The sequence below is a fragment of the Dermacentor andersoni genome, chromosome 2 (genome assembly GCF_023375885.2).
Source record: "Dermacentor andersoni chromosome 2, qqDerAnde1_hic_scaffold, whole genome shotgun sequence".
Lineage (NCBI taxonomy): Eukaryota > Metazoa > Arthropoda > Arachnida > Ixodida > Ixodidae > Dermacentor > Dermacentor andersoni.
This window is the reverse complement of record NC_092815.1, coordinates 12100519-12220444: the sequence shown is the minus strand read 5'-3', so window position 1 is coordinate 12220444 and position 119926 is coordinate 12100519. Positions and strand designations below refer to the sequence as shown.

Sequence of the window (119926 nt, the reverse complement as noted above, 5' to 3'; positions counted from 1 at the left end):
TTTTCTGCGGATTTCCTCCCGTAGCGTGTTAGCCGTCGTCTGCTACGGCAGGCCCACCACCGGCGGCGCCACCGTCGAGGCCGCGCCGAGCGGAGGAGGAGGGAAGCGAATGGCGCTACTTTGGGAGATTGAGGGGCTTTAGACCGATCTAAAATCCCTTGATAATTTGAAAGTAGCTACACTCTTTGAACTCTGCCGCCGCCGCGCGACCTCCTCGCCTCCTCCTCGCCCCTTGCGCGTTCCCCCGCGGCAACCAGTTTTGCCCCCGTTTTTCTGCACGACGATTGGTCTCCCTGCCGTTGCCCTTGGAAACGCGCGGATCTTGAGTTTTGCTTGTGTTTTTCTTTTTCGTTCTCGCCATTTTCCTCCTGCGCACGGCTGGCTCGGTGCTTTAGCTCGGCGTAGAGAACGTTGTACGCTGCGTTTCCTGCTCTGTGTGCTAGCGCTATGCCGGGCTGTTGCGCATATAACTGCAACAAGAAGCCTGAGGATGGTTATGCCGTTTTCATGATACCACAAGGAAAGCGTGACGGCTTGCGCAGGAAGCAGTGGCTGCATGACATTGGCCGAAAGAACTTTGTTCCGACAAAATACAGCGTTGTTTGCGAGCTGAGGCGTCTTTCTTATAGCTCGTAGCAAAGCATCCCGCAATGCTGCATTTTTTTTCTCATTCTTCCGGCCTGCTCACCAGCGTTTTTGTTGCGGTTGTCCTGAGTATCCTTAATATTCTGGGGCGGCTTCATCACCTCGCACGTCGCTAACTGTTGTTATTCAGTCGGAAGTGCAGCATTAAAGATAGATTCTGCTTTGCGCCGTGAAAAAATTAGTGGCAAGTATACCCGTGGCATTGCAAGTGATGAGCGTTAGCTAGACAACATTGAGTTTTTTTTCTAGTTTTAAGGCGAAAGCCTTTAGATCGCTATGTTTCAAGGTCGCGTTGTAAACTGGAAGTATCACGTGACCCATGGAAGGCCAGAGGTGACCCAAAGCATGTCCACCCCTGTATAAGAGAATGATTACCCAAGTTAATTAATGCATCATTAGCGATTGACATAAGGTGGATTACGGAGGATTAAGGTTGATTAGAACGCATTAAAGAAGAATAAGGTGGATTCGAGTGCATTAAGAAGGATTAAGATGCATGAATAAATATTAAGGTGGGTGGAGAAGGATTAAGGTGAAGGGTTGATGAAAGGGTATTAAGACCGATTAGGGTGCATGAACAAGGATTAGGGAGGATTAAGGCGGATAAAGGAAGATTAAGGTGGATTAAGGTAAATTAGGATTGATAAAGGAGGATTAAAGCCGATTCGGATGGTTTAGGGTAGATTAAGGTGGATTAGGGACCATGGAGCTGGATGAGGTTTGATAGAGGTGGATTAGGGTGTATTAAGGTAGATTGGGACTAATAAGCAGGATTAAGTTGAATTAAGGTGCATGAATAAGGATTAAGGTGGATGAAGGAAGATTACGGCGGATTATGATAGATTAGGGTTGATAAAGGAGGGTTAAGACCGTATACGCGCCGTACACGCCGACGGACGCGCCACTGGTGGCGGCCTTGCGCAGAACACGCGGGAGAGGAGCCTGGCGCGCGCCGTAGTTTGTTTTGTCGTTGATCGTGCTTCTCTGTCTTATTCACGTTTTCAGAGCAAGATAGGCAACACCATTCGCACGTGTGGGGTGGCCAAAGTTTCAGGGAATGTCGAAGAATAATTGTTGCAGGGTGGGGGGGGCTGAAATACCGGTGAAAACGTGCCGGCGATGTTGTTCTAATCATTCCCGGCAAAGCCTCATCACGGGGTGCAACGGTAGCAAAAATGGATCGTCGCTTCGAAGGGAAATTTCTTGTCCTCATCCTTTCCTTTGTCTCGTCGGTGTTTTTTTAGACGCGTGAGCAACGAAGTTCGTCTGCAGTGCAGCGTGAGGTTTATAGGCATTTCGCTAAAGTTCGGAATGCTGTTTGCCGCTTATATTGTTCTCCGCTTCTTTACCGCGTTGCGCTAGCTAGGCAGCACGACTGCACGAGCGCATTGCGTTGCATTGCAGCTACTGAAGTTTGCAAGAAGTGAAATTGTTGGTTTCATGTGGCGCGGTAAATCCTCCCACCAGCTGTCGCGCACTTCATGTTTTTACATCTATTTTATGCGTGGCTTCGCACATGTTTAACTGTTGCTAGTTGCTCCATGCATAACTCTTGTCAATTCTTTTGAGCTGCGAAGTTTTCACCCTGCCTTGTTTGTAAAGGGTATAAATCACGCTGTGTCTTATCGGAATGATACCAAGGTGCTTCTTTAACAGCTTCATTCTTTTCGTTCGATGGCATCTTAGATATTGTTTGCGTTTTTGGAAATGTGTTTAGAAAATAAGTAGTTCAGGGCAAGCATTGCTAATAGCTGCTGCATATGGTATTTTTGTTCCATTTCTCGCTGAAAAGTTCGCGTCCCGTTTGGGAAGTCATCACACCTCGATGCTGCCTGAGCAAACTTAACGCGCCGAGTGATTTGTTTGTTTCACAACGTAGTCCCTCTTACATGTGAATTTCATACTCAACTGAATTCTTTCTTATTATGCTTACGCTGCAGAGGACTAGATCCGGCCTTGCCGCCAGCGCTCATCTACTTTGACTGGCGCTGCTCTGCCTTTAAATATATCATGTGGCACCTCTCTCTAGTAATATAAAAAAGTACTGAAAAGTTAGTCAGTCTTTAGCTTTGTACGTTTCCAAGCAGCTCCCTTGGGGAATTTAAGATTGCACAAACTGCAGCGGGAACGGTAGTTCATCGGCGTATGCAGCAGAATTGCATCGGCGGTACAGCACTAACACGCGCTTTTATTAACCCGTGTTTGGTGACTTCGTTGGCTAGTGTACGCGTTTCCAACAATAAATTGGCAATTACTCTTCTTGAGGCGACTTCGACTGCACTTATTCGGCGATGTCACATGTATTCATCGGCAGAAAAATCACAACGGCATATGCAGAGATTGCACCGTGCGGATTTGTTTGATATAAGTCTGCACTAACGACGGGTGCTTACTATTCAGGTACAGAAGCAGCATTGCGGCAAGGCTAGAATAAAAAAACCGTCGAGAGATCGCATCACTCAACAAAATTTATCGGCTCGTGAACATGAGCTCCACGTCATGTAAATGTGGTTCATGGCGTTTGTCTGCGGGACACACCTTGCACGTATGTGGACCATGTTGTCCCAAACACCGGTAACATGGTGTTCACACCCGCTCGCACAGAGGTCAGCATCTTCCCTACAGCTGTCACCGCAGAAGAAGCAGCTTGGCACCCGAACAAAGGAGAAATCGCAGCCGCGAACTTCAGCCATCCTTGCTGCAAAGGGTTGTCGTCTGCTACTGCTCCCGCGTGTACTGTTGGAAGCGTCCGCTAGGTGGCTTTCAGTGGCGCCTCTATAGGCGGTGCACGAGGCGTATAGGGTAGGCTAAGGTGCATTAGGGCGATGTAGGTTGATTAGGTTGTATTGAGGTGGATTGGGAGTATTAAGCTGGATTAAGGTGGATGAAGGAGCATTAAGGTGGATTAGGGTGGACTAAAGTGAATTAGGGTTCATGGAGTATTAAGACCGATTAGTCTACCATAATCCTTATTAATGCACCGTAATCCTTCTTAATCCACGCATATCCTTCTTCATGCACTTTAATCCACTATAATCGACCTTAATACACCTCAACGCGCTTTCATCCACCCTAATCCAGCTTCATCGACCTTAATCCAAACTAGTGCTCCTTTATACACCTTAATCCACCTTCATTCACCCTAATGCACCTTCATCGACTTTATTCCACCTTAATCCTCCTTAATACACCCGAATTCATTTTAATCCAATCACTAATCAATCATTACTTTGCTAATCATTAATCATCTCTTATACGCGGCTGCACATGCTTTGGTTCGCTTCCTGCCTTCCTTCGGTCGCGTGATATTTTCTGTAGCTCACAACGGGACCTTGAAACAGAGGCCTAAGGCTTTCGCTTAATGAGCCGCTCACAGCATCTGATCATGTGGCAGAAAAATTGTCTGGAGTATAGAACTCTCCTCAAAGCTCCCTTTACAACGGTATACCCCGTTTATACGGCTTTAAGAAAAAAACCAGCCTCCTCATAAACGTTGCCTCCAGCATTATCGATGCTGTTATTAGCATTTCTCAAAATTTTCAACCCCACTGGGGCGCGCAACTGGCCCAAAATAACACGCCTCCATAGAATCCTGCGGCCTGTCCCCGGGAGCCCAGGAGGAAAAGCGCGCCGTGCGCAGCCGGCGGGCGAGGAGAATCGAGGAGGAAAGCGCCGTGGGGAGGAGAGTGTCGCTACTTTCAAATTATCAAGGGGTTATAACCTGATCGGTTATCAAGTAACCGATCAGGTTACTCGCGTACGTCTACGAAGTTCCTTCACCAGCTTGAGTTTATGCCTCCAGCCATTTGCTCCAGCCATACGTCGCAACGCCCAGCTCGCCTGCGGTTACCGTAATACCAGACACGTACGGCGCTGCAACGGAATGCTCGCAACGCACGCTGCGTCGATAGCTCTCGCTTGAGGTCGACTGCCAAGCAGCTGGCGGAGAGTTTGGAGAGGCTTCGCGCGCTCACTCCTAGAGAACCGGAAGTCGACGACACGACGTGCCATCATGACGCAGAGCTAGTGAAGGCGTAGCTTAGCCCCGATCACTCGGCAAACGAGGTGAGGAGAAAATGAATGACTATGGAGGAGGGTAAAATGTTATCGTCCGTAGCTCGCTTAATATGAGACGTTTCACGCAAATTGTGGTGCGAATGATTAACTTTAGCGGTACCCTACGCATCTACAAAGTTTGTCCGAACCGTGTCAGGTCAATTGTAGCACTGTGGCACCCATTCGACAAGCGCTGGAGGCGATTTGATTACCATTAGTGCCTTGTGCGGGGAGATTCTAACTCCAATTCTTTAATTAAAGATATAGTCGCAATTAATCGGTTGATGTGTCATGAGCAAAAACAGGAAAGCAGGTGACAGTCATGACCCAGGGAACCGTATACGTCCCACAAACGTCTATAGAATATCAAGTTTTAGACATTGCACACATCCTATTAGCGGCGAGGATTTGGAGTGGCGCCCTCTCGCGAGTCACGTCAGCGAGCAGGATGCTGCTCGCTCCGGCTCGCTCGGCTGCAGCGCGCGCTCGTTCCCTTCGTGTATGCTTGGGGTCCCATTCTAGTACACTGTACTTGGGGTATAGGTGGCTCGAGCCATACTTGTTGAAGGATATGTTGGCTTCTTTCTGCTGCCATGCCTGAACCTGAGTTCCTTCAAAAGTGCGCGCGCCGAGAAGCTTTGGCGTTGAAGGGCTTTGCAATGCATATATTGGCCACGTACGTCTGTCCATAAATTTTGCGTAAAAAGAATGCCTGCAAATTCAACACGCGAATTTCTGCATGATGTTTGGCTAAACAGTTAAAATTCCCTTAGTACTTAGTGTAAGATGCAGGAAACAGGCTAGGGCAACCGAGAATTGACACTATGCCGTGCAACATATGCCGATCAGCAAAAACCCGCAAAGGGCGGACAAGTTAGCGGATCTCTTAAGCATGTATGGCCCTCTGGGACGTAATTAACGGCGACAAGGTAGCCTAGCCGCCTTTCGGGATTATCTTACTGAGCTATGTCTTTTTTTTTTTTAATTTACTGCCGGTCTTCGACATTGTACAGAGCACATAATACAGAACAAAATTACAAAACAACTAAAAGCATTTTGAACAAAACATGAATGCCATCAGTCCAATAATGACTGGCGTTGTCTTATTAAAATTCTTTCAATGCTGTCAGAGGTTCTATCCTCGACAGCCACTCGGGTACACAATCGTGTATTTTCTTTATTTCAATGAAACTAGACATGCTTTCTCTGGAATAAGTACGCGCAGGCCTAACGTTCGGGTCACAGTAGTACCCAGACATCCTTGCACGCCATAAACTGTGAAGGCCATTCAGCATTATTAAGTCAAAGGGAACCCCGTCCTCATTCTTTACCACCAGATACCTGATTCCATGCGGATTTAACGGTAACTATTTCTTCATTGTTCGTTGTAGGACATCCCAGAAGAACACCCCGGCCCAGCAATGCAAAAAGACATGGTCTCCTGTTTCAGCTTGCTTGCAAGTCAAGCAGTGCGATCCCCAGGGTACAAGGAAGCCACGTTCTTCCACGAATGTCTTCACTGAGAGTGTCCCTGTGTGTAGCTTAAAAAAGAATGTCTTTACCCCCGTAGGCACCTCCATTTTTTTCACTCGTTTAAGGACATCCTGTCCTGGTCTTCCAGTGTATAGAACTCTTTACAATGGCACTGGAAATACAATGTCGCAAACATCTTTATATAATGCTTTGCTTTTAACTTCACATAAATAATCAAACGAAAAACGAACAGAAAGAAAGCGCACACTATCCACAACTTCTTTAAGGTAGCCCCGAAGCGTTCCCGGCATACTATCAATACTAACGATAAGTGCCGGCAAAGCGCCTCTCAACCTTAGCTGGCATACCGTACGCAGAAATGGATCACGCACATCCCGAAAAAACAAAAATCTGTTGACGAGCTGTCGTACAAAAAGATGCGCCAAGCCCCCCTTCCTTCACGTGCCTGAACAGATTGGTTCGGCTACACCTCTCCCAGGTAGAGCCCCAGATAAAAATGGCGAACACTCTGTGCAGCTTTTGCACGTTTACTCTTAAACAGTACAACGTCTGCATGACGTACCACAACTTCGTAATAAAAAACATGTTACACAAAGTTGCCTTTGCGAAAATGGACAGGTTGATGCCTTTCCACCTTTCTGCTTTTTCTCTAGTTTCTTTTGCTTGATTCGTCCAGTATTCATCGCTATTTTTGTAACTGTCCATGGGAACACCTAGATATCTGGTCAGGGTTCTTATCCAGCTCACATTTGCAAAATTGTCCGGGGCCGAAGACCACTCTCCGTGCCAAAAACCAAGCGACTTCCTCCAGTTCACTCTACTGCCCGTCACATCAGAAAAATTTTTCACTACCCTTATCGTTTCCGTCACACTTTGTTTGCTTGTACAACACACTGCGATGTCATCTGCATATGCCAAGAGCTTGACTTCAGTGTGCCACGCTGTAACCGCGTATTTGATCATTTTCAATTATGGCCAAACACATAGTTTCTATGTACATCCCAAACAAAAGAGGACTGAGGGGGCAGCCCTGACGCACAGAACGCATGACGTTAATGGGGGCCCCCAATGGTTTATTCACAATTAAGCGTGTTGTGCAGTTCTGGTACGCCAACGCCACTCCCTCAGTGATTATGGAACCACCATTAACTTGATCGAAATTGGCAAACAAAATATCATGAGAGACACAATCAAAGGCTTTCTCAAGGTCGAGCTGGAGCACTGCGACTCCGCCCGAGGTGACGTTACAGCACTCGAGCACGCACCGCATCGTGTGAATATTCGAAAAAATCGACCTTCCCTTGATACCACACGTTTGATGACCAGCAACTATTTCCTTTATGACGCTTTGAAGTCTGGCTGCCAAAACCTTCATAAAGATCTTATAATCAACATTGGTTAACGATATCGGCCTGTAAGATGTCACTAGCCTAAGTTTGTCCACTTGATCACTCTTAGGGATGAGTATGGTTTGCGATTTGCCAAAGGAAATCTCTTCGTTATTTTCACTGAAAACGTCTTTCGCTGAAGTGGTGCAACGGGGGGCGGCACCACAACGGCCTCTGGCGGCAGCCCGGACCACGCCTAGCGTGCCGAGGCTAACGCCACCCGCCCCTACGGTGGGAGCAGCCGACGCTGCCCTGCCATCTCTCAAAGTGTCCACACCAGTGGCCTCTTCAAGCTCCGGCACCAGCCAGGGCTCCGCAGAGGCCACAGGGGTCCTGTTGACCTCCGGCCCCGTGGGGACGAAGACTTCGTCGCTTGAGATGAAGTCTAGACGATGCACACATCGCTCTCTGGAGCGGGTGTCCAGCGCCTCGCAAGAGGCTATGGACACCAGTCCAAGCCAAACGGCGCAAGTAGCGTCGAAGGAGCGGTGAGGTTCTCTCGACCGCTCCAAAAAAGACAAAACACCAATTACAGGGCCTAACAAAGGCCCTGTAAAGTAATGTCACTTTTGAGACACACAGCACAATTTCTTTTTAAACATGGATGACGTCATACAGTGGAATGTTAGAGGACTATTAAGAAACCTAGATGACGTCCAAGAAATCCTCTAAGTTTAAACCTAAAGTGCTGTGTGTTCAAGAAACCCACCTAACTTCCAAGCACACTAACTTCCTCCGGCAATACATGACTTTCAGGAAAGACCGCGAGGATGCTGTCGCATCATCTGCCAGTGTAGCCATCATTGCTGATAGAAGTGTAGCGTGTCAGCATCTGAAGCTCCAAACGGCCCTTGAGGCCGTGGCCGTTCGAGCCGTACTCTTAAATAAACTCATTACCATCTGCTCTTTGTACATACCACCACACTATCAGCTTCACAGACGCGACTTAGAATTATTAATAGATGAGCTCCCAGAGCCCTATATGATTCTCGGTGATTTTAATGCACACAGTAGTTTGTGGGGTGATTCACGCTGTGATGCGCGAGGTCGCGTCATTGAACAGGTGTTTTTTTTCCTCTGGAACATGTCTCTTGAACACGAAGGAGTCCACATATTTTAACCTGGCCAACAAGTCATACTCTGCCATAGATCTTAGCATTTTATCGCTGACGCTTTTACCCTATTTTAAATGGAATGTGCTTAACAACCCGTATAGGAGTGACCACTTCCCAATAATCCTAACTACGCCGAAACAAGATCAACTTCCCCCGCAGGTCCCTCGCGGTGGAAGGTTGACTCAGCCGATTGGGAACAGTACCGAACTCTTACACACATGACATGGTCTGAGATGTCCGGTACAACCATAGATGACGCTGTTGCATATTTTACAGCTTTTATACTTGATGTCGCATGTAAATGTATTACTCAAGCGAGCGGCATGGGTACCAAACGGCGTGTTCCCTGGTGGAACGATGCATGTAGGCAAGCACGGAGGAACCAGAACAAAGCGTGGGCGATGCTTCGCGATTCTCCAACAGCAGAAAACCTGGAAAACTTTAAACACGTCAAATCCCAGGCGAGGAGAACGCGCCGACAAGCAAGACGAGAGAGTTGGGTGAAGTATATATCAAGCATCAACTCGCACACAGATGAGAGAGAAGCATGGAATAGAGTGAAAAAAGTTAATGGGCAACAAACGTATTCCCTGCCTTTAGTAAATAGCCACGGAGAAAGCCTGGAAGATCAATCCAACTATCTTGGTACACACTTTGAACACATATCCAGCTCCTCACACTACTCCGAAACATTCCTAAAGTACAAAACACGAATAGAGAAGCAAAAGTTAGAAAGAAAATGTGCAAAAAGTGCGGCGTACAACGAACCATTCTGCATAGCAGAACTGCAGGCAGCTCTGAACTGTTGTAATACATCCGCCCCAGGTTCAGACCGCGTAATATATGAGATGTTAAAACAACTACCATCCGAAACACAGAAAACCCTCCTTTCCCTTTACAACGTTATATGGTTTTCCGGCGAGATCCCCTCTGCTTGGAAGGAGGCTATAATAATTCCAATTCTGAAGCACGGAAAAGATCCTTCCTCTGTAACAAGTTACAGACCTATAGCACTAACAAGTTGTCTCTGCAAAGTATTCGAAAAAATGATTAACTGTCGCGTATTACACTTCCTCGAGTCAAACAAATTGCTCGACCCATACCAGTGCGGGTTTCGGGAGGGTCGATCCACCAGTGACCGTCTCATACGTATAGAGGCACGTATCCGTGAAGCTTTTGTCCATAAGCAGTTTTTCTTATCAGTATTCCTTGATATGGAGAAAGCCTATATGATACTACGTGGCGGTTCGGGATATTGAGAGACCTCTCACACTTAGGTATACGTGGTAATATGTTCAATGTTATCGAAAGTTATCTGTCTAATCGCACATTCCGCGTACGAGTGGGCAATGTTTTGTCACGGAAATTTGTACAGGAAATTGGAGTGCCGCAGGGTGGGGTGCTTAGCTGCACGCTCTTTATCGTAAAAAATGAATTCTCTTCGTCTACACATACCACATAACATCTTCTATTCAACATATGTTGACGACGTGCAGATAGGATTTTAATCAAGTTCTCTTGCAATCTGTGAGCGACAGGTCCAGCTAGGCCTTAACAAGGTCTCCAAATGGGCTGATGATAACGGGTTCAGACTGAACCCACAAAAAAGCACTTGTGTGATTTTCTCTAGAAAAAGAGGCCTGCACCCTGATCCTGAAATTGTGTTGCATGGTGAGCGTCTGCCTGTAAGCAGGGAACATAAATTTGTAGGCATAATTTTAGACGCGAAATTAACCTTTGTACAACACATAAAGTATCTTAAAAACAAATGTATGAAAACAATGAATATCTTAAAGGTGCTCTCATGCACAACCTGGGGAAGTGATAGAAAATGTCTGATGAACTTGTACAAAAGCCTCATACGCACACGACTAGACTATGGAGCCATAGTCTACCAGTCGGCTACTCCAACTGCTCTAAAGATGCTAGACCCTGTCCACCACTTAGGAATTCGCCTGTCCACAAGTGCCTTTAGAACAAGCCCAGTGGAAAGTCTGTACGTTGAATCGGATGAATGGTCACTTCAACTGCAAAGAACATATTCGTCTTTCATGTATTTTCTTAGAGTGAACGGAAACAGTCAGTACCCCGCGTATTACACCATAAACGATTTGTCCAGTTGTCAACTTTTTCGCAACCGGCCCACAGTGGCAAAGCCTTTCTCACTGCGTCTTAGAGGCATAGCTGAAGAAACAAGGGTTCCCCTTCTTGAATACCACCTTATGTACCCTGCTATACGGCCCCCACCGTGGCAGTGGCAACCAATAGAGTGTGATACATCCTTCGTAGCTGTTACAAAGCGCGCGCCTCTCGCGCATATACGAATGTACTTCCTGGAATTACAGCACAAATACTCCTGTCCTGAATTCTTTACAGACGCATCAAAGTGCGATTCTGGCGTATCTTACGCAGCAGTCGGTCCATCCTTTTCGGATACCGGTGTTCTGCACACGAGCACAAGTATCTTCACAGCAGAGACCTACGCGATATTGGCTGCCGTTAAACACATTAAAGAATTGAATATCCCAAAGGCAGTTATATATACAGACCCTTTGAGCGTCGTAAACGCATTGAAAATTGTCAAGAAATATCAAAATCCTATAATTGTATCTCTCGAGAGATACAATTATAGGATTTTGATATTTCTGCTGAATAGATCTATTCAGCATTATGCACCACCTATGCGTCCATGCAGCATATCGTAGTATGCTGGGTGCTGGGGCACCGCGAGATTGAAGGAAACGTGTTGGCTGACCAGCTATAGCCACATCCGTCCACGCGAACTCTTCCAACTCTTCCACGACTGTCCCTATAATGGACCTTAAGCCCTCCCTAAGGAAAACGCTCAGGGCTTACTGGCAGCGGTTGTCGGATAAAAAAAACAGAAAATAAACTGCATGTTATCAAGCCATATCTTGGCAACTGGCCGCCGGTATCAAAGAACCGCCGCACGGAAGTAACACTTTGCAGGCTTAGAATAGGACACACATACACACGCATACCTCTTGTCCGGTGGTGATCCACCCACGTGTGATAAATGTGGTGAGCCATTTACCGTGCTTCACATCCTGATGCAATGCAGGGAACTAGACGCAAATAGGAAAAAGCATTTTCCATTACCACACCGGCAACAAATTCCACTTCATCCTCAAATGATTATAGGTATGGAACCTCTCTTTAAACATCAATCACTGTTTCAATTTTTAAAAGCTGTACATAGTTTTCATATTATAGCCCCAGGAAATCCGTAGCACAGCCTCTTAACAGAGGTTTCTGCTGCGGTAGCTGCATTAAAAGAAAGCACCTGCCTCCCGCCTTTGGGCTCAAAGGCCTTAAGGAGACATATGTGCTATTTCCATATTCATGCATTTTAGCCCCATGATCACTTGTCATTCGTGCTATACCCAGAGACCACTCCACGTATCACTGTCATAACTTTATACTATATATCGTTTTATGCTTCTACGATAGCGATTAATTTTAGGCCACTTTACAGCTATGTTACACCCCATCATCGTAACTCACCAATCAGCGCTTAACACATCATTATCAGTCATGGCGCTCTTTGGCCACACCTGGCCCTTGCGCCAATAAACAACACACATCCATCCATCCAACAAACAAAGACGCCATGCAAGGACGGGGAAATTGTACCTACTAAATAAATTGAAGAAATTATAAATTAATGGAAATTAAAAGTGGATGGAAAGAGGATGTTCTACATCCTCCGCCAAGGTTTGTCAGTGGTGGCGCTCGCTAACACTCCTAGGCTTAGTTCTAGTAGCAAAATATAAATGCCCCAGAAAGCACATATATATATATATATATATATATATATATATATATATATATATATATATATATATATATATATATATATATATATTTAAAGCGCTCTGGCTTTGTTGGTATAGCATAAAAGAATAAACACGCCGTACGTGGAAACACGTTCTTTTTTACTGTGAAACATTTCTGCTGGTGGACCAGCCCTCATCAGTGACAGAGGCTGGCCCACCAGCCGAAATGTTTGACAGTCTTTGTGGCAACCGCTGCATGGAATGATACGGCACTGAGAGGCGTAACTGGAAGGCTGAGCAGTGTTCTGGCCGGGCGCGGTCGAAACGTTCGCTCCTTTAGGCTGCGCCCGTTTATGTCTTTGCAAATGCGGTGCACTGCGGAAGTGCACGAAGTGTTCGCTGGGATCTGGCTCCGGGACCTTGCTGATTGGCACGTGATTTGACTCGGCTAATCGTCTGGGAAGCGGACGCATGTGTGCTTTCCTCGGCGATAACGCGACCGTGTACGGGGGGCACAATCGGGAGTTTGTTAACTGACGGCCCGCGGCGTGCACCCCTGCTGGCGCCCGGATATGGGGGCGCGTATATGGGCGCCACGTGACGATTAAGGCCTCGAGGCCACTTCCATTGTGCGACCTCGATGGTGACCACGGCCTCCAGTTCTCGTGCCCTTTCCGAGCTTGCAGCACCAAGGCGGTGTTGCCAAGGTCGAGACTGTCCTTAAAATCTTGTAACTGATGGTCATAGGGCTGGGAGAGTATGTTTGGTACACAGTATGTATATACATATATATATAATGTATCAGGCACGGCCACTTTCCGTGTACATACACATATGGAACGTGTATAGATGCGATCGAAGAGCCATCTAGACGCGTGACAGCTTTAGCAGTTATTCTAATTGAGAACTGGTAGATTTGAAGAGAGAGAGAGAGGGGGGGAGAGGGAGAGGAAAGGAAGGAAAGGCAGGGAGGTTAACCAGAGTGAGTCCAGTTTGCTACCCTACACTGAGGGAACAAACGCGGGTAAATGACATCTTAGTTGAAATCAAGAAAAAGAAATGGGCATGGGCCGGACATGTAATGAGGAGGGAAGATAACCGATGGTCATTAAGGGTTACGGACAGGATTCCAAGGGAAGGGAAGCGTAGTAGGGGGCGGCAGAAAGTTAGGTGGGCGGATGACATTAAGACGTTTGCAGGGACAACATGGCCACAATTAGTACATGACCGGGGTAGTTGGAGAAGTATGGGAGAGGCCTTTGCCCTGCAGTGGGCGTAACTAGGCTGATGATGATGATGATGATGATGATGATGATGATGACGTGGGGAGGGGGGTTTGGAATTGTAATATATTCCAACCAGTACAAGAAGAAAGAAGAAGCTCGACTCCGCTTGCTCATGATTGCTATATCTTGCTTTGTTCAAATCTCGACTCCCTTTCGTGCTTTCGCCCGAGCACGCATGAAGGAACAAATTCGGCCTGGGCGGTGTATAAGTCATATTGGCACGGCACATATCGGTGCTTCGCAGTCTATGACAAATTCGTTATACTTGGTTTGCCGGAGCACCGGCCGCGACACGCAACGCAGAGAACGCGGCTACAGCGCTGTGGCTCTGTCGCCGAGAAAAGCGATCACCTCTTCGCACGCATCATTGCGTGGAGTCGTATTATGCGGCATCAATGCAGCCGAGACGTGCGTGATTTCCACATGGAGTCCTATAGAAGAGGTCGCGGAGGCTAATTGCCCAGACGGAAGAACTGTGAATTTTCTTAGGATAGCTTAAGCATGGGAGGAAGTTAGTGGTGGTGATCTTAAAATTAATTATGGGGGTGTTTGAATATAGTCAGAAATACAAATGTTTGCGGAAAGTGACCTTCGAATATGGAATCGAATATTTTCTTACCCCTAAACAGAATAAAATATGAAGCTTAATTCTTCGGAGTTCGTGTGGTGAAGATGAAAAGAAAGGAACACCACCATCAAAGGAATGCGTTTCTTCTTTATATTATTTGATATATGCTTGGAAGCATAGTGCAGTTCCCAACTCAATGTCCCGTCAACCGAGGAGCTCATAAATGAGAAACTGCTTTGAGTTATCTGGCGCACCATGAATAAAAGAAAGAGACAAAAACGTTGAAAGTAAGCTACACGTCCCCATATAAACGTAGCGTGTTGTACGCGTTCGTTGAAGAACAAAGGCGAGGCGTTCCTGTTGATGACTGGAGGCGATTGTGCAGCTTGCAAGTTACCATGCACTCGCTCGGGAAGCGGTGCCCCTGCGCAACAACCGCGGCTCTCCCGCAACAGAATCGGTCATTCGGAAAAGTATTTACCTAATTGCATCGATCTCTCTTCCTCGACAATCCAATATAGATGTTGTTATCCCTGATATTCGAACGGAAACGAACATTCGACAATTTCGAATAATGAATTCTCGAATAGGATAACAAGGAGCTATTCGATTCGTATTCTGGATCGCACCTATGGGCGCGGTTCCAGATTTTTTTTCAAGGGCGGGGCGAGGGGCGGTGCGGCCTACTTTAGACGGGCTTTGATGAAGATGACGATGCTTACAGCACAGATGCTCAAGATCAATAATAATAATAATAATAATAATAATAATAATAATAATAATAATAATAATAATAATAATAATAATAATAATAGCAGTTTGTTTACACACATCCGAAACCAAAACAAGGAAACGGGGCTGTCTAAGTCCACGAGTACTTGTGCGTCTAGGCCTGGCAGAGTCGTTCAGCGATGTGGTTACATATTTACATAATAACACATTTTTTTACCAACTTTTATAAGAATAGTTGGTAATATTACCTGTTAACAGACAATGACATAACAAACAAAGACAAAAGCATAACTAAAGTAATGAATCAGAACTAGAATTCAACATGTCATCATTCATTTCTTCAACTGTTTCTTTTGAAGTTGCAAAAAAGAATTCATCAGCCAAATCATTAAATATTTTTAGGATGTATACACTTCTTCTCGCTTCTCCATACTTATTAGCCGAACAGGGTACATTAAAACGTTTTTTTTTTTTTTGTTTCTTAAAGGAACACTAAAGTGAAAAATGATTTCTTCTGCATCAGTAAATTACCGTTCTACAACACCTAAAACACCACTCGTACAACGATAAGACGTTTGATAAGCTAGAAAAAGCGCAACAACGAAATACGGGCCGCGACGCCTACTTATAAGTTCCCGCACCTGGGGGTTGTGACGTCATGGATTTTGATGGCATCTTCTAGGGCCTACTAATTATATATTGCGGTACAGATTGATTACATTGTGTTCTAAAGGAACCAAATATTAAACATGGGAAGTTTCGGGAACCTTTATTCAGTCAATGCGGCCCAAATGCGAAAACATACTTTGGAATCCCTGACGTCACACTGACGTACCGGCGCTGGGGCTTCGGCGCGAAATTCAAATACTGATACTTGGAGCTTCATTTTCTCATCTAATAATCAAACTATTTTTTTGAACTGACTGCCTGCAGGGTTCTCAAACAATGCTTCATTCGTCTAAATTGATTTATTGTTTCCCTTTAGTGTCCCTTTAACAATCGAGGTGCAACATGTGCCTCTTTGATTTCATCGCTCCAACTATGCTGCATAATAACCGTTCTGGTAAATAAATCCTCGAATGTGCAAAATCCCAATTCATGAAAAATATTGCAATGTAGTGAAGTACTATAAGCAAGATTTTTAAATATATTTTTAGCAATTTATCACTCGGATTTTTCCAACGCGCTGAACAAAAGGCGAAGATCATTATGCCATACCTCAGCACACTGTACGCTAGTGCGTGAACTATAATTTTCTTGACTGGCAGCGGTAATAAACCCTTTATGTTGAAAAGTAGATATGCAACACTGCGTAGTTTGCCACATCAAAAAGCCATGTGATGCTGCCAAGCCATGCCGCTGTGAAACGTTACACCGAGGTATTTGAATGTCTCCACATATTCTATAGCAGCACATTTACATGAATGAAATACAATGTTCTTCGGGTAAAAATATTGGCAAGCTTGTTTTTTGAGTTTTTAATGGATTTCGAAAGCACATGATTTTGCTTTTTTTAGCATTGATATGTACACAATTCTCTTCAATTACATGGCTTATGAACTGCGTTTTGTAGAGCGTTAATGGCTTCCTTATAACGCATGTGGAGTGTGAGTAGGGCCGTATCATCTGCATATAGATACACCGTAGCTTTTGTAATTATCGTGGGAAAGTCGTTCATAAATAAATTGAATAACAGAGGTGACAACACGGATCCTTGTGGAACCCCAGCTGTAATATATTTCCTAGCGCGCTAGCAATTTCTTTACTACCCATGAAGTTAATTTTCTTTCCCCTTATCCTCTGGTAGCTTCAGTACTAGTTAAGTAGGGAAGGTGTTTAAGGTCCGAAGTCGGCGCCCCTCGATGATTCGAGTGGCAGCGCGAAGGAAGAGCCGTTGTCCGGTAAAGAGACGCTTTATTCAAACGCCGAGGCGTCTGTAGCCCGAAACTCCGCTCTTTCCCACACAACCAAAACATGACCTTTTAAACCCTCAGCTGCACAAAAGAGTTACAAACCAGCCAATCACACATGTGAGTCACCCCATTGCAATCTATAGCACAGCAACCTTCGTGCCCGCACACGGCATTGTTGGAAACAGTGGCACACTTTACAACACGCCAGGGGATAGGATTGCTCAAAGACACGTGTCATCTCCCTCTTCCCTACGTTAGACTCCGAGTATCGGCCCTAGATGTCCTCCCCTTTTCTACTGCAAGTGGCCACCACGTATACGCTGCCCCCCCCCCCCCCCCCCCCCCCCCGAGAATGTTTCCACGAAACCACGGTTTATTGACGGCATGTCTGTGGGCTGCCCTGCAAGTACTAAGACAGCTCGGTCACCCATGCACTGTGGGCCGGTTCACTTGAAATCCAAACAGCATAATTGGGGTCCGACGGCGGTCGCACACAAACGTATCCATCGGTCGTAGCCGGCTAATTGGTCGTAAAGATATGCCGCCGATTTCACAAGGTATTCTCAGAGGGCGCGCCCGGATGCCAAACATTGACACTCAAACCGGATGGGCAGTGTCGCGTCGCTCAATTTCCGTGATCGTGACGGTCGACGGGACATGTGGGAAGGGCATGGCCATTAGCGGTAGCGATGACCTCAAGCACCCCCTACCTTTTATCTTCACGCCCGTCTCCCCGAACGCTCCCCTCCAGCTCGGACCGTCTTCCCTTTTGCTCCGAGCGAGGGTGCAGATCTGGCGCCTCTTCTACGGCTCAACCACCAATCCAATGCGTCCCCGTTTCGTGGAACCCACACGCGTCCTTCGTTTCCAGTTATTGGCCGATACAGCAACGTGTGAAATCGTCCTGCGCTTTGCTGTTGTCGCATAAACTGGGCCTCACGACGACAGCAAGACCAATCCCCTAAACTCAAACTGACTCATGACAACCTGTGACCTGCCATTCAAATAATTGCAGAGAAGATCAAGAAAGGGTCCTCTGAAAACCACCGGTTGGGTGGTGTGCGGCCTTGGCAAGGACATCCACCTCCTCGTTTCCGGCGATCTTTACGTGGGAAGGCAACCAGTTGGAGGAGATGGCTACCCCCACTGCAGAGAGGGCCGAGATTTTTGCTCTCAGGCGTGCCGATGGTGATCGGTGAGTGCCTGGAGGGCCGGTCGAGAGTCGCTCCGCAGTCGGGAGAGCAGAGCCCTACCATCTGGAGCACGGTGCAGACGGTCAATGTGCCCAAGGGCACGCTGGAGCACGTGCAGCGACAGTGGCCATTCGCCAGCCTCAGCCAGTGTGGCAGCAGTTCGGGAGTGCTTGGGGAGACAGCTTGAGAGGCTGCACTCCTGTGCAGCCTCTCAAGCTGTTGTTACCTGGCTGGAGATAATAGAACGAGCGGCAGGGCATATAGAAGGTTGGATGTGGCCGCAGCTTGGTTCATCCGCAGCGCCCACTTGACGGTGCAGCCTCGGCCACGCTGCTGCATCTTGCTCACTGCCCCCTGGACTCTTCGGACTTTCGTGGTGACAGTCTTGGCAGCAGGAATCGAGGAGAGCCGATGATCATTGGTTAGGCCCAAATAGGTCTTGCTTCCATGGGACGGTAGTGTTTGCAATGTACAGCTGCTTCACGTAGTGGCGTGCTGAGGCCAGCGGGTGTACAAGTAGTGCCTCTGTCTTTGCCGGGGACGCGGAGAGGCCAATACCACCGAGGAAGGAGATGACCGCTTCTAGGGCCCTCTGCAGTGAGCCCCGGATGGCAGCGATGCTTCTCCTGTGTCCTCGTACCTACAGCGCCACGTTATCTGCGTAGATAGCGCAGCAGACTGGGTAGCGGCTGTCAGCCGGTAGTGGCGCTGCTGCGAGTCCTGCCATAGCCAGGTTGAAGAGGAAAGGGCTCAGCACCGATCCCTGCGGGACACCGGAGGTGATGTCTCTGGTATCGCTGAGCACCTTGCCTACCCGCACCCGAAAGCTCCGGCCCACTAGGAAGGTAGATGTGAAACCCCGAAGACATTCCATGACGCCTAAGCAGTCCAGTGCAGCCTCGATCACCTCGTGCGGCAGCCGGTCAAAGGCACTCTGGACGGCCAGGAGCAGCAGCATGGCGACGTCCCAACTGCCCCTGGCATCCACGAGAGTCGCCACCACATCTATGATGGAGTCCGCCGTCGAGCGCTTGTGCCTGAATCCAGATTGCTGTTCTGCAAAGTACTTCAGCTGGGCAGCTATTCACTCGAGCCAAGATATGGCCATCTTCTCCATCACCTCGCATGCTGCAGATCTCGAGGTAAGGGAGACTGGCCTGTAGGAGGAGAGCGAAGTCGCAGGTTTCCCACGCTTCTGCGAAGGCACCACCACAGCCATCAGCCAGCCCTCAGACAGGACCCCAGTGCTCCAGGAGTAGTTGAACTGCTCCAGGAGTTGTTCCGTCGCGGCTCTGCAAGGTTAGGCAGCATCTGGTAGGTTATGCCGTCTGCTCCTGGAGCACTCTGTCGTCGTGTCAGAGCCAGCGCCGACTCGAGCTCGTGCATGCGGAGAAGCTCGCTGCACAGGCCGGAGATCTGTGCTGCTACCCACTCTGGATGGTTGCAGGGAGGGAGGCAGCGTCTTGTGGCGCCCGTCGAGGGCATGATCTGCGGGACTCAGCAAACCGATCGACTAGGCGCTCGACCAGGGCCCGCTCGCTGATGCCGATGAGGACAGCCTCGGTTAAGGACTGGCGTTGAGCACTTGGAGCATCCATCAGTGACCTCAGCAGGCGCCAAGCTCAAGCACCATCTGGATTGCGGCTGATGGTGGAGCAGAGGCTCTCCCAGTTTTGGCGTCTGCACCGTCGGGCGTGGCAGCGGCAGACAGCATCCACCCTGCGGTAGGCCGACCATAGTTCCGGAAGCATGGTGCGCATTGCCTTGCGTTCCACACGACGCCGAGCAGCTCGCAGTTTCAAATGGCAAATATCCGGGACTGGTTTGCCATCCGGGACTGGTTTGCCATCCGGGACAGTAGAGCGGATGGTAGCGGCATTGGCGCACTCTGCGATCATCTGCAACAGATCCCCGTCGTTGTCCGCTTGCCGACAGAGCTCACGGAAGGTCTTCCAGTTGATTGTGAGGCACTCTCTGCTCCTGGGGGACTTGCCTCGAAAAGGAGGCAGGAGAAGTCGCAGGTGGTCGGAACCCCAGGTGTCAGGAAGCGTCTCCCAGCTGTGCCGGCAGTCCTCCGTGGCCAGGCTCAGGTCGATTGCCGTCTGTGTTGGACGAGCTCCACGCCGGATGAAAGTGTGGATGCCAGTGTTAAGAATCTGCAGGCCGAGTTGGTTAGCAGCATCCCGTAGTGCCTTGCCACGAGGACAGCAGTGCCGGCCAACCCAGGCTATGGTGGGCATTGAAATCGCCACACAGGACGAAGTCTTTGCCCAGGTGGCTAGCTAAATGCAGCAGACAGGAGGGGACCGAGGGCTGGAATGGTCGGACATAAACACATGCGATAGTAGTGTCCACACCCCCAATGCGTACGCGCACTGCACAGCACTCAAACGGCCCGCCAGTCAGGTCAGCCACTTGTATCTCCACCTGGGGTAGCTCTCGCCTCACGTACACTGCGCTGCGGGGAGCCCCTTGCTGGTCTGTGTCATCGACGCAGGGGGCGACCTGGCATGACCAATGTGAGCAGGAGGCGCGAGCACTGTAGCCCACGTAACCTGGCAGTCGCAGCTTCTCTGCAGCAACGTACAGCTCCTGCAGAGCAAACACATCATGTTCACTCTGCAGGAGATGTAGCGAGAGGTCCGCATGCCGCCGCCGCAGTGAGTTGGTATTCCACTGGAGAACACTTGGACGACGGCGGCCCTTCCTTGTAGCAGAGGGATCAGCCATGATGGGTGGTCTGGTTCTGGACTGCCGCTGCCTGTAGGCAGATGGCGTGGAGTGGGTCGTCAGCAGGAAGCATGGTGCTGACTGCCTGCATAGTCAGCAGCAGGTTTGCCACCAGCTGTTTCACGGTTGTCTGCGACGGTAGTAGGTGTAGTCGAGGGGACAGCAGTGGCCTGCGGCACCGGACGTTGGGAGCTGCGTGGAGCTGTTACAGGGCGCCTTGAAGGATCAGCGATGCCCTCGACTGCGTTTGCATGGGAGCGCGGCGAGGGTGTGGTGACCTGTTTCAGCTGGCTTTCCTCACGGACACGCTCACTAACTCACGTACACTCACGGTCTGCACAGCACGCCTGGACAGTGCAGCCGTGGAGGACGCTATAATGGTGGCCACCCGTCGTTCCTCCTGCCACTTGGGACAGGCGGGAGTGTCCGCGGTGTGGGCGCCACCGCAGTTCACACAGCGGACCGTTCCACTCACCAGAGCAGTCGCAGCATCGGACTTCTCCAGAGAGCGACTAAAACAGCTGCTCACTTCCAGCCATCCGGATAACAGGGTAGCTACCAACCGAGCCCCAAAACTCCTCCCTGAGAACGGTCTCTCGCGACGGGACCGTTTCACATTCCTGCGTCTGCGCACGGGCTCCGTGTGGAGGGCGGCCAGACTTCATGCCAAGGGACGCATCGCCTCGCCGGCCTGCACAAGGTGCGGTGACACCGAGACCCCCGAGCACCTACTCTGCACCTGTCTTGCATTAGCCCAGCAGCGCGCTCAAGTCTCTGCCACCTACCGACGGTACGGACTACCGGCTACCTCAAAAACACGCCTGCTCTTCCTGGCCCGCTACCAACTTCCAGCACTGGCAAGCCTGCTTGAATATGTGTGCACAAACTGGCTCCTAGACCGCCACTAGACTTCGGCCTCCCATGGGCCTCTGCCTCGCTCGCCGACCATCGCCCCTGCATGATGCTGACGTATTCTGCCTGACATCACTCACCTTTCCCCCTCTATCCCCTCATCTTTCATCCCCCGCCCCCATCCCCAACACGCTGCGCCGTGCTCCCATATGGGCTGCAGAATTAAGAGTACTTTCCCTCTCCCAAACCACGAAAGAAGAAGAAAAAGAAGAAGAAGGAACCTAAACGAAACAACTTCTGCAATAAAATGTCATGATTTACAGTTTCAAACGCTTTTTCTAAATCCAAAAACAAAGCACTAATATACAGGTTCTTATCTAAAGCAGAATATAATGCATCGGTGAACTCTTCTAACAATGTAATAGTATTTCGCTCAGCAATAAATCCAAACTGTCTTGGTGTTAGAACTGAAAATTTCTTTAAGAAGGAAGTCATCCAATCAAACAGAAACTTTTCCAGTGTTTGGGAGAGTATAGGAAAAACAGAGATAACTGTATAATTTTCAACATCATTGTTTTTTCCTGGGCCCCCCCTATCGTTGCTTTACCACGCGACACGTTTTGCGCACGGTGATTCACGTTTACTTTGGCTCTCAGCTGCGAAAGTGTTTTGAGCTAGACCTGAGCATTGCTGTCCCAAATGATAAATATTCCCACACTCCGAACATTTAATAAAACGACAACTGTTCATCTGGCAACTGTTTGTTACAAACAGTACAATTGTCCGTAATACCACTCAACAGGATACACTTTGCAGTCGGCGGCCAAGAACCTTAGCTAAGTTTACAAGATAAGTACAATACCTGTAAAATATGTGCGTCAGTGTCTGGTCGTCGAATCGCCGCTGACTGCTATGCTTATAATAATAATAATAATAATAATAATAATAATAATAATAATAATAATAATAATAATAATAATAATAATAATAATAATAATAATAATAATAATAATAATAATAATAATAAATGTTTATTTAAAGCACCTAGAAACAACCCTAAGATCTGAGTGCTGGCGCATGGTAAAATAAACATTGAAAATACAGATACAAACACAGGGGGAAAAACATGAAATAGAAAATGACAATTATGAAAGGAACAGTTTACAAGCAACAAAAGGATATGTGAATTCACAACAGAATGATGGAGAAAAACACGAATCATGCGTAAGAGTAAATAAAAATTAATAGATCAATGCAGCCTTTAGATAATGTGAAAAATCAAAAAGAACCTGTCAGCCCAGGCACTTCGTACAGATGGTTAACCAGCGAAACTGTAGCGTGCGGCCCCGGTGTTTATCACTGGGTAAATGCCGGCGGTTCATTAAGGGCTTTCTCAATTATTAGTAACGCCTGCGTGATTCCAAATTAATTAATTAATGACGACGACGAACGCGGGAGCAGTGGCTCGAACGCGTTCGCACCAAGAGGCGCCAACGAGCCAGCTGCGGAAGACGACGACGACGCTCGAGCCATTGCTGAGGATGATAGTTTTTTTTCTATGCGCGGACACGATAGTGGGAAAAGTAGCCCTTAACAGCTTTGCCGAAAAGGAAAGATGAAAAATTATACAGATCTCACGCACTGTGGGAATCGATGTAAGCGAAGCATTCCGGGCTGGATGCTTTGATTGACGATAATTAGCGGCAATGTTGACGGCTAAAACTTAATTTCTTCACCGTTTAGTCTAACACGAGAGTGGTGAGTTGATTTTGAACGTTACCTTGCGGGTACCACTGCTGTTTGCGTAGTACACAGAACACACAGGGAGAGGTGATTACTTGAGGCGTTGTTGTGCGCCATATTTCATAACCTCTGAGAGGGTTGAGCATAGTCATCGCCTAACATGGCACATTGCATTGTGGCAGAAGTATTAAACTTGAATTAGATTATGGGGCTGTACGTGCCAAAACCACAATCGGATTATGAGGCACGCCGTAGTGGTGGACTCCGGATTAATATTGACGCCGTGGTGTTCTTTAACGTTTGCCAAAATCTAAGTGCACGTGCGTTTTCTATTTCGCCCCTGTCGAAATGAGGCTGCCGCGGTTGGGATCAAATCCACGGCCTCTAGCAGTTCTAAAGCGGCGGGAAAAGAAGCGTTGATTTGACGGTCGACCGCTTTCGTAGTGTCGCCTGGACACTGCGGTGTGCTTTAATTAATGTGACTCTGCTTCGTCACCTCCCCGCTTCCCCTTTATGGGACTGTCTCTTCTCCTCCCCCTCCTTCTCCTCCTCTCTACAGTTCTATCTACGTCCCCTCTGGACTCGCAGCTTAGTAGAAAGGGAAGCCCTGCAGTTTCTGCAATGCTTCTGAGGGGAGTCACGGATAATTACAGCTGTCAAGAGGCTAATGTAACGACGGCCAGGGAGTTCCGGAGGGCATTGTGCACATTCGACACGGTCGGGTGAAAACGAGTTTCTAGCGTCGCCTTTCCTCCCTGACTCCCTCCTGTCATGTATACATACGCTCTGAACCACCCCCCGACGCGGTGTGCCACACAGCAGCAGCCACAGCAGCAGCAGTAGTGCGAAAGTCGAAGGAAGAGGCAAAGAAGGCTTCGTTTTAGAAACGAAATACGGAAAAAAAAAACAATTTATGATAACTCAGAGGGAAGCTCATTACTTGTGGCTGCCGGTTTCACTGCAAGTGCTCGAACATCGTTGACAAAGAGCATGAGCTATACATGTCCATGGAATCGCGCAAAATACAAGTGCTCCAAGCGTATGTAGGCTGCAAAACGCCAGCGCCTCGCTGGACGAGTACGCCTGTGACGAAGCCTGCGGCCAACTTCCTGTCGTCGTGCAGGCCCTAGAGAAAATAAATGAAATGAGAACAGCCGTTCGCCACCTGAAAAGCGCATGTCTATCCGATCAGCCTCATGATCGCACTCTAGATCTAAGCCGTATGTCCAAGCGGCGTACGCGTTCTATCGCGCTATCAACAGCGATAAGGAAGCCACCACCTTTCTGCTTCCGGGAGGAATAACGTCGATCCCTACGAAAGACGTCATAATACGCAGAAAATGCACAGTAGATGCTATTTTAGGTGAAAGCTAGGTGTTTAGAGCTTTCCAGAACGAGCGGAAGAAACGATATTTGAAAAAGAAACTGATTCACTTTGGTGCATAGGCCTGGAACATTCTGATAGATGATGCTTACGTCTGCTGCGTCACTGAGACGTCACTTTCCTTTTGTCCCATATTTCACCACTTCCTCTTGCGGCTCCTCGCGCAAGATCATGCTGTCGTGGAGCCTACTACGAAAAGGCGTGAACAAGGAAGACCTTGGCCAAGAGAAGAATCACTGAGACGGTTGAAAGCGGCGTTGGAGACCTTGGTGTGGAAGGACGCATACTTATCATGTTTCGTCTTCAGACGCTTAAATGACAACAACGACAACAACAATAATATTAATAATAATAATAAATTATTTATTTACCGTGCCCAGGAACAACGCCAAGGTCTGAGTGCTGGCGTATGCATGCATTAAACAGAAAGGCAGGAAAAATATAAGTAGAAAAGAAAAAAGTCACAGTTTCACTCAAAAAGCGAAGCATCGATTGCGATAACAAATTAGTAGACAGCTATGCGAACTAAGGATAGTAGGTTTATCGGCCGTATAAGCTTGTAAACTTTCGCTTTCTAACTAAATTACCAAGCATGAACGCGCGCAAAGCATACATGAACACATCTCACTCGACGACCGCGGAAACTCGCTGCTAAACGCTCGAGTGACGAAGCAGAACAGCGATCGAATTGACCTCATAGTGCTACCTCTCGCTTCAACGCAAGCTAGCAGGGTGTTTCACGTAATTTAAACCAAGGATATAAAAGAAAAGTGGTTAGCCGCAGCTTAATGAAAGCAACGGCATATGGTTTGCAGTCATAGATCGCTCCTTAGCGTATATTTCTAATATTGCGCTTAATTATTTAATTAACTAAGATGAATTATGCAAAGTGTTTAGTATTCACTTTAGGGCCAAGTTCGTTTCTTTGCGTTGTAAAGGGTATTCAGAAACGACCGATCCAATTTCTTGTGGCAACGTACATGCATGCTGCATGGCGATTTTTTTCGGCGTTTAAGGAAAGCCCGCGAAATATGAGATCAAGCTCATCAATAAATAATAAATAACCAATAAACGAAGCACCGAAACCGAAACGGGTATCTGCTTCGTGTGACGTCTACGATAAGTCGAAGTCGTCAGATCTTACGCCACCGCAATGTAAACACGCAGAACGCGTGCCAAACACGCACTGCTCGTGGTGTTGACGACGGTCTTCGGACGACACGGGGACGTTTTCTCGAACAAAAGGCAACTTCAGTGAAGATTTTGACCCGCCGCAGCCGCCGCGCGGATACAGCTGACGAGCTCAACGCCTTGTGCTTTAAGGCTTTATTTTAGGATGAGTAATGGGCAGTAAAACCTTCCGCGACTGCTTGGATTTCTACAGTGTCAAGCAGGCGAAAACGCCTTTACTAGAGTGCGTGCGGATATTCTCCAAAATTCAGGCGCCCCGTCGGAGGCGCTCTTTTCCAAAATGCAATGTATAAGTGATGATTCCGCTTATAGAGGCGTTTGCAGAGAATCCGCAAGAAGCGGAATTCTTCTCTCCATTCATTAGGCGCAGGACTTCTGGCTTTTCTGTGCGTGCGATCTTTATACTTTTGGGCAGTTATATATTCAGATCAGAATCAGTGGGGATATTTAGAGCGTTTAGGTCTATACTGGGGAATGTATTTGCGCATGCTGCTAAAAAATAAATAAATAAAGCTCCGTAAACTGATCTACTTGGTCATCAACATTGGCTTCGTCAGTAACCAGTGACCAATTGGTGGTGGAGAAGAAATTACATAAACGGGGAGCATAATCATCACGCTTGAAAGCAAAGCCAGAGGATTCATTTATGCCACTGGAGGATCTCTCCCTAAGGCTGACACAGATGGAGTTATCTTTAGTGACGGATGAAACTTACCTGGACGCACAAGGGAAATGTCCGAAGGAGAGACATCTATAACTTGATTTACCTAGAGGAAAAGAAGTCTAGGACGTTGCCGCAGGAATTGGCGACCTAGTTATGCTGCTGAGAGGAACAGAATGACGGAAAGTCCAACAGGCTTCATTTGTTCTCTATGTAATGATTGTAATGAGAATACCTAAGCGTGTTTCAATCAATTCCAGGTGTGTTGAAATCACCAAGAATAATTACTTTGTACTTGTTATGGGAAGATATTACGCTTTCAACAGAAGAGATGAGCTCATCAAACAAGACAGGGGAAATATTCAGTGGTACAATAATAATAGTAGTAATTTATTTGTGTTCAGGAAGGATGTGACCGCTGGCCAGCCTTCCCTTCCTGCAATGGAGCCTGTTGGGGCGCTCGTCCTCGTTCGCCTCGGTTGCTGGCCATACGACTCTTATGAGTGAGTGCATTTGGTATTGGAACACAGAATGACGCATTATTCGCGACAATATGCAAGCACAAAGCTCCAAATAAAAAAAAAAATTGGCTGAAGGCTTAGCTTGGTTAAGCCTGGAAGATTGCGAAAGCAATACCCTTAGCTGCGCCTTGGTTCGGCTGATGGTGTGGACATGGTTGCCCTTTGTTAAACTTATGGCTATACATGATCCGACATAGCGCAAGGCAGCGCGCCGACCACTGCGAGGAGCCGAGCTGCAGCCCCATTTATCCTCCTAGCGTGACATCACACCAGCGAGCGCCCTCTCTCGGTAGCGCCGCAGCAGCGGCGCGCAAGGCTTCGCCTCCACCATCGATGCCGCGAGCTGGGGCCCCGTCTCTCGGTCTGGCGTGAGTCACACGTTCACGTGGCGCGCAGCTGTGTAAGGAGGCGCCACGACCACCGATGGGCCGAAAGTGCGAGCAGTATTGCTTTCGCAATAAAAAAGAAAAAAAAACGGAAAAGCGGCACGCGCTTCTTCCGCTGTGGCGTTTCACGTGCGCGGCCGTCCTCGCCTCCATCGCTCGCCGCCGACAACCGCCGCTCTGTCTGTGTCGTCAATGCGGAGATCGTGCGCACCCGCTTTTCTGCGCAACAACTCCTGGCGCGACAGCAAATACTAAACTTAAAATTCGGCACACACTACGAATGCATTATACCGTTTGTAGACCTCGAAACGTCATGAACGTGCTCATTTTATACACTCATGACGTGGCGCCACCTCCTCCGCACCGTCACGTGCTCCGCCCGGTGACGCTGCACTAGTCAGCGACACGGCTGTGACGTGAGGTGCACAATCAGGCACGCACTAGGCACACCTTTAGTAAGCAAGAACCGCGGAGTTTACAAAAAAACTTTGAAATCAACGCTTATACTGTGCGATACCTGCTGCCTACCTGTGATAATAATTCACCTTTCGTCATGTTTTTTTTTTTTTCTCATGGGAATGCACAGTCTGTGGAACACGCGAATGATGGACCGAAACGCCGAAACGATGGTACCTACAAGGGTGCATTTCATCCAGATAACCGTACACCTAAAATATGTTTAAGGTGGACTTGATATTCAACCGGACTGGCACCCCATTTTGGTGAAGTGCCTATCTTACAACCCTTCCAAAGTGGAACGAACGTTTCCACGCAAAGTATGAACGCTGCTTTTTCTGTGTGTTACTGCTACTGTGTCCTCCATTCTATGACTATGCACAACTGGTGAATGTTTTGTCGAGTTGCATGCTACTGTGCCCGGGCTAAGGAGCTCTACGCACCCTCTGCGCGACACTCTGCTTGCCTCTCGCTTTCGTCGCAGCCAAAGCGGACTCAAGCAAGCAAAAACTATATATGTATACATATATATGTGCAGGTCCAAAGCACATGTTGGACTCTTTGGGAAGCGAAGCTTTCGTGAAGCTGTTACTTAAATTCTATGAAACTAAGACGAGGCTTCTGGACAAAACTGCCCTTCTTTAATTCCACCAGATTCTTCTACAATACCTCACAGTGGGTATGCGCCATATCTAGAGAGACAACACTGCGCCTCCGTCAGAGAGCAGGCTTGGCGACCAACGGGCCGACCGAGTTCTTCCCGCATCTGGCCGCGCCTCGACAGGGAGATGGACTGGGGCCTGCTGCTGCGAAGACTGACTGCGGGAGCGATCGAAGGCCAGGGCCAGTGCCTGTACGCGGCGGTGCACAACATCCAGACGGGAGCCTGCATTGCTTACGAGCCACCGGAAATATGCCCGGTGAGCAAAACGAGGGGTGACAACGCTGACGACACAATCCTGGTTGAAAGTACGTACATGTGGACGTACGTGAAGACATGTTTCATTGCGATAGCAATTACATGGACATTCCAGGTGCACCTTTGCCGTCACCGTGATGTTCCGTATGAAGCCCACGGGCGATGACACCGTCGCCTCGCGCTTTATGCTGCATGCGGGAGTGAAAGCGTGCGAGGGTAATCCGACGACCGCGGTACGATCGCGACGCCGTCTTCCGTCGCGCGCAAGGAAACGGGGGGAGGGGAGCTAGGGGCGTTGTACTTCGGCAGCATGGAGCCTTCCTTCATGCTCGGCAGCAACTGCGTACGGCGCGGCCGCGCGCAGGCGCGCGGGCTTTGCCTTGAAAGCGATCTGCTTTGGGAGTCGAGCCTAGGAGGGCCGACGGCTCGTAGCTTCGCGTGTGCTTTGTTCTCGCCGCTCAGTTTGCGTTGAAGCGATAGACAGCTCGAAGGTCACTTCGCTCGCTGCTGCGCTTCCTCACGCCAGCGTTCAGACAGCAAGCGTCCGCGGTCATCGCGTGTGATTGTGTGCATCTTTGCCTGTGCGCGCTGACACCATGCGTAGTAATTGAGTTAGTAAGCGAGTGTTCACAAGTTTATATTGTTGATAAATCTGCTATACTTATTATGGCAGCCCACTAATTTGATATCGCAATCGATGCTTCGCCTTGCGGGCGAAACTGCGGCTTTTTGCATCGTTGCCAGCACATGGAGACATATATCTCTCAATAATCAATAAAGACATCGCTGTTCTATAGAGAAGCAGGCTATAGGACTATTACGTCAGGCCGTTCTCTCAGTGCTTCTGCAATAAATTCTCCCCACCCTATCTAGCTGTTCTAACGTAAAAACTCGACGACTCATTCGAAATAAACGGCAACAAATGGCTAACACACATATCGTTGATGAGGAGAGATGACGTTTTCTTCGTTGACAACTTTTTGCGGCGAGTAAACACGAAACGCTGTCAAGCTTTCGGGCCAGTTATTTCGTCGCGCTTCTCTCATCGAAGATTTAGATTGTGCTCGCTGTCACTTTCGGTGGAGCATCCAAAGGGTGGCACATTTTGTAATAGAAATAATACGAAGCTTCGAGATCCTCGCAACTATGCATTTCGTACGACCAGTCCGTGACGCGCAGCGTGGCTTCGGACGTGGAAGAGGACGGACCGCTCCGTGCGTTGCCGTCGTCAACTTTGCGTTTGGCTTCACTCAATTGCAAATTGCACAAATATGCGTACGCGAGAGGGAGGGCGCGATGCAACTGCAGCGCAACGTATGTAATGAAACGCATCGCAATCACTTACACCGAGAGAGTGCAATAAGAGGGGGGTTGAAGATTAATATGCAGAAGACAAGGTTCAATATGCAGACAAGGTTCAAGGCCGGGCAAGGGAACAAACACTCAGTATCGCCAGTCAGCTTCTAAAGTCTGTACAGGAGTACGTTTTTCTAGGTCAATTACAGAGCACCCTGATCATGATAAGGAAGTTTGCAGAAGAGTGGTGCATACGGCAGGCATCACCGAATCCTGACTGAGAGGTTACCACTGTCGTTGAAAAGAAAAATGTACAATCATAGCATTCTATTGGTACCAACATATGGGGCATAAACTTGGAGACTAACATAGGAGCTCGAGAACAAGTAAAGGACCGCGCAAACAGCGATGGAACGAAAAATTTTATGCGTAACGTTAAGAGGCAGGAAAAGAGCGGTGTGGGTAAGAGAGCAAACGGGGATAGCCGATATTCTAGCTGACATTAAAAGAAGATGTTGCGGGTTTGCTATGTTGATTTGCAGTGTCGCACGTACATACCGGCGCTCGACGCGTGCGAGTCGCTCTTCTCCGGGAAGAGCTCCGCCGGCACTCGACGCTGTCGGGCGCAGCGGCGGCCGCACGATGTCGGCACCCGTCCGTGCTTCTGTGCGCGCCGACTTTCGCATCGAACTGCACGGCCATGCCAAGGCCAAAGTGCAACGTGGTGCAACTGATAAAGGCAGTGGCGCGATCTCTACGTCACAAAGCAATCATGCACAACGATTGGTGGATAGAGACAATGACATTTTGTTATAGCGTGGACACGCCAATCATGGCGCGCGAAGAACGTGCGCTGCGGTATTGCGCAATGTCGGGAGAGACGGCGCTCGTGGGGTGGGAAACGAGAGTCGGCGGTCGAGTATGAAAAGTTGGTCTGTGTCCACGGGGGCGCGATCCGCCAGAACATAGCCACAAGCAGCTTCGCTGTAATATGGAGCTGGGCAGGCCATGTAATGAGTAAGACAACCGGATGACCGTTAGAGTTACAGAATGGGCGCCAAAGAAAGGGAAGCGCAGTCGAGGACGGCAGAAAAATTAGCTGGGGTGATTTGGAGAAATTAGGAGAGGAAATATTCACGCGCAAATTGGAATCAGCAATAGCGCAAGACAGAAGTAATTGGAGATCGAAGGGAGAGGCCTTCGTCTTGCAGTGGACATAAAAAATAGGCTGATGATGATCAGACTGAGCGAACGAGCACGTGCCACAAGGCCTGTCCGCACATGCGCTGCATCATGAGCTAATCGTGATGGGCCGCCTTGCAGACCTCGGATCGATTACACTTGCTAGGCGGAACAAAACGCTCTGATGTTGAGCCGGTGTGCTCTTGTCAGACATCTCGCTGGCTGGGTGATTCGATCTGTGAACCTTGGCCGCAGTCCCCCCGCCATGGCGCGATACAGAGAGGAGACAGAAAGACGCGGCTGTCGTCATAAAACGAGCGCCGTGTTTCTTGTGCGCGCGCTGTCTTATCGAGGCCGTGTGTGGATAAACCTTATCGAATTCAAAAGGGATAACTAGCTGCGCTGAGAATTATCGTTTTTTTCTTCTTCTTCTTCTTCTTTTCACCCGCTGTGGTAGCTTAGTGGCTATGGAGTTCCGCTGCTAACCATGGTGCAGCGCGGGCGTTTCGATGGGGGCGAAATGCAAGAACGCTCGTGGTACTTAGATCTATAGGTACACGTCAAAGAACCCCAGGTGGTGCTTCAAAATCAGATCGTGGTATTGGCACCTGAAACCTCAAAAGTAATTCTGATTATATATATATATATATATAAAGAACTTGAGTGGTGCTACAAGGTAAACAGAACAAGTATTTAATGTCGACAGTTTCGATCGGTGGACCGATCTTCATCAGGGTTTTTTTTTTTTTTTTGTAAACCCTGATGAAGATCGGTCCACCGATCGAAACTGTCGACATTAAATACTTGTTCTGTTTACCTTGTAGCACCACTCAAGTTCTTTACGTTTGAAAGGTAGCCTGAAGAATCCCTCTTTGCCTACTACATATATATATATATATATATATATATATATATATATATATATATATATATATATATATATATATATATATATATATATATATATATATATTGGGCAAGTGAACAAAAATTCAGGATCGCCAGTCGGCCTCTAGAGTCTGTGAAGGAGTACGTTTACCTAGGTCAATTAATCACAGGGAACCCTGATCATGAGAAGGAAATTCACAGAAGAATAAAAATGGGTTGGATCGCATACGGCAGGCATTGTCAGATCCTGACCGAAAGCTTACTATTATCATTGAAACGGAAGGTGTACAATCAGTGAATTTTACCGGTGCTGATATATCGGGCATGAACTTGGAGACTGACAAAGAAGCTTGAGAACAAGTTAAGGACCACGCAGAGAGCGATGGAACAAAGAATGTTAGGCATAACGTTAGGAGACAGAAACGGAGCGGTTTGGATCAGAGAGAAAACGGGTATAGCCGATATTCTAATTGACCTTAAGATAAACAAATGGAGCTGGGCAGGTCAGGTAATGCATGCGCAGTGGCGTAGCTAGGTCGTCTGGCACCCGGGGCCCATAGGTCTTCTGTAACCCCCCCCCCCCCCCCCTGGTGTAGTCGAGGAAGGCGAGGATATCGACAATTTCCGGGTGTCTTCAGACGTATATGACACCCCCCCCCCCCCTTCTGGCCCCTTGCACCCGGGGCCCACGGCCCCCCGGCCCCCCCCTGTTGCTACGCCAGTGTGCATGCGTAGGTTAGATAGCCGGTGGAACATTAGGGTTACAGAATCGGTGCCAAGAGCAGGAAAGCGCAGTCGAGGACGGCAGAATACTATCTGGGACGATGAAATTCGGAAATTCGGGGATGCTCGTCGGGATTGGTTGGCGAAGGGCAGGGGTAATTGGAGATCGCAGGAGGGGCCTTCCTCCTGCAGTGGATATAAAAGATGCTGATGCTGCTGCTGCTGCTGATGATGATGAAGGTGATAATGATGTGTATACCACGTTACAGTCAACTTCTTAGCAGTTAAACAACACTGACACGGAAGGGCAGGGGGGTTGTGGAGGGTGGAAGGCAGTATATAAATTACTGGTCCGCATATGATTAAGATTCGCGGCCAGATACGTGTTGTCGTTGATGATGTCAAGTGCATAAAAGTATTCTTGTCGTAAATGCAGGCTTATGACCCTGCTTATAGTTGGTCAGAATAGACGCAAGAACGAACGACGGGCATTGGGGTATGCTCTAGTACACTCCTTTCCAAGATATATGCACCCGGTAAAGAATTCGAAAACGGCGGATAAGAAGAGTAAATATTATATGATGCAGTGGACAGACGGATAAATACACATGCTGTACAGGTGCCAGTCATAACACCGAAAGTAGCAAACCAGCGGTATACTGGGGCACAACTCGATGCTTGTGAAAAGTTACCTGAGAGTGCCAACGCAAAGACGTGGTATTGCTGGCGACAATGCCTGCCACAACGGTAATGACACAACTGACACGATTATAAACCGATCATAAAGCCAAAGCGCTTGCAAAGACATCAAATTAAACGATGATCATGTAGCCTTTACACATATGCACGAAGTTGACACACGCATATATGCCCCCCTCCTACACGTATACGATGGATTCCAGGCCATCAAGGATTCCAAGAAAACTTAAGAGCCCACGAACTATGCCACGCAGAGGATCCGGGACCTTCTAGCCTATCGAAGACACTTACAATCCCAGAAGAGAGCGGAAGATGCAGCATGAAGATGAAGTCTCGCAGGGAAGCATCAACAGTTCACAGCCCACCATCCTGCACGCATCCGCGAGCGGACTCCCCAATCTCACGAAAAGCACAAACACACACGTGCATTACTCACACCAGATTATACGCAATATATTAACAGGGACCCAGGCTCCCACTGTAAACACTGCTGGGCCTCTACATCAAATAAGCACACCTTGTGGGAGTGCCCCCCCCCCCCCCCCCCAACTCCATTTTCTGAAAGACAGTACTTTAGAAACTATCACCCAACCAGCGTCCTGGCAGTTGGGAGGAGTGGACCGCTTTTCCACGAAATTTTGGAAAACTATTATGGCTGATTCTGGTGCTGCCAGGTCAATCGAACGTGCTGGGCCAAGAGGCATGTGCCTACCAGGAGGCCCGGACTGGGGCCTTAGTTCCTTTGGGAATAATACATTTCATATTTATCTCTCTCTCTCCAGTTAACACTAATCTGAATTGACTTTTTATAGTGTTAGTGAATATTGATCAGAACGTCAGTGCACTCGGTCACAGATTCTTTAGGCTCTATCGTGAAACACGTGCGAAGCACAGGATCTTGTTTAATGAATGTGGCTGGTTTACTGATTTCGTCTGTTTAGCTGATTAGTTCACGCCACACTGTGATTTGTTGGCCATGTAACATTCACCTCTTCAAGTAATCCAGCTGATGTAATAGATTTAGCTGTCTGCCAGAGGCGGCGTCGAAGCACTTTTTTTCCAAGAAAAAAAAAAGGGAACTTACAAATGCAGCCCGCATGGCCCTCCTGGGCATTCAGTCACGTCACGTCACCCTCCTTATACGTTGCTCCAAAACGACAAAGACGTCAGTGTGACTGTGACCCACATGGCCCAAGCAAAAATCTTAAACTAGCATTGCAATACAACCGAGAACTCGTTCTTGTTGCATATGGTCCCTACCGGCAGTGGCGTAGCAACAGGGGGGGGGGGGGGCCGTGGGCCCCGGGTGCAAGGGGCCAGGGGGGGGGGGGGGTCACATACGTCTGAAGACACCCGGAACTTGTTGATATCCTCGCCTTCCTCGACTACAGCCGGGGGGGGGGGGGTGACAGAAGACCTATGGGCCCCGGGTGCCAGACGACCTAGCTACGCCACTGCCTACCGGGCTTGATCGATTTACTGGTTCCACTTGGGGACTCCCCTACTGGCATGGTACCTGCTAACCTGTGAACTTGCCAATTCGTAAAATCTCGCGAGAGGTCAAGGAGAGTGAGAGAGAGAGAGAGAGAGAATGCTATTTTTTTAGAGCTTGCCCTAAGCGCGCTTCTTTCTTTTTTTTTCAGGGATACACACACAATTGAGTAACGAAGATCGAAGTGTAGCCGAAGCACACCGATCAGCATCAAACTTCGAACATATACTCCTACATGTAACAAATTGTTACAAATTGTTTTTGGACCACAGGGACTTCTTCATCGACTTAGCTTTTGTCAATTGCACCTGCTTTAAGAATTTATTTTTATAGACTTGGTAAAAACAAGCATCGCCTGTCGAAAGACTTGCTGCGGAAAATAATTTTTGCAAAAACAATTTTCTCTCGTAAAGCTTGGCGCAACATAGCCTGAGGACCTCGCATCGCCCACCGCAGGGAGTGTCCGAGTCCGAGGTTTGCGAGCTCGTGTCGTCGCACCGGGACCCGCTGCGCATGTACCGCGGTGGGGCGAGCATCTGCCGACTGCGGTTCACCTTCCTGAAGATGGAAGGCAAGAACGTCGTCCTGCTGCGCAGGCCGGACGCTAAGTGCGCCGTCGGATTCGCCAACACCGGTACGCGCCCCATTGAGCTCGAACGCTGTCGTCGCCGAATCAAGCTTGTTGGTAGAAGTGAGAAACGCGACAGACAGATGCAGGACGCGTACATGGCACCGACACACGTATACGTATAACAATGAGCCACAGTAACGAAATGACAACGACGAGTAAAGAACATCGATGTTGTTATGCAATTCGCGCAACTGTCTTGTATGCCAAGAAAACGCAGCTTATTGATAGCGCCGGTGATGACGTATTGCTGTATAGTGCGAGTTAAGGTCCTATTTGTTTCATCTGCGGACCTTATCGCGAGTTAAAGCCCGAGTCCGTAGCTGGGTTGTTAGGTATTGACGCTTCCACAGTGTGCCGTCACGTGATCGCGATGCCTGCGATGCGCCGTCTCAGCATTGTGTTGCCTCTCGCTCTTTTGTCAGGTTATATCAGTGTTGCTAAACTGTGGGCCCATATTATGAGAGAAATCTGTTTCAAAGAAAAATTTACATTTATTTTCTGGCAGTGTAAATGGTGGAAATATTTTCGGTGAAGTCGAAAATGTTCGTGGGAAATTTCCCATAAAATGGTCAATTTTAGGTAAATTTATTTTTTCGCAATGTAAAATGTGGGCTTCTTTTTTTGGCGAAGTCGAAAATATTTTATTCTGTGGTAACGAATACCAGTACCCGCTTGCGGAGCTTGGATAAAATTAAGGACTGTTGCAAACGCGCGAAGGCAAGCCGTAGGTATAAGCTCTCCCAAGCAACGAAGGAGCGAATAAAGGATGAAAGCGTCCAGCTCAAGAGATCAGATAGAATTCGCGGAATTTTCAAAACTGATCAACAACGAGAAAATAAAGGATATTCGAAATTATAGCGTAAGAAAGACTGAGGAAGCACTAAAAAATGGACGCAGCATGAAATCAGTGAGAAGACAACTTGGCATAGCACAAGCCAAAATGAATGCACTCAAAGATAGGCAGGGTAATATCATCAGCAATCTCGAAGATATAGTAAAAGCAACGGAGGAATTCTACACTGACCCGTACAGTACCTAGAACAGCCTCCATGCGAAGTCGTAATGAACAGGTTGCAGAGGCTCCTTCTATATCTTGCGATGAAGTTAGAAGGGCCTTAGAATACATGAAACGAGGAAAAGCGGCAGGAGAAGATGAAATAACGGTTGATTTAATCAAAGGTGGAGGAGACATCATGCTTGAAAAGCTTGCGGCCCTTTATAGGAAATGTCTCACGATTTCAAGGGTCCCAGAGAAGTGGAAGAACGCCAACATTACACTAATCCACAAGAAAGGAAGGCGTTAAAGAATTGAAAAATCATAGGCCCATTAGCTTGCTTCCAGTATTGTGTAAAATATTCACCAAGATAATTTTCAATAAGATAAGGGCAACACTTGACTTTAGTCAACCAAGGGAACAGGCTGGCTTCAGGAAGGGACATTGTACAATGGACCACATCCATGTAATCAATCAGGTAATCGAGAAATCTGCAGATTGCAATCAGCCTCTCTATATGACTTTCATAGATTACGAAAAGGCATTTGATTCAGTAGGGATACCAGCAGTCATAGAGGCATTACATAATCAAGGAGTACAGGAGGCTTACGTAAATATCTTGGAAAATATCTACAAAGATTCCACAGCTACTTTAATTCTCCACAAGAAAAGTAGAAAGATACCTATAAAGAAAGGGGTCAGACTAAGACACATAATCTCTCCAATTCTATTCACTGCATGCTTGGAAGAAGTATTCAAGCTATTAAATTGGGATCGCTTAGAGTAAGGATCAACGGCAAATATCGCAGCAACCTTCGGTTTACAGATGACATTGTCCTGTTCAGCAACGCTGGGGACGAGTTACAACAAATGATTGAGCACCTTAACAGAGAGAGCGTAAGGGTGGGTTTGAAAATTAATATACAGAAAACAAAGATAATGATAAATAGCCTGGCCTGAACTAGCCTGAACAAGAGTTCAGGATCGCCAGTCAGCCTCTAGAGTCTGCGAAGGAATACGTTTACCTAGGTCAATTACTCACATGGGAGCCTGATGATGAGAGGCAAATTTACATAAGAATAAAAATTGGTTGGAGCGCATACGGCATACATTATCAGAAAGTGACTTGAAGCTTACCATTACCACTAAAAAGAAAGGAGTACAATCAGTGCATTCTACCGGTGCTAACATATGGGGCAAAAACTTGGAGACTGACAAAGAAGCTGGAAAACAAGCACCACACAAAGAGCGATGGAACGAAGAATGTTGGGCGTGACGTTAAGAGACAGAAAGAGAATGGTATGGTTCAGAGAACAGACGGGGATAGCCGATATTCTAACTGACATTAAGAGAAAGAAATGGAGCCGGGCAGGTCATGTAATTCGTAAGTTAGATAATCGGTGGACCATTAGGGTTACAGAATTGGCGCCAAGAGAAAGGAAATGCAGGCGAGGATGACAGAAGACTAGATGGTGATTTGCGGGTGCTAGTTGGAATCGGTTGGCGCAGGACAGGGGTCATTGGAGATCGCAGGGAGAGGCCTTCGTTCTGCAGTAGACTTAAAATAGGATGATGATGATGTTGACGATGCCATTCCTTCTGGCTCACGTAAGTGGCCTTAATGAGCTTTCTGGTTATTGCCGACGCGCAGGTAAAACTAAACGTTGGAAGAAGTAACGACATTCGGAGCTTCATACGTCTTTGCGCCACCAGCGCGTTTGGCAAGGACATGCCCGCATATCATAAACTGAACCTCGAGCCATAGTTAACTTCAATTTACGAAGAGCTGTGTTATCCTTTAAGCGCGCTTATGTGGAGCATGAAGTGTATGACTGTTCAGTTACAGATTGCTTGCTGGTTTAATACAATGTGTGACAGCAATGCTTTATATTTGAGCTGTACAAAAGAAACGTTTCATCAAGGCACTGTACAAACGTCTTTTTGAAATTTTTGTTCAGACGGCCTCTCGCACGTGAGCTTACGTGGGACTCAATCACGTCTGTTGGGTGTGCTGGTTGAGTCTGCCTTACAATATTCCTTTAGATTAGCCTTGAAGGAATTTATTATTTAGATAGGCTTTGAAAGTCACTCTTCTTTAGGAAGAAGAATAAAATCGAACAAATAACTTTTTCGATGCTTTAGAAACTTTTCTTGCGAGCAAATTTATTCACGTGGGAAACTGGAGGTATACTGTTGAACAAAGAAAATAAAGGGAAATTTTGCCTCTAGGCGTGGGGAAAATGCATGACAACCTGGCAACATTGCACTATAGTCGGTCATGCTTCGTGCGAGTGTCATGTCAGTCGGGCTCGACCTATAGTTGCTTCTTGGTTTCTCCCTCAGTGTTCATTTCCTGCTGTCACCAAAGTTGATCATCCTCTTCTTGCCGATATATGTGTTCACTTTTGGCTCCGCTAATGCAGTGACAAAACCACCATTGTGTTCTCTTTGAGCCTTCCCTATAAAAAATAAATAAATGAATAAATGGAATGCATATTCCCGTTACCTCAATATCCAATTATCCCATGAACATATGCGGGGCATTATATGGGAAATATTCTTATATGGGATTGTTTGACACGAAGGTTATGCATAGGTTTAATCGCTGCTTTGGCTGCTCCTATGCCGGCGCTTCGCACTTCTTTAGAAGGATCGACATTTGGGCGAGTTGGTACGGGTTGAACGTATTTAAGGGGCAGCGCAATATGACGAAGACAGAAAGCAGGAACACACAAAACAGCGCTGAACTCACAACTAACTTTATTTGAAGGCTATGTAAGCCTTCAAATAAAGTTAGTTGTGAGTTCGGCGCTGTCCTGGGTGTTCCTGCCTTCTGTCTTCGTCATATTGCGCTGCCCCTTCAAGATGTTATTATTTCTTAATTATTTTTTGCCTTCCGCATATATTTCAGCTTCTTACAGCTCCTCAATGTCTAATTTCTCGCAGCGATCATTTCAATTTCATACAGCACTGACAGTTGTGTTACATGAGCGCGATAGCGTCAAGAGCCCCGTGTCGCAGGAAATTCGGCGTTGAGGTGAAATTTTCCGTGTACATTTAGGTATGTGTACATGCCACGCCTTGCTATATTGCATGCGCCGTATATCCGGGTTATATTACCACACCATTCTATCACCGAAATTGCTCATACCTTGTCTTACATTCTTGACAAGGTTATTCCTCGGAATTTGAGAATAACAGCCCACAAACAAACGTCATGAAACAAAACACCGACAGCGCATTCCCGTTATGTTAAATCTTCTCAGACTGAAATAGTAAAAGTACGAAACAATAACAGAAACCTGAAAATGATGTAATTTTTGGGCGTGGCTGTGCACCACCTCCGGGATCGGCCCAGCAATAGGCCACGTTTCTAACAGAAAGCTTGCCTCCGTGCATATACGGGTACGTGTGAAGGCTGACACCGGGCTCCGTTGCGTAAGTCTGGCACTGCGACACCGAGCAGTAGCCTACCATGTTGGACGCCTTCAAAGGCAGCCACTACCTATTATAATGCTTTCAATTGTTGTCAAGCACACACTCGATGCGGGAAACCTTCCCACTTAATCAGAACCGCAGCGCAGGTGGGACTTTAAACCTTCGTTTTCAGCTCGCTTCGGCGCTTCCGAAGCAGCCGACGCGGCCACTGTGTCCACGTGATCCCTCACATCACGTCACGCCGACGCCAGCTTTTCCAGTGGTGGAGATCGCCCGCAATAAGGCGCAAATGTGATCGCCCACGCGGCTGCGGCTGCCCTGGCCGCCGGCAAGTCAGCGCAGGCCGTCTCACTACCGCTCCTCCTCCACTTTCCTCCTCGCGCTCTCTTCTCTCATCTCCTGCAGCGCTCCCCGTTCGCTTTTGTCTTTCGTTGTGCTTGTTGAGGTACGACGCCGAGGTACGCCGACGCTCAACGCATGAACGGGCGCCAAGCTTCGCTCCAAAATGGTGGAAAAGAACATGTAAACAAACCTTTGCATCCATCATTTTTTAAATACTAGGAGGCGCGGTTTTTGGCGCCATTTCTAATGGGCTTCGGAATATTTAAGTGCGCGTTCGCCATGCACGGTCATGCCCCGCACGGTGTGTATTGTTTGTTGGTAAATAAATTTTAAAAAAGTCAGTTTTGGTCGATTTACCCTACCACACCCCTTAATAACTGCAGATAACTTCCCCTATGCTGTCCTTGGTGTCTTTCTTTGTTGGCTTATGATATTCGGGCCCCTTTGTTGGCTTATGATAAAAATCGGGCCCCTCGGTTTCCTTTCTTCTAGTTCGTATATACAGCAGTGAAATTAAAGAGGCACAAGATAAGGAGGTGGTTGTGCGTAGGTAGGTTAACACTTCTGACGTGACTGTTTTATACAAAATTTCACTTGAGTATAAAGTGGCAAACGACTCACTGGACGCGGAAACAACAGTGTTAGGCAAGTTGATACGCTCTCGTATTGTGTGTGAAAAAAAACAAAACAAGATGACTGGAACAGTGTGGTGCGACACTTAATTTCGCTGATTTTCTTGTTAGTATCTCTTCTTTGGGAGTATTATGTCGGGGGTTTCAAATACTTCTGGCGATCAATATCGAGGTTGTCATGAGCTATGTGGTTGAGAAAGGAAAGCCTGAAAGAACAGCGACGTTTTTCTGATGGGTCTCAAGATAAACATTTCGTGAGCGCGGTAACACTAATGTTACGGCGGAACGAATTAGTTGTGTAATGAGGAAGAGCGGCAAAACACGCGGCACGGCTTTGAACCGCTTCTAACCTGCTAATTATATCGCTAGGTTAAGGATCCCATATGGTGGCATCGCATTGTGGAATGGGCCGCACGTTGATAGTATACAACACTGTTCTTTACCTGCTCGGCTGACTTCTAAAATTACGGACTCGGCTTTTCAATATGTTTGTTCCACGTGAGACTTGATGAGTAGGTTATGCCTTAATATTTAACATTTTCAGCAATAGCAATGTTTACATTATTTAAGTGATAATTAAAATTGATGATGTTGCGTTAGCGGCTGAAGCGGGTGCAATTACATTTGGAGGGATTTATTTTAATATTATATTTATCGTGCCATGATAGAGTGTGGTTGAGGTCGTCTTGTAAGATGGCATTATCTAAACAATTAATTAAATATCGTGTCACTGTGCACGGGCTGTCTTAACATAGAATAAAAAATTATGATATGAATTTTTATGACTATAGATTGCCTTGTGCTTAGCTGACGATAGCTACCGGCGCAGGCAGAACATAGTGGTCGCTTTTGCCACATTTCTAAAGCGCGCGGGTGACTAAAAAACAAGTGAGAGAGAGAGAGAGAGAGAATAGCGGTGTACCGGCTGCGGCCATAGAGTTTCTCACTACATTATGGCTGCGGCATAGACCTAGGAAAAGGGCTGCGTGCATAGAGTTGCTCACTATAACACCTAGAGGGAAATCTGGCGCCACCGTCTATGGGAGTTTTTTAAGGGGGCACCGTGCCGTCATGGGAATGACGGCACTATAGTATATGTGTCTGCGAGGCTTGTGTTGGCTGGTGTTGTAGGAGGCTTCGTCTAAAACGTGGATATGGCTACACAAGTAAGGCGTTCTTAAAGTAACTTCTTCATAAAATGTTTCCATTCGCGCATATTACATCTTTACTCACCTACAATGCATGACCAAGCGAAGAAAAGCAAGAACAGATGACAAACTGTTTCAAAGCGAGTGCGAACCTTGTCGTCTGTCTTCCAACTTTAGCGGCCCGCTGATACTTTTTACGTAACATATAATCGTACACGCAATAACAAGTTCTCATAGTTAAACAAAACATGTTTTTGCGTAATAATAAAACCAAAACAGCTTTTCACGTGCTGTTTTAGTAGAAAATGAATCATTGTGACAGACGGAATGGTGCCAATCCGTAGTCACAATATACCGGCATTCCCATGCATAGAGTTACTATCCCATGCATACCACAGCGCAGCAGCGCCAGATTTCCCTCTAGGTATGGCTGCGTGCCTCCCATCGAAACCGAAACTGGGAGGGGCTTTAAGAAACTGCAGAGTTTTCTTGCCCTCTGGTGACAAAAATGTCACGCTGGTTGGTCAAAAGCGAAGGAGGTGGCGAAAAAAGGAGAGGCGGAACGTGACGCACGCTGTCCACGTCCCGATCGCGCAGATTACGTATGCTAACGTCACAGGCAATGAATCACGAGGAAGACGTTACTCGGGTTCGGATGACGTAAGTCTTTGGCACGGGCCAAACAAACAAAACGGCTGCTCTCCAAGGCGCGAACTGCACCACACACACACACAAAAAAAGGGAATGAACGTAGCAGCCGATTCGCGGGTCAGGCATGTAAAGGTCAAGTGTGTCATCGTTTCATTTCTGGGGCGTCACTGGAGCCCGATTTGACAGCCCCTAATGGACAATATTTCTTTTCCAGTTCTCGTTGTCGCTGTATACTCGGTCCACGAGCCGTCCAAGCTGGTTGTTCCCAAGCTTCAAGAGATGTGCACCATGTTAGTTCAACAGTGTTATTGAAATATGTTGGCGCTCGCACTGAAGGAAAAATAAATAAATGTATATAGACACCGCATTCTTGTTATTCAGTGTTCAACAACCTCGACAACGTTCACAAGACTGAAAGGAACAGAACAGGTCACCGAGCATTGGAAACGGGCATCCACTACCTTTCCAAAATCAGGAAAAAATGAAGCCCCACTCCTTCCAATAAATATGTTAATTCATTTATTTTTGCACGGTCGCATTGAGTTGGGAAACAGCATGCACTGCCTTAGTTTACCACTACGGCAGAGAACTCAACTCGCATAATTTTATACTCGCCATACGCCGCCGTTGCACTCTATGCATCTTGCCGTTGAATGGCACTAACAAGTCGCTACGCCGTTTTTCTTTTATTTGCGTATTTTACTATGAGCCATACGAAAAAAAAAAAATTACGTCCGAGCGGCCGATGCTCTACAGCTCTCGGCATGGGAGTCTGGCACTTCAACGACATCATAGCTATGTCACATTTTCGAACCCCGCCTTCTCACATGGCCGGGACCCGTGGTTTCCCAACGCTTTCGAGTCTCCGGCAACCTATGTTGTATTGCAGTAACAACATGACCACAACATAAGACCACCGGTTTAGAATACTATCCTGCGCGGTGTGCATCATGGCAAGGCACAATCCGGTTGATGAACTTAGCACGGCAAACCAATGAACCATTGCAACGGCAGCGGTAACCAAAAACGTCACACACACAAAAAGTCACCATATTACAGCGTCGCCTATTCGCCGTTAACCAAACCGAATCAATGTAATACGCGGAAATACTGAACACGGTGTACTATGACACGGAAGCAATAGCTGTAAAAGCGCAAAATTTCTTCAAATTCAGGCTAGACATGCCGTTCATCAGTACCGCAAGACGAGCAAGAAAGGCCAGAGAGACGGCTGCAACGCCAGTTCACACAAGCGGAAGCACCTCCGACTCTGTAATATAGTTCTTGCGACCATAAGCAAATACTCACTAATGTGAAAGTTTTCTGAGGTTTTAACATAATCAAAAACAAAAAATTTATTACTTTCAGTGTTTGATAGCACAGTTGCATTTTTACTAGCAGTACTGTGATAAACCGCCGCCGGCACGATAAAGCGGAAGGATACTAGGTAGGAAACTGCGGCCGGTTTTTCCTTTCGTGCCGCACTAATTGCATGCGATCATGTCTTATCCCCACGATGAAAGGTGAGCTCCGTCTTCAAGCATATTTTGTCGCCTAAAGTTCATTGAAATTAGCCAAAATTGGCATCTAAGTAGTATACTATTACTAACAAGTTGCTCTGGTCATGATTAATGCGTGATTGTGTGAGAAATACAGAAAATTTTAGGGCCCGTCTTGTGACACGGCCATCATGGCGTATCGGTCTTGCCCTGTGAATAACACGTGCCCAGCTAAATTGTGCGTTTAGACGAATTTCATGCGCCGTGCACAAGTTGCGTTCGTTGAGCCAGCGATACTTAGTCGTTCGGTATTGTTCGTTCTTTTTTGCGGTCGAGTTAGGCGAGTGTATCGAACACTGGCAATTTTAACCGCCCACGACGGGCCGGACGTTTGAATGGGCGCGTTAGAAACAGCTTGTAGGGATACAGAGGCGGTGATTTAGCAACATTGTCAAAGTTGTAACACATACGTGGTATCATGTATGGTTGGGAAAGCCTCTCGACAAATATTTTGCCGTGTACTAACAACTACGCCGCGTCGCCGGTCCAACTGCGCCGGATTCGGCCGTTAGGCCTACTTTAGGCCTTGCGGCGTGTCATCGCTTTTCTCGAGTGAATACCACGACAGACCTTGCCCTCCTAGTAGTCCCTGTTCGCGTCGAGCAATCATTTGCTTGTACCGTTTACATACTAACAAATGTTGGTTACTGACGAGTTTTCGTTTGTGGTTCCCGAGTTGGGAAAATGACAATTAAAAAGCTAGTTCTACCGCTTTGCTTGTTATAAAATTATCCTCGTTCGTCCTACCTTAGAAGTTGTGGCCGCTTATGAGCTGTTCCGTCGCGAAAAGAGATTTGACGTTAGCATCGCTAAGTCGCCTTACATTTCCAGCTGTTGAAAAATAGCCGGAATATTTCCGAGCTTCGAACGCACCATTGACAACGAAGTTCCGCGTGTACTTTGCGAGAGGGGTTCGCGTTCGTTGAACGACAGCTGTAGCATATTGAATTTGCTGCGGCTATCTGTGCCCGTTGCATCATGCGTCGGGATGGAACATCGCGTTTGCGTACTGTAAGTCGAAGGTGTTCCTTATCATGCGCGTTGTATTGGACATTGCGTACGTGGAAATGTAATTGATTTACTCCCCGTCAGACCAGGAGATTCGCGCAGATATTTGGGTCCAATCGTGGAGCCATGTTGCACAGGATGTTGTTTAAATTACTGCCCGCGTTGGCACGACGTGTTCGGATGTCTGACCTTCAAAAACAGCAATACCGTTTCGTGAAATGGCGGAGTATGCCCCACCAGATTTGGGTGAGGTCTTAGGGCGAGCACTAAAGTGTTCTCCGAGATCTCAACGACTGGTGCTGAAATCTTATTTTACAGCAACTATATCATCTTTGTTCATGTAACCGATCTGGGTTCTGGGTTTTTAGCCATAAATAAGTTTAATTTTGCCCACAGGGTGACTTGACCTGGCAGTACCAGCGTTCTTACTGCACATGGTGATGCGTTTGACAGGCAAAACTCGCATTCCATTTTTACACATTGGAGTTCACACCTTTTTTGCCCTGTGATGTTGAGGTCTAAGCACACGATGCAAGTGCATTGAAGTGTCATAGAGATGTACCTTGGTGTATGGTTTGAAGCCAGCCACATAATTTATTTGCCTTATGTTTGAACAGAAATGGGCCGAGCGACTGGGATCCTGAGAAACGACAGGACCAGGAGTACGATGGGCCCCCAGGCATGGAACCAGATGGCATCATTGAGGTGAGCTTTCCTGCCACTTGCACTACAAGTTAAAGTTGCTTAAAAATACTTGATTTAGCAATAATTGTGTGCATTGTATTGGCCATTGGTTAAGTGCTGATGTATCAAATTTTTTCTGTCGTACCAACTCAAGATTCAAGCAGTTTTCAGGTCTATTCCTCAAGTCGTGTCGTTTCAGAACATCATTTACATTTGCACATGTGTTGTCGCACTGTGTTAAGATGCCTGACCTTTAAAAAGCACCAATACCGTTCCATAATATGACGGGTTTGGATCGTCCAGAGGTCAGACAGCATGCCCCACCAGATTTGGGTGAGGTCTTAGGGTGAACACATCGGTGGTCTCTGAGGCCTCAATGACTGGTGCTACACTGATTTCTCATTTTACGGCAACTAGGTCATCTCGCTTTATGTGTTTGATCTGCATTTTCTGCCAAGAATAGGCTTCAAACTTTTGTTCACAAGATGACTTGACCTGGCAGCACCAGGGTTTGTTCTTTCACATGTTGGTGTGTGTGTGTGGCGGGCAAAGCTTACATTTCATATTTACGTATCGAAGTTGGCATCTTGCTTGTTTGTGCTGTGATGTGTCTTTTTCTAAGTTTGGCTGTCTTTAATACGTGCTAATTTGTTTTTTTTTTTCTGGCAGAGCAACTGGGAGGAGATCATCGACAACTTCGATGACATGAACCTCCGTGAAGAGCTCTTGCGTGGAATCTATGCCTATGGTTTTGAGAAGCCATCTGCTATTCAGCAGAGAGCCATTATCCCATGCATCAAAGGTAGGTTTTTAACAGATCGGTTGAGTTCTCGAAAAACTACCCCTTCTCCCCCACTGGAAAAAAAAAAGGCACATCATGCAGCCACATCGTAATTGCCATTGCGTGCTAGGTAGCTAGCTGAAGTTAGATTTAAATCAGACTCTTGTGTGTAGACCTAACCCGGTTTGCTTCAGAGTCGAGGCGTGCGTTAAGAGTGTGCGCGAGGAAAATATATCTGTTGCATAATGACCGGTCTCATGTCAGCTTTGCTGCAGTACTGCTCTGTTATGCGGCAATGCATATTAAGAGTGTGAAGTGGCCACTGTCATGGGACATAATATACATTCTTTAATTATGCATGCATGCCGGTACAGTATGAGCACCGAGACGTTTAATTACTGACAGCCATTCAGTGGTGGCGTTTCTTTGTAGAGAGAAAAATTTTTTGTCCGCGTCCGGTCCCTCTTTCCTGTGCACTTGGCGAATCTCCTGAATTTCGAGGTTAGCAGGTCTGCAGTGGGCACTTAATGGGGTTATTAGCCAGCTACATTATCACCCTCAGGCACTCTTCAGTAAAATAGTAATGTCATGTGTTAAACAATAATTGAATAGTCTTAAAGAGAGTGCTTTCACACCCATTATTATTGAAGGTCGTATTAGACCAAGCATATGGCAAGTGGCAACTTCACGTTTTGGGGATGCCATTTCTTCATTTATTGTGCATGTAGTAGTAATTTGAGAGATGGTTCCAGCATCAACTAATAGTCGGGCTGTGCCATTACACTTGCACGTCTGATAGCAAATGATGCTATATGAATTTGGTCTTGGCATCGTGCAGAGGCTTGTCACTTGTTGCCTCTGTCAAAGCTGCGACACACAGTGTTGTGGACCACTACTTTTGGAACAAGCTTGTATACCACATTGGTGTTTTGCCATATGTGGTTAGTTTGTAACAGTAAAGTGTATTTTTCACTTTAAAAGTGATCGCGTAAGTGCAGGATTATGGGCACTCAATTTTGTGCATCTATGTAGCTTCCATAAGGATGCATTGTGTACATTTGCACCTTAACTTTCCATACGACACCTGTTAGGCATAGTTAGCCCACTAACAATGGTTTCAAACACTATATTTAAGAACTCTTGCGCTGCTCACCTATACACTGCAACATCTGTTCTACAGTAGCAGAAGTACACTCTTTTCTGTAGAGTTCATTTTTTCCCCACTTGGCGGCGATTTTTCAACAAGGTGAAGATGTGCTCGTCGGAGTTGAAAGCCAACACGGCTGCCTTTGGAAGCATCATGTGTGCTTTGAAACATCGCAGATCTCGCGATTCCACTGTGTCTGCGGCTGATTTGATCAATGGCTCAAGCAGCTCAAGCTCAAGCAGCAGGGAGTAAGAGAGTGCTACCATTTCATGTTTAAGTGACAGAAACAATTGCTGTATTTAATCTGTAACTTGAAAATGCACCGCTAGTTCGTTCTGCTCAACGAACTGAAGCCATTCAGCACTAACCAGCTAACATGAAGGCGACGTACTGAAACAGCAAGAAATGTTATGACAGCAAAATGCAGCAGAAAATAAGTTTACTGCAAGGCTTGCAATGGTTCTTTGTTTCACACTGCACGACCACAGGTTATTTGCCCACTGACTGCAGCATTAAGGGGGGACGTGGCCCTCGGAAACCGAAAAATTGCAAGAAAGTCGATTTTTGAAAAACAATATTTTTGGGTTGTATGTCTCATAAACTACCTGATCTGTAATTATCAGTACCTAATTCAACCGCAAAGTACAAAAAAAAAAACCCAACTTTTGAGGCCACCGCGGCCCACAAAACGCGCTCAAGTGCCGAAATGGAGTCCAACTTTGCGCGCACGCCATTCCCGGCCCATGCGGCCTGCCCGCGCCATCTTGGTGCCGTTTTGAGCGTGAATTCCTTGTCTTTGTTTTGCCGCCTTGCAAAATGGCATCGTCAGCGCGGTTGAGGCGCTATTGGCGTTTTCCCGCAATCGATGAGGAGCGCTGATTGGTCGGAGCAGCGTGTTCAAATCCCGCGGGCTAAAGCGCGCTTGCCATTGGCTGCTGTGTAGGCGGCGGCGGCTGCTCCCTTTGATGCCGCGCTCGCGTCGTTGTTGCCCCTTGCTCCGTCCGCCTGAACAGACGCCCTGCTTGCGAGCTGCTCAGATTATTTTCTCAGCTTTTCTTTTTTTTTTTTCGCTAGTTCTTTGCTGCACGCAATGCCGGCAATGAAGCCCAAGACAGTGCAGATGTTCGGTGCGCGGAAGCGTGATATGAGACTTGTACGAGCATAATTGAACTTCCGATCTTCCGCAGCGAGTGCAGACTGCGTCCCCAAAGCGCTCCTGACAACAGCTGCGTTTCATCGACGTTTCGGTACGACGCTACTATTCTGCAGCCGTAATTTTTGCGGTGTATTGACAGTGGAGCTCAAGGAAAACTTCAAGCTTTAGCGCCAACTCCTGCTACTGGCCGAAAATCGGAACTACTAAATCACGTTGATGACACTGCTGCCTCGACAAACGAGATGCTGGTTAAGTCTGCTGAGCATGCATCTGCTGAAAACTTGCAGCGGTTGCTCAGAAGGCATCACTGTAGGGACACTAGCCAGACAGACTACATTCCTGGAGGCTGCTACAGTGAAACCTCGTTAAACTGTAGTTGGCCGGAGCTCGGAAAACGTACGTACTAAATGGTAGTACTGTTTAACTGAAATAGCATGACATCGATCACTTACCTGTCGAAAACGTAACTCAGAGAGTGCGTTGAAAGGGGGAAAAAAAATGCAGTATTTATTCACTTCGCGCGACAAAAGGGATATTTTTCGTCTGATGCCACGGCGGCCTAGCAGCGACGACAGCGGCCTCAAACTTACCGAAGCTGCGAGGCAGCTTTTCAGCCATCCCCCTCTTCTCGGCAAACACTTGCATGGCAGATTCCTCGTTGGCATTGCATATTCGCCATGCATGCGCGCGGTAGCGCTGCAGAAGTCGCGGAGTGCCTTTTTCATTGCGGGGTGCTGTTCTCGTCACGACAATTGCATTCATGAGGCTGACCTAATGCGCAGCTTCTGCCACTGTCGGACCTGAATCGCCCGTGCTGTCGCTTTCCGTGTCGTCCTCATCACTATTGCTAGCCGACACCTCGGCAACAACAGAGGCAACGAAAGCGACCAGTCGAACCTCTTAGCCGACACCTCTTCATGGTCGCAGCAGCGCTGCCGAGCAATTTCTTCGCATTTCAAATGCCACACACCGTAGTCAACAGCAGATCACTGTTGCTGCCAGCGCTGACTTCTTTGTGTCTTGTTTGATAGCACGAACAATGTCTAACTTTTTTTCTATGCTGAGCATCCAGAGTCTTTCTTGTCAGCTTTGGCATGATGCGAGTCCTTGCATGCATGATGCCACAACGCTCTCTGGCATGTTGCCAAAATGATGTTGATGTGGCTTCACACGCGAACGCACAGGGCGCTTGGAGGCCGCCGCACGATGGAGACGACGCACTGCCGTGTTTGCGTGACGAAAAGTGGAAACACTACGTGTTAACCAATACGTATGCAATAAGCTGGTACGGTTTATGCAGATACAAAACACATTATGTTCAATGGCTGCTGTGTCGGGGATTTGACTTTACTAGTTTTAAAACGAAACTACTGTTTAAGTGGTTACGGTTTAACGAGGTTTTATTGTAATAAAGTTGAGCCCGCTTATAACGAACCTTTGCGTCACGCGGAATTCATTCGTTGTATCCAGAAGTTCGTGATACTTGGGCCACACACAAAAATTGACCTCAATCAAAACAAAAATTTATTGAGAAAAAAAAAAGAAAACAGTGATCGTTGTCTGCCTCTTCAGAGCACATCCAATGACAGCGGTTTCAAGCTTGTTCAAAGCTGCGATGTGTTCGTCACCCAAGGCCTTAAAACGCAAGATTTCTAAGTGCTTCAGTGTGGCTTACTGCTGTGGTTGCGCTTACGGGTGCTGGCCCCGATGGATCGCTGTCGTCGTCCGAAGCTTCAGCGTCGCTTGATGCCTGCGCTTCCCGGATGGCGGGTCTTGTCGCAAAACGACTCTGCAACTTCAGCAGCGTCGTCTCCTTCAACAAAATCTTGCCAATCAAGATCGCAGCCGGCCAGGTTAGCGTCAACGAGTCGCCACAAGTTGTCGTTAGGCTGGCATTGTTGAGTGTCTTCAGCAGGCTTCAGATGCGTCGGCGAAGCCGGCCTTGCGAAAACAATTCAGGGTGCATTCGGGTGTCACTTCCATCCACGCCGCTTTGATCATTTCGACTGCCGAGTACAGCAAAACCTGCAGAGGCAGATTGGTAACGGGGTGATCAACTGCAATCGGCATCTGCTGCACAACACGGCGCCTGTAGGCCGCTTTAAACGACCGTATTACGCCCATCTCTAGCGGTTGCGCTTTTGACGTTACATTAGGCGGCAGAAAAAGCAGCTCAACTGCCATTAAGACAGCTTGGACATGGCGGGCGGTACAGTTGTCGAGAATCAGAACTTTTCGCCCTTTCTTCGCCATGCTGCTGTCAAAATCAATTAGCCATTCCGCGAACAACTCGCATGTCATCCACGACTTCGAGCTATGCCTGTACCACACTGGTACATATGTGCGGAAGCAACTTGGCCTTTTTGATTTGCCGATGACAAATGGCAAGCATCGATCGCTTCCATTCATGTTGGTGCACAAAAGCACAGATATGCGAACTTAGCTGTGCTCTCCGCCAGCACATGTGTCACCCTTCATAGCGTACGTTTTGCCAGGCAGCATTTGATGGAATAGGGCCGTTTCATTGGCGTTATGTACATCCCTTTCAGCATAACTTGATACACGGGCCAAGATTTTAAACATCCACGTGCTGATGTCTTCGTTGCTTATCGATGCTGATTCGCCGTTCATAGACATGGAAAATAATTCAGTGGCGGAGCTTGAAGCAACAGAGCCAGCCATTATCAGGGGGAAAATCTGGGAAGTCCAGGAGGAACGCAATGTCCTTTACTTTGGACAACATCAGCAGCCCGCTGATGGGAACATTGCGTGCTCGAGCATCAAGGAACCACTTTAGAAGCGTGTCTTCAACATCTGCATATGTGGCTTCCCGTAGGCGCTTCCTCGTCGTGGAGTCCGTGGCGGCACTCTTGTAGATTTTGTCCTTCTCTTTCAATATCGTGGATATTGTCGATTTCGACAAACCATACTTTTTCACTAGTTCGTGGTTTTTCGCGCCTTGGGAAAGGTCTTTCAAAATCAAGTTTCATGGCCAAGTCCAAAGCTTTTCGCTTCACTGTTGAAGTAGACACTGGCGAATCCGCCATCTCAGATGTGCATGGGAGCACACCAGTAGGAAACAACGCCGTCAACGCTAGCACGAGCACAACCACAAGCAAGAAAAAGTCAGTCACGCAGTCATGTGAGGTGCGGCGTTCCTTTCTCTTTTTTTTTTCGTATTTGCGGCGATCCCCTCGCCACATCGCCGGTCCTCCATGCCTTCGGTGAGACGCCATGGGAAGCTGATTCTCGAAGCGTGCACAGTGCAGGGTCAGTGGCTCTCACCATGTGGAAAGTGGTCCACGACACCAAGGCGTTCGCTGTAGCTGATTGGCTAGGCTCACGGGCATTCGTTGTGGCTGAGACCGAGCGCCATAGCCCTACTGTATATTTTGACGGTCACGCCGTACTTGTTCGTGATAAGCGAGCGTTCGTCTTAAGGGGGGCTGTTATAAGTGGGCTCGACTGTATATGCACTTGTACATAGTGAAATATTTTGTGGTGTTCTGTTATAAAAATAAGCTAATTTTGTTTTTGTTTTCTAGTTATCTCAGAATCTCATTTATGGTGTTTTCTAAATGTGCTGAAGCGCTATCTCGGACTTCAGGGCTCATAGAATCATAATTTTAACAGCAGCGTGTAGCTACATCTGCGTGCTTACACAATGCTAGGAGCAGATTTTTAATTTTGCCTTTGTAAATTTTAAAACCTGGCTGCTAACTGGACCAGATGATAGCCATCTCTCGAGATCGAACTTCAAGTTGCCGTAAAATTGCTAATAGCTGCAATTTAAAAAAAAGTCCTACAGTTGTGTTGCTTACACTTTGTAGTACCCAGCCATAGGTCTTTATAAACATTCTGGCTGATACTCTTCTTACAGTTGTTCAGATAACCAATAGGTGATTAATCTTAATTGTATCTGGAACCACTGTCAATTTAAGAAGCGATTATATTTTTGAAATCAGCATGTTACTTTTAAAAATAACATAAGGTGGCAGTTTACGCCCATCCCCAGTCACTGCCGAAATCACAGTACATCTTTCTTATTCTGCTCCAGATGTTCTAATAAACACACTTCGTGCACCTTTCTCCTCTAGTCGTGTTTCTTAGTATGTCGAAACAGAGGGGGGTCTGATCTGCATTCCCAATCTGGGACAAAATGAAGTTCTTTTGTTGCTGGAGCCTTATAACAAAACGGTGAAACTCCAGTACCTTGTCCTCGTATGCTGAGGGCAAGTGCTGGCACAACGTTGTGCGCCTTCTCTGGGGTGAGTCCATGGCGTCGCATGAAGCGCATTGTCCATCTGGAGCTTGCCTTGAAAACTTTTGCTTCGATGCCCTGCGCTCAGGCAATTCTGCATGCCTCAGTCTGCACTATGTCGAGGGAGACAGTTCAACCGTCGTGTTGAAGGTCTCGTATGTGCTGAACGAGTTGCTTCTCCACTTGGGGATACTTTCCGACTTTGCACCGCGGAAGGCCCGTCGTGACTTTTTTGGTGGCCTGAAGTTTTTCCTGCTGACCTCACCAGTAGCGAATGCTGGTTTCTCCAACACTGAAATGTCTGCTTGCAGCACGGTTCCCATGCTCTAGTGCATACTGCACAGCTTTCAATCTGAATGCAGCAAGGTAGCTCCCATACTTCGCCATTGCGGAACACGCGGCCCCATGAACCGCTTGCAAAATGGCGAGATTCGTCGTTTTTTCTTTGCCTGTGTGGATGGAGCATTGATGGCGATGGCACTGCCACTTGTGTCGAGTTGCCCAGCTTTCCGCGCGACGATTTGGGGAGCAGGGGAGGTTATCGATAGTTGATGCCAAGGTTGACAACTGGGCGTGTTGGTATAGCATATTAGAGGTTGGATTGCGCAACATTTTGACGAGACACACAGAAGAGACACACACCACAGAGCGCTACTTGCAACTATCGTTTTATTCCCTTGTCAGTGGAATAAATACAGGAAGATAGGAAGATACAGGGAGGGCGGTAGTGACAAAAAATGAAACAAGAAACAAACAGTTTCGACAAACATTGCCATCTACCAATGCCAAGCCGGCTTTGTCACGTGATCGTTTTTGCTGCACTCGACATCACGAAAAAGACCAGGATACAAAATTTAAGATTAGCACGTGAGGAAATCGAATTCCTTTGCACTAAAGGATACTGAAGGCGTGCTCACGCACATACTTCCCAAACGCGCAATTTCAGCGGCTTCGATTATCTCCCGTGTTATTTGGCTGCCATCTTTGGTTTTTTGTGATGTCGAGTGCAGCAAAAACGATCACGTGTCAAAGCCGGCTTGGCATTGGTAGATGGCAATGTTTGTCGAAACTATTTTTGTTTCTTGTTTAATTTATTGTCGCTACCGCCCTCCCCCCTGAGTATCTTCCTGTATTTATTCCACTGACAAGGGAATAAAACAATAGTTGCAAGTAGTGCTCTGTGGTGTGTGTCTCCTCTGTGTGTCTCATCAAAATGTTGCGCAATCCAACCTCTGATAGTTGATGGAACTGTTTTTTGCTCGATGCAATTTTTTTTTTCCGTTTTTGTTTCGACGGCCGTGTCAGGTCGTCGTGCTTCGCGGCGTTTCGGGGCAGGGGGGATATCGGTAGTTAACAGAACTGGTTATTGCAATGTTGTATGTGCTGTGGGTCCACAGCAGCTGTGACAGCAGCAACACTAGTGAGGACTAGTCAGTTCAGCAAATATGTTAATAAGCTTGGGTTGCGGAATGTGTGTGTGTGTTTTTTTTTTTTTTTCACCTGAGATAGATGGGGAGGAGGGCGTTGGCTTGCAATCATGTAAATATGGTACTGATCACAGTGCCAAGTTCAGGGTGCACCTATTATGTGCGAAAATAAAGATTTGCAACCAAACTGGGGGTGCGCCCATTATGGTACCCCAGAGACTTGGTGTATGAGTACGCCTGAAATTTCTTGCATTTGTTGCAATTTCTTGCAAATTACTTTGCATTTGAACAGAGCATGGAGTTTCCATATTTTTGGGCTTGCTTTACATGCACACAATTTCATATGCTCATCAAGGATTCGTTTTGCAAGGTCTGACTTGAGGTACTTTTTAGTGTGCAGACACTTGAGGCTCAGCTGTCTTGCAATGTGTACCTTAAAAAAGCTCGGCAGAGACACACAACTGCTTACATGTGGGAATGTAAAATCATTGTAGTTGCGTTGGGAGAATGTCTTCGCTTAAGTATTAATCCGTATGTCATCGTGCACGTTGTAAACTTGTATGGCATTCTTTTTGTGTTGCCTTGCTTTGTCTCCCGCGATGTGCCCCTTGCTTTGTCTCCCGCGATGTGCTTTTGTGGGCGACCACCTTTCACAGGTGCCGCTGAGGTAGACTCTTCGGAGTGCATCCCAGTAGACACAGCACCAATAAAATCCGAAGAGCGAGTGATACGCAGAAGGCAGTGACGTCACGTGTGCAATGACTCACGTACTAGGTACAACTTTAGTCAACCATAAGCATGCAGCCACCGTGACGTCATTGAAGTGTGCTCATCTCGCACCCCGGAGGCCTGGATTCTATTCCCACCCAGACCGAAGTGTACCAAATTTTCTTTTCCGTGAATTGACTGCCTAACAAATTTTATGTCAACCTGAGCATTTCTGACTTGTTTTTACTCGTCGCACCGTCGGCCATTTTTGGTACCATCTTTTGGTCACACCGACGACAATGCCGGATTTTCGTGTAAGGAGGCATATGATGCTTTCGCACTAAAAGGGCACTAAAGAGAAACATTCAATCAGTTTTTATACAGGAGTCGGATTGGAAATTGAGTGGCACTTTGAGCAAGTGTTACCTTGGAGGGCGTGCTGCTAGACGAGAAAGGAAGGTGCCCTTTGAAATTGATTCCATTGTCTATTGGTAAATCAAGCAACACATTAGGTAGTTGTTCTTCTAGCCAATATTTGCGAAATAACATTAAGAGCATCATCACAAGCTAAGACCAGACATTGCACCCAACACCCAAGCAATGCACTACGTGTTTGGAAGTCCTGATGGTGGTGAAGTGTTGCTGCCTAATGAAAGATTCACTTGGCAGATCAAGAATGGCCGTTTTTATAAGCATGGATGCTGAGAATATTTTAAATAAAGAAAATCTTTTTCAGAAATAGCGCCAATTGTCCACTGACGATTTATATCTAAAGCACTGCCCATGAGGCTACGTAGTTAAACTGAGCAAAGTGAGTTCGATGATTGCACTTGTAGGCAAGTGCGTTCTACAATGAGTGTCGCTAAACTTTTTGACACTAACGGCAAAGTGCACTCACTCAGTGACACCCTATTTGCCTGTCTGACCAGGGGTATTGGACTGACAATGTATTAATTCAAAATTCTGCCCGATAATATTGTGGTGAAGAGAAAGTGAAGGCCAAGCTTCCATCTTTTGCATTCTTTGTTCAAATTCTTGTGATGTCATGCTTGCTTTGTGATGTTTAGGCTGTTTGTGTCTTTACTGATAAAATGAAATTGGCTTGGCTCGATTAGATGCCTTCAAAAGCTGTCAGTAGCGAGCTGGTGCAGGAACTTCAAGGTGGCCTGGCATTCATTTTCGCATGTTGTGTTATCAAGCCTTCACTCCTGGTAAAAGTGGCTTCCTTGGCATGTTAGTACAAAATAGGGCATAAACAATTTATTGTTTTCTTTGACGGTATGCTATCAAAGTCTCGTGCTAACTGTGGCGGCATGTGTGTTTCCTACCTTATCGGTGGGCTAGCACAAGGGCTGACCGAATGGGTTCAGGCTGTAGTCGCTGTGCGTCTTTGGAGATACTGACGGGCTGTCACCTTTTTTTTTTTAGGGATGGACGTGATAGCCCAGGCCCAGTCGGGCACTGGCAAGACGGCAACATTCTCGATTGCCATCCTCCAGCAGATTGACACATCATTGAAGGAGTGCCAGGCACTTATCTTGGCGCCGACACGCGAGCTGGCACAGCAGATCCAGAAGGTGGTCATTGCCCTGGGTGACTACATGAGTGCCCAGTGCCATGCCTGCATCGGAGGCACCAACGTGCGCGAGGACATCCGCAAGCTGGAGAAAGGTGTCCACGTAGTTGTCGGCACTCCAGGGCGTGTCTTTGACATGATCAGCCGCAAGGCCCTGCGTGAGTTATTATTTTTTTGTCATAAAGATGAGCTTCAAGAGCCATTATGTGTGCCCACTGCTTCAGGTTTTAATTTTAAAATTTAATCTGAAAGTATAATTAGAAAAACTTGCATATGGTCAAACAAAATGCACAGGGCATTTGTTTTATTGTCAGAGTAAAGCACATCCCATATGCTGCAAGGCGAGCTTGCAATCGAAGATGCGACAGACATAACAGCCTGCTCTACAATTTTACATCTCTATATATGTTAAGGTTCCTTGTAATCACCCAACCTTCCTTGTTAGTGGTTTTTGCACAGAAAGCGCCTAGAATTTAATTACAATTAGAAGACTTGGTCCGCTTATGCAGAGTAGCTCCTTTGTGGACCTGATCATTGCTATTCAAGCACACAGCGTTTTTCAGGTCTGTAACATGATAGCTGGCGAGAACAAAGTTGGAAGACATTCTCCTTGCAAGTCTATTAGCTTGGCGTTTCATTTACTCGCAGTGCAATGCTGTTCAGAACATGTCCTTCGCTGTTTTTTACATTACAACGGGGGTAACTGCAACACGACTGGCAACTGTGTACTTGAGCATTACCGCACTTTATTCTAATGTGTGCATTTCAGCTTAAGGGGGGACGATACACTTCAAATATTTTTATTTTTTAAACTATTTGGATGAAATTTGCACAGTTACTGTGTTTTTACCAGCCGATTCCAAAAATGCAATTATATTTTTTCTAGGACAAGTACTTTTCGTGACATAAATCACAATCTTTCATTTAAAGCCCAATTAGCTAATTAACACCACCTTGCATAGTAAAGTGCAGCACACGGAATCGATTCTGAATGTTCCTAGTGTGTTGTTGGGTATAAGCTATTGTTCTAGGCCATTTGGAAGTGAAGTTATATGTTGTCAAATTTAGTCATAAAAAATGCCTGCCTTGATACTAGAACGAAAGGTCGATTTTCAAGATTGTCTCGAAAAAGTATTATAAAAAATTTATTTCTCGACACACCACCTCTATTTATCTTACTAGGAAAAAAAAAGTTATAAGGATAGCCCAAGCAGAACAAAAGATATCACTCCGGCAAACAGGAAGGGCATGAAAATTGTTGTTTTGAGAAATCAAGGAAAAACATTCCAGCACATCTTTACTCCAGGAAAAACAACTGTAATTCTTCAAAATGCACCAGAAGGGTAGTCTGGGTGCATCCTGCTTTCGTGCTTCTTCACCAGTTTTCCAAGTTTCAGTGAAGCTGTCCGTTTCTTGCTGGAGCTGATGCTGCGGCGGTAGTCTTTCTCTTGTGCTCTCTTGGAGACAGTGCCTGTGACAGACATGTCTATCTGCCCCAAAATTTATGTTGCAGAATGGAGATCTCCGGTGGTAAGGGGGGACGCGGGGATCAACTATGGAAAAACGACCCAAAAATCACTTTTTAGAAAGTTGCAGATTCCGAATCTTTGACCCCTTTTCTATAAGTTTTCCAAGTATTTCCGCTGAAAATGACTGCTAAGTACCATAAATAAATATATACATCAGGCAATACAGCGAAAATTTCGTGAAAATCTGTGGGAAAGTCGCGGTTTTCGAGCGCCCCTAGCTCCGGAACGGCAGTACGCGGCGCGGCCATGCTGGTACCATTGAAAAGCGCGCATCTTCGCCTTTTGACGCCCCTCTTTCATTTCCTGATAGAGAGAAGAGCAAACATAAAAAGTCTGAAGGTCGCGGAGTTGCTTGTTACGGCCGCCGATTGGCTTGCTCCGTCACGTGCGTTCTATGAGCCGCCCCATTGGCCGGGTCTGGAAGCGAGCTGCTGCGGCCTCTGCTTCTCCGTTTCTTCGCGCGCTGGCTGCTGCGCCTTTGTTTACGTGTTGGATACTCGAGGTGCACCGCCGCTTCATCGCTTTATTCCGATTTGAGTTTTCTATTTCATTTTGTGGTTTCGAGCATGACTGGGCGGACGTGGACGACGAAATACGCGACCAAGCACCGCTTCGGCAGCCGCCGAACATCCGAACGATAAGTAGTCCTAGCAGAGATGTGTCCGCGCGCTAGCTTGCAAGAGAGACTGTCGACGCATTGCCGGGCATTTCGCAGGCTGTTGCAGCCTTGAGCTCCAATGGTGATGATACCGAACTAATAACGGCCTTTTCCGATGCTTCCGGGCCTGCGACGTCCCGTAAATACTCCGCGACGTACCCCGATTGTGCCACCGCCGTCACCGAGATGAACAACGAAAGTGCGGTCCAAGCGCGTGCGTCTGCCGGCCGTGAAAACGAACCGTGCATCAGCAACGGTCGCACCATACAGTCGCATGTTGAGTCACAATTAATCTTGTCGGAGGTGTTGAATATGACCGCCGCCACTGTCTGCGCGTCACTTGGTTCTGTGCCGGCAACCGAACGGAAGATAGGGTTTACGGCGGGAGGAGCATGCTCGGTGGTGACGGACTCAAGCGAGTCGAGCGGTTGAGAAAGATGCCTTGAGCAAGAAGAGGGCACAAAAAGCACATGAAAGCAAGCATCCAAGAAGCCAAGAGATCAACCTGACACCTGCACCTACAAGGCCGGTGGTTTCTACTCGAATAAACATGGCTCAAAACTTCGAACACCTTTTTCTCAAAACTTTCTTCTGCCACCTAGGTCAACTTGCAAAGCCAATATCTCAGCCACTGTTACGAATATTTTTACACCGTTTGTTTTGTTACACTCATTGTGCACCACTGCACACAGTGACATGTTTTGTTTTCAAAATAGTTGCTTCAATAATTTGTTATCTTTTGTTTTCACAGTCGAGATTTTCATGCAACTGAAGTAGCTACCAAAGAATGAGAATATTAAAAAAATCTGGTAGGCTAAAAAAATTACAGGAATGTCACTGTGGAGGACACATATAGGAGTGCTATCAATGTTTGCTTCAACTCTTACCATCAATATACAGGTGTGCAGGCATTTTGCAAAAATGAAAGCAGAAAAATTTTGTAAACAAAAAAGTACTTCAGATATTGCAGCCATATTTTCACAGTTTTGTTTATGTGATATTATTAACACCTGTGCAAAATTTCATCAAAATCGGCTGGTAAATAAAAATGTTAGCTTTGATCTCCATGTCCCCCCTTAAGGGGGGACGCGGGTCTTGAAACGGCAAAAAATCACAAAAAAGTCGATTTTCGGAAAAGTGCATTTTCGCTACGTTTATACATTCAAGAATCCCTCCGCGAAATCTAGAAGCTAAATTTAATCGGAAAATAATAAAAAATCGCGCATAAAGGGGCCAGGGTGAACGCGAAATCAGCAAAATCTGGTCAAAAATGTTCAAACTTCGCGCCGTCGCCATTTGCGAACGCGGTGGCCGATGGCCGCCATCTTGCGCTTGTTTTGAAGCTGTTTTCTTTGTGCGCATTTTGCGCCAGTTCAAAATGGCGTCGGCGAAGGGAAACCGACGCTATCGCGTCATTTCTGAAGGATGCGTCCGTGCCGCCGATTGGCCAAAGCGCGCACACCCCCGCGCGCCTCGCTCCTATTGGTCCGGCGCTCTTCGGCGCGCGCTCGACCGCTCTCGCGTTTCGCTACGTTTATCTCTGGTTTCATCGCGCCGCTGTCTACGTTTGTTCAGCCGCTTGCTTCGCGACCACGTTTGATAAGGTGCTCGGATGGCTGGAAAAGATCGTCGTCTCAAGGCTACTACGCGTCAAGCGGCTGTGGAATGCGCGACGGAAGGCGGCTAGGCCTGACATACTCGCCGAGTTGCCGGTCTGCCTGGACATTCTACCCGATCGAGTTCCGAGCTGCAAACCGGCACGTCTAGCGTCAACACTTCGTCGGCCCACGCCACGCGTGTTGGCACAGATCGTGCAGGCACCGTTTCCTTCACAACTGAAGAAAGTAGCGAGCGCCGGAAAACGTGCCTGGCGTCGCAGTGGAACGAAAGTTCACGCTGCTGGGTGTCGACACGAGAGAGGACGTCAACGACAGCGGAACTGAATTTGCAATCGTGGATTTATCCGTCGTACAAGAGTTCCTTGCACTCGTGCTGTGTCCCGGGTGCGGCTAGATAGTGGTGATGCTTTCAAGGACCCCGCCAAGGAGTACGGGCACTCGGCAGTGTTCTGACAATGTTCTGTCGTCACAATGCTGCGAGAGCAAAGGGAGAGCCTGAACCTAGGCACCACTACAACTTGCCAGAACATGTGGCAGAAGCAATGCTGCCTGTATATACGCGGCTATCTGAAAAATCCCTGCTCCAGAGATACCAGCGAGGCAGGACACAGAATTCGAATGAGAGCCTTCACTCAGTGATTACTCAGGTACAGGTACAGCATTCACTCAGGTACAGCATGCATCTCTCTTTGCTGTGCAAGCTGCTGTTGGGGAAGCTGTCCTACGCTTCAACACTGGGATCCTGATTGCGTACACTGCAATTCTACAGCAGCTACACATGAATATTCCTGGCACTGCATCTCAGCGAGCAAAGGAGAAAGACTGCGATCGAAGTGCTAACTCCAGCAAGAAGCGAGAAGCCTCTTTGAGCGCAAGGAAGCTAGCCAAAAAGCGGCATAAAGATAGGATGCATCCAGATTATGCCCCTGGTGAATTTCCTTGAGATTTTATTGGTATGTTCTCAATAAAGATATTGCAGAATGTTTTTCTTTGATTTCTCAAAACAACAATTCTGACAGACTTCCAATTTTGGAGGTAAAATAGCTTCTGTCCTATTTGAGCTATCAGCATAATTTTTTTTTTGCCAGAAAGAGAAATGTATGCAGTAAGCAATATGCACCTTTTCAAAGCAGTACTCTTCTCAAAAAGTTTTTGAAATGGGTCACATGCTTGACATGTCAAGATGGCGTTTTTTTCTCACAACTTTGATGAGCTCTAACTCTTGCTCAGATTAGCCTAGAACATTAATTAATACCTTATGGCACTCCTTGAACATTCTAGAGAGTCTTTATACTCAAATTACTGTGTTAAGGTTTTTTGGGTAGATGCTAATTTTCCTCCAAACAAAGGACCCAGCTTATACAATGCTTTTAGAGTATAACAGAAACTACTTATCCTATGGCGAAATTAATTATATTTTTAGAATCTGCATATTAAAATACACAAAGTGTGAAAATTTCGTTCAGATCTGTCCACAAATAAAAAAGTAGTATTTTAAGTGTAGCCTCCCCCCTTAAAGCGCAGCACTGCTTCTCCTACAGCTGCTTCCACTGCGAAGCTGCCACTGCATGTTTCACTTTTGAGGCCCAACTCCAAATTACGGAATGCAAGCTCTCACTGGAGTTCTGCGTTTGGCCTCATTGGCATCTTTCAATCAAAGCCTTTTCCGACAAGCGGATATAAATAGGCAGCAGTGCTTCCGTGACATCTTCTGGTAGATTGTAGACGTGTCTCGGGTCAGGCTCGCCCTTTGATTTTGCAGCATTATGCCGACACCATAAACTTTAGCCAGCAGGGCACAAGCTGTGGTCTGGGCATTCAGCCATGGATGTGACATGGTGGTAAGTGGCCATCACAGCTCTTTGCATACCTGCCACGTCACCTTCATAAGACTTCAGTGCCCGGCCATAGTATGTGCTCAGCCTGGTTATGAGTTCACCAGTCAGCCTGCCTCTTCCACCAAGGCCCCGCTTATTCTCACATCTATGCTTCTGCATCAAATCTCGCAAGGCCGTCCCCTTGCGTTCTTGCACATGGTTTGTGCAGCCCTTTCTTTCACCTCAATATATTCAGACTTTTGCCTCCTGAATGGCAGAAAATGTTTTGCTGTCGCCATCACACAGCATAGTTGTGCAGCGTAGGCCATGGCATTCAAATGATCTCTCAAAAAGGATCAGAGCCGCCTCAACTTCCATTTGGCCAGCTTTGCTATCAGTGTTTTTCTGGCATTTACCTTTATGGTTTGCGCTTCATTCTCCGTAGCCGTCGGTATCAGGCTGTGGGCCCATCTCACATGCTAAGCAAAAGTTGGACAAAACCACGTCGGTGACATACCCACTGAATAGTTCGATCACTGTGCCAACGCCGATGTGGGAAGAGTGGCCTCGTGTCATCCACATGCCGTCGTAGCTAATGGCAATGTTGCTCCTGTGGCCAAAACATAATGCTTTGTAAAGAGTTGCAACTTTCGTTGCACATTTGCTCATAGCAGCCTCCGCTGTTCGCATGGAAGCGGGGTGCCAACCTGTTCTTCAAATGCCACTGGTGCATCTCGTGGTGCGTGCCGCGGTGAGATATTCCCATGGCTGCGAAAATGTCGTTCATTTTCGTCTGCCCGTTGCCAGTGGCCACCATCGCTCTCACAGCAAGGTTTACCTCGAACTGGTTGCACGTTTTCGAGCTGTTCATCCACTGCAAAGTCCAGTCATTTGCGATCTCGCTGCAATTGTCACATTTAACTGTCAGCTTGAGGGCAAGTCCATAATCACAGTTCCCTCTTATGACCGATGCATGTCCGCGACACACACTGCAGCGTAAAATGGCAAGGAGCGATTTGAGATCAAGATGCACTATTATATACGGAGTGGTGCAGGGCTCCGATGCAAGTGCTGATGCCTCGCTGCAAAGTCTCAACGGGCTCTATTTTCCGCGCTGTTGCCGGGGCCGACAAAAGCAGCTTGAGCGTCACTTTTTCATGTGCACATTTTCATTTTGACATCCGTCAACACTAAGGCGTCCATTCTTAGACGTCCAGAGTTTGCTTCAATGTTGTTTCCACCGTCATCGCTGCCGGAGAGAATGTGATCAGTTGGCGCCGACGAAAACCGCTCGAGCATAATTTTCGCGGGCACACTCTTGCTTCACTTCGGCGTCAATTCTTGGGTAATCGGAGTTAGGTTCAGTCAATGCTTCAGTGCTGTTTCCGCCGTCACCGCTGCCGGAGGGAACGTGATCAGTCTCAAAGGTATTGCATGGTCGTGGTGCATCGATGCTTCGTTCCCCAGAATCAATTGATCGAGGGATGTGATGACTGCTCAGGCTTCCTCCGGTGACCTTTCCGTTTTTTCCGACCGAAAGCATGCAGAGTACGATACTTTTTCACATTTCCAGGCATAGCAACACAATGCTCTGCCGAGATGTGTGTAGTACACACAAGCCTTTCAAGATGGCACCGGGGAGTACAAATACATCAAGTCAGATGCTCCCAGCCAACCGGGTAGTGCCATTTTGCTTATGTGCGTTGGCTAGCCAATAGCAGTGGCTGCTGCTCTTTATCTTTGAGGCCTTGTCTTTCGTCCAGAGAAGACGCTCGGGGTTGCTTACCAAAAAAAAAAAGAAGGTCTAAGTGTGCTCTTGAATGAGACCAAAATGGTGCTGATTGAGCACGTAGATCTCGCGTAATAAAGATCTAAAAACCTGGGTTGTCTGTACTCAATTTAAAAAGAGTGCTCAGTTTTCGTTTTTTTAAACTCTGGTAACGATGGAAGTTGATGTTATACAGCTATAAAAATTTATATAAATAGGTGCAGAATGAAGTTGTGAACATAGATAAGGTCAGTGAAAACAGTTTTTTGGCCGATTTTCGGTTCCGAAGTGCCGGGTCCCCCCTCAATTAATTTTAGCATCGCATACCTGCCAACTCTTCCAAATTTTCTGTATAATGTATGAATTTCGAGCAGGCTTAATGGGAGATGTGGGTCCCAAAACCAACTTTGTTAATTTTAGTGTGAACGGGATGATATTTAACAGTATTGTTCAGCTTTTTCTGCTGATTGCAAATATCTAATTAGATATTGTACCGTATTTATTCGCGTATAACCCGCACCAAAATGTGAAAAAACGCGTTTAAAAAGTGGGGGTGCGGGTTATCTGCGAATTTTTTCCTTGGGAGGGGGGGAGGGGGGTCGGCTTCACCGCAATGTGCGGCGGCCTCCCCGTGTAGTCCGCCATCCCCATCGTCATCGACGCTTGTCAAGCCGATGAAGGGCCAACGAAAGGCCAGCATTGTTGAGCCTCGCGTTAGGCGCTGTTTAGTGTACTTACCCCAGTTTGCACTGTTTGCCTGCTTTGTTTTGGCATCATGAGTGCGACTCGACGGCAGTGTTTCACAGCGAAAGAGAAGCTAAAGATTATAGCCGCTGCCGAAGAAATCGGCAACAGAGCTGCTGCAAGACAGCATGACGTCGACGAGTCGTGCATTCGCGACTGGAGGAAGAAAAAAGAGAGTCTCGAAGCAACGAACCGGGACAGGCGAGCGTTTCGGGGTCCGAAGACTGGCGCGTACCCCCACCTCGAGACGCAGCTTGCGAAGTTCATTGAGGAGCAGAGAAGTCGTGGCCACGCTGTTTCGACTGAGATGGCGCAAATGGAAGCCCTGAAGTTGGCCCGGGAATTGAACATTCCACGTGAGTTTCGTGCAAGCCGTGGATGGCTTCAGCGCTTCATGCGAAGACATGGATTTTCTATGCGGCGGCGAACAACCATGTGCCAGCGGCTTCCTGAAGCTTACGAGGAAAAGTTGTTGAACTTTCTACGATATGTGATCGCACTTCGGAAGGAGCACAGCTATTTGCTGTCTCAGGTGGGAAATGCTGATCAAACACCTGTGTACTTTGAGATGCCGATGGACACGACCATGGAAAAAAAGGGCTCCAAATCAGTCAGCGTGCTGACCGGCGGAAATGCCAAGCTGCGCTGCACAGTCATGCTATGCGCTTTGGCTGACGGCACGAAACTGCGCCCGTATGTCATTTTCAAACGCAAGACGCTACCTAGCATTCCACTGCCCCCAGGAATCGTTGTGCGTGCGGAAGAAAATTCGTGGATGAACAGTGGCCTAGTCGGTGACTGGCTTCGAGTAATCTGGGAGCGAAGACCAGGTGCCTTGCTGGCACGCCGGTCGATGCTCGTACTAGATTCCTTCAGAGGCCACTGCACTGATGCGGTGAAGGCTCGCCTTGCCGAGACCAGCACCGACCTCGTCATAATACCTGGCGGCATGACGTCCATGCTACAGCCACTCGACGTGTGCCTGAACAAGCCGTTCAAGGCACACGTGAAGCGGCTGTATGCCCAGTGGATGGCCGACGGCATTTACGCCCTCACACCGACGGGACGCGTGCGAAGGCCTGATATTCCATTGCTGTGCCAGTGGATCGTGGATACGTGGAAAGCGATACCGGCCGATTTGGTGCGGAAAAGCTTTAAAAAATGTGCGATCAGTAATAGTTTGGATGGTTCCGAGGACGACTACGTCTTTGAGAGTGGCGATGAAGCCTCGGATGGCAGTAGTGAGAGCGGCGACGATTAAGAATCGGATAACCAGTGACGTGGTGGCGGTCGTTTGAATAAATGTTCTGAAAACGAAATGATCACTGAGTGTGAGTTGCATCTTTCTAGCGCTCATTTTTTTTTTTTCAGGTAAACGTGCGGGTTATACGCGAGTTTTTTTTTTTTTTTTTCCGCCGAGTTCAAAGTTAGGGGTGCGGGTTATACGCAGGGGCGGGTTATACGCGGGTAAATACGGTATATCTTCATTGGAACAAATGATGCAAAGCTTTTAATACAGAAATTCAATCAATTTCTTACGGGACTTTTCAGAAACTTAACTTTGTCAAAAGGAAAAACGAAGTATACAGCCAGAACGCCAGAGAGTAGCTCTAGCCGGTGATGCTATTTTTATTGTTCTCAGTGCAATTATAATGCAAAAATACCAGATGTAAACATAATTTCAATATTCTTGCTAATTTCCATTTGTATTTAGTGGCAATTAAAATTTAGCCGGCAACTTTAGAAATAAATAAATAGCATCACCGGCTAGATCCATTCGACACAAATATATTGATACCAAACATTTTGCTGGTACTTAGAAAGAACATATGAAGATCGTAAGGCAGTGTGCGGTGTCCAAAAAAATGAAGCTGAGAAAAACGAGTTTGAACTTTCAGTTCACTGTAAATTTTAATGGACTAACAATATGGCAATATAAATTGCACCACCATGTAGCCCTGTCTTTCAGCAACAAGTTCATGACATATATATGGCCATTTTGCAAAAATAACATTGAGATATTGGTTGCAAAATCATGCATAGTCATTGAAAGCAATGCCAAAAAGCTAGCACCACGAGCTTCACATTCCTATTTTAGTTCCTTGTTGAACAGAAGGCACACAAATGGCATCCCTATGCAAATAAAGTTGCGCAGAGTTCATTGCCACAACAAAATATGACCTTTCCACAAAGTTTATGGCTACAACAAAAAATTTGGATCAAATCCCAGTGGTGGTCGCCATATTTCAATGGAGCTGAAATGCAAAAAAGTTCCTGTGCTTGTGTTGTAGCGCTTCCCAAGTGGACAAAATTGGTCCAGAATCATATCACGGTTTTGGAATGTAAAATCCCAGATCTCAAATTAAAAAAAAAAAAATTATCTCTTGCACACTCTCACAATTGTGCATTCAGCAAAAGGTCACACTATAAACGCCCAGGACTGTAGGCAGAGTCTGTTGGTGGCTTGTGCCTCTTTGCAAGCTTGTTTATCAAAGCATTTCTGTTTGTGTGATCCTTGTTGGACATGTGAAGCCTCCGACGATCCTTTCGTGCATGCCACACGTGGAGCACTCCAGCACAAGTTTGGCACAGAGCCCGTACTCCTTGGCGGGGTCCTTCGAAAGCATCAGCGTTTTCTTGACGCACGCGGGACACGGCATAAGTCCAAAAAAGTCTTGCACCACGGATAAATCCACGATAGCAAGTTACGTTCCGCTGTCGCTGACGTCCTCTTTCGTGTCAACAGCCAGCAGCTCAAACTTTCGTTCCGTTGCAGACTGCGACGCCAGGCGCGTTTTCGCCTTCTCGGCGATCGCTGCGCGCTTGCTTCTTTCTTCGGTCGTGAAGAAAACTGTATCTACACGGTCTGCGCCAACACGCGAGGCGTGGGTGGACGAAGTGTTGATGCTAGACGTACTGGGTTGCAGCTCGGAACTCGATCCTGCAGAATCTTCAGGCAGACCAGCAGCCGGCAACTCCGGGTACACGACAGGCTTATCCGTCTTCTATCGCGCATTCCACGGCCGCCTTCGCGCCTTGCCGAACGCTTGACGAGTAGTAGTCTTCAGACGACGATCTCCTCCAGCCATTCGGGCAGCGAAAAAGACACTTTATCGAACGCTGTCGAGAAGCGAGCGGCCGAACGTTGGCAGCGGCGCGATGAAACCACACAAACACGCAGCGCGCACGAGAGCGACCAGCCAGTCGGGAACGCGGGAATCGGCACTCAAACGGCGCCAGACCAATAGGAGCGAGGCGCGCGGGGGGCGTGCGTGCTTTGGCCAATCAGCGGCACGGGCGCATCCTTCAGAAATGACGCGATAGCGTCGGTTCCTCCTCACCTATGCCATTTTGAACCGGCGCAAAATACGCACAAAGAAAGCAGCTTCCAAACAAGCTCAAAATGGCGCCCGCCGGCCAACGCGTTCGCAAATGACGACGGCGCGAAGTTCGAACATTTTTGGCAATTTTTTGCCAATTTCGCGGCCACCCTGGCCCGTTTAAGTGTTTTTTTTTGTTATTTTCCGATTAAATTTAGGTTCTAGATTTCACGGAGGGATTCTTGAATGTATAAACGTAGCGAAAACGCACTTTTCCGAAAATCTACTTTTTTGCGATTTTTTGACATTTCAAGACCCGCGTCTCCCCTTAAGATTTTACGAATCGTACTTGAAATCTTACGGAAAACATTCTATTTTCGAAAAAAAAAAGTGAAAATTTAGTAAAGCTACACCTTGGTACCCTGTGCCGCCACGAGAGGGCAATACGTATGCGTGATATCATCAGCAGCTACAAGGTTGTAGTGACTTGTGTCGTCTACTAGGGGGTCAGGAATTATATCCAAAGCTCGCCTTGGCAGACCTGTTGCCATGCTGTTGACTTTGTTTATGTGGGAGCGCTGGTTTGGGCTTCAGTCAGCTTCAGTCGCTGAAGTGTTGGCATTGCACGAGCTGCTTTGTCGGATGCAGTCAGTGAGACTCCGGCATGTAGTTGCTTCGCACTGCTATGCCGGGCTCGAAGCCCCGACAGTACCTCCTGTTTTTGAAATAGTACACGGTACAATTTCCGTGCTTCGCCGCGTCGAAAAAAGGGGAGAGGTTCGGATTCTGCACCATGTGTGCCTGTGATGTGAACATATCGCATGGCGACAAGTCTGAAATCAAGGTCCACATCGCTTCAAAAAAGCACCAGGGGTACGTGCGAGTGCCCGCAGACAGCCAGCCAAGAATAGCAAGTTTTGTACGCAGCGACCATGTCCTCGATGTGATTCGTGCAAAATGCCTCTTCACAGCGTTTTTAGCTGAACACAACATCGCGCTGAGTGTCTGCAATCATGCCTGACTGCTTTTCTGGAAACGCTACGCCTATGGACGAAAAAAGACGATGTCACTTGTTCAGGAAATAGCCGCCAGCGCAGAGACTCCTTTGCTGGATGCCCTAAAACAGCAGGTATTTTCGAGCGCTGTGGATGGCAGTAACAATAGGGATATGCAGATTTACCCTATTGTTGCGACATTTCGTTAAAGAAACGAGTAGAGTTGAAAGCTGCTTTCTTTGCCTCAAGAAAATCCAAGGGGAAGCCACAGGTCCCAAGATTGCAATTCTGGTTTTGGGCGAGATGAAGCCTTGGAATTTGCCTCTCGGAAACCTGTTGGTTATGTGTTCGGACAATTCCAATGTCAGGAAATGGAAAGTTTTTCTACTGTATTGAGAGAGGCTCAATTTCCCGTGCTTTCCCGTGCAATGGTTTCCCATGCCATCTCATCAACTTGGCCGCCCAGAAAGGAGCTTCTTGTCTTCCTGTAAAGGTTGATAAGGCTTTAGTTGACATTTTTCTTTTACCTAGAGAAAGCTCGGAACGGAGAGATTGACTTAAGAGTTCCAAAAAATGCATGCCGCTGAGGTCAGAAAGATGTTGAAGCATTTGCCGACACATTGGCTGTCGTTGGGAAAGTGTTTGAAGAAGCTGCTCGACCAGTGGAAACCACTACTCAGCTTTTTTTTATTTAAACAAAGCAGTGCAACAAGCGGAGCTTGTTTTTGGAGTCCTACCAAATCCCGAAGACTTCCTCACAAACCCCCCCAAGAACCCTGCACTGACCCCAAAGTCTGCTACACATCTTCACGACTGCTGCAGGCCTTGGAAAAAAAAGCACCAACGGCGGTGAACTCTCACTAAAGAGGAAAGCAGCTCATCATGTACTTCAAGCAAAAAAAACAAACTTCATACCAAGGATTCTGGAGAAGCCAGCCACGTGACCTGTGAGAAGTGCCTGTTTTATTTTTTGTCATCGGTGCTAAATAGGGCATGCTGTCTCTTTCTCCAAAATGTTATGCTGCCTTTTGAGAAGGCAAGCTGCCTTCAGGCACAGGCTCCTCAGATTCATGTACTGAGGGGCCTCTTGAACTGCCTTTTCGAAGGTCTCCTGGCTAGACTTGTGCATCCAGGTTATGTCAAAGCATGTCATTCATTGCTGGAAGTTGACTATGGAACTGCAGAGAACCAGAGAGGTGATGAAGACATAGTCATTGGCAGCACAACCTACTCTGTGGTTGAGACATTGAGCTGCATTGAGAGAGAGAGCAGTTCTTCTCTACTGTATGTCTGTACTTAATGGCATCATGTGATTACATTCGCCAAGAATTCCTGCTAGAAGACGTCAATCTCAAGATGGCTGAAGTTGCTCAAGTACAAGCTCTGGAAACTGCTTCATTCAACAGCGTACATCATTTTATTATGGCGTTGCCTGCTATTCTGCCCCAGCAGAGTGGCAAATCAAAAGAAGCAATCGACGCACTTGAAGTAGAGTTTGCCAACTTGCAAGTATATCAGGCTCCAGCCGACATATTGAATGAACCAAGGTGCGATGTGCTGCGGTCGCAATTAGGAAGTGTTCGAAGTGTCAACGGATCGCTCAGGTTCCACAGAATTTCAATAATCATGCTGGGTATTCTCTCCATTCCCCACAGCAATGCTGAATGTGAGAGAATATTCAGCACTGTTACCAAAACGCAGAACAGTTTCGCTCATCTGTGTGTGAGGATACATCTGAAAGTCTGCTGATGGTCAAGGGGCACCAGAGTGGTACTTGGTTTGAGCAAACCTACACGGAGAAGTTTCTGAAGCAGGCAAAGTCGGCAACAGCAAAATTATTGCAAAAATAAATTGAGCCCCAGTGGTGTTTTACTCTCAAAAACACAGATTTCACTTGCAGTTGTGAAAACATGAGTAAGCTTGTTGCAAAAGGTAAATCCCTAAAAAAAAGTGCTGCCCCCCCCCCCCTTGCGATAGTTCTAGGAATTTCTAAATCTTCGGGTTGGCAAGTATGGCATTGTGTTTTAGGAGCCTTTTATGAAGTTATGGATGTCACAAGCATGCCAGCATTTCATGGGACTGGTAAAAATGCGTCAAAACTAACCGAATGTCGAATTATTCAGGGTATCAGAAAAAGATTAACAATATGCTTACAACCTTAACATGCTTTTATTTGCTGAATTAATCGGCATACCTAGTGTCCATTTTGCACAAAACCAGTGTGCAAGCTGCAATTCTCATTGACTGATAAGCACTTGCAGCAGTGCAGGCCTCCGAACTTCCTTCGCAGTGCAGCCGTGGTGCATGTCTTCATCCAAGACGTGCATTTCACTACCGCCTGCACATCCCGATTATTTTTTTGCCCGTCAGCTGGTCGCCTACAGATAGTCCATCCATTGTGATATAGCCAGTGCTTCTCATCCTCGACAGCTTTTGCCGTGCTTGTGACATTGTGTGTACAGCCATTGCAGAGTCATAATGAAACTACTGCTTGCCGCGGTCGCTGTCGACATGATCATGGATGGAGACTACGCAGTTACGAAGACACAAAGCCAACGCTGTGTTATGTGCGGCAGTAAACTCGAGATTAAAGGCTGTAAAAGCATGAAGTGTTCCTGGTACGATTTGCGCTGCTCACTATGGCTATGTGTGGACTTCACTGTCTCATTTCACTTGGATGCTAGAACAGCTTTTGCATCGTACATTTTCGGCGCTTCAATCTCAGATGTGCCTGAACTAACAAAACTTTGATTCCATTAAATAATGCATACGGCCTGCTGGGACCAGAGGATGAGTCCGGATTATCAGATTTTCCGATTTAATGAGGTTTTACTGTACTTGCGTTGACGTTGCAAAGATGATATGTTTCAGTAGTTAGCAATTTGCCAAAGTGTGAATAGCATTCAGCATTGTGTTATATAAGACAATTTGTGTGGTGTGCTGTTGGCAGGCCATTGACCTTTAAAAGCACTGGGATCGTACGCTTTCAAGACGGTTGCAGCTGTCGCAAGGTCAGAAATTATGGCACTGGTTTTGGGTGAGGTGCCAATGGAGCTTTTACCATGGGACCTCAATCACCAGTGCTACAAATCTATCTCGTTAAGTATGAACTGACACATTGCAGTAGCTTTGGCGCAATAGCATTATGCTGAGCTTAAGGTTGCATGTTCAATTTTTGGTCGTGGATAAGTGTGGCACAGGGGTGTAACAGCTGCGCCAATTGTGGCATTTGGATGCAATTCCTAATTTCTGCGCCAACAATGTGAAATTCGTCGAAATTGGCCCATGGTGTGCCAAAATGCCCCGACTTGCTGCAATATTTCTAATTCAAGCTTGATAAAGTGGAAGCTTGGGCGAGTTGGTGTTTCAATATCTACATGTGTGCACAGCACAAAAGATGAGGACTGAAGGAAGAACGCGTATGTTGTGTTCTATGTCACATTGCTGGAGTTGGTTCTGTAAGAGTTGTCTGACGATCCCACCGCTGTCAACCAGATGTAGGAGTCGTCAGACGATCTCGCCGCTGCCACCATTTGAAGGAGTTGAAGGTCGTAGAGAGGAACTCTGTGAACAGGATTTACATTTAAAACAAGACACACATCGACAGTCTAGCGTGACTCCCAAATGAAGCCCGCAAGACGACGCATACAGCAAACAGCTTACGAGCACACAGCTCACTAGTACATTTCGAGCATGACAACGAGCACTCTAGCAGCCGACAATCGCTGCTTATAAGCTCTCGCCCCCCCCCCCCCCTTGGTTCCAAGCGAACGGAAACGTTTGTCTAGTCATCGTTCGACGTCACCGAAGATGACCTGCCCTTTTGGAGGAGGCGGGCTCACATACTCGTGTCGCGCACACACACGCGCACACACACACACACACACACACACACACACACAGGTGTAAAGGTCCGGAGCCGACGTCAAGGGGGCTTCGTAGAACTCTGCTCCGTCAAGGGTGGCACTGGCGGGTAGCACATTCCTGAGCTGACCCCGGGCCACACGTGGCTGCCGGTTATTCGCTTGGGCGAGTTGGTGTTTCAATATCTACATGTGTGCACAGCACAAAAGATGAGGACTGAAGGAAGAACGCGTATGTTGTGTTCTATGTCACATTGCTGGAGTTGGTTCTGTAAGAGTTGTCTGACGATCCCACCGCTGTCAACCAGATGTAGGAGTCGTCAGACGATCTCGCCGCTGCCACCATTTGAAGGAGTTGAAGGTCGTAGAGAGGAACTCTGTGAACAGGATTTACATTTAAAACAAGACACACATCGACAGTCTAGCGTGACTCCCAAATGAAGCCCGCAAGACGACGCATACAGCAAACAGCTTACGAGCACACAGCTCACTAGTACATTTCGAGCATGACAACGAGCACTCTAGCAGCCGACAATCGCTGCTTATAAGCTCTCGCCCCCCCCCCCCCCCTTGGTTCCAAGCGAACGGAAACGTTTGTCTAGTCATCGTTCGACGTCACCGAAGATGACCTGCCCTTTTGGAGGAGGCGGGCTCACATACTCGTGTCGCGCACACACACGCGCACACACACACACACACACACACACACACACACACACACACACACACACACACACACACACACACACACACACACACACACACAGGTGTAAAGGTCCGGAGCCGACGTCAAGGGGGCTTCGTAGAACTCTGCTCCGTCAAGGGTGGCACTGGCGGGTAGCACATTCCTGAGCTGACCCCGGGCCACACGTGGCTGCCGGTTATTCGCAGTTCTCTGAAGTGCGCCCCGTCTGGTTGGATTGGAACACGTGCAGCGGGCTGAAATAGCTGGCACGTTGCCACCCCGTACGGCCATTCCTAACAGTTCTAAATAATTGCTGTAAATATTCACACCTATTTCTTTTCTGTTCCAAAATTAAATTCGGTTCCAAATTAAAACCTTTTGCTCAATGGCTCACATGCTCTGGCGATGTCCCGCGCTGCCTAACGACTTCCTCTCCAGCGAGGCCGAATGGGAGGAGGCCATCAGAAGCACGGTACTACGAAAGCAAGCCCAGGCTATCCAGAGGGCCCAGGAAAGAGCGGAGCGTCACGGTGTTGTCCTTTACGTGGGCGCGGCCAGCGGCTACAATGGCCTCCCGTTAGGAGGTCCTGACAGTAGCTCCTCAGGATTAAATAAAGTTCGTTGTCTGTCTGTCTTCCACATTAGACTGCTCCAAATTCAGTATTTGGTGCTCCAAAATGTAGTTATTTCTCTCTGCAACCTTCTCCAAATTTGGATTTTCCTGTTCCAAAACTAAGATTTTCCTGCTCCCAAATTTTTTCCAAATTTCCTCCAAAAATTGCTCCAAATCCTGCTTCAGCTGTCGCACCCCTGGTGGCACGCAAAAATGCTCATTTTCAAGCTTTGTGAACATATCAAAGAACTCCAGGCAATCAAAATAATCTGGTTTGGTTGACCATAGCAGCTCTAATTGCGTCTGCTGTGCTTTGAATGTAGAACTGTTTTAAGCATGAGCTATGCAGGGAGAGATTGGACAGATGGTGAATCTAGTCTTGTGTGACCCATCTAGGTATGTCATCCAGTACTTGCACCTGCAGCTCTTCTCTGGTGAAGTAGCATGGGTTGCAAGTTGATTAGAGCTTTTCTTATTTTATGCATTTTATCTTCACAAGTTGAAATTTATGGCACAGGGATGATTGTGTTCCAGGTGTTCTGTTACCTTGAGCAAATGCATTTTTTGAAGATCAGTTCTTGGTGTATACAGTAGAACCTGGTTCATACGTCTTTGAAAAAAGAGAAATAACGTATTAACCAAAAAACGTTTCATCCAAACTAACATACTCAGCTGTAGTTGACATTTATGTAATGCGAAGCGTTGCGTGAATCGTGCATGAGGCACAAGACGTGCGGCCGTAAAATACATCCTTTGATCGAAGTTTGGCAATGTACTGAATGTTATGGTGGTGCTGAAAAATCTTGTTTCGTGGGGGCATATAGACTGGTAAAAAATCAGCGTAGTTCTATTAAGTCATTTTTTTGTGTTCTCGATTGTGAACGTTTGCGCCAGGAAATTGTACGTAATGGGATTGTATTACTGAGGTTCTACTGTGTCAGTCCATAAGGAAAAGCTTAGTATGGCAAAGCAGAAAGTGATGCAAAAGGTGCACATGCTGAATGTGAAATCCTGAATCTATTATGGAGTTTAAAAATCTGGCTCATTATGTGATTTTTTAAATCTTGTGTCGAGTGGTAAGAAAACTTCATTTTGTTCCCTGAAAGGGTCTGATGTAGAGATGTGTGGCAGGGAGTGCACGATTGCAAAAAATCCACACAAAAACTAAATTGTGACGTTACTTGCACCGTCCTTTTGTGCTAGTTCAAGAAGCCATACGTCAAAGGAGTACTTGATTCAATCAAGTTAATGCAAGTGACAAATGCAAAAAGACAGTTAAACTTAAATATAAAAAGTATGGAACTTTTCATAACCTCTTCTTAATAGAACAGCATATAGTTAGAACCCAAATATAACTAAGTGCATTTGCATGCAATTTCTATATAACGAAATTTCACTGGCGCCGCAAAGGAATGCCGAGACAATAAATGGAAACTTCCACTGATGCAGATGGTCAAATCATTGAATTACAAGCGGCTGCTTGTGAATGCGCCTATCAAATCGCGCCACAAGGGCGACCACCGAAGTGGAGCTGCATCATGTTTTGTATGAAGTCCAAATGCGAGGGTCAAACAAGATAATGGCTTCACGAGTGCCGCCTTCCCTCACGAGCATAGGGAAAGAGGGGAGGGGGGGAGCAAGCTCGCGGTAAGGCTATCAAGCACACGCAAGGGAAGGGGGTGGGGAAGCGTGGCTGAGTGCATATGCAGCCACGCACCATGCTTTATAGGTAAAGTGTCATGTGCACAAAGACTCTGCGTGCCCAGACAGTGTGGTATCATGTAAACTGTCTTTTGATGCATTTAGTATTGGAGGCTGCGTAATCTTGCGTTCGTTGACCCATTCGAACGAGAGACAGACGAATCATTCGCTCTCCATTGCCGACGCTTTTTATGATAGCGTCGTCCCAGTGCAGGTGACCCTATCAGCTACGGGAACGGTTTGCTCGCCAAAGCTTTGATGGCTTGGCTTAATTCATACCGCCGATCTGAAGATGTCGTCGCGGCATGAAACTGCATCATTTGTTGCCAACTGCTGAATTATCAAAATGAATTGCTTTCTCATTTAAATTTGCTTTTTTCGATTGTCCAATAAGTCAGAAAATTCTGCAGCCACTTTCTGTGCAAAAGAAAATGATCAGGAACTCTACTTATTTACATAAAAGGTCTAATTTCAATACAACGAAATTTCGATGTGACGTAGCAAATTGCTGATATTACCGACTTCGTTATATTGAAGTTTAACTGTGTTTATGTGCACCCTACCTTCCTTGAATACTTTTTACGTACTGTCGAAATGAATGCATGGTTTTCTGCAATAGTGTGTCTCACAGCCCATGTGTTGCTTTGAATTTAATCAATAATGCTACAAATTTTAAGGGGGGACATAGGTTGTGGCGACCAAAAATCACGAAAAAAAACTATTCTTTTATTGCATTTTTGGAATCTACAGCTATTATTGCATTTACATTGTTAATTTCATACCGATAACACCAGTATTTTAGCCGCAGTGACGTCTTATACGACATGTACTAGCCGAATTTCAGGCGAAACTTTCACTGAAACGGCACATTTCCCGAAATGCGTGCCTGCTCTTCCACGTGTGCTAGCATGGACATCTTGGTCTCATTTGAAATTCCCGCCAGAACGGGCCCCATTCAGCCATTAGCCACTTAGAAAATGCATGGCAAAAAAAGGTACTAGAACATCCTCCTATTCGTCACTCGGCGCACGTGACTTGAGCTAGCCTCCAGATTGGTGGAACTCCATGGCCATCGTCTACCCCGCGCATTGAGGTGCGCCATCTTGCCCAGTGTCAGCGAGGAAGCAGGGTGCGATGTCTGAAACGGAGTGCAAATTGCGTACGCGGCACAAGTTTGGTGTGAATAAAGTGCGACGGACGCTCATTGAAAACGTCAAAAAACGCTGCTCGACACTGCAAAATGCCCAGGACGCCACAACCTCACCATCCGATGCCGAAATCGTCGATGCAGCAATGGCAGGCCTAACGACTGCATCGGCTGCTGCGGATACTGTGACAACTCTGTCTGCCGCGGACCCTTCGACGAGCGCTCGCGTACGGCAAGATACAATCTACCGGCAACCCTCAGAGCTGGAGGAGGAGTAAGTGAAAGCCAAAGCAAAGCTATCGGAGTTGTCTTCCGCTCCAGCAACGGAGAGGAAATGAGAGTTCGTGGGTGACAATATCGACGATGCACTTCACCCGCCTGATGGGACTGTGTTTACGATTGTGGATTTGAGTGCCGTGAACACTTCGTTAACGTTTGTGAACTGCAATAGCTGCAATGGTGACTCACAAATCGTTCGAGACGAGCGGGAATACGGACTCACTGTGAAGCTGCGTTTTATGTGCGCGAACTGTGGAGAGATTGCGTCGGTGCGGAGCTCGTCGCGTGTTCAGTGCTGAACGAATGACTCTTTGCTGTGAACATTTTGGCTATGCGTGCCATGCAGGAAAGGGGAACCGACAGACCGCATTCAATTACGTTTTCTCATTGATGGGCATCAGCCGTCGGGCTCTTCACATGAAAGCGTGGCAGAGCTATGTGAAGATGAAGTTGGGGCCAGCGGCCGATCGCGCGGTGCGTAATCTGACGAGCGACTGCCCGCAGTCGGTTCACGAGCTTTACGCCGAACTGAACCCGGGTCATACCGGGAACATCGCGGTGTCGTATGACGGGTCATGGATGACCCACGGTCATACGTCCCATATCGGCGTCTGCACTGTGATCGAGTTGTTCAGCAAACTTGTGCTCGGCTTTATTGTATTGACCAATTTCTGTGCTGGATTGCAGTCGGGGCCTAAGGAGAGGGACCCTTCCTATGGAGCCTGGAAGAATGGCCACAAGTGTCAGAAGAATACTAATAAGAAAGCTGGCGGGATAGAGGTGGAAGCTGCCCTCAACCTTTTCAGGCGATCATTGAAGCGGCATATTCTGTGGCATACAACGGTATTTTGTGACGTGAACAGACGCAGTTATCTCGCTTTACAAGATGATGAAGTGTATCGGTACATCCCAATTGAAAAAGAGGACTGCGTGAGTCACATGCAAAAGTGCATGGGGACGGCTTTGCACAACTTGGTGGCAAAACAGAGGCCCTGGACATGAGAGTCTTGGTGGAAAGGGCCGCTTGACAGCAGACTTGATCTCCAGGTTAACCTCATACTATGGATGGGCTCTGAAGACCCACATAAGAGATGTAGATGCCACTCAAAATGCAGTGATGGCCACATATCACATTACATCAAACGATGATGTGGCTAATCACACTCCTTGTCCATCAGGCCCAAACTCCTGGTGCAAGCAAAATGCTGCAGTGGCCAAGGTGAGCCGGTTCCAAAACAACTTTGAAAGCTTCCTCCTGATGTGTGTCAGGCTTTACGTCCCATATATGAACGTCTTTCAGACAAGAAACTGCTGCAACGTTGCCAGCGTGGTAAAACACAAAATAACAACGAAAGCCTGCATTCGATGATCTGGGCACTGGCGCCAAAAGACCGGCACACTTCTTTGTTCATGGTGGAGGCTGCTGTGGCAGAGGCAATATTAAAGTTCAATGCAGGCAATGCAAGGGCCTCAAAGGACATAATGAAAGAACTATGACTAAATCCAAGCCAGCAAAGTCACACCTGCATGGCCGAGAAAGATGGGCGTCGAATGGCAGCATCAGCCAAGAAGCACAAAGCATCAGAAAACTTGCGCCAGTCCCTCAAAAAGCAGCACACAGGGACTGGGAGTCAGCAGGACTACATGCCTGGTGCCTACTGAGCTGTTCCAGCTGTAAATTTGTAAATAAAATAGGGTTTTGCATGTTTTCTCACTTTTTTATTAAAACATGTTTTTGGGTCGCTTCACCAGACTGTCGGAGTGATATCTTATGATCTAGAACAGCTAGAGCAATAATTCTTTCTTTATCAGAAAGCCTAATCTGCATATTACAAAGTGCTGAGAGCAGTATTTCAAATTTGTGCGCATGTATATTTCCATTTTATTTTCTTTTGGTGGGGTAGCTTTAGTACAAGGAAAGAATTTTGATCACCTGCAGGATGGCCATTTATCATTTGAAAGCTTTTTGCAGCATTGCAGTTATTGCACATTGTAGTATCTGGCTATTCAATAATATTCACTTTCTGCTGAGCAGCTTTTTTTCTTTCCATTGTCTCTGGAAACAATAGTGGCAGCACTGTCAATATCCTGAACTAATAGACCTACAAGAAAAATTATTGCATATTTGAAATCGGCACAGAAAAACTAGTACGCTTGTTTATTTTCATCAGAGTTGGCCATAAAATGCAGGAAATAATCTCCACAACCCATGTTCCCCCTTAATCAGCTTGTCTAGCCGTGATTACTTGATCAGTAACTTCGGCATGCACAGAGCACTGCCACATGATGTAGCAAGTATACAACATACCGTAAAAACCGGAATACAGGTCGAACTTTTTTTCAAAAAACCATTGCGAAAAGTCTACCCTCGACTTATATACCGGACATTGGCGGAAAAACTACGGAAGTCTTGCAACAATGGGCGGATGAAGTAAACAGCCGCTTTCGCCATCGCCATCATCAGCAGCGCGGCGTTGGTTCTTTATTCTATGGCGTGGCGACATTGTGGCACCGGCATTTTGCGTTTCCACTGTCGCAAAGTTATATTAATTAAAGGCTGCATTTTCATTTTGTTTCAAAATGAGCGGAAGCCGACGTCAATTCACCGTCGCCTTCAAGAAAAAGGCGATTGAGTACGCGGAAGCCCACGGCAACCTGGCAGCACAGCGCGAACTTGGAGTATCCGAAAATAGCATTCAGTAGTGGCGGAGGTAAAAGCAACGTATTACAACAACTTGCAGCAACCAAAAGAAAACGTCGTTTCGTGGCCGGATCGCAGCGGACTGCAGAACTGGAAGGCAAGGTTGCGGAGTCCGTCCGAGAGCTGCGTGTAAGATCGCTGCCTGTTGTCGAATGCATTCGTTTGAAAGCGGTAGAGATCGCACGCGCCTGTGGACTGGACAGCGAGAAGCACTCGTCATCCGACTCTGTTCAAACGTGTTGCTCTGATTCGGAGTAGCGCTTGCGGACTTCGTGCCCTTCTGTGTACTGTACACCCGACGAATTTTTAACAGTATCGCGCGACCGTCGACCCGCGTATTTGTCAGCACCTTTTATCATCACGGCACGGAGCGGCGAAATAGCGAAAGTAAGGGCATGTGTACACATGCGCGTATCTCGTTTGTTTCGCTGCTCATCGCCGTTAATACGGTGTTGACAAGCACGCGGGTCGATGGTCGCGCGATACCGCTAAAAACATGGCCAGGTGCACATGCGAGCAGCATTTAAATAAATACTGTCACCATTGTGCAACCCGCTGAGTCGCATTTGTTTATAGGTAAGGGTGTCATGTCTTTCGGTACTTTTGCCACTGAAAAAGATTTTTTTTTCATTTTTAGGATTCGTTAGTTGGGGGATCGACCTATATTCCGGTCCGACCTATAGTCCGGTTTTTACGGTATGTTTTGGGTCCTCCAAAACCGTGGGCAGTGCTGTTGTATTACACTTGGCCCTTTCAACGAACACAACTGGCTACTTACTACTGGCACGTGGTCACCTTTGCGTCATTACTGTCGTGGAGCACCAGTTTGGATTGGGCGCTGTTGTTTCTCGGGCTTCTCAGTTGAACAGAGTTATTGTTGTTTATGGGATTACATAAATCAAATAACGTAAATAAGCGTATTCTGCCAAAGGGACTCCATGCAACCTTGGTACTTCGCATTACCTAAAAATCTGAAATACTGGTTTTCAATTTCATTAAGAAATCTAGCTTTACGAGTGTGTTTATTCAGAGTGCTGTCATATGGGCATTGTCTTTCTGCAGGCCTTAACTACTTAAGATGCATAGATCTCATTTTTTGAGTGAAGTGTGTTGTAGCATCGCTTTCTGATAGGTGACAAGTTGCCTTGAGCATAAAAAGGAGCCTAGATCTTGAGGTATGAGTACTTGTAGGCTGATTAATGCTATTGCCATCTATGCTTAATGGTGATGTGCATTCTGTGTTCCAGGAACAAACAACATCCGCATTTTTGTGCTGGATGAGGCTGATGAAATGCTGTCCCGAGGGTTTAAAGATCAGATTTACGACGTCTTCCGGACACTAAACTCAAACATTCAGGTATGCCTTGATACTTGTATGGTCACTCACTACTTCTTAGTAGTAGCTAGAATGAAAAGTAGGCTTTTCCTTTTACCATTACCTTGTGTGTGAAACTTAGTTTGTGTCGTGTTTGTAGGTGATCCTGCTCTCGGCTACAATGCCGTCGGATGTGCTGGATGTGACAAAGTGCTTCATGCGCAACCCCATCCGAATTCTGGTGAAGAAGGAGGAGCTTACCCTTGAGGGTATCAAGCAATTCTATGTAGCCGTAGACCGTGAGGTAAGCTTACCAGGAATGTCCAACATTGGGGTTTTATACGCTTTGCTAGTTATATTTGACTAGGAAAAGTCTAGCAGTAATACCACTGACAAAGTAGTTTTTGCTTGAGCCTGAATTTCTCGGCAACTTGCTGTAATGGTTCCAGTGGCTATGGTATCCGAAAAAAAAAAATTGTGAGGCTTCCATTTCTGGCCTCAGCGGCCATGTACTGATGAGTGTGTGTTACCCCTGGGAGGTTCATGTAAGGCAACGTTTGTCCTGGTTCAGCGATCTAACCTTGGACCAGTGCCTTTCCAGGGCAGTTGCTCTACCATCTGGGCAAACCTGGAGGCTACAAGATGACAGCACGAGGTTACGTCCAGAGTTATATTAATTCAAAGCTCTCTTTATTTGAGTAGTGTCTTGCACTGTTTGGCTGTGGCATATGAAACTTGTGGCAGCTGTGAGGTGAAACGCAAGTGTGTTCTTGGGTGTAGGAATGGAAGCTGGACACACTGTGTGACCTGTACGAGACTCTGACCATCACCCAGGCAGTGATCTTCTGCAACACGAGGCGGAAAGTTGACTGGCTCACAGAGAAGATGCACGAGCGCGATTTCACCGTCTCGGCACTGGTGAGTGTATCCACTAAAGAGGCCCTGAAACACTTTTTGAACCTGGTAAAAAAATGTTGCCGATCTGTTAGTGAGGCTCCTTTGAACATGTGAGCCAAATATTATTTCACTGCATGCAACAGGGAATTTACTATCAAGTCAAAAGCAGTGAACACACACTTGCTCTCACATACACGATGTCGTCAACGAAAGCTAATAGAAAGCAGTTGAGCGACTAATGCTATTGGCTGATTTCGTGATCGCAAGAACACTCTCAGCAATACAGAATTGCTAATTTTGAGTTACCGTATTTATTCGAGTATGGGTCGGCCTTTCTTTCCAGAAATGTTAACCATAATGAGCTATCAACCTATATTCGTGACTAGAGAATCTCGACCTCTATTTACGATCAAGGCTAGCGAAAATAGCTCAGCGACTCCGCTGGAGCTGCCGAGGGCCAATGCGGCAAACCAAAACGCTGTGCCGTGCACGGCGATACCACATGTCGAAGCCACAGTCGTGCCAATCGCAAATCACCTTATTTACTCGATTCTAACAGGCACCAATTGCAATATGCACCCGTATTGTACTACACAGCCGTACAGTACTAACTAAATTAACAAGCATGGTCTCCAGCATGTGCAAGCAAACATGAACACATCTCACTTGATGACGAGCTAAAACTAGTCAAAACGCTGGAGTGAGGAAGCATGGCAGCAGCTGCTTCTCGCTTCAACGCAAAATATAAACGGCGAAAATGCAGTGCACAGCGGACTCTGTTCATAGAGAGGTCTCTCTCTCTCATCGGTAGGACTCTCCTCCTGAAATCACGGGTTCGCAGCACTGAAATATCTCGACTATTAATGTACCAATTTGAAAAATTGTTGCAACAGAACACTGCCTGGAGGGCGTGTCACAGCTTCCAGTGTATAACCAAAATTTGTCATGTGGCCAGGCAAGAGGCCCTATAAAGGGACACTAAAGGTTACTATAAGGTCAAGTTAAGGGGAGACACGGCTCTTAGGAGGCGAAAATTTGCCCGAAAATCGAGTTTTCAGAAATGTCATTTTCGTGTTCCTACTACCATCCCACACCTGCCTGCAACTTTTTATTCAAAAATACCTCGTATTGATGGCGTAACAGCGATTCAAAGATTCGTTGGCACACCCACAGCCCTTTACATTGTGGACAAATTGTGCTTATTTCGGCTGCCTATAACTCGTGAACGGCTCGCTCAACCGCGGCCATTTTGTTATCGTTGAAAAGCTCGCGCGTTTGGCTTCTTTTTATCACTCGGTAAGCAACCCTGTGCTCGCCGCCTTCACAAATAAAACGAGAAAAAGAAAGCGTGCATAGAAAGTCGTCATTGACCAGTTAGGATCACGTGGCTACGATGGCGCCATGTTATTGGCTTAGGGCACTGGATAGGAAAATTCGGCTGGTAGAGGCGCCATTTTGTCTAGTTACGACCGCACCATGGCAAACATGCCTGGAGGACCGAAAGAGTTCCACACTGTGTATCAGTTCGGCCGAAAGCGAGCAAAAAATAAGAAACGTGCTAAGGGCACGACATTGCGGGACACTGCAATGGACGAGCAAGCGACTTTCGTCGCTAAGGCACCCGACAACGGCGATGGAGGTGATAGTGGTCCAACATTGCACGGCCCTGGAACCGATGAGCAAGTGACTCGCGGTGCTGGTGAATCTGTCAACGGCGGTGTATCGCGCGACTCTACGACGGGTCAGGAAACGATTCGCAGCGATGCTGGTGATAGCGATCTGCAGACCGACGGCATCCTTTGCGCCGACTCCGGCCATGTGATAGTTGCGGCTCGCAGCGATGCAGGTGATAGCGTACCGCAGAACGACGGCATCCTTTGTGCCTACTCCGGCAGTGTGAGAGTTGACGCTAGAACTGTCACGAGCAGCGAAATAGCTCAAGTGAGTGCTCGTGATCAAGTCACGCTTGATAGACTCGAGTCGACGCCGGCAACAGTGCGAAAGACTGCAGTTTTCACTGATGCAAGCGACGCATCATCGGCTTCAGCCGTGGACATTGCAGCTTTATACGCGATTGTTGACCTTAACCTTGTCAATGTGCTGCTTGCTGCCTTGCAGTGCAAGGTATGCGGAGGATGTGCGAAACTAGTCACGGGCGACCGTGATTACGGCCTCGCCAAGAAACTGGTCGTGTTGTGCGAGAATTGTGGTAAAGTTGCGGTGCAATGGAACTCGCGCAGAGTTGATGGTGAAAAGACATGTAATCCGTTTGAGATTAACATGTTAGCCACACGTGCAATGATCAGCAGTGGAAATGGCCAAACAGCCATGATCGACATCTTCGCGTCGATGGGGCTTTCGCGCCGGGGGCTCCACAATAAAACGTTTCAGCGGCACCTAACGAAGACGCTAGAGCCTGCTGCCACCTGAGCTGCCGCGACCGTTATGACTCGGTGTGCGAAAATATTGCCGTGTAATACGACGGTTCCTGGATGACGCGCGGCCACTCGTGTCACATTGGCCTAGGTGCCGTCATAGAGCTGTTTACGGGGCTAGTCATCGACCATGTGGTGCTCAGCAACTTCTGTGCTGGTTGTGAGCATGGACCAAAGGATAATGACCCGAGTTATAAAGCTTGAAAGGAGAGCCATGCCTGTCAGAAAAACACCTTCAAGAAGGCCGGCGAAATGGAAGTTGAAGCTGCCCTCATCCTTTTCCAGAGGTCACTGCAACGGCATAACCTGAGGTACACCACCCTACTTTCCGATGGTGCCAGTCGCGCTTTCCTTGCGCTGCAGGAAGCCAGAGGGTATGGATACATTTCAGTGGAAAAGGAAGACTGTACGAACCATGTGCAGAAACGTTTGGGCACAAGCTTGCGAAACCTTATCGCAAAGCATAAGGGACCTGGATTTGAGAGCCTTGGTGGTAAAGGCAAACTGACTACCGACTTAGTCACCAAGCTGACACGATATTATGGCTGGGCCGTGAAGACTCGCAAGGGTGATGTGCAGGGAATGAAAAGGGCTGTGATGGCCACTTATCACCACACATCAAGTGACTTGGTATCGGACCACAGCTATTGTGCACCAGGACCAAGCTCGTGGTGCCGGCAAAATGCAGCAAGCGCTAAGGGTGGGGCAGCCCCTAAGCACCGCTGCAATTTGCCTCCTCATGTCTGTGAAGCCCTGTTGCCCATTTATGAGCGCCTGTCTGATTAAAAGCTCTTTAAACAGTGCTTACGGGGCAGTACTCAGAACGAGTCTCTCCACTCCCTGATATGGGCCCTGGCTCCAAAGGAACAGCATGCTTCACTGTTCACCGTGCAAGCTGCAGTAGCTCAGGCAGTCATGAAATTCAACACTGGCTGTGAGACGACCTCTGCAGCAATATTGAAAGAGCTGCACCTCAACCCTGGAATACCAAGCATGAAACGCATGGTGGAGAAGGACTGCCGTTGAGCAGCTGCATCTGCAAAAAAGCACAAGACCACTACGGACAAGCAGAATTCTTTCAGGAAACGCCATTTGGGTGGCCGTAGTCAAAGTGACTACATTCCTGGTGGCTTTTAGCCACTTTCACTGCGGAGTAGTGCACAATTATTTCTGCACTTTTCATTAAAAGTGACTTTATTTCTTTTTTCTCGTTTTCTCAAAACACCAATTTTTGACTTCTTGCTAATTTGCAGGAACGATATCTGCCTTCAAGGCAGGTAGAGGCATAATTTTCATTGTGGCTCGTAGCTGAGTGTACAAAGCACACAGGGGTAGGAACAGATTTTGGAATTTATGCTTTAAGTTTTCAGTTCTGCTTTAGATCAGACAATAGAGCACCCACAATTGGAACAGTGAAGATTGAATTGCCATAAAATTACTAATATTTGTTATATCAAAAAGTATTCCTACCATTGTGTTCCTTATGTTTTCTAGTACCTAGGCACGATAGACGATGAATTTCATTTATCTTCAGAACTAAATGGCCTATTGGAAAAATAATTACATATTTGAAATCAGCACAAAAATCTTAAGGGGGGAAGCGGGGATCAGATCGCGATTTTCGCGAAAAAAATCGATTTTTGAAAAGTACGCTTTTCAGAATCTACAGCATCATTTCTATCTTGTACTGAAATATTTCACCGAAAAACAAACTCTAAGCACTTAAAATAAATATATTTGTCGGTGCCGGCGTCCACAAATCCGCCCGAAATCGCGAAAAAGCCGCGAAGTTCAACGCGCGACTGCTCGGCTTTCCCGCCACGGAGCGCCGCCATTTTGGTATCGTTGGAAAGCCCGACTCTTTGACTCTTTGTCCCAGCCCTTCCCTTCCTTCCCTGCCAGCCAGCAAGCGCACAAAAAAAGAAAAACAGGAGAGTGGCAGCACGGAGCAGCCAATGGCTGCCGCGCCCCGATTGGCTCTGCGCCGCGGCTCGTTGTAAGGCGCCTCCTCATTGGTCGACGCCGCGCCATAATGGCGGCCGAGGCAAGGAGCGCAAGGAGCGTCTGCTTTTGTCCGCTGCTGGGAAGCCTTTCTGGACTTTCCTTCTCTTGTGTTTCGAGGACGTCGGCCACGTGCAATGGATCCGCGCACGTTCGAAAAGAAGTACCGGACAAAGCATGCCTACGGGAAGCGGAAACGCAAGCCCGTCACAGCAAGGAAGAAGCGGCGATTGTCAGCAGGTGGTTCGGCCGAGCCGAGCGTCCGTTCAGAATCGGCGGAGTACGCGCCCAACGTGCTGTGCGATCTCTCGCCCAACGTGCTGCGGGATCTTGCGCCGAGTCGAGCACCAGCCAGCGATAGTGAGACGAACCATGATCTTTTGCCGTCGAAGCGCGGGCGCAGTGTTACTTCACCGGTGACGATCGACATGCCAGTGAGTCTCGCCGTACGCGAGCGACCCGTCGCAAGTTCGTCCAGCACAGATTACGGAGTGAGCTTGCAGCCGTCATCGCCGCCCGACTGCAGAGCATCGGAGACGCGCTTCCGCGGTGTGTCGTTCAACGCCGAGATGTCTCCGCAGCCAACAACCGCCAGTGAAGGCAGTCCCATGCCATCGACGAGTTCCGGCGCTTCGACGGAGCTGCAACGCGGGCGCACGCTCGCTGCCGCGGATGCGCCGGCGGCCGACCTTGCCGCTCATCGCAGTGTTGACTGTTCGCCCAGTGAACGTCGCACTATTCAAGCTCACCTGGAAACACGATTTGTGTCCGCGGAAACTGCAGAACTGCAAGCGTCGAGAGTTCGCGAATCGCTTCGCGCGGTTTCAGCAACGGAGCGCAAGTTCGGGCTGACTGGCTCACAGGAAAATGCCATTCCCGCACCTCCAGAAGAGGAGTTTATGCTTGTTCAAGTTGCTGCTTTGAACTCGCTGATTGGTTCCCCGCTTTGCCCAACTTGTCAGCAGCCCGGCCTAGCAGTGCACCGCGAGACTGAACTGGGACTAGCTGTGAAGATGGTACTTTCATGCATTTCCTGTGGTAGTACCCTACAGTCTGAGTGGTCCTCACAAAGGAAGAGGGGCTCTAGAGCTTTCGAGGTCAACATCAGAGCTATGCAAGCAATAAAGAGCATTGGGAAAGGACCAACTGCTCTTAATGACTTCTGGGCCACCATGAATGTCTCGCATCGTGGGTTACACCACAAAACATATGATGGGCACCTCAAAAAGACTTTCAAGCCTGCCGCAGCGGCAGCTGCACACAACATCTTCACAGATGCTGTAGAGGCAGTGAAAAAGGTGTACACTGAAATGGAGACAACATTTTCAAAGAACATTACAGTAGTGTATGATGGCACATGGTTGACACGCGGCCACAGCTCCCATACCGGCGTAGGCTGTATAATTGATTTCCATACAGGGCTTGTGTTGGACTGCATAGTTCTGTCCAACTTCTGCCTTGGGTGCAGCCGACAGCCAGCAGAAAGTGACCCCAACTATGCTGAATGGAAGCAGCAACACCAGTGCCAGAAAAACACTGATGTGAATTCTGGAAGAATGGAGGTTGAGGCTGCACTACAGCTCTTCAGGCGCTCCTTGAGCAGAAATGATCTACGTTACACAAACATAGTTTGTGACGGGGACAGCCGCATGTTTCGCACTCTATGTGATGAAGAAGTTTATGGTTTTGTGCAGCTATCTAAAGAGGACTGCATAAATCATGTTAAAAAACGAATGGGGGCTGCACTTCGCTCTTTGGTGGCCAAGGCAAAGAAAGGAGAGCCACTAGGTGGAAAGGGGGGCCTGACACAGCAGCTCATCAAAAAACTGACAAACTACTATGGCCTTGCTCTGCGGAACCACTCGGAAGTCGAGGAAATGCAAAGGGCAGTAATGGCAACGTACTACCACATCACATCAACAGATGATGAGCCCCATCATGAGCTGTGTCCCCCTGGCCCCCTTAGCTGGTGCAACCACCGGTCAGCTGAGGCAGAAGGGCAGCCAGCACCAGCTCACAAGTACAAGCTTTCAGCTAAAGTTGCTGAAGCACTCCTGCCTGTGTACCAGCGCCTCTCAGACCCTCAGTTGCTGGCCCGGTGCAGAGGAGGCAAAACTCAAAACGCGGCTGAGAGTCTCCATTCAGTGATATGGTCACTAGTATCAAAAGACCAGCATGCCTCACTGTTTGCTGTGGAAACAGCAGTGCACGAGGCAATTTCAAAGTACAACTCGGGCAGTCTGAAAGCTTATTCAGACCTGTGCACAACATTGGGCCTGCGCCCTGGTGCCCTCTCTCTTCAGCGGGCTGTCGAGAAAGACTCCCAGCGAATGAAGAAGGCACACAAAGTCCATCTCCTGAAAGGACAGAGGGCTAAGAAGTCACCTGCTGCCAAGGACACCAAATTCTACAATGCAGGAGCATTCTAGACAGTGTGTGCCAGTATGGAACTTTGAGGCTTGTTTTCTCAAAAGTTTGTTTTGAGCTTATCACCTCGCTCGTGGAAAGCATAGCACGGCAATGGGAGCACGGATTTTAATCCTGTTTGTTTTGCTGCAATTGGTGAAGTGTGCCTTATGTCAAGACAGTCTCAGATTTACCATTTAGGCTCACCATTTTTTTATTACACAATAATTGGAGCATGATACATTCTAAACATAAAGAGAAGGTGCATACTATATCGTTTAGAAGAAGAGCAGAGAAATTTAAAAAGAAATTAAGAGAATCTTGACTTAGACTATACTTCTTAGTAACTATTAAAAACATTTACAGACCCATAACCCATTTTGCTGTCACGCTAGGCTTTCCACGAGCAAGCAACATGTGAGCAATATATAAATAATGATAAAATAAGAACTACTGAAGATATGATTGTGGAACTTTGCAGCTGTCTGTTTGATGCTATTTCGAACCTGTATGCCAAATTTCATCACTCTAAGATAAAAAATGAAAAAGTTAGTTCCGATCCCCTCATCCCCCCTTAATAAGACGGGGAAGTTTCATTAATATTGATGGAAAAGGTTAACATTAATAGCAGTGTTGCCCCTTAATGCTTAAGCTTTGCTCACATTCAAGCATGTCGGTTAAATATGAAGTCGAGGACTCCAAACAACACAAGTGTACTCCAATATAGGTCGAACGTAAGCTAAATATAGAAGCTCTGTAACTTCTAGCAGTGCCATTTTAAAGTTTCATCTTAAAATATTCAGCATTCCACAAGCTTTAGATGGAACATGCTCAACATGCTTATTCTATGTTAGGTCAGAGGAAAAGCAAACGCCAAGGTATTTGTAATCAGATACTCTTGAGAGTTGAACAGAATCTAATCCATATTCGGCTAGGAAAGGATGATGCCTGCGCGTGATAGAGATAGCCTGACACTTTTTGGATTTAAGTACATTTTTCACTTCGAGCACGATTGTTGAATATGGTCCAAGTTGCTCTGCAAATGAAATGAATCTGAATAATTGTTCGATCACAGTAGACAACACAATAATCTGCTTATAGACATATTTTACAAGTCGCATCTTTAATAATATCAATAATATACACTAGAAATAGCAGGATCCCTAGAACTAACCCCTGAGGAACTCCCGAAGATACAGCAACATAATCAGATCAGGACCCATTAATCAGCACACGCTGCTTACGTCCCTGCAGATAACATTGAAACCAGTTTAGGAGAGAAGTAGGCAGGTTAAGTAAAGACAGTTTATATAGTAGCAAGTCATGAGGTACCAAATCAAACACTTTCTTTTAAATCTAAGACAATACACTAGTAACCTGATCGAAAACCATGCTGAGCATGAGTGAAGAATTGGTTTTGTTCCAAATGTTTCATCATTGCGCTATAAATTATGTGTTGAAAAGTTTTGCAACTGGTATTTGTTAGATTGGCCTGTAATTACCAACTATGTTTTAGAACCACTCTTATGAATGGGCACTACTACATCACCATTTTTTCCATTCCTGGGGTATTATTCCTGTATCCAAAGATTTTGAGTACAGGATAACGAAGTAATGCGCAATAAGTTCAGCACAGACCTTAATGACATAACAAGGAACATCGTCGGGCCCACTGGCCGAAGAAAGATTTAGGTTAGTGAGCAATTTTAACACACCGTTGTACATTATTAGTTCTGGCATTGGCCCTTGCACATGGACGCCCACATCTGGAATTTCACAACGCAAACGTTTTAAGAACTTGGAGCCAGCAGAGCGCTGTTTGGGACCCAAGCTAAACAAACAAGCACAGAATGGACTTGTCGGGAACTTGTGATGCAGGTTCTCCCAGTGTTCTTTTTCTGTCTTCCTGAAGATGATTGTGTCATCTATGTAGGAAAGAACACCTTGGCAGCTTGTCATGAGCTGCTGATAAGCTGCTGGGGCTGACGTCAATCCAAAACAGGAATTTTTAAACCTAAAAATAAGACCCTCGTGTGTTACAAATGCTGAGATCCCCACTGTCAGGGTGCAGCAGAACTTGGATGGTATGCGATGGCGAGGTCTAGATTTGAGTAGTGGTGGGCACCATTTAGGGCATGTAGCAGTGCTTCAGTATTGAGGCAGCGTGAAGTTGATGACCGCACAATGGCTTTGTTTGGCTCCCTCAGGTTAACACAGACGTATGGTGCCATCTTTCTTCAGGACTGCAACGATAAGAGAAACCCATTCAGAGGTGTCAATCCTTTCTCTGATGTAGGCGGAGAGTAGGGTCTGCAGTTGTTGCTCATTGTCGAAAAACTAGTCGAAATTACTGAGAACAGAAGGCCACAACACCGATAAGCAGTGTGGCCAAGGTTAATTCCTATGCGGACAACCGCAGCCGAGCGTAAGCAGAAACCCACTTGTTCTGGAAGGAAGTAATTATCAAAATTCGAAAGCTTATTTTTGTTTACAGTAGAACCCCGCTGTTACGTTCCTCACTGCTGCGTTTTCCCGGCTGCTACGTTGTTTTCATCCGGTCCTGGCATAGCTTCCATAGGATCCAACGTATAAGGAACCCCGCTGTTATGTAGCAGCTGTGAAAACGTTCCCGCATGATGCGTCGCAACCCGAACCCGCCTGGTCTAAAGCAGGCAATGCACTCCAACCGCCATTTTGGCTTTTGACGAGTTTTGACCGGGCTTGGCTATGGAACTGGCTGCAAGAAGCCGCATGCCAGTTCGAGAGGCCGCCACTAGGTGGCCATTCTTGAAAAATGCTCTCACTATCATCGCTGTGATTACGGTCGCCGCGTGGTTTGTTGGACGGGTCGACTCACGGAGGAAGGAAACTCTGGAGAGGCCCAGACGTCACTCTTTGTGAAGCTATAGCTAAAGGGAAGCCGGAAGTTGGCGTTGCTCCGCCTATTGGGCCAGCTCTCCTCTCTTGTTTACATTTCTCGCGAAACCATGCCGCGCCGCGTGCGCAACCGGGCTGCGCAGCAGTGCTGAACAATCGTTAGCACGTTAGCATGATTACGCCAAAGAGGGCAAAATTTCCCGCGGATATTTCTTCGTCCGTTGCCATTGCCATGGCGTGGTGACGACGAGAAGCACGAGCCGCATGATGCCGGGGAGTTGCCAAATCCTAGCTTTAGAGAAGCCGTCGTGGCTCTGGACAGGTACGTCGCACCTCACAGCGACGCTGACAGCAATGCTGCCTTCCAGGCTATTGAGAAACGTGTGATGATTTCTAGCGAGCGAAAGAAACGGCAAGCCACCATTCTAGACCTTTTAAAGTTCTAAGCGCACTCTGTGGAAATAAATTGTCTATAGTTGAAGCTGCACTTTTTTCATTCATTTTCGGAGCTTTCCTCACTGTTGCGTTTTCCCGGCTGTTACGTTTTTTTTCCTCGGTCCGGTGAAAAACGTATGAACGGGGTTCCACTGTACTTAAACCTGTTTATTAAAATGCGTCAATAAAGATACACAGTAACAGTAGGAGGCAATGCACTGATCCAAACACTCCTTGATTAACGTCGGCTATTGGCCAATAGCAGCCGTGTGTGGGAATCTGCTACGACGAAATGTAGCAGCCAGTAAAGAGTGAGGAGTAAGTTTCTGTTGAAAAGAGTGAGAGATGTGACTTCGCATTCTGCTTGTGAGCTCCATGTGCTGCACATGACTGCATAATTTGGCTGAGATGTTCACAGCTGTGCATGTTTTGCATGGGTTGCATTTTTTTTTTCTCACCAAGCGCAATGGGTGGTTCATGACCCCTCTTAAATGGTAAATATTGCCCATATTTGGGTGTAATATGTGGGTCGTGTTCAAGCAACAAAAATCATGAAAAAAGCTTTGTCTGATATCTTCGTGGCATTTGCAGTTTGCATGCCAATGACCTTTAAAAGCACTGGGACCGTACACTTTCAAGACGGTTGCAGCTGTCGCAAGGTCAGAAATTATGGCACTGGTTTTGGGTGAGGTGCCAATGGAACTTTTGCCATGGGACCTCAATCACTGGTGCTACAAGCCTATCTCGTCAAGTATGAACTGTCACTTCACAGGAGCTTTGTCGCAGTAGCATCGTGCTGAGCTTAAAGGGACACTAAAGGCAAATACTAAGTCGACGTGGAATGTTTAAATACCTTTCCAGAAACCTCACAATGCTTGTTTCGGGCCAAGAAGAGACCTCTCTTGCCAAGAGAAAATTGTCTGAAGGGTCCGAATACGTTTTTAGAAATTCAAATCTCCCGCCACCCAACTGCGGGAGCGGTGACGTTGCATACACCTTCACTGCCCTTTGCTGCTATCAGTGAGTAAAACTGCGCCCGACAGAAGGCGGCACCCAGCCAAGACAGTGGCGGATTTGCCACTGCAGCTGCTTTTTGGTTAAGTGGCGTAGACCGTTGGGGCATCCTGTGACGTCACATAGAAGTTGAATCCTCTGCTACTTGTACCGTATTTACTCGCATAATGATCGCACCCCTGAATTTTGTCGTCAAAATTCGATTTTTTAAATTTCCCGCGTAATGATCGCACCCCGAACTTGCCGCAGCGATATGTCGTGTGCCAAGTCTAGCTAATAATGATTGCGCTTACCATCTGTTGAATGCTACGCGAACGACTATTCAAGACGAACCAGGCGGTCTGCACCCACCAAACACTCTTAAATAGATGCCTCATTTCCGCACTTCCATGACAAAAAGAGGTACAACCAAACTTTCCTTTGTTATGTGTAGGCTTTATAATGGTTGTGGTCAACAACAAAAAAGGCGCTTTCGATTCTTCTCATCTGCACTCGTGGGCAAGCAACAAATCGCAAGCGACAACGATAGTAGCCACGTTTACACTGATACGTTAAAAGTGTACCTTATTCATACGCCAACGCTTGTAACACAGCTAAGATATTCACCCACCCTTAGCGCAAACGTGCGGTATTAGGATAGTAGTGAAGACAGATGCCGCAGTTTCCGCAGCATGCCCGCCTTGTGTTTCTATGTCACTGGCAGCTAAGCGCGCCCATCTGTTTCTGCCCCCTCAAAGTGGACATGGCTACGTTATTGCCGCAAACTTGCCGATATTAACGATATTATTCATTACTGATACGGAAAAAACTGTTTCAATGCATGTAATGTACTGATGAGAAGAAGAAAAAAATCGCGTTCGGCGCTTTCGGCTTGCTCAGCCGGCCGCCATTTTTGTTTTGGTGTCCCGCACCCGCATCCCGCAGCAAACGGGGGACGAAAAAAATGTTTTTTCGCAGGAAATTTAACCCGCGTAATGATCGCACCCCTGAATTTGCGTAAATTTTTTCTGACAAAAAAGTGCGATCATTATGCGAGTAAATACGGTAGTTTGTGCGAGTTTTGCGAGCCAGCAAAACCAGCGCAGCACTACGCGATCAGGAAAGTACTGAAATGCGAAAGCATTGACGGCGCAGTGTCGAGTGAAAACGAAACCTTTCACCTGCCCGCATCATTGTCAACAGTAATTTCAATGAGTTTTCTTTTAAATATGAAATCGAAGTGGACAAATAGCATTTTATTTCATCCTATAATACAATAAGAGGATGTTTCTTTGCAACAAGTAGAGTACTATTGACAGAATTTAACTGAGTAGTGCTTTTGTCGGCGGGCAAGTGCTTGAATCTGCTATGTCCTGCATTTACCTTGATTTCTCGATTATTAAGGCTCTGTTCGTGATAATATTGTCGCCTTGGAGATTCTCAAGCTCTAATCTATGACTTTAGCTTGACTCAGTATTTGCCTTTAGTGTCCCTTTAAAGGGCCCCTCACTATGCCCTATAGCAAATTCTGTTCATACACTGCAAGTTGTTACATGTCCTCTAGTGAGCGTTCTGCCGCAAGAAAAAATTTCAGATCGACTCATTACTGGTCGAGATAGAAATATTTCAGTGCCGCAAACCCATGGCTTCAGCAGGCACGCTCCACTGCCAAGCAAGACACTTTCTCCACTTGCCCCGTCTAGCCTCTGCCTTTCCTGCATTCTCCCATACCGGACCTTGAGGATCTCGTGACGTATCCGTCACAGGCCCCGGCGTCTCCATTTTTTTCCTCCTCAGGTGGAAAAGCTGGTCCACCACTATGTAATGATTCTGAGCAGCAAATGCTCATAACAGAAAGTCACCTAAAATATTCTTAAGCGAGAAATTGACATGCACATGCAATACTGGGAAAACCGGGAATACTCGGGGATTTTCAGTAGTCTGAAAAAAACTCCGGGGAAAGCTCGGGGAATTTGTGCCTCTCAGCAGGGAAAATTAGCTGTAATTTAATGGAAAGGGTTGAAAGTCGCGGTAATGCTGGCTCGAGTAACAAACAGGAATTGTAGTGAATCGTCTTTCATAGTCTGTCGTTGGTTTGAAGGAGTTGCCTGTGTATAGTCAACGACCGACTTTCTGGATTCTCGATGACTTGGACGGCTTCGCGGCACCACCACATACCCTATAGAGTCAATGTATCAGAACGTTGGAAATTTCGGACGCAAGAACCCTTCGGTGTCCGATTTTCCGCACGTTTTGCCGTGACCGCAGGTCTGAAACCGCATTAATCAAAGCCACCACCGCTGCCGTTTCGATTACCTCACCGCCTCGAACCGGCGCTCTCTCATGCAGTTCCGCTGGCAACCGTAGCTCCACTGCAGCAGCGCTAGGCCTAGCTGCTTCGACGTTCGCTATTAAGCTTCTTGCCGTTGGGTGCTGTGTTGTTTATTGAAAGAATTCGCTGCTGTCAGCAATGGCACGGACTCTGACTTTGTGTCCTCGCGATTGGCTTAGAAGCTTGGAAAGCACGGTGCGTTGCATAATTCCGGTTCCCGAAACGCAGCTTCGCTTCCGTACAGAAATGTTACTTGGTGAAGCATACGCAAAAGTATTGCAGTGAAGCATAACAAGCGTGGGAAGGGGCTATTGCCACGGGACACAGTATGTATTCCTTAATTATACACGCGTGCACCCGGTATTTGCCGTCACAGTACGAGCACCGATATGCCTAATATGTGTACCGACAGGCCTTCAGAGCGTTTTCGAATGTGCTGTGGTGTTTTGAGCCCTTAAGGACAGTAAGTGACATGAATTTATTTTTTCCAACTGTACGATTTTTCGGATGTTTCCGCGGCCCCTAGGGAGTTCAAAAAATCAGACGTGGACTGTGCAACTGACCAAGAAGATGCTTCAAATGGTCCATGGGGCGAACGAGTGGCGGAAGGAGGACACGAACTGAAAGGACCTATGCCTTGAGGAATGAACGGAAACTGAAGCTTGCTGCTGCCGTTTTGAAGGAGCTTGAGTTCATAAAACAGTGTTGGCTGATGCCGTGCTGCAGATGTCCGTCATCCAAACCAAAATAATCTCTTGAAGGGGGGACACGGGTTGTGGCGACCAAAAATCGCGAAAAAAACTCGATTTTTTTTCTTGCATTTTTGGAATGTGCAGCTATTATTGCATCTATATTGTTAATTTCATACCGATAACATCAGTATTTTAGCCGCAGTGACGCCTTATACGACATGTACGAGCTGAATTTCAGGCGGAACTTGCGCTGAAACGGCATATTTTCCGAAACGCGCGCCTGCTCTTCCACGTGTGCTAGCGCGGACATCTTGGTCTCATTTGAAAGAGGCGACTTTTCCCTTCAAATTCCCGCCAGAACGGGCCCCATTCAACCATTGGCCACTTATAAAATGCGCGGCAAAGAAAGGCACTAGAACGCCCTCCTATTCGTCACTCGGTGCACGTGACTTGAGCTTGCCTCCCGATTGGCAGAACTGCATGGCCATCGTCTGCTCCGCGCTTGGAGCCGCGCACTGAGGTGCGCCATCTTGCCCCAGTGTAAACGCGATATCTGAAACGGAACACAAATTTCGAACGCGGCACAAGTTTGGTGCGCAAAAAGTGGGACGGACACTCATCGAAAACTTCAAAAAACGCTGCTCAACACTGCAAAACGCTTAGGACGCCACAACCTCAGCGACCGATGCCGAAATCGTCGATGCAGCAACGGCAGGCCTAACGACCGCATCGGCTGCTGCGGATACTGTGACAAGTCCGCCTGCCGTTGACCCTTCGACCCAGCGCTCGCGTACGGCAAGATACGATCTACCGGCAACCCTCCAAGCGGGAGGAGGAGGAAGCGAAAGCCAAAGCAAAGCTATCGGAGTTGTCTTCCGCTCCAGCGACGGAGAGGAAACGCGAGTGTGGGTGACAGTACCGACGATGCACTTCGCCCGCCTGATGGGACTACGTTTACGATTGTGGATTTGAGTGCCGTGAACACTTTATTAACATTTGCGAACTGCAACATCTGCAGTGGTGCCTTATAAATCGTCCGAGACGAGCAGGAATACGGACTCGCTGTGAAGCTGTGTTTTATGTGCGCAAATTGTGGAGAGATTGCGTCGGTGTGGAGCTCGCCGCGCGTTCACAGTGCTGAACGAATGAAACCCTTTGCTGTGAACGTTTTGGCTACGCGTGCCATGCAGGCAACGGAGAACCGACAGACCGCGTTCAATGACGTTTTGTCTTGTTGATGGGCATCAGCCGTCGGGCTCTTCACACGAAAACGTGCCAGAGCTACGTGAAGACGAAGTTGACGCCAGCGGCCGATCGCGCGGCGCGTAATCTGACGAGCGACTGCGCGCGGTCGGTTCGCGAACTTTACGCCGAACTGAACGTGGGTCATACTGGGAACATCGTTGTGTGCAAGGGCAAGGGCCTCAAAGGACATAATGAAAGAACTATGTCTAAATCCGAGCGAGCAAAGTCGCACCCTCATGGCCGAGAAAGATAGGCGTCAAATGACAGCATCAGCCAAGAAATGCAAAGCATCAGAAAATTTGCGCTAGTCCCTCAAAAAGCGGCACACCGGGGCTGGGAGTCAGCAGGACTACATGCCTGGTGCCTACTGAGCTGTTACAGCTGTAAATTTGTAAATAAAGTAGGGTTTTGCACGCTTTCTCACTTTTCTCAAAACATGTTTTTGGGTCACTTCACTAGACTGTCGAAGTGATATCTCATGATCTAGAACAGCTAGAGCAGTAATTCTTTCTTTAGCAGAAAGCCTAATCTACATATTACAAAGTGCTGAGAGCAGAATTTCAAATTTGTGCGTATGTATATTTCCATTTTATGAATTTTCTTTCGGTGTGGTAGCCTTAGGTCAAGGAAAGAATTTTGATCACCTACAGAATGGCTGATTAAAATGTCATTTGAAAACTTTTTGCAGCATTGCAGTTATTGCACATTATAGTATCTAGCTATGCAATAATATTCACTTTCTGCTGAGCAGTTTTTTTCCATTGTCTCCGGAAACAATAGAGTGGCAGCACCGTCAATCTCCTGAACTAATGAACCTACAAGAAAGATTATTGCATATTTGAAATCAGCACGACAAACTAAGTAAGCTTGTATATTTTCATCAGATTTGGCCATAAGATGCAGGTAATAATCTCCACAACCCATGTCCCCCCTTAAAGCAGTGAAACACAACAATGAGGCGTCGTGCACATGCTGAGAGTATGTCAGGACAGTTGAGGTTGACTTACGAGCTGTTGAGAGAGAATATAAATTGTGACAAAGTTCGGGCTTTATACCATTGAGCTTGCTGTCAGTTTATAGAAATAGCTCATATTCGAAAATATTTGCTTGTGTATGCATCTCCTTTTTATTCATATTTGAGAATGTCTGACTCGATTTGCAATTTTTTTCGAAGACATTTCATTTGCTATGCATTTTCCTAACCCCTCCCTTATATTCTCTTTCTGAATAACATAAACACTACTCCTTAGTATTCAAATTGGATTAAGCCGTTTTTGAAATTTTTTTTTCATATGCTTACTAGAGAGTGACAGCATTGGGCGATATGGTTTCCGCTCGTCTCGACATAAAACATAGATCTGCATCACTCAGGGAATCTTGCAAAGGCATTCGTGGAAAATCTGGAGAACTCGGGGAATTTGGAAATGTGAACTTGGTAGACACCCTGATATAGATGCTTGCCACAGCCCAAGGTTGACAGTTTGTCTTGAACGGCGACTTTTGAAGTAAAGTCGAATCACAATTTTAAAGCCCCCTTGTGTTTCTTAACAATTTTACTGGCCTTCATAGTTTGCTTTTGGAATTTGTTGAAATGACTTGTCAGCATTCTGGTTCTTGTATTTAGTTTTGTTCTTTTCCCTCCTTGTGGTTAGCACGGAGACATGGGCCAAAAAGAACGTGACGTGATCATGCGCGAGTTCCGGTCAGGTTCGAGTCGAGTGCTGATCACGACTGACCTGCTTGCCCGAGGCATTGATGTTCAACAAGTGTCCTTGGTCATAAACTTTGACCTGCCCACCAACAGGGAAAACTACATCCACAGGCAAGTTCTTCTCTTGGTGATCTGCATGAAAGTCATGGATAATGACCAATAGCTTGCACTTTCTCCAAGCAGCAGTACAGTTCTCTTGTTCAGCAAGGGCAGAGTGACATTTTTTAGCAACATGTAGTGCATCAACATGTTTTGTTAAAGCTAAATGTGTTAGTGATGGGCACAAATACTTGCAAATAGTGATATAATAGAGATGCCTTGGCTAATGTATGTGCTTACATGAGAAAAGTTCATTAGGTGTGGCACCCTGTGGTGCTAAATTCAATTGGTGAATGTGGCAGACATTCATTGCAGTGTGCACCATTTGTGCCACACAGTGCTTGCTTCCTTGCATAATTCTGTAATAGCATCATATCTACGCATTGTTGACTAGAGCTTACTGAATGTGGGATATACTGAGGCCATTGTGGCAGATTCAGTGCAAACTGCAGTTCATTGCCGAAGCTCACAGCTCCAAGCAGCTGCAAGTGCTGGCTGTTTGTTATACCCCACACTTTTGTTTAACTGTGTCAGCATTATCAATGCTCAATTCTCATGCATGTACGTAGCCCCTCCATATCTAGCTGTCACAAGTAGCTTCATTTATGATGTGGGTTTTCCTGCATTTTAACGTTATGCCAATAGTATTTGCCCTTTATATGACTTCAGGCGTAAGAGAAATATAAGACGTTGCCCTGACATGGTAGAACCATTAGAGGTACTGGGAAGCTGTCTGTGTCATGTTAAGAAAGCTGCAAAGATCAGATTGGGAAAAAAAAAGAAAAAGAAACTGGGAGGAAACCGTTCGTTTTGACAGATTCAACACTTGAAATACAAGATTGTTACGCGTACATAGGATTAAGGACTAGAGACTATTTACAAAGTATATTTACAAAGGATAATGCAGCGCTGGCCAGTTCAGCCGACAGTTTGAGAGCCAGAGTGTGCTCGTTGTCTTCATCGGGACGCCCGCGTGCATCATCCACAATAAACACGCAATATGCATGTATCAATATCAAAATGATGTAGCTAGACACTCGGTCATCCAAATGCCAGAAAACGGCATTTTGTCACCACAGATAGTCACTAAGGAGCTCGAAATTGTACAAGAACACAAGTTCACAAGTCTTTCATCCTACCCATCGCTCAAATGTGGCATATTAGTATCATTTGTTAACTCAAAATTTCACCTAATCGTTTAGACCACCCTCCCTTATGTCTGCATAAAAAAAGTGCCAACATCAGTCAAGGCCCACTCTGACGAAGTTCCTGATGCATGCAGCCTTCCTGTTGGCTGTTGCAACTAATGTATCATCGCTGGAGGTGGAATGTCCATCTGCCTTGAAAACTGCCTTGGGCCACATCAAAAAAACAAATCACACCTGAAAGTAAACGCAAATAGATGCTCATTTTAAAAACATTAGAAATTGACACTTGTGTAAAGCAAAGCACAAACCTCCTCTGCTTCACGTGAGGTGAAAGATTTGTTTATTGTAAAAATCTGTGTGAGCAAACAGAACAAATCATGTTGTGCAATCTTTGTGCTATGTTAGCAATAAAGCAACAGTGAAGCAAGACCCTGTGCTTCCTGCTTAGACTGTTCAAGACCTGGTGTGTCTAATGTCACCATTAGCGGAGACTGTGCACTCGCAACTCTTAACCCTTTGAAGGTTTTTGCCGTACATGTACGGCGGCAGTTTTCTGTCCCGCAAGGTCTTTGCTGTTGTGGGATTCTCCTCCCGTGCTCTTGGGACAAAGGAACGACAACACAGTAGTGCAAACAATCACAAGGGCGTTTATTGCACCTTTCATAGATCAATGCCAGCTAGCCGAGTTGCTATCCACAAAACATGCCGATGGGCGCGCGACAAATCTAGAAGTCCGACTCACCGCGACGGGATAGCGAGCGAATATGTTCGCCCCATGCTGGATCCCAACGCCTGGTCGTTCGCGTGAACGGTGGCGCGTTCCAAGGCGGCCACGCGAGACGGTCTCGCAGAAGCATGGATTGGCGCGCGTGCGGTACGTCCGGCGCGTTCGCCAGTCCGCCGCTCAAGAGGGTGCCTTGTCTTTCCCGCACCCAAGTAACCCCGCAGCGGCGCGACACTCGCGCCATCTCTCGCACCGCGCTTGTACCACTCCGACCGCCGCGGGCTCCAGGCCACGCAAGTTGTGCGGGAAAACAACATATCAGGGGATGCGTGAGAGTCTCGCATCCCCACACCGTACCGGTACGGTTTCGACCCACCGTTTGAAATTTCGCGCCATAATGACGATGCGTGCTCACTGGGAGGTGCTGCCACCTCTTAGGACTTACAAGAAGTGTTGGAAATTTGTGCTACCTTCTTGGGGAGATAAACAGAACTGATGCCTAGCTTCAGCGCGTAGCACAGACTGCAGCAACACCCCTTTTGCGGTTTCGGTTTCGCCGCGTGATCACAACGAAGGCGCGCGAAACATCATTTTTCTCTTTGTCGGCACTCTCTTGCAGAGGCGGTGGAAGTTGATTTCTATCTTGAATGGTGCTGCTCTTAGCTTGTTTATAACCGCCACTCGCGAGGTATTCTCGCTCTCAGCGGCATCGCGGTTTCGGTTCAGACACGTGATCGCAACGGAGGCGCGCGAAACGTGATTTTTCTCTTTGTCGGCATGCTATCGCACAGGCGGCGGAAGTTGATTTCTATCTTGATTGTCGCTGCTCTTAGCTTGTTTATCACCGCTGCTCACGAGGTATTCTCGCTCTCTGCGGCAACGCACTTACGCGAGAGGGTGCCTCATACCTTTGCCCAAGGCAGCCGCATGCAGAGATGATGTCATGTGTGCGCCACACAGCTCATCGCTCCAAGAGAAGAACCTACACGCCTTTTAGGTGTGCGGACTGCGATAAGGCGCTGTGCGGAGACCCGTGTTTCAAGGAGTACCACACTCTGAAATACTATTGAACATTTTGCAGTTCTGAGTGATGCTGACACCAAAATACTGTTCCTAATTTTTTTTTTTACTATTTATTCCTGACTTTATACATCTTGTACATTCAAGATCCGCAATAAAGTACTGTATTTACTCGCACAATGATCGCACTTTTTTTTATCAGAAAAATTGACGCGAATTCAGGGGTGCGATCATTACGCAAGTTAAATTTCCTGCGGAAAAAAAAAAATTTTTGTTTCGTCGCTCATTTGCTGCTGGATGCGGGTGCGGGACACCAAAAGAAAAATGGTGGCCGGCGGAGCAAGCCGAATGCGCCGAACGCGATTTTTTTCTTCTTCTCGTGAGTACATTACGTGCATTGGAACAGTTTCTTCCGTATCAGGGATGAATAATATCATTAATATCGGCAAGTTTGCGGCAATAACGTAGCCATGTCCACTTTGAGGGGACAGAAACAGATGGGCGCGCTTAGCTGCCAGTGACAGAAACGCATGGCCGGCGTGCTGCAGAAACTGCGGCATCTGTCTTCACTACTATCCTAATAAGGCACGTTTCCGCTAAGGGTGGGCGAATATCTTAGCTGTGTTACAAGCGTCGGCGTATGAATAGGGTACACTTTTAACTTATCAGCGTAAACGTGGCTACTACCATTGCCGCGCATGATTTGTTGCGTGCCCACGAGTGCAGATGAAAAGAATCGAAAGGCGACTTTTTTGTTGTTGACCACAACCATTATAAAGCCTACCCATAATAAAGGCAAGTTTGGTTGTACCTCTTTTTGTCATGGAAGTGCGGAAAGTGATGAAAGTAATGAAATGAGGCATCTACCTAAGTATGTTTGGCGCGTGCAGACCGCTTGGCTTGTCTTGGAGTCGTTCGCGTAGCATTCGACAGATGGTAAGCGCGATCATTATTAGCTAGGCTTGGCACACGACATATCGCTGCGGCAAGTTCGGGGTGCGATCATTACACGGGAAATAAAAAAATCTAATTTTGACGACAAAATACAGGGGTGCGATCATTACGTGAGTGTGACCATTAGGCGAGTACATACAGTAATTTGACCGCCTAGGAAAGCGTTTTCAAAATAATTCGACCCTCAAAGGGTTAAAAAAACATACCGCGAAACGATGTCTCCGGCTTAAGGGGGGACGCGGGGATCAGATTGGAAAATCGCAAAAAAAGATCGATTTTTGGCAACGACGCGTTTCGGTATCTGCAATGCCTAATCTACATTGTATCAAAATGGTTTGACTGAAAACGCACTAAAAGTGCCCGAAAAAAATTAATTTATCAGTGCGTAGGGCGAGAAAACAGCTTTAAATCTCGTAAAATCACCGCAGTTCGCGGAGCCCTAACTCGTCTTTCCCGCCACCGAACGCTGCCATCTTGGTGTCGTTCGAACGCTCGAAGTTTCGCCATTCTGTTTCTGAATTCTTCGGTCGTCGCCATCTTGTAACAAACGCACAAACACAAAAGAAGCGCGGGTCTGCTAGAGGCGGTCACACGGGCCCTGCGATGAAAGCGGGCCTCCGATTGGTTGCCGTACTGAAAGGCGTCTCGCCATTGGTTGCTGCTGCAGCAGCGGGCAAGCTGGCAACCACAGCGGACGGCAGTTGTCTGCTTTGAAAACCACGCCGGCGTCGTTCTTCGCTTGACACTCGCAGAATTCGGATTTATGAAAGCTCCCAGGTCAGTGATGGATCGTCGCTCGTTCGAAAAGAACTTTTGAATGAAGCGTGCCTTTGGAAAACGGAAGCGCAAGCCTCCTACGGCAAGAAAAAGACGGCGGCCAGCGGGAGAAGCGGAGAACCCGACTGAACACGTGGATAACGTGCCGCGTTATCTTGCACCGTGCTATTCCAGCAGCGAAGCCGACAATCGCCCTGTGACATCGATACTGATAACTAAGCCACCGGAAGGCGTGCCAATGGAGGCTCTCGCACCTGTGCGTACGGCCGCGCGAGTCGGCAACCGAGGTCTCGTTGTTGGAGGCGACGCGGGTCGAAGGTCTCCATCGCCGGCAGAGACGGTGTGAGTTTCCGATGCATCGTGCGACAAGGACGCGCAGCCTGCGAGTGAGCCCCAACCGTTGACGAGCTACATACTGTATGATGACTCAAGGCTCACCAGACGAATCGTCGCACGATTCAGACGCACCTCGAGCCGCGTTTTGTGTCGGCGGTGACTGCAGAAGCGCAGGCATGCAGCGTTCGCGACTCCCTTCGCGCAGTGTCCGCGACTGAGCGGAAGCAGCAATGCCAAGAACAAATTTAGGCCCCTTGTGACTGCGAGTTCATTATTATGCCTGTTTCCGCGATGAACTCTTTGATCGCTAAAGCTCTGTGCCCAAGATGCCAACAGCGTTCTGTGGGTGTACACTGCGATACCAGGTTCGGCCTGGCAGTGAAAATGGTGGTCATGCACTACTCCAAACGGCGCAAGAAAAGGATAAAGAACGCCTGAAGAAGGCATCCAAAGCCCGCCAAATAAAGAGGCAAAGGTGTAAGAAGATGCCTGACAGCAATGATTCAAAATATTACAGCCCTGGTGCTTTTTAATAACTTTGCAGTGCTTTTAAAACTTTGCAGCCATTTTTCTCAATTGCATTTTTTTTGTCATTCACCTCGCTCGTGGAAAGCGTAGCACAACAATGGCTGGACCGATTTTGGTCCAGTTTGTTTTGCTGTGATCCATCAGCTGTGCTGTACTTAAAGACAGTCTTGAAATGTTTCTTTTATCTTTCCATTATTTCACAATAACTACATGGCTCTATGCAGTGAAGCACAGTCATGTGCATGTTATGTTAAACAAAAAATTATTAGCGCACAAAAGAAATCTAACGCTATCTTGGTGTAGATTAGACATTTGGGCAAACATGCAACATGTTCCCAGCTCCCTATCGTGTTTCGTTATTGTGCCAGGCTTTCCACAAGCAAGGAACTTATAAATTCTTATAAAACAAAAACTAATTAAGATATCCTAATGAAATTTTAGAATTGTCTCTTTATTGCAATGTGCAGTGTGTGTGCCAAATTTCAGCCCTTTCTGTCAAGAAACAAAAAAGTCACTGAAATTCCAAAACATGGGCCACAGAGTTCTTCACTATAACATCTAGAGAGAAATTTGGCGCCCCTGTCTATGGGAGTTTCCTAGGGGCGCTGTGCCGTCATGGGAATGCAGGTATATGTGTCTGCAAGGCTTTTGTTGGCTGGTGTTGTAAGAGGCTTCGTCTAAAACGTGGGTATGGCGATACAAATAATGCGTTCTTAAAATGAAATGTTCATAAAATGTTACCATTCACGCATATTACATCTTCCAGTGAAGTTTACTCACCTACAATGCATAACCAAGCGAAGAAAAGCAAGAACAGACGACAAACTGTTCCAAAGCGAGCACGAATCTTGTCGTCTGTCCTCTAATTTTAGTGGCCTGCTGATACTTCTTAGGTTTCATATAATTGTACAAGCAATAACAAGTTCTCATAGTTAAACAACACATGTTTTTGTGTAATAATAAAGCTAAAACGGCATTCTACGTGCCATTGTAGTAGAAAATTAATCAAGAACTGCTTCTCATTGAGAACGAGGAAAATGGGTTTATTTACAGAAATTAAATCAGTCTAACATGACTGCTTAAGAAAAAGAGCGTCAGTCCAACATGACTGCTCAAGAGAAAGTGTGTCAGTCCAACCTGACTGCACGAGAGAAGTGTGTCGAGCCTCCGCCCAACAGCAGTTTTTAAACACTCGGTCCTCCGGCGATGCAAGGCAGCGAATGTTCGTTTCGTCATCGCAAAACTAGCCACCTCCCGCGACAAGGTGACGCGAGCGTTCGTTTACTCATTGTAAATTCGCCACCGCCCCGCAGACCAGTCTACGCACACACACACGCAAACACACAGGTGCGAAGGACTGGAGCCGACGACAGAGGGGAGTCGTTCCGCAGTATCGTTTACGCCCACACACACGCAAACACACAGGTGCGAAGGACTGGAGCCGACGACAGAGGGGAGTCGTTCCGGGAAGCTCGGAGACATTCTGGGTAGCTCGTTGTCCCGCTGCGGCTTGCTCATGCGTAGCAAAATCAGGTTCGCGCTGGGGACCTCGGGCACAATAGTTCGTCCGTCGAACCCGTTTCGTCACAACGGAGATGGGGCTGGTGGATGGAGGCGGTTTTCAGCACAAAGCCCGCTTCTTCGAACGCAGTCTAGCTGCAGCGACGGAGAGTGGGGGATGCGCGCCTTGTCCCCCAGTCGTAATTGGGTGGCAATTTTTCCTTGCAGCTCGCCATTCTTAACAGCGCCTCCATGGCCCGAAAAATCTCGACTGTCTAGCGCTGACAACCGCTAGGCAGGAAGAGAACGGCAGGTGGTCAGGGGGGGATTGATGTCTTGGCTCGCAGCGACCACTTGTGTATTGATGTCACCGCCCCAAAACATCCAACAAGGACAGGCAACTGCAAAATGAACCCCACAACACGGCTCTGCGCCGAGATGACGTGCATTGGCTCTCACTTTAGACTCGCTAGGCTTCAAAAAAAAAAAAAAAATAGAAGTGCAGAAACAAAAAATGCTGCATTTCGCTATGCCAATTTTTCTTTCCACCTGCAACGTCGTGCATTGCTGATGATCAGTGGGCGGATCAGCAATCTTCGGTCTAGGCGGCGCAAAACCGTGTGGCCAGGAATGATTTCGAAGCAAACACCGAAGACGAACATGTGCGATTAAGCTGTTGCAGAACTGTGCGGAATGAGGAGCCAGCGAGCAACATGTGAGCAGCGCAGTTGGTGCGGTCCATTCTTGTTTCGGAGGGTGGGGCGGCGTAGAGCTGTGCACACAGCCCATTCTTGTTTGGAGGGTTGGAAGGGCGACGGGAAAGAGGCGCTTGGAGATGGCTACAGCATGAGCGCGCGGCGGACCACCATGCAGCGGGTTGAATTTCTCGTATTCTTTTTACTTTTCAAGGATTTTGCATTTCACTACCTTTCGGCTCGGACACCCAGCAGCCAAACTTCATCGTTATAACCGATAATGTGGCATCGAGGCACTGTAGTAAGCAGGTTATTTCACCATGGAAAACATACAAAGTTGACTGTGCAGCAGCTTCTCATTGTGATAACCGATATATTGCTAAAACCAATATACTTATAAGTGGGTTCGACTGGATATGGGGACCCGGCAGCTTCAGTGGGGTTAGTTTCATTGCGAAAAACCTCATTGAAGTGCAAATATGAATGTCGCTACTTTGGAAAGGCCTTCTAATTTGACTACTCGGCAGTTCAGATTTCATTTCAGTCCCTGTTTCTTCAAAAGTTTGTTGAAGCTTGTCGAATAAAACGCCTTTGTTATGAAGATACTGATTTTTTTTCTATGGGCAGCTGACGAATCAGAAAACCTTTGTTGTGTCGAAAATTTCATTTATTTCCTTTTGAGTGACACCGGGGAGGGGGGGGGGGAGTTTTCCGTTAGTGTTCACCTAGTGGACATCTGTCTGCTGCTGAAGTTCTGATTGGCTGGAGGCTCCTATGGTCCTTTTCGCACATTACCCAAACCGAGCCAATCAAAACTCCAGCAGCAGTCAAATTGGACATGTCCACTACGTGGACACTTACAGAATATCTCCCCCACCCCTCAATTTATTATTTATTGTGGTCTTGAATAATGTAGATACTGTGCATGGATTGTTCCTTTGCTAAACTTTCACTTTTTTTTTTTTTTCAGAATTGGCCGAGGAGGTCGGTTTGGTCGCAAAGGTGTTGCCATAAACTTTGTCACTGAGGAAGACAAGCGCACCCTTAAGGACATTGAGGGCTTTTACAACACAGAGATAGAGGAAATGCCCATGAATGTGGCTGACCTGATCTAAGTGAGGCCCTGTGACACAGCGATGGGGCTAGCAGAAGTGAATGGGCAGAGGGAAGACTGAAAAAAAAAAAAAAAATCGGCACATCCGCAAGCAGCAGCTGGACTTGGGAGAAGTGAAAAAGGGGACAGAAAAATGGGGGAGGTGTGGCAGGTTCACCATGCTGCAGCTGTGGCCAGCTGGTACACATGCATTGTGCTCTTGCCACTGGCATGCTACCAACAGCGGAATATTGGTTGCAAGCGCTGGGCGTAGGCATGGCTTTTGGGAGCTCTGGCCATGTACCCATTGAGGGAGATCAAAATTTAACGCTGAGTCGTACACATGTAACCCCATTGGCTTGTTTCTAAGAGCTCATTCTTTTGCTTATAGTCCAGTGTCCCACCATTGTTCGCTGTCGTTGGTGTGCAGTGGCCAGGAGTGCATCAGCGGTGGCCAGCTGTGCAGTTTTTAAAATGGGGTCGAAAATTGCTCGAGATTGTGATGTCAGGGCGTTGCCTGGGACGAGACTATGTGTCAACTCCCCTCCCCCAACATTGCCTTGTTCGTGGCCTCCTTTTTTTCCTTCTTTTTTTTTTCTTTTTTTACTTGCCACGTCGAGGCAAGTTTCTGTGAAAGTTGCCACAGGTGACTCAAAACTAAATGAAAAATGCTAATGGTGTTAATAAAAATAAAGGGAGGAGTGCTTTCTCCCCTGTGACATGACCTTGTTGCGTTTCCACTGTCTTGGCATTTGAGGAATGAAGTTACTTTTTTGAAAGGTATCGTTGTTTCTCAAATCGAACATCTCACCAATTAACCTTATTTCCTGAAAATTGGAGTTTGACATAGTTCCCGCTGGGCGTTTGTATAGCAGCCTTGCTGGGTGTTGGTGCCTGTGCTTGGAGTATGTGTTTGCTGTTTTCTGTACATATTGTACACCTTCAACTAATTGATGTAATTTTGCTCCACGAGTTTGCTTTGTACAATAGTAGGCAGCATATTTATAAAGCAAGGGGAGCGAATGTTCTTGTCCAAGAGGCCTAGTGTGCATACTGGAAGCAAGTTGAATCCTTTAGCTGCTGGTATTTTGCCACAGTATAGTTCAGTATTGTACTAGCATATAGTATATTGTGTGCTTTGCTAACATTCTGTCACTGCTTATATAAAATGCCCTTATTTGCAGACATTGAGTGCTATTCGAACTTTTATCGGGTTGGACAAGTGAAGGTGTGTTCTCTATTTTTCTGCCCAACAATCGCGGGAGATTTGGGGGGACATTTTGGTACACCGAATAAAGCTAATATTTGGAGAGTATAACTTGATCTGTTCCTTCCACAATGGTGCATTAAGCACAAGAATTTGAGATGGAAGCATATGACGAGGGCTATTGCAATATGAATGCACATACACACGGATCATGAATGGCTTTTGTTACTCTGCACCAATTTCAATATCTACTTGTGGCTTGATGCATATGCGCAGTAGTAGCATGGAGTGCTGCGTGCACTTTGCATCCTACTGTCTATATTGAATCATTATTGCAGTAGGACCTTTGGTAGTATTCAAATGAAACATGGCGCCACTGTCAACTTGTGATCCATAACCATTAACTGTCTGTAGAGCAGGCAATTTTAAGGTGGGTAATGTGATCGTAAATTTATTCGTGGGGGGGGGGGGGGGGGGTGACTGTCGGAGAATTTAGTATTCCTGCTTGGGCAAAATAGGTGTGCCTGCGCTCAGCCATTACTGTCTCTGTGCCAGGTTGTGGACAGCCTCGCAAGAGACATTCGTGTGCCAGATGGGCGAATGATTGGCTGCTGTTGGGGAAGCCTTCCCGTGTCAAGTGTTAAGAACACCGTCGGAGAAAGCCAATATGGGCTGACGTGTGAGCCAGGACGATGGCCGAAGCTCCAAGCCCTTGGCGTTATAAAGGGACACTAAAGGTTACGAGACAGTCAAGTTAACGTTGGCGTCATAAAATGAACCAGCTTATCGTCGTGCGCTTTCCCTTCCGGTAGCCACCATAGTTCCGCTTTCGCGCTGCTGTCGGCTCTGTCTTGGCTTTGTTTCTGGCCGCGCGTTTGCGTTTCGTGCAGAAAAGCCGTAGCGACGTCTGCGGGAGCCGTTTTACTCGCCGACGGCGCAACGTCACTGAGACCATGACGTCAATACTCCGATCGGAGGGCAGGTGATTTGAACTGCGCTAGAGGTACGCGGACGTTTCAGAACGCATTTTCTCTTAAAATAAGTCTCCTCTTCGTACGAAACAAGCGTTTCGAGGTTTCTGGGATGGTATTTCAACATTCCACCATGACTTAATGTTAACCTTTCGTGTCCCTTTAAGGTAAGCGGCCTCCTCGCGATACTATGCCATAAAAGCGCTGGGCGGCGTCGAGAACCAGTCGTGGAGGCATTTCACCCCTTACCCTGTGTCGCCATGCACTGGCCCGATTTTGCGGTGCTGCCGTCGCAGTGTGCGATCTGTCGCTTGTCGCCTTAAGTCCACACGGCGACTTTCGCCGGCGACAGCATGATTGTGCAACGTGGCAGCAACCAGGGCTCTTACAATTTGATCTCTGCGGCGACAGCAAATGATAAAATCAGCCATCGCTTCGTCTCATCTCAAGCTGAGGCCGAAGTATCGGCGATGCCTTGTTATTGAGAAGTTTGTTTTGACGCTGTTCGTCTAATACGCCACCGAGATCCGCAAGAGTTTTGCTCGCCATGCCATTTCACGCTGGCGGCATAGGCCGGATTCCGATATACATTGACGCATTAAAGCCCGAGCTAATGCACCTTCGTGAAAACATTGCACTCCTCCCCCCTTCGCGCTTTTTTTTTACATGCTTATGACGATTCATTCGGGCAATGTATCATTTTGAACTTCACGCTATGTCGCGTCCATATGGTGGCTCCGCGTGCGGTATGCGTGCCGTCGCTTGAATTAGCTCTAGGGCGCTATCTCGACGCGCATGGCGGCTGCACTGCCGCCATGTTGACTCTGGGCTGTGTAGCATAGAGCTTCATACACTGTGGAGAGCTCACTTGCCTTGAAATTTGTCCGGGAAGCGGAAGTTGCATTTTGCGTTTTCATCAAGATGACGAAATGTGACGTAGAGCTGCAAATTTTATCCCTGGCAGCTATATTGCGACGTTAGCGCTTCAAAAAGAAAGTGAGCGGTAGCGTACAGAAGTCAGTGCAATGCATCTGCAATTTCGCGAATATGCGGTGGCGATGCAAGACAGCCGCCATGCCAGCTTGCTGATTGGCTATAGGAATATGCTATGTGGAGCGTCAGAGGAAGGCATGGAGGAAGGAAACTCAGGAGAGGCCCTGACGTCATTCTTTGTGAAGCTGAAGTGAAGCCGGAAGTTGGCGTTGCTCCGCCTATGGACGTCAGACTCTGGAGTTTTGCAAGACACGTAGCGCCACCTGCCGTTGCGAAGAGGCAGTAATTGAGTAGTGCGAAGCCCGACTCCCTTGCTAAGTTGCCTATGCAGATAGCAACTGCGAAACAACGATTTAACTAGATTTTGGTCCATATTGCGAGTGTTTTGCGCATTTAACACCCAGACAGAGCTATGAATTTCTACGCTAGTCGGACGCGCCGCCGAAGTGCCATAAAGCGCTTGCTGGCTCACTCTTCAAACTGATGGCGGAAGCGACGGCAACCACGATAGCTCCGCGCGCTACGAAGAAACGCCGCAATCAACGCTACTGTTGTGTTGTAAATCGCCATGAACGTGAAGGGCAGGATAACAACGTTCAGTTTTACCGATTTCCATTGCGATCGTATGAAGGGGAAAGGCGAGAGCTCTGGATACGGGCCGTTCAACCTGTTGGTTAATCGGATTACTTGCATTCCCCACAACACAGCGGCTCGCATGAGAAAGTGCGACAATTTTGTTATTCTGTAATTGTGTTGCGTGGCCCTGACGGAGGACCGTGGTAACCATGCGAAAACTCAAGCATCTGCAGCCGCCACTTCGTTAGTAACAGAAAAAACAACGTTGCGAACCATCCTGCTTATGTACCATCGATATCTCCACCTTTTAACAGACGTCCGCGTCCGCTTGACTCAACAAGTGGAACGGGGAGATTTGGCAGGTCAGCGTAACCAAACATTTTGGTTCGTTTATGAATTCAAAATCCTGTTCTAGAGCATCGTCGTATCGCGAGCACATTTCTACTTTCGGTATTTTGTATGTCCTGCGCCGATACAACAAGCACGCTTCGCAATGTGCTGATCCTGCTCGACTGCGTTTTTCAAATGTGAGCAATAAAGTTGCTGTATAGGAGCACTGGATGAGTAATTGCGAGGTAACGCATGTGTGTAAAGAAAAAAAAATGTCGCGTTTATTTACATTTATTTGTGCGCGCTTGTTGCTCGAAGCGTCTGCGAAAAGTTCAAATTAAGGTACTGAGCGATGCTGTAGCTCCTGCGAGAAAGAAAGATGCAGCGCGTAGGCACTGTAGGAAGCTTACTTTCGTTATGAGAGCTGTTCGCTGCCTTGGAAACCGTTTTCTGTCTGCTGCCCTGGAAAAGGCTATTAAAACATTTACTCTCTGTAAATAATTGCGAGACAAAACATTACAATAAAATACATAAAAATATAGGAGATACTTAAGTCTTGTGTTCAGGACATATTCAACATGAACCAATTTGAAATCCTTAGATTTTTATGCTGATATGCCTATAGACAAACCTGATGCTCTCCGTACTTGCGAGTTGCAGCACACCGAAATAACACTTGAGACTTTATTTTATATTGTACACGTACTTCGCCCTGCTGAGCTTCCTTTCCGAAGCGTGGATAGGCGGAAGAAGTTTTCCAGGTCCTTGATTTTTAGGAAACCGTGCCTCAACACAAACGAAAGAGAAGGGTCCATTGTGGTCTATGCACCTTCGCTTGCGGACAGCTTTTCTTGCACTACCCAGTTAGCGCCAAGGCTGCGATGGGGGCGCTGGTGACGGGTTTTTCCGCAGCGCCGCCTGGGCAGAATCTGAGGTCTATCGGGCCAGCTCTCTCGCTTTTGCGCGAAACCACGCCGCGCTGCGCGCAACCGGCCTGCTCGGACGCGCGCGCGTCGCAGCAGTACTAAGCAATCGCGATGTCTCATCAAATCGGCTGCTTTTACCTACTTTATGAAAATAAACATGCCTTATAAGGCCTGCAAACTGAACTGTTCTCTGCCCAGTATTTGCGTGTGTTTTTTAAAGAAAGGTCACCTTTATCGCTGCCTTCTACTTGCTTTTCTCTGCCACGGCCGGTCTCTAGGGGAGCGCGCGCTTTCCTTCTTACGGCCTTCGCATTCGCCGCGGAAGCAATGGGAGTTTTCCTCCAAGAGTTACGCCTTTCGCCGCCGCCAGGGGCGCGACGACCCTACTGCTAGGGACCGCTCTCTGCCCGCCTGCTTCTGCGGCGGCGGGCGCTGATCGCCTGGTTTCGTGCTGTTTTTGCGCTGCTTCTTGTTCAACGTTTCACCGAAACGAAAGAAAACAAAAAGCAAATGATTTATCTACATATCAGCCAATAAGTTCACACGTGAACGGAGTTTTCATAGAAATATTCGAACCATAGAAACATCAAAGGTCCAATCACTCTCGTTCCTGAAAGGTATGACAGGGAAATGACAGATGTTGCGGTCTGAAATGCCGAAGGTCGTATTTCGGTCAATTTCTTGCATGTCTCATAGTCCATGCCGAAGTTAAGAGGAAGCTTTAGCTCGAGTGCTCCTATCTAAATACATGTAAAAGGAGAATTCGTTTTTCTCGGCAACCACTGCACCGAATTTGGCGAGGTTTGTTGCATTTAAAAGACAAACTTAAAATCTAGTGACTGTTGGTTTCGAATTTTCGAGTTAGGTCGTCAATTTTTTATTAAAAATTGGCAAAAATCGAAAATTTTCATAAGACGAAACTATCAAGTTTACAACTCTAACTCAACCACTAAAAATGATAATACAATTCTGTGAATTGCATCTAATAGTACAATACAACTTTTGCAAAACCGTTGTAACCAACGTAACAAATTCACATAAGATGTAAAATGACATATTGAATTTGTCCGCTTTGAATGATCTAATGGATGCCGTTGACAGAACCGCGATATGAGCTCTTGATGCAGAGCTATGAATTTGTAAACTTCGTGCTTCTATTTTTTTTCAAACGGTCAAATACTTGAAAATCGTTTTAAGAAAATTCAAGCCCTAAATCGAAATTCCGCTTCCAACAGTCACTAGAATTTAACTTTCTCTTTCAAATGCAACAAATTTCATCAAAATCGGTCCAGGGGTTATCTCATAAAAACGTTTTTGCGTTTTACATGTATTTGAATAGGCCGCGTCGGAGTTGGGCCCGAGCTAAAGCTTCCTCTTAAGTGCTGGTAGAGAATTTAGTTAATGCGAAGGTTAACGGAATGGTTTATGGTTTATGGGGGTTTAACGTCCCAAAGCGACTCGGGCTATGAGGGACACCAATGTGAAGGGCTCTGGAAATTTCGACCACCTGGCGTTCTTCAACGTGCACAGACACTGCACAGTACACGGGCCTCTAGAATTTCGCCTTCATAGAAATGGCTCAGTAGCTTAGCACTCCAACCACTGAGCCATCGCGGCGGATTCATATAAGTTTCAATGCCGCCATATTCATTGCTTTCTTTTTCTCGCCACATTGTCAGGAATAGGGGGTATCGTCTCCTGACTCGGCTACCTGATGACGCCATTGTCGCCGCTGCTTCCGCGAACGGCATTCCTCGCAGCTGCATGTCGAATTATGTCTCGAATTCCGACTCATCCGCCTTTACGTTGGTTTTCTAAGAATCCTCCCAAGGTCCGAATTCGCCGATCTTAACAATGTGCAGGAAAGCCTGCCAACTTGACTTCCCTCTTATGTGCGAAGCGCAAACGTCACTGTTGGTCTGCGCTTGCTTTTTTTTTTCCGAGCCTCGCATATTTCTCTCTTGGACGGGGAGTGCTCTCATCGCACTGTGTGCCGGCAGGCAGCGTGGCCTTTAGTGTTGTGAGCGCTGGTGCACGTTTCTACCCGTTTCTTCCATGGATTAAGTTATTTGCTGTGCGACGGTGTTTATTGCCCGCCGTTGATCATCCAACGCGGCGATGGTGTACTGCTGCGTACCGCTTTGCAAGTCGCAGTTGGGTAAGACTCAGGGCGTTTCTTTTCATCAATTCCCGAGTGATTCAGAACTGTTTGCAAAGTGGCTCAAAAACATCTCCAGAGAAAATTTTGTCTTCAACGACAAGTCGGCATAGAGTGTGGTTTGCAGCCGGCATTTCCTCGCGAGTGACTACGTTTCAGGGTGCCGCATCAGAAAACTTTTGCCTGGTGCTGTGCCAACCGTGTTCGATGAGTACCCGTGCTACCTGATGCCCAGTGTGAAAAAGCCTCGCTGGATACTTTCTCAAGTTGATCAGTGACTTCGGATGTGACGCTTGCAATATCCTTCTTCAAACTACCGAGAGGACCGGTCCTCTTTACACTCTTCTGCAAGGCCAAGATTCCAGTGGACTGCACTACCCAAAACCAGAGTTTGTGGCCCTCTTGGACAAGGTCGTATATTTCTTTGAAAAAGTTGTCTTGCACCTGCCACGCACAAATATTCTGGAAATACTTCAAATCCTCATTCAGCCACAGCTTGAAAACTCGCCTTTGCTCAGTTGTTCAGAAGGAACCGACAACAGCCATGCCACGAGGTCTGCTTCTTTGATATCTGAAAAATTTCTCAGAATACTTCCTGTTAGCTACACCAAGAAAGTCACCGACAGGAACGAGAAGCCAGCTAATTATGTGCATAAACCATCCAGGAAGCTTTTCAGACTGAACTTTTCTTCTTTTTGTTTGGCGCTCTTCTCACTTCCACAGCGTTGTTCATGCCATTTTCTTTGATGGGAAGTTGTTGATCACTCATGTACTAAACCGACTGAATCTGCGATAGATGTGCGTCAGTCGCGATGCTATAGATATGTAGAGTGTTTCAGCCAACTGATATGTTCTGAACGTAAAACATATTGAAGCTATGGATTTGAGCGCACCGCATTGGACACCTTGAATTTAGCTGTGAATAAAGTTGTTCTCGTTTCTCTGAATCCGTCCAGCGTCATGAATTCATGCTAAATCCGCTTTCGTGCAAAACAAAAACGGCAGCGCTTGAGATCACGCGGGACGGACTTGGAGCGGGCGCGCGTTCTCCTTCCGCGTGAACGGCGGTCGCAGCGGCGGAGCAGTGGGGCAGTGGCGACCCCACCGCGGTGCGGTGGGAGGCGGAAACAGACCCCATTGCGAAGGCCGTAAGAAGAGAAGCGCGCGCACCCCTCGAGACCGGCCGTGTCTCTGCTTGGGCTTCCTGGGGCTCTCAGACGGTCTTGCGAGCTAGACGTCTGACGATACGAAAAAAAAATAAAATAATAATGTACGCATTCTCACTGCACTGTAAGGACGCACTGGAGACACGTACGACACACCGACCCATTTGCGAACCAGTTGGAGTTTATGCGCACAAACACATTCTCGCTTGAGGAATCGTCATGCTTTATTGAACAAACTTCGGGTGGCCGCGCATCACTGCGACAGCGCGCCGGCGAGGTGGCGGAATGTCATTTCTGACTCCGCGTTTAGTTTCATTGACTGCGGCCTGAGGTGCCGTCTTACCACGGTAAGTGAAGCATCACGGAACCAAAGTTTTGCGATAGCCAGCGCACGGTGCAGAACAGTACGCGCGTAGAACCGGCCGACATGCTACCATGGAACAGCAGTTTGATGTGTTCGCAGGCGTACGTTCTGTGGAGCCTTGCCGACTCTTGCAGCGCATCCGCTAACCTTCACTTCCCTGCGCTTCTCGCGCGCACAGATAATATATATATATCAAAACGTTTATTAAAAAAAAATGCAAAAAGCGAGTGGGTGGAGCCCCTAGTCCAGGGCCCCACTGGCTTGAGCGGTCCGCCGTGCTTGGTCGAGGAGCGCTAGTTGCATCTCCGGATCCTCGCTGGCGAGCCAAGTCTCCCACTGCTCCCTTCCGGAAAGTTTGCCGGCTATTTTTGGCGTATTAATTTTGGGTGGCCTGTTCTGGCAGTCCCACGTAATGTGGGCGAGAGTTGACCGGCCTCCGCACCAATTACAGCGAGCGCTGTACAGCGTTGGGTGAATGGCATTTTTCAAATAAAGGTTTGGAAATGTGTGCGTCTGTATTCGGCGCCAGTCATAAGAGTCCTGCCTGGATAGGTCACGGTGTGGTGGACTGTATTTTCTTCGCTCGCGCCGCTGGTGCTCAAGGATGTCTCGTGGTAAAAAGGGGTTTTCGTCAGAGTGGTCGGCCGCTCGGTTGATAAAAGCACGAGCTGCGCCGTCCGCTCTCTCATTGCCCTCGAGTCCTGCGTGACCCGGGCAACAGATGATCATGTGTTTCTGCGTTAGGTTGGGTCCTAATAGGTGAGTGGTGCTGTGTGGTAGCCTCCCGGTGAGGAAGAGTCTACATGCGAGTTGGGAATCTGTTAAAGTTATCGACGATTGTCCTACAGCGTCCTTAGTTTTAATAGCTAGCGCGATGGCTGAAGCTTCTGCGGTATTCGCAGATGCAACTCTAGCCGTGGCGCAAGTCACAGGCCCTTGATTTGCGGCCGCTCCTACCACTGCGAGGGCGTATTTGTAAGCACCACACCGAGCGACATCTGTGTAGACTATCCGGGTTTCCACCGAATTGCTGCATTAACTTTCGAGCTCGAGCACTTCTACGCCCCCGGTGGTATTTCGGACTCATGTTCTTGGGAATTGGGGCTACTATGATCCTTTCACGAAGGACTTTGGGCAGAGATTCGAGTTCTTCTCCCGCATACTGTGGACGAGTAGGGTAACCCACGCGGCAAAGTAATTTTCTGCCAGAGGAGGTTAAGCTAAGCCTCTCCCGTTGAGATATGAGCGTCGCTGCCCGTAGCTCCTCGTAGTTATTGTGAATCTCGAGGGCCAGCAGGCGTTCAGTAGAGGTTCCCTGTGGTAGGCCGAGAGCCGCTTTGTACGACGTTCTGATCAACGCATCTAGGGCCTTTAGTTCTGTTTTCGTGGGGTCCTGGAAAGGGAGGCTATATGTGAGACGACTTAGCACAAAAGCCTGAACAAGCCGGATCGTCTGTTTCCTTGAAACCTTTTCAGTGATAAGTTACTCTACGAATCATACGGGAGATCTGTTTCACCGTAGTCCTAAGGGTTTTAATGGTGTGGTCTAATCGTTTGTTGCTTTGCAGCCATAGTCCGAGGACTCGCATTTTCTGGACCTCCCTTATCTGGCTGTCTCCTAGAAAGAGGTTGACCGGCTCGCGAGTTTGACGGCCTCGACCTCGTATCCTGATAAATTCTGATTTATCGGGAGCGCAGCTCATTCCGCTGCTGCGAGCGACGGTTTCAACAACGGTCGCTGCTTCTTGCAGGATTTCTTCTTTTTGTCCTAACGAGCCGCTGGTTGCCCATAGGGTAATATCGTCTGCATATAACGCGTACCCTAGCCCAGGTATGACGTCGAGTGTTTTGGCTAAGCGTCTCATGCCGATATTGAAAAGAAGGGGGGAAGAGTATCGCCCCTTGCGGTGTACCTCTATTGGGCATGGGAAAAGGGTCTGAGCGCGTAGTGCCAATGCCTATTGTCGCGATGCGAGAGGTCAGGAAAGAGCGGGCGTAATCATAGATTCTTTGTCCACAACCGATGTCATTTAGCTCAGATAAGATAAGTTCATGTGAAATAGTGTCGAATGCGCTTTTCAAATCAAGAGCCAGGACGAGATGTTCCGCACCAACCGTGGTGTTGCAAA

General features: G+C 47.3%; 2 protein-coding genes across 2 annotated transcripts; both read left to right on the top strand.

Annotated features, from left to right (window-relative positions):
• Positions 1 to 28776: 28776 nt before the first annotated feature.
• On the top strand, positions 28777 to 43528 carry LOC126542989 (uncharacterized). The gene is made up of 3 exons (XM_055077533.2): positions 28777 to 29031; positions 35767 to 35944; positions 43362 to 43528. Exons 1-3 carry the CDS (start codon positions 28900 to 28902, stop codon positions 43457 to 43459), a joined length of 408 nt encoding a protein of 135 aa, XP_054933508.1. The 5' UTR covers positions 28777 to 28899; the 3' UTR covers positions 43460 to 43528.
• Positions 43529 to 44567: 1039 nt separating this feature from the next.
• Positions 44568 to 109830, top strand: eIF4A (eukaryotic translation initiation factor 4A). The gene is made up of 9 exons (XM_050190122.2): positions 44568 to 44670; positions 46332 to 46419; positions 47068 to 47200; positions 57307 to 57612; positions 82141 to 82250; positions 82369 to 82512; positions 82989 to 83126; positions 100174 to 100343; positions 108984 to 109830. Exons 1-9 carry the CDS (start codon positions 44648 to 44650, stop codon positions 109126 to 109128), a joined length of 1257 nt encoding a protein of 418 aa, XP_050046079.1. The 5' UTR covers positions 44568 to 44647; the 3' UTR covers positions 109129 to 109830.
• Positions 109831 to 119926: the final 10096 nt, after the last annotated feature.

Excerpts from the sequence above, each read along its gene's own strand:
- LOC126542989 (XM_055077533.2), top strand. The coding sequence starts at position 28,900 with ATGGACTGGGGCCTGCTGCTGCGAAGACTGACTGCGGGAGCGATCGAA. Across the intron at positions 29,032-35,766 it reads AGCCACCGGAAATATGCCCG|GGAGTGTCCGAGTCCGAGGT; the intron begins GTGAGCAAAACG and ends CGCCCACCGCAG. Across the intron at positions 35,945-43,361 it reads CGTCGGATTCGCCAACACCG|TTCTCGTTGTCGCTGTATAC; the intron begins GTACGCGCCCCA and ends TTTCTTTTCCAG.
- eIF4A (XM_050190122.2), top strand. The coding sequence starts at position 44,648 with ATGTCTTATCCCCACGATGAAAG. Across the intron at positions 46,420-47,067 it reads AACCAGATGGCATCATTGAG|AGCAACTGGGAGGAGATCAT; the intron begins GTGAGCTTTCCT and ends TTTTTCTGGCAG. Across the intron at positions 57,613-82,140 it reads GATCAGCCGCAAGGCCCTGC|GAACAAACAACATCCGCATT; the intron begins GTGAGTTATTAT and ends TCTGTGTTCCAG.